General features: G+C 41.5%; 1 protein-coding gene across 1 annotated transcript; it reads left to right on the top strand.

The window, feature by feature from the left end:
• Window positions 1-27,549: 27,549 nt before the first annotated feature.
• Window positions 27,550-115,614, top strand: cntnap3 (contactin associated protein family member 3). Its single transcript, XM_066711628.1, has 24 exons — window positions 27,550-27,673; window positions 53,402-53,512; window positions 63,724-63,917; window positions 70,654-70,801; window positions 71,264-71,467; window positions 75,426-75,604; window positions 76,522-76,665; window positions 77,814-78,075; window positions 79,164-79,313; window positions 80,591-80,762; window positions 86,610-86,716; window positions 87,787-87,906; window positions 88,042-88,239; window positions 91,192-91,348; window positions 91,522-91,649; window positions 94,062-94,232; window positions 96,524-96,742; window positions 100,704-100,943; window positions 101,308-101,532; window positions 103,433-103,566; window positions 104,501-104,588; window positions 108,961-109,179; window positions 109,863-109,934; window positions 111,133-115,614. The coding sequence occupies exons 1-24, from the start codon at window positions 27,595-27,597 to the stop codon at window positions 111,327-111,329; spliced, it is 3,918 nt and encodes a 1,305-aa protein (XP_066567725.1). The 5' UTR covers window positions 27,550-27,594; the 3' UTR covers window positions 111,330-115,614.
• The last annotated feature ends 28,565 nt before the right edge of the window (window positions 115,615-144,179 follow it).

Below are 144,179 nucleotides of genomic sequence, written 5' to 3'. Positions count from 1 at the left end.
CCGTTCTCATGAGTAATCTGTTACATATGCAATTTATTTTGCAAGACACGCTGATGCATAAATACATTTCGGATTTCTTTCAGACGTTGGGACAATGAGATCAACTCAGGAACAGAACTGCGACTGTCAGCAGGAAATCCTCTCTGTTTCTCTTCTCCTCGTTCTCTCACTCATATTCGTCAAAACAATTACACCTCTCCTAAAAGCTTTGCCCACTCAAATGTCTATCAAACCAAAATCTGGCAGGTTCTTTGAAGATTTTAAATGGAAAACCAGTCATTCAACATCAATTCATTTCCATTGAACAGTAAGTCTGTATCCTCTTGTTGCTCTTACTACTGGGATCAACGCTGGAGAAGACCAAAGCACGAGGAGGTCGGTGTTTCATGTCAGAAAGAAGAAAGAGCCAACACACTCCTTAATGAGTTTGACCAGCGGGCCAGTCTGGCTTTGAGCTCCGTGTCCTTGTTCCTCGAGCTCACAAACACGCGGTGCTCATGACAGCATGTTGATTTCTTCCACTGTTATACAAACTGGCTTTATTACTTTGTACCGCTGTGTAATTCTCCAGTGTTGTGGACTGGTATACGCAGAGTATGCACATGCAGATGAATTCCACTCCCTGCCCATGTTACAGACTCATGACTAAATGAATATATACATTTCAAGAAGAAAAACTGTTAAAACTGATGCTACTGTCTGGATAGATTCACTCAAACAGTTGGTGAAAACGATAGGATTTATTTCTGTGACATAATTGAAGGAGTGAAAATGTTACAGTGGCAATGGGCCGCACATGCTGCAAGAACAGATCAACGATGGACAAAGGAAGCTGTTGAATGGATCCCAAGAGATGAAAGAATGACCTAGAAGACGAGCTCATAGAAGATGGGAAGATGAAATAATACATTTGCAGGTCTAACCTGGAAAAGAGAAGATATAGATCGAAGCAAGTGGGGAGGCATCTTCAGGAGCCTTCATCCAGCAGGGGATCGATATAGGTTGATGATGACGATGATAGATATTTTTATACAGACACACACACACTATTTCTTGTCTCTTTATTTATTATATTTCTTGGTTACACTGAGAAAATAACTGCGCAGAGTGATTCTGAGAAGGGAGGACAGCGAGAAGCATAATGAAGCAAATACCAGCACCTACCCGTCGGCCACAGACGTTTCGAAGACTCTCTCTAATGCTTAACAGTCAGTTAATCATGCGTCGCTCCTCCCATCTGCTTCCATTTCCTAAGACCTCAAGACCTTCTCTTTTCATTGCATGGCTGGTCCCTTCAGCACAGTTTTATTGGAACTTACATAATATTGATCTTACATTTTAGAAAGATCTTTTACAGCGTCCACCCTTTTAAAGACACCTTTTCATGTAGCAGACGTGTATTGCATTTATCGGTCGCCCGTAAGTCATCATGCTCTCACAGCCAAGAGGGTGGGGAACATTTGCAAAAGAAAGAGCGGCTGTGAAGCTCCATAGGCAAGAGGCCGCAATAAATAATGACAGACACTGAAAAGGCTGTGCTCTGCAGTTCCTATAAAGTGTCCATCTGGATTCTTCTGACTGGAAGCCTGCTTAATGAGGCTACATATTGTGATGTGCACGGGGTAAAAAGGCTCCGGCATACGCAGCTTACAATGACAAATAACAAACTCTTCAGTTAAAATGGCGATATATATTCCACACTGCAGCAGAAGAAACATTTATTTAATTCGAATAAACGACTGCAACTATTTAAGGACTTGAAAGAACCCATTTAAGTCAGCCTGCGCATTCCCACATCAGGGCGCTTTGCTGTAGCTTTGAAATGCTCAGCACAAACCCACACAGCAGGCATTGAGCATCACGGATACAATTAACAAAGCATAGCACAAGCATTTTGTTTATATTGAGGGCCACTCCAATCCTGTCCATTTACCTAAATACAAAGTAATGTGATGGTATTCCAAAAAGGAGAAAACAACAAGTAAATATGTAGTCATCCAGTCTTTATCTACCCCCCCCCTTTTTCCAAACATGTCTTACCCGATGGATTTAAAGTCCTCCTGAATATTACAAAGGATAAAGGGACTCATCAACAACTGATCATCTCATTGGTCGGTTACAAATTACAATTTTGTAGTTTGTTTGTTTTTTACTTGGAGTTTAGCAGAATATAACTTTTTTATTTCAATATATAGACATCTAAAAACACACAATAAAAATTTAAATATGTTCTGACCGTTCACAGAAGAAACCAAACTTCACACCAAAACTTGAATATAAGGTCTATATGTTTCCCTCTGAGCTCTCAATGACTGAACTGTTATTGAAATAATTGGTGTAAAATATTGCTTGTTTCCAGGTCTTCTGCAGATTTTAAGCTGCCTATAAAACTAACAGGTCTGTCTCTTCAGAAACAGCAGTGAGGAGGTGTGTCCTCAAGGTAAAAAAACACAATTTTATGATTTCAACCATATATTTACTTCAGCCAGTAAGTTCTCCAATATAGATTGTATATATAAAAAACACTTTCCATTATTTTTTTATGTATATTTTAATGGGTATTCCAACTGTGCTCAAAAACCTCTTAATAAAGGTTATGAACCGGGCAAGACACAGGTAACATTGTCGGCTGTGATTTATTCATAATTGCAAATAGAATATAAAGTAAGTTTAATACTCTGAAATGCCCAAAACCAAAGCATTAATTAAACAGCACCGCAATATAATATCTGTGCTTACTCTTGGGAGTTGGAAAGGAGATAAATTAGCCCAGCTTTGAAAACATTATGTCTGGAGTAATTGTAGTTATGCAATTCAAAAAGGAGTCAGAGTTCCACAATCCTCCACCCTGGAAGATCTGGGGGTGACTTACAGACCGGTCTGGAACATCTCGCAAAGCCGTAACATCACACTGAAAATCTACACTTTTCTTTGAAATCGCTGGGGGACTCCTGTTGTTCATTCCTGATTCTGAGGAAGTATGTGATGTACCGTGCCTCTCAGTGGACAAGCTGACTGCGTCCCAGAGAAACTGACCATTTGGTGGCCAGAACCGGTGGCTCAGAGATGGCTCTGGCTCAGGGTCTCCCTGTGAAAAAGGTGTCCAGTAGTTTAGGTGGAAGATTTAGCTTTGTATTCTTATAGGCACTGCGCTCTGCGGTTTCTGTCCCTGAAAGTGTGCTTTGCTGCATGTAGCTGGGGTGACATGAGTCTCCTGTCTAGGCATCGCTTTGCTTGATTTGTCAGACTGGTAACGACAGGCTGCTTTGTTTAAGTGCCTTTAAAAAAGAAAAGAAACAAAAAAACATGCTGCATTTAAAACCCATCTGAGGACTCGACAGGATACGGTTTAAAATATCCCACGCTCTGTGAGATAGCTAAAATTATAACAGAGTGTTGTGTTGGAGAAAACAATTGATTCAAATCTTCATAAGTCTGACTTGTCAGTCTGTTCTGTATTTATTCATGAATTTATTTAAATAATTCACTGTAATCCCAACTATCTTTTCAGAGAAATTATTCAGTACAGATCTCTGCAAGTAACACATCTGAATGCTCTCGGTTGGAAGTTAATTACATTAGGGGCTCCATTTTACGGTTCAGCAAAATTACTCTGTAGTAAAACAAATTAGTTAGTCAGGTAGCCTGCTCAGTAACGTTGTGTCCGATACGATTCGCCATGTCCTCCCTCACTATCCCTGTCTACAGTGAGGATATAACACACTGTCAGAGCGGCAGTCATTCATTAAGTACGTAATAATGTCCAGTTAAACTGTGTAAATGGGATCAGAAAATGGAAGGACCGACAATATTTATCAGAAAACTAAGTGAGCAAATGTAACACTGTGTAACAATTAGTGGGAGATAAAATGTTTCCCCAAAGTAACAATGAGCAATTAATCCTGTCTTAATATGTGCCCATATTAATATTAATTATGCCAAATAGTTTGCATAGCTAATTGGAAGCTATTTAACTTCAATTAGCCTGTATTTGATACTTTGCCTATGCAATATCGTGGAACATTTGTATTCAGCCCTAGACAGAGAGAAACTCTGAATTTGTGAATCCTGATTGAAATGAATAATTTTATGCACACTAGATATTCATAATTGCAGGAACACATTTGCCCACCTTAACCAACACTCAACCAGGATGGATTGGCATCAACTGTTATATAATATAAAAGGCAAACAGTATGTTAGGGTATATTATCAAAAGTGTAGAATTGAGAACAAGGGACACAAATGGAAATTGGGCTTCAAGGCATTCAAGACAGAAAACAGGAGACACTTCTTCACACAGAGAGGCGTCACAATCTGAACAAACTCCCCAGCGATGTGGCTGAAGAGACAATTTGGGAACATTCAAAAACAGACTGGATAGGATCCTTGATCACTTAGTTATTAATGGACACCAAACGAGCACGATGGGGAGAATGGGCTCCTCTCGATTGGACACGTTCTTATGTTCGTATTATAGTCCTTATTAAGTCCTCTTTCAACTACACCTGGTATTCGGTGGAGTTCTGTATTTGACTAAACCAATGTGAAAGGTTCTAGTCAGCAAATGTCAACCAGATACACTTTGTAATTGTAGAGAAATATCTTATTCATCTGTTATGACAGATGGATATATTGTTATAACATGTTATAACATGCTAAATACTGTTATGATGTGTTATGTAGCCTTCATAGATGTGTTATGTCAGCTACACAGAACTGCATTCTTACCAACAGGACTGATTGTCACACACATTTTGCTGTAAACTTTGTGTCAATATAACCTTCTCAACAATCACAGATCAATATACCCCAATGAACTCTGTCACAAACCCTTTTTCCTAACCTCAGACAGTGTCTTCTGTCAACAAATACCATTCTCTGTGAATGAGTGAATATGAGCATGTGATCATTGTATATTATCTCCTTCTTCTGAGCTATGATCAGCCATGCAGCATAAAATCCTGTGTAGTGTCCATCAATTCAGAGCCTGTTAATATGAAGGTCTTGGCTCGTGCTATTGCTGCACAAACGCCACCAGATTTCGAACAACTGACTGCGAGAATTAGTGGATAAAGTACCTTCCTTTGTGGCTCAGAAATAAGCAGTTCTGTAGAGTGTAACTAGAAAGGCACATCTGTCAGATACAAGTCCTCAGGTTTAACTTCATCCCCGGTGTGAGGCTATATCTTCATTAGATAAAAGGCAGCTGAATTGATCCCTTATTCTATTGTCGGCAATAAGCATTTACACCTGTGTGAGAGAGCCATGAAAGTGCTGCTGGTTATTGCTGTACAACATGCTGAATAAAGCACACAAAAAAACAGTGTCACTACTGCAACCTTTAACACAAAGACATTTTACAAAGCAGTTACTCCTCAGGCTAAAACAAGAATGATCCTTTCTTTTGTTTTAAGACCCAAGCTGTGTTTTTTCATAGCAATGCTTTAGTCACAAAATATTACCAAAGAGCTGGTTGGTGTCAGACCGGGATCACTGCAGGTCCTGCAGTGCCGTGACATCCTGCCACAGGGTGTGTACGAACAGAGTGGTGCCCTTCTTTTATTTTCCTCCTTTTTGTGTTTTATGTCCTGTGCTCTGATTCAATGGCAAGGTCCCACAAAATACAGAAAGCGAGGTTTGGACCTAAATTCAACTAACTGATACATGGAGACTAGAAATCGGTGCTTGATTATTCAACAAGTTAATAAGATCACTGTTGGTACCTGGCTTGCCTACAATCTTTTGTATTAAAGAATAATGTTGTAAATGCAGTGTTGTACATTTTTGTCATTTCAAAATCTTGTATAATTTGGCCAAAAGAATAATAATGAAAATAATAAATATATGATTATGTTAAGACAGATAGTTTGCAGGTGTTTTTCAGTTTTTTACTTGTATTGTTGCTGCTTCCTATCAGTTTCCAACATGTATTAGTGTGTTTATATATACACTCACCTAAAGGATTATTAGGAACACCATACTAATACTGTGTTTGACCCCCTTTCGCCTTCAGAACTGCTTTAATTCTACATGGCATTGATTCAACAAGGTGCTGAAAGCATTCTTTAGAAATGTTGGCCCATATTGATAGGATAGCATCTTGCAGTTGATGGAGATTTGTGGGATGCACATCCAGGGCACGAAGCTCCCGTTCCACCACATCCCAAAGATGCTTTATTGGGTTGAGATCTGGTGACTGTGGGGGCCAGTTTAGTACAGTGAACTCATTGTCATGTTCAAGAAACCAATTTGAAATGATTGGACCTTTGTGACATGGTGCATTATCCTGCTGGAAGTAGCCATCAGAGGATGGGTACATGGGGGTCATAAAGGGATGGACATGGTCAGAAACAATGCTCAGGTAGGCCGTGGCATTTAAACGATGCCCAATTGGCACTAAGGGGCCTAAAGTGTGCCAAGAAAACATCCCCCACACCATTACCACCACCAGCCTGCACAGTGGTAACAAGGCATGATGGATCCATGTTCTCATTCTGTTTACGCCAAATTCTGACTCTACCATCTGAATGTCTCAACAGAAATCGAGACTCATCAGACCAGGCAACATTTTTCCAGTCTTCAACTGTCCAATTTTGGTGAGCTTGTGCAAATTGTAGCCTCTTTTTCCTATTTGTAGTGGAGATGAGTGGTACCCGGTGGGGTCTTCTGCTGTTGTAGCCCATCCGCCTCAAGGTTGTACGTGTTGTGGCTTCACAAATGCTTTGCTGCATACCTCGGTTGTAACGAGTGCTTATTTCAGTCAAAGTTGCTCTTCTATCAGCTTGAATCAGTCGGCCCATTCTCCTCTGACCTCTAGCATCAACAAGGCATTTTCGCCCACAGGACTGCCGCATACTGGATGTTTTTCCCTTTTCACACCATTCTTTGTAAACCCTAGAAATGGTTGTGCGTGAAAATCCCAGTAACTGAGCAGATTGTGAAATACTCAGACCAGACCATCTGGCACCAACAACCATTACATGCTCAAAATTGCTTAAATCACCTTTCTTTCCCATTCAGTCATTCAGTTTGGAGTTCAGGAGATTGTCTTGACCAGGACCACACCCCTAAATGCATTGAAGCAACTGCTATGTGATTGGTTGGTTAGATAATTGCATTAATGAGAAGTTGAACAGGTGTTCCTAATAATCCTTTAAGTGAGTGTATATATATATATATATATATATATATTGAGATCTATTGATCTATATTTAGATAAAAATATGTATAATATATATCTATCAAAATATTTATTACCAATCACTTGTTCCTTGAGTTTAAGCTTGCTTTTGGCACCATACAATGAATATTAATAGCTTGTCATTTGCAATATATGCTGCCATCCATTAACTTGATGAAATAGGATGCAGTCCCCAAAGATAAAAACACAATGAAGAGAGAAACACCCTCTACTAAATATGATAATTTCCTTATACTTGTTGCAGAGAAGACCTATTTCATTGTTTAAAAAATGGAGCTGACAAACGACCTATGATCATACATACATATTTACACTTTACACAGGGTGAGTTCTGGAGAACGTCTTCGAACAAGGTGTTGCCTTTTTGAAGGAAACTGTGCATTTGTTTGTGTCTTTTTAAAGCGATGGATGTATCAGACATTCAGGTCCTATGTAGCTGCACCTGTCAATTAATATTGTTTGCTGTTTTATAAGCATTTGTGCTGAAATCACTCTGATATTTTTTAAACCAACACATGTTGGTCATTAAGTCATTAAGTCATTAAAAAACACACACACACAAACAAACAAACAGATCCATTGGTATGTGATTGGTGACTGAAGAACAGTTTTGAACCATCTATAAATACAATTGATGAAGTGTAAAGCATGGACATATCTTTACCCATGTTAGCATTGTATTAGCATACCTTGGAATCTGTGGGATATGTTGTCATTCGATGTGAAATTAGACATCTTTGAAGTCTGCGGAAATTAATAATACTTCACAATTATACAAGACAGCTGCTTTTATATAGAGAGATGTGTCATGAAAGCATTTAACATGGAGAGCAGGGAAATAGTTACTGTACACCTACAATTAATAGATGTTCCTGAAACAAAGGTGAAGCGTACCGATGGGAAGTAGCCTACGTTGCAAAATATCCCGAAATGCGGGGCAATTAAAAAAGCCTGAAAAACTAAATCTGAAAAGTCCCATTTTAAACAGAGAAATAGTCTGTCGGCGCATCAGTAGTCACGCAAATTGGACTTGTTGCTCTAGGCTTTATGGGCAATTAAATAGAAATGCACTGCGCAGCTGTCTCAGACAGGTTTTTAATTTATAATTTTCTTTTCTTTGCAAAACAGTTATAATTAGACCTACTTCAATTAATGGGGGAAATGAGCACATTAGGCGAATACAGTTGTTTACTCAGGAAAAAAATGAAATAAGTGAAGTGATGAAGTGAACTTACCTGAAGAACATCAAATGTCCTTGAATTAAAAAATAATAATACTGTGATTGCCCTGAAGAGACTACATGTGATGCCAGGTCCCCCGACTACCTGAACCTAAGGAAATATTTGGCTTTTAGTGTCACAGGTTCATTGATCCCCCAGCATTAAACTGACAATTAATCCCTTTTAAGTTAGCTTTTAAATTGAAACTAAAATCTTCTATGAAATGAGATCAGGGGGGCAAGCTCTCTACTCTGCATACATAATACCACAGCAATCTCTATAACATCAGGAAACGCAATGATGCAAAGGCAAACCCTCTCATCATGCTATGAAGTTTGTGTGCGGTATTTTACAATCATTTCTTAGCAAAACATTCTTCTCTGGTGTGGATTTAACTATTGTCACCTATCGTTTTGCTTCTTGGAGCTCTGTGTGATGGTTATGTGATCAGGAGATGTGTAGGGGTGAATGTAAATTAAATCTGACTCTGCCAGGATGGAGTGAGTCCAGTCAGGTGTCTCAGAAGAAAACGATGCCCTGTTTGGAGTTGTGGTCAGTGACGAGGAAAGTAATGATTTATGCATAGCTTTAAATTCACAGCCACATACAGCAAGTCATTTCACAGTCTCCTTGAAATGCAAAGCACTCATAAATAACAGAGGAAGTGTGTTATGTTGCAGTGCTTGCATAACATGAATGGTGGATGATGAATGTGTTACACTGTAAAGGGACACTTGTGGAAGCCTTATAAAGCGAATCCCCTTTGACACACTGGGGGGGTTCTCTGCCATTCAGAGGTCACATCATATTCCGGCTGTTCTAAATTTAGTTCACTTCCAGTACAGTAAGTTAGGCTGTTCCTTTTCCTATGGATGCTTCGGACCTGATTGTTTTCTCCTTTACAGGGAGTTTACCTTGATCTCTGCCCTCCGCCATTAGTGCTTATCAAACTCAGCCTGTTAATCCATACGAAGCTTCTGCTGTGCAGTAGGTGTTGACGATGGAATATGTGTTGAGTCACATGGAAGATGTGTGAGTCACATGGTACGGTGATGTGAACAGCATAGCCAGCGAAGTAAGAGCGATGAAAGCGATTCCAGAAGTCCTTTAAAATATTAAACGCATTGCAGGGGTGATTTAGTCCCACACACTTTCTGCAAAATGATTCTGACACTTCTACTAGGCTTAGAAAGATTTTAAAGGTTTGCTTGCAGGTGGGAAGAAGCGGGACATGTTTTGTACTGGAGGAAAAGCAGTACAAACGCTGGAGCTGCATCTCTGGATAACACTGATGTCACATCAACCAAACCACAGCTGTCTGGAGGAGACATTAAACTGAGATCCTGAAGACTCGAGGTCATTAAGGTTCCCATGGTGCTCTTTTCAAGAGTAGGTAACGGCGCTAACTCTGGTCTGCAGGCTGAAATTGAACTCAGGTTTATATAAATGTGTGAGTCATCTCTCACTTCCTGTACTGAGACTGTAGCTGCTCTGTGTTAAAGGGCTTTGGTATCTTTCAGGTTGAAAGCGCTGTAGGAGACCAAGGACAAATCATCACCTAGGAATGGCTGCACTTTTTGCTGGAGGTAGGCAAGTAATGGCGAGGTAGCGTCCGCCTCACAGTGTCTCTGACATCAATCTCTGTAGATGAAGCAGGAGGAAGCAAGTGAAACACACCATGCAGTAAATAGTCTGAGTTTTGCACAAATACCATCAAACACGTCCCATCGGGCATGACAGAAGACTGACACACTGTCTCATGTTTTCAGATTTGTTTTATTTTTTCCTTTCCCGTTCTCTTAATCAGTACATTGATTTGTATGAACTGAAAAGCACGTAACAGAGGATGACATTAATTCAACTGTGACATAAACTCTCAGTATGATTGTGTATCTGCGCTGATGTGGCGGAGGCATCGGTATAGCTGACAGGATGAGACCGCCACCATTTAATTCATAAATACATAACAATCGTAATTAGAAGTCATACGGTGTGTCGAGAGTAAAGACAATTCTGCTTCCTCTCCTCTTACGGATATAGTTCATTCGGGCTCAAGTGGTCTGCACTGTATTACAGAGCTGTTGATATGTTCAATTATAATATATGATTACTCTATGACAATGACATAACAGTGCAGATCTACACGAACCTTCCCATCACGGCTTACAGGCAGGCAACATTATCTGTCTAGCGAAAGGGGACAGAACCCGATGTCCACAGTGGAACAGGCTCTTGAGAAACTGGAGAGGATAGAGGTCTGCCGATCAACGGGTTTAAATCAGCCGCTATTCCCCAACAACATCAATTCATTTGCATAACCATTGAAGGATTAGGAAACCGATGAGTGGCATGCCTGCGAGAGGCACCAGACATCAGAGAGGAGCGCAGCTGCCCTGATAATGGTGAACAGGAGGTCAGAGTGGGCATCTCCACATCCACAAGGCATCCGGCACAGCGTGACTCTCCCAGACATCTGCATCCTGTAAACACACACACACACAGACACACACATAACACACATAACACACACACGCACACACGCATTCTCACACACACACACATCGGAAATCACTGCTGATGCTGGTGCAGGTAAATGCCAGTTATGTGTATCTTTGTTCATATGAAACTATGTGTGTGTGTGTAATGTGTGTGTGTGTGTGTGCGTGAGTGTGTGTGTGCGTGAGTGTGTGTGTGTGTGTCTGTGTGAGTCTGTGTGTGTGTGTGCATGTCTGCGTGTGTGTGTGTGTGTGTGTGTGTGTGTGTGTTATGTGTGTGTGTGTGTGTGTGGGTGCGTGTGTGTGTGTGTAATGTGTGTGTGTGTATGAGTGTGTGTGTGTGTGTTTGTGTGAGTGTGAGTCTGCGTGTGTGTGTGTGTGTGTTTGTGTGTGTGCATGTGTATGCGTGTGTCTGTGTGTGCGATTGCCAACGTGACGCTTTGCATCTTAGCTGCTCCATATTGTATGTGCACTGAAAGAGCAGCTGCACTGAACAGGGTGTAAATGTAAACGTTTGTGTATTATATTGTATTCTTGCTCGTCTCCTTTGATACAGTTGTTGCCAAAATAAATACATAAACAAACAAATAATAATAATGCTGCAGTCCATTAGAGAGGTGGCTGTGGAAGCTGCGCTCTCCCAAGCTCTGTTGGGCATAACGGTGCATTGTCCAAACTATCACAATCCACAGTGGCAGTCAAGGCAAACTTCAGAAGAAAAAATAACAATCTGTGAAAAGACAAGACAGCTCTTCTGGTGGAACCCATTACTGACAAACGGTACCTATTACTTTAGGTAATATAATGAATACACAGGAAGAGGACTTTGCAAATGGAGCACAGCTGGAAGGCAAATAGTTATATATAAATATATATATATATATAAAAACATATTCCCTAGTCGATTTAGTATGACAGAATGTTTTCTGTGTGTGAGTAACATCGTAATTGCCATCACCCAAGAGAAGAGAGGTTGACACACCGACACGGACAGATCTGTGTGTCCTTTTACAATAAAGGCAGATATTCACACATCACTGACAGGAAGAGTATAAGAAAACTGAAGAAAAACAAGGTCAAAGTCTTTTCAAGTCTTGTACAGGGGTGACATCTCTTCAGGGATGTAATAGTAACCTCCAGCACAAGTGGGGTGATTTGCGATGGTGCTTTTGATCCAGAAAAATTCTTCCTCCTCGTTTTCTCAACGTTACTGCAAGAATGGCAACTTCAGAGATTTGTTTTTTTAAATTAAATTGAGCTTTAAACTGAAAGACTTCTTTAACTGTGCATCCTATCAACTTAAAATTAAATAAGCATTCTCAACGTTGGAACCCAGTGGTAGTCATAGATTCATAGTGCAGTTAGGGAAGGTATTTATTCGTTATTTAGTCGTATTCGGACTTACACAAAATGAAACCGACAATAGTAGTAGCAGAACCTCTGGGACAGTCTAGTGATGGTATGGTGAGGTAGTGTGGTCAGTTCAATCTCGTGACCAGTTCACCACACGATCAAGTCACAAGTCACACACAAATTACAGACTTTTGTTTGTCCTTGTGGTTTCTTCCTTCTTGCTTAAGAACCCATAACAGCAGGTTGACAAGTTCAGTGCGCACAGCTGGGTGGTTTTCAGACCCCAGTGGTTTTCATTTTATCTTTGAGCTCAAGCACACCACGTTAAGGCGCTGATTTGGTCAAGGTCCAAGGCAATCTACAACGACTTTATCTATGCTCTCTGTCTGATGCTCTTGCAGGAATCACCTCTGGGGCAGTGAGAGATGGAGACACGACTGTCTCTGGCAAACATCGGTCACCGCGTTCCCAAGCTGCTGTAAGAACATAATAAAGAACATAAGACAGTGTCCAATCGAGAGGAGGCCATTCGCCCCATCGTGCTCGTCTGGTGTCCATTAATAACTAAGTGATCAAGGATCCTATCCAGTCTGTTTCTGAATGTTCCCAAATTGTCTCTTCAGCCACATCGCTGGGGAGTTTGTTCAGATTGTGACGCCTCTCTGTGTGAAGAAGTGTCTCCTGTTTTCTGTCTTGAATGCCTTGAAGCCCAATTTCCATTTGTGTCCCCGGGTGCGTGTGTCCCTGCTGATCTGGAAAAGCTCCTCTGGTTTGATGTGGTCGATGTGGTCGTTCCTCAGTCTCTCAGTAGGACATTCCCTTCAGACCTGGAATAAGTCTGGTTGCTCTCCTCTGAACTGCCTCTAGAGCAGCGATATATTTCTTGAAGTGTGGAGCACAGTTTCCATTTGTGTCCCCGGGTCTGTGTAGTTCCCAAACATTCGCATGCATGAACTGAGGTGTGTCCTGTAGCAGATTCCTGTCCTGGTGACAACAGCTCTCAGCAGCGCTCTGGCAGTTGATTAATTAATCCACACTTCTTGCTGCCTGTCGGTCTCCTTTCTTCTCCCCCTTCTCTATTGATGCCAATTCTGTTTCATTTTTTTTCCTTTTCGCTTTTGTTTTCCACCTGCTTGCTTTGAACCCATAACAGCAGGTTGAAGAGTTCAGTGTACACAGCAGGACGGCTGCCCGGGCCCGGAGCATGCGGCCTCGCTTTCATCTTCACAACAGCAAACAGGCAGTTACACACGCATCCCCAGATGTGATCAAATATCTTTTTAAATGCACACCAGTTAAAAAAGTGTGCTTCATCAGGTAACGCTTCACAGGGATAGTCACAAATGTTCTCCCTGCTGCGAACAGGTTGTGACAAAGAAAGATAAGCAGATCGACCTCGTGTGGGTAGACGGACATTTTCCTAACTGCCCACATCAATGGCATTTTTAAAAACACTTTAAAAACAGATAAACACACAAAGCGCCAAAGACTGTCTTTAGAGCCTGCTGCTCTGAGTGCCGTGGATCAATACGCATGAAAGAGTGGTTTTATTTTCTATTCTACTGATGATTTCATTATCATTGTTGTTCCTTCAAAAATTAAAGCACTTGGCTTAATGTCACATGACTGCAAACAAATCGGTCCATTGGCTGAGATCCATTTGCAGTTATACTCTTGGCAAAGGTCGGTTAAAGGCTCACACATGTGATCCCTTGGTCCAGTCGCAGTCCCAGCCGGGTCAGAACTATGCCAATGAGTTGTGTGTGTGTGAGACAGTATGGTGATGAAGGACTGCTTTCACTTGTCGAAGAAAACATTGGGGGGAAAGTCCGCAGTGAGACAGATTGTCATTCACTTTTTTTGAGAACAGTTTTTCTGCTGCCCATTGTGTTTCAAAATTCAATTACAGTTCCCATATGTTGCATGCACTGACTCTCACATGCCATGTAGTCTTACAAATTGTGCATCTCTTGGTTGTTCCAGGGACCTTTTTCATTGTGGATTCTGATCCAAAAAAGGAATTATTTGATTAAATCGTTTATGGAACAGGGACACTCATGAGACTATGAGAGACGATACCTAGTGATGAACCAGAATAGCTGATGTATCCTGGCAATCTGTCATCGTAGCTATAAAATTAGATCTAGAGGGTAAGCGGACAACCAATAGGGTGGTTTGTCTTGTGGTTTTGATAATTCTGAGGAATTGACTCCGCTAAAGATCCCTCTCCAACCTTTGCAGCGACATTTGCCGTCAGGTTGAGACTGAGTCCTGTGGATGTCTTCAGCCCTGAAGAGGAGTATGAGATAATGTGTTGAGCCAGAAAGTAACACTGAGAATTTGGTATTACAAAAGCAGACAAATATTGAGATGTCTGTTTTAATATTTTAACTTTCTGTTGCATTCTCATACAATAGGATTACATTTTAATTCCGTACAACACCGCAAGGGTTGTAGCTTCTTCTCCATAATAAACAATCGGAAAAGATTTAAGATTACCAACTAAGCTTGAAAACACATCCTCTCTGAGCTCGTGCAATGTCCTTGTGCTTATTCCTGAGAAGCTGTAAAGCTTACAGAGGTTCAGCAACTTTCTGCTAAAAATGCAATACCTCTCCTGGCACCACAGGAGCCCTGGGGTGTATAAACCATTCATAGCCAGCCTCTTTAAATTCCTGTAGACACTATACAACATTCATCTGAGACATGCCTGGCAAAACCAATCTAAACTCCTGCCCAAATAAGCTTGATCAAGCAGAGATTTAAAGATAGCGAGTCAGGAACGCCGCAGATGAGACACAGACTATGCAGGAGTAGAAATCTGTCCGCCTGTTATTCTCATTGTTCTGAGGCGATCTTCCCCTAATGCTGTAGGACCGGGGGAAGCCTGAAGCGAACACCACAAATGTGTATGCCTGACTGGACAGCGTCTGCCCTGGAGCTGCAGTGTGATGGCATACTGACACTTCTCTTGCTACAGGGAGGGGATTTACCACTGTCCATGGCTAGCTAGTAAACGTCTGCAGCAGTGAAATCCTACATATACTTTGTCTAAATAGACTCAAGGGCAAAAGAGGACAGTGCATCATAAAGAGACAAGTCTACAGTGAAACGATACCTTATTTCTGAGCCCCTGTGTTATAAAATGCCATCACAGAGATACATTCAATTTAAGAACTGTTATCTGGAGATGTCTTGTACATCTTACAAAAGGTGAAGATTCCATGCTATAGCCAGATGTGCCATCAGTTCTGCATGAACAAATCCAAATACAGATGTTGGTATTTAAATTGTATTCTGCTGTTTCTTACCTAGGCTTAAGCAAAGTCCACATGTTTTGCAGGAGATGGGGAGATACCTGGACAATTAAATGTATCACTTGAATATGTTATATTAAAGTAGGCCTGTATTTTTCTTTTGATTGTATAAACGACAGATTGTAAACCCTTTAAACGATTCATGTTGGATTTAATGAGAAAAGCTCAACTTAAAATATGACATGAAGCACATTTTAATGCAAACATTTTGGTTGCGGAAAAGAGTGGAAGAGAAAACATTGGCACTTCATTGCCAAGACATCGGGGCTTTGCCAGATCAGACGCCTCCGCCGGCTCTGTTGGCGACAGCGATGCGGTGTTTACCACAGTCCTGTCTCCCTGTGACTCATGTCACCACTTAGCAGAGCGGGATGGCACTCGGCCATTGGAAAGAAACCTAATTGTTGTGAGTCAGCATTGCTTGTCACGGCGTGTTTTGTCTTTTCTTTTTACAATAGCTTGATAAAACATTCAGAGAGAATTCTGTTGATTTTGTACAAAGTATCCTACGAGTGATATTGCTCAGGGAGAGGTTATGTCTTGCTGCAATTAGGGAAGACCAATTTTCTGGTATCCGTGTAGTTAGTCTCAAAAAACTACTTTTTGAGTATGGGTAAAAATGTCACCCCCAGAGCCTATACAAAAGTGCTTTATTTTCACTCTCTGGAGAGTAAACAGAAACAGCATAGAAAGCCTAGACTTATTTTCTATTTATTTATTTTATGAGTCTGAAATTAGCATTTTTTTAATTTAAGGTGCAGAGAAGCAGCCTTTTAAAATGCAATACACACTGCATTGATTTCTTTATCATTCATTTTTATTCATATATATATATATATATATATATATATAGAGAGAGAGAGAGAGAGAGAGAGAGAGAGAGAGAGAGAGAGGAAGCACATACAGTGACCCAAAGACTGGTTTCAGGAGAATTCAGCTTCATAAATGTGGAGATATAATATAAGCAGATGTTTCAAAGTTGTGCCATTGCTATGGAAATCTATTGAGCTGAAGAATTTCAGCTGTCCATCCTTATCTTTAAAGACGAGCGCTGCCAGTTTCTGTTGACAACGGAAGCTTGGCAACTCGAAAAGTGAATTGAATATTTTTTCTTGTTTTTGCTGCGAGAGTCAAATAAACAAAAATATAAATAGTAAAATATACATAGAGTGAATGTGATTAACTGCATTTGAAGTGTCTGTGAACCTGTCTTTTTCAAATGCAAATGCCGTGCTTTGAACTGGTGACAAATTACCAAGCCTGTTGAAAAGCAAGTTGGAAATATATGTTCTTCCCACAGCAGGCACAAAATAATAAGAGCACCTGGTGGGATAGTAAAGCAACCTGTTCAGAGTGGTCTGTCAAAACAGTTAAATGGGAAAAACAAAACCGATACATAAAGTTTTTGCGATTATTCCGAGACAAATGATGGCTGAATAAACCTTTATCAAACACAGTTGTTCGAAGTGGATTGATATCCAGAAGATGAGACCCACTCTGTAATTAACTGTGCGATCCAGGAAAGATCTCTGCCCAAGAAGCGGTGAGATCATGTGGCCGCTGCACTCAAGGTATCCTGAAGTCTAAACCCTGCCTCTCGTCTTGGTCGGTTAAACTCTGCTACTGTTTCACAGGCCTTACTTGGGCGGACATCTCATACCCCTATTACATAGTCCAGTGGGTCTTATAAGTGCAGTCTGTCAGTACGCTGTAAGCTCTAATGGTCTTGTGTAGAAGATACAATACACCCATGGAGATGAGGGAGAGAGGGAGGGGAAAACACGCATTTCCTTCCAGAATCTGAAGAACATAAGAACATAAGACAGTGTCCAATCGAGAGGAGCCCATTCGCCCCATCATGCTCGTTTAGTGTCCATTAATATCTCAGTGATCAAGGATCCTATCCAGTCTGTTTTTGAATGTTCCCAAATTGTCTCTTCAGCCACATCGCTGGGGAGTTTGTTCAGATTGAGACGCCTCTCTGTGTGAAGAAGTGTCTCCTGTTTTCTGTCTTGAATGCCTTGAAGCCCAATTTCACGTAGTCTCCTCTGTTCCAGGGTGAAAAGGTTCAGGTCCTCAGTCTCTCAGTAGGACTTTCCCTTCAGACCTGGAATAAGTCTGGTTGCTCTCCTCTGAACTGCCTCTAGAGCAGCGATATTTTTCTTGAAGTGTGGAGCCCAGAACTGTCCACAGTATCCAGATGAGCTCTAACTAGTGCATTGTACAGTCTGAACATCACTGCCCTTGTTCTCAATTCTACACTTTTGATTTGATTTATTAATCCAGCACCCGAGTCAGAGGTTAAGAGTAATGTGGTGCTTTTGAGATGCAAGCTACCAAAACACTTCCATAAAAAAGATGCTTGAAGACACGGAGGTGAATGCATGAACTACCTGGATGTTGGTCTTTTTTTCTGTTGGTTTTCCCCTCAGAAGTCACACAACATATTTGGTGGATATCCTCTCTGCTCATATGTACAACTTTGATCAAAGTGGGGTTACTGAGTCACAACTACAAAGAATAGGCTGCTGTCTGAGATCGGGTTTCAGTCCACCCTTGGTCTCTCCTGTCATCCTGTTGACAGAGAGGCGTCAGTTCACGGGTGCGACCACAGGCTGTTCCTGCAGCAGCTGTACAAGCCCTGGCAACCTGTTCCTGTTTCAGTTCAGCCCCTGACAGGTCCGTGTTCTGCTCCCTGCTTAGTGACATGGTACATTATCATGCTTGGGGTGGGGAGTGTACTGGGCCACTCGCTGTACATTTCCATCAATGCTGACTACCTACTTGTCAAAAAATATCAAAACACATACTGCCGTTTACGGTGACCTTCACAGAGAGACAACCTCCGTGCTGCAGTATAATCCATTACCAGCAGAGGGAAGCCAGTTCAATTAATTTACATAATATAGAGTGTGTGAACTGTAGATATATATCACATTCATGACATTATCAGTTGAGCTGGGGGTGCAGATCACTCGGGCTTGGGGGGGCATGGGCGTCACTCCCTGTGTTGGTTGTGTGTGAGAGAGGACAGTAGACAGAGACAAGGCTGAGACACAGGGTGTGTGAGAGAGAGGACAGTGGACAGACACAGGACTGAGACACAGGGTGTGTGAGAGAGAGGACAGTGGACAGACACAGGACTGAGACACAGGGTGTGTGAGAGAGAGGGCAGTGGACAGACACAGGGTTATGTGTGAGCTCACCCTATACTCCACTGCACTGCTACACACATGATCAAAGTGATGTCACAGTGACGGCATGTGAGTCCTGCTAAACCTGCCTGTTTTCACTCTCATAACGTCCTGCAAAAGCCTTGAGGAGGAAATGAAATCTGCCTCTGAACTCACACACTGGCAGTGTGGCCCAGAGCTTCCCCTCAGCCCTTTCTCAGCCCTCTGGCGAATTCGGGATGATTTTAAAATCAACAAAAACTGAACAGTTAAAACAAAGTGTGTATCCTGACTTGAAGGGCGAAAATAAGTAAATCACTGTGGAACACATCAAACATCTGTATAAATAAATAAATATATATAAAATGACATATTATATAATTATATATGGATTTTTGGCAAACCATCAGACTGGTACAAAGATGCATGTATAAGAATTTCACTTTTGTATTCCTTAAGAATGAATACTTTCCTGTCTGTCAGAATATTGCTTTAGGGTCATTGAATGCTCTGCTTTTAACATGTGTCCTTAACATGAATACTTCATGGTCTTTCATCTTGCAGTTCACTAAGTAGCTCCATTTTATGTTGTAGTTCCTCCCTCAAATCTTGCTAATAGTGAATAATTCACCGGGTTTCTTCAAAATATTTTTGGGGAGAAACTAAATCTGCACGGTGGAATATACTGTATACATTTGTTACATTTCAATAGCAGTAATGCTAAGAGAAACACTTGAACCCAATTCTCTAACATTTGGATTTCTTTATCTGTATTTCCGGCATCAGCCCAGGATTTGCACAGTGATGAAAAACAAACTCAATCAATTACTCTGCAGACACAAGTGTCGTGACCTACAGGACACGGACGGTTGTTTAGATATTTCAGTGACAGAATGTTAAACACTTAATTAAAGGTAATCACACGGCCTCAGCACTTTTAGATGCATATTTGCACTTCAGCTGAATATTGCAATTTTCCAATTCAGCACCTCTTTCTTCCAGTTGGGTTGTGCCTTAATGTCTTAAGCACCTGTTTGTTTTCAAATGTAGGATCCGCTGCATCATATTTCTGATTCCGGTCAAAAATATTGAGTTTCCCAAGCACTGAAGACCACTGAACTCCATGGAGAAACTGAACGCGAAGAGGGGATGAAATTGAAGGAAACTGTTACTCACAGTGAGGGTGGGAAAGATTTTCTGGTGCCATTTGTGTTTGTTTTTGGGACAGAGAAATCTGCCTGTTGTTGTGCCTTTGTTTTTATTGATGAAAAGGCATTTTCCCTGAGTATAGCTTGATGGAGATGCAATTAAATGAAATGTCAAATTCAGGGAGAGCTAAATTGCTTTAAAATCTTGTTGAAAATTGTAATTAAGCTGGCCCCCTGATACTGCATTCTCTCTTTCTCCTTTCATAACAAATAGGATAGATAATGGGATTTATTTATTTCTAAAATGAAATATGTATTAATGAATTTCCTTTTCTGTCATTTATTTGAATATAATTTACTGCTAAATGCTCTGCCCCGTATTTTTCTGTGCACGCTGATAAAATATGGAAACTGTTACGTGCTGAGGTAAATAATGATACAGTAACACAACACACTGACAATTTATTTCTCTGATCTGAACGTGTTCTTTTCTCTCCAAAAGCTGCTTTTTCCAACTTGCTGTTTTGAAGAGAGAAGGAAATGTTGGGAGTAAATTAGGTGTGTCAACAAAATGGCAAAATGAATCGAAAACCAAGCTCAACAGAGATGGTTCCACCCCTAACTCATTACAGTGAGCATCACTTTTAATATGAATCACCTCATTAGAAACACAGACTCCGTGGACTGGGCGGCTGCATTTGAAAACCAGAATGGACTGTCAGATCAGGTAATGGAAAAAAATGGGATGAGACTTTGTCCTGGTTTTCCATGTATGCACTATTTTGTTTATTATTATCTCTGTAAATAATATTAGGAAAGGAAAGAGAGACAAGAAAGAAAACACTGGAGAAATTCTGTTTATTAAAAGTGAATTTAAATTTTAGATTTACAGCATTTTGTTTATTATTATTATTATTATTATTATTAGTAGTAGTAGTAGTAGTAGTAGTAGTAGTAGTAGTAGTAGTGTTTAACCAGCGGTTCACAGATGTCTTTATGAAGGACAGAGGACACAAACAGCGCTGTGAGCATGAGGTGGGAGGGGGGATGTTCAAAGCCATCAGATATTAAGTAATGTGTACCGAAGAACCTGATGCGTCGGACAGAACATCTGGCGAGCTTCGGCTAAGTCAGGTGAATCTCCACAGACAAAGCTGTGCAACAAAACGGACCCCAAATTAAGAAGCCAACAGCCGCCCATTTGATACTGCTGCCATTTTAAATGCAGGGGAATCTAGAACTGATGTTGTTATTGTTTAAACCTGAGAGGCGGACATTTTAAATATGTGGTAAAGCATATTTGTGTCAGTGGCATCTCAATCTGGGAAGGGTCGGCAAATGGTAACACCTTAAGGTTTACAGAACAGACTGATATGTTTATAAATGTGTAATAACGATGCTATTAAACCAGTTATATATGAGAACAATGGACCTTGTATTAGTAACACCCACAATCGCTAATACAGGGTGGTTAGTACCAAGATATTGAGTCCTTATTAATATTATGTTATTACATGCCAGGATGAGTATATATGATGTAGAAATGCAATCCGTGTGTTGAATCTTAATGTAAAGTGTTATGATCAAGCACAGGTGAAAATCATGGTGTTTAAGAGGCGTTATGACAATGTTATTGTGACGCTGTCCTCTTCACCGTGTGACTTGCTGGGTTGTTTGTTGGTGTTGTTTACTCTAAGGGTGTCAACCAGTTCATACTCCTGATAGAAGCAGGAACCTCACACCACCTTGGCATCGATGTGGTTGGCCAAGCACTCCATTTGATGAAATCACCTTTGAAATCATTGGGAACTGATGCACACTGCATGATTAAGGCCAGTCACCCCCAGCTCGTGACACTTACATCTGTTCATCAGTAAATGATTAGAGGACGGGGCCATGTGGATTCACCAAGAACGAGCTGTATTACTGTATTGTGGAAGACAAAAGCCTACACACAAGAGGGGAGATCAGTCATTGCTACACAAGTTGTGGGGACTCCCATTAATGCATGTTATTTTATATGCATTTGTTTTCCGCTTGTAAATTAAAGGAGGTACTTAATAAAAATATTGTGCAGATGCAATGCCTCTTCACAGAGAGATGCTTTCCTGTTGAAGAACTTGGGAAAGAATCCAGCTGGAATTTAAAAGTACAAATAACACCCAAGGCAGCCAACTTTTGTGAGTAACGCTTGTATATTACAACCTAAATCATGTGAGCATGGCACATTGTGGGGCTTGAGAAAACTGTGCCTGCAGCGTGTGTGTTGTGTTGATTGCTAACAAGTTACTGAGCTTATTTCACTAAAAAAAAAATGTCATTCCTACTCCTGCTTTCACTCCGCCTGCCTCTACCTGCCTCTTGCTATTGAAGAAGTCGCTTTTCCACTCAGGAGGTCATTTGTGTTTTACACCAGGTAAACTCTGCAGACCTCATTTCGCTCGCTGCACTGAACACACACCTCACCTGGTCATTTTCAAGTCACGATGGGTGTAAACCACTCTCCCTCCCCGGATCTGAGGAGGCTGTTATTCATGAATCACAGGAACGGACGGCAGCATCTCCACGGGCTTCTGCTGGGCAATTGAAAGCCTTCCCTTTGTGATTCTTGTCCTTCAGCAGCTTCTGAAGTTGCCAACAGAAGTGAAGGATTTAAGTTGTGAGGATATTTGCCCAGATTCATCTCCCTCTTATCCCAGGGAGCAGCTCACTCTTTCGGTAGATGTCTCGTAGTTCGATGCAATGATCGTTGTATTGGGCGGTGTGTTCGTGGAGATGAATGAATCACAACATGCTAACACACTCTTTATGATAACAAGCCTTGATTGCATTTTTCTGCCTTGTTCCTTCCCCCTCTTAATGAGATACGATCAACAATAAACCCTAAACGAAGACAAAACAAAATTTGCATTGCAGAAAACCAAAGCTGCTGTCAGAATATGTGAAAAAACACAGTGGTAAGCAATGTCTTAAGACTACAATGCCTGCAAGCCTCTCTGAGCAGCTTATCTCAAATCTACATCAAGCATAACAATCTCTCTGATTTTGTAAATAGGGCTTAGACTGATAAACAAACACAAAATGCTGTTAAGTGAATACACATGCTCTTTGTGTTAACGGAAATGTCTGATTGTATGCCATTTTATTATTAATTTACCGTTTGGCCACACCTCTTTTTAACTGAAAGTAGATTGGCATTTTATTGTTGTAATATTTGTCCAGATTAATAGTGATGGTTGTGATTTCCAGATGGAGAATATATAATAAAGCGCAATCCGAGTTTACTCTAAAGACACTCACAGGGGTAAAGAGGTCTTGCCATGTAGGTGGTGGAGAGAAAAAGTGACAAAAGAGTCTCCTAACTAGAAGAATCAGGTCATACAGGTCATGCAGGAACCCATAAAAAGCAATAAACTCATTCTGAGAGAGGCATCACATAAGATTAAAAAAAACCTACACTGAACCAGGTGAGCTGAGTATTGCTGGTGTTGTACTGAGAGGTGCCTGGAGAGTTATGGAGCTTTTGTTCTTCCGAAAGTGCTCTTTCTGCGGTGGCGTCGTTCTGCGCATTAAGTCTAATCCGAAGGGAATTAAAGGCAATGAGACTTTTCAATCTGCTGGCTGTGTTGCCGCATCAAAAACGCATCTGCAGGCTTCCTGGGGTCAGACTGTTCCAGCGTCACTTTTCCCCGAAGAATAAAGACACTGTTTACACACTGGAATTCACAGTTACTTCTCTCTAATCAAAAACCAGTTTGCTGGCTGTGGAGGTACAGACCAGTCATCTACTAACATCTGCTTGGCTCTGCTGGTAGGTTAGCACTCATCCGGCCTTATTCCTTAAGTACAACAGACACTATAGCCATTAATGTGATATGAAGGAAGTCGCACGTGTGTGAATATGGGAACTCTTACGTGTTACAGTATTTTAAGTCTTAAGAGTCTTTGTAACAAGTGTGCGCTGGCAGGGGGTCCCCACTCCCATTTTCAAGCTTTGGGAGTCCACTGTACCCAAGCAAAAATCTATGTAAATCCCATTGGCTGTACTTTTTATATGCAAATGAGCCTTCCCATGTGGATCCTTTGTAAACGTTGTAAACAAGACTCCTTTACATGTGAGTATGTATGTTATTTACATCCCATCAATGGACTCCAGCTGTGCAGCATCACAGTGTTCATATCAATTCGCTGTTGACCTCTATCACTGCCCGCTATCCTCAGACAGTGAAGACTGACATCTAACTTATATCTGAGCTGTGAGAGGAGGCCCCAGCATGCTGCGAGGGCCGACACAGACTTGAGGAATACAGCGCCGCGCATTGGGCCATTTGCAATATAATCTCTGGTTCCTACTGACTGAGGAGAGAGAGCGCAGCTGGCAGGGTTCCTAAAGTTATGCGAGGGATGAGTCTTGAACACTTAACCTCCCAGCGGTGTGAGATAAGGACGGGAGGAAGTGTGCTGTGACACCAAGTCCTTAAGCACTGTTTAGCTCTCAGATGGGAAATTAGTTTAATTGTCTCAGTGTTACTCTTTGTTCCAGCGCAGGATTTATTTAGTTGTTATCTGCGTAGAAGACCGTGGCTTTAAAGCGGGTTAGGATTAGGGCTGTTTCTTGCAGCCATACTAGGTCAGGCTCTGTCATTGTATCAGTACTTGAAGGGGAATATAAGAACATAAGAATATAAGAAAGTGTCCAGTCGAGAGGAGCCCATTCGCCCCATCATGCTCGTTTGGTGTCCATTAATAACTGAGTGATCCACGGATCTTATCCAGTCTGTTTTTGAATGTTCCCAAATTGTCTCTTCAGCCACATCACTGGGGAGTTTGTTCAGATTGTGACGCCTCTCTGTGTGAAGAAGTGTCTCCTGTTTTCTGTCTTGAATGCCTTGAAGCCCAATTTCCATTTGTGTCCCCGGGTGCGTGTGTCCCTGCTGATCTGGAAAAGCTCCTCTGGTTTGATGTGGTCGATACCTTTCATGATTTTGAAGACTTGGATCAAGTCCCCACGTAGTCTCCTCTGTTCCAGGGTGAAAAGGTTCAGGTCCTCAGTCTCTCAGTAGGACTTTCCCTTCAGACCTGGAATAAGTCTGGTTGCTCTCCTCTGAACTGCCTCTAGAGCAGCGATATCTTTCTTGAAGTGTGGAGCCCAGAACTGTCCACAGTATCCAGATGAGCTCTAACTAGTGCATTGTACAGTCTGAACATTACTGCCCTTGTTCTAAATATGGCCCTTTAGCTTCCCTGGCCGAGAAGACTCACAAATAAGTGTCCTTACTACTTCATTATGAGTCAGGTTTCATCAGATTGGTACCCTATAGAGCTGCCTGTTGTCTTGTGTAGGATGTGGACGTAGTATATCCAGTGTTGGTCATTAAGGTTTGTCTCATAACCTCTGAAACAAATAGCTCATTGTACTGTTGTTCCTGTAATATATTGCTTCGGGTTGTGTTCCTTTACAGTTATTGTTTGTTGAATCAGACCCCTGTTTGCAACACGGAGACTGAAGAGCATTTGTGAGGAGAGAGTACTTTTATACCCTGAGGACTGAGTACCTCGCTTTGGTTACTGCATCCTAATTGAGTGAACATGCATTATGTTCACACTATATCTCCAACAAAGTGGCTTTGATAAGGCAGTGAAAGACTCCTGAGAAAGAAAGACAAAATCCATAATGGTCTTTTTCTGAAATAGCCTCCTGCAGACTTCAGGCCGTCTCAGCGGTTAGTGCACGTTCCAGCACAGCGGAATGTCGGTCGAGGCTTGCAGAGTACAGAAATGCAGCCGTTAATGGTCTCTGCTGACAACCTTTTTCACCCCCTGCATCCTCTGCGTCACCTCGGTAAATAAAGTTTTAAGACGTAGGAATAAAACTGTGCTGTGCTGGCTGCACATTATTTAAAGCACATGCACAGCGCACAGTGTAATGACTCGGGTTGGGACCATACGAATGTCTTTGCTTTGGAACCGGTAAACCCGCCACAGCACCGGACCCCTTGGCAGAGCCCAGGATGACGGTCAGATCACAGGAGCCTTTGTTTCATTTGCACTTACTTTCTACATCACTGTATTTAGAACTGTATTTTATTTCTCTCTGTGTACCTCATTGAGTGCTGTGATTTATACTATATGCCCCTTGCTATACAGCTGCACAATAATGTGACCTTGGCATATCTCCATGTTTGTTGCCTCTGTAGTTTATGTTTCCATCAGTTCGTTGCTGAATGTGGGTTATCTTGGATGTGTGGGAGACAAAATGGGGACAAAAGCAGGACGATGGCGGCACCCTGCAGGCTGGACACCCCTGCGCTACACAACAGGAATGGCGGAGACTTGACAGGTCTCATATCCAATCTCACAAGTGGGTAAATGTATGTGCTCCTGACTGAGGAAGGTTGGTGTGTAATATTTGTGAGGGCACCAGGATAAGCCCCCATGTCTCTGTCCAATGGTAACCACTGAATGGGATCTTCATTGACCTGGGTTTAACATTTCTCGCACAAAACACAGTGTCCCCTGACAGCTGACAGCCGTGGGCCCGGGTCGGGAGTTTCTGATCCAGAGGGACGAGTTTGAGCGCAGACACAGGCAGCGCTGGGACTCTGGGAGCACAATTAGTCATTCAGCACCACTTAACTCAAAGTGATGTACAGAGACTGAGGCATGTGCTGCACATCAGCGAGCACTTACAGCAGGTCCTCCTCCAAATCCCATCTCCTCTGAATGGACTTGGGCACAAGGGCGTTACGTTCCAAGATGGCACATCAATGGCAGTGCCGGGGCTTCGACTGGGAGCCTCCTGATAACAGGCACTCAGCCACCTACACCCCCGTGTGACAGACACGCAGTGTAGCTGTCATGGCACTGGTAAAGGTGGCTGGAGTGCCTGGCTGAGCTTTGGATTAATCCCAAAGTGCATTCAATACTGGTCAGCACTTTAAACAGATTAACTTGGTGCTTATTAACAGCACCGGCAGAGACATTCAGCAACGGTTTCTGTGTTTAGTAATCATTACATTAATTTGTTTATTGTCACTGTGAAACAAACAAACAGTTGTGCTGCTCAATCCTCTGGTGCTTTTAAAATGTTGGAAAACCCCCAAACAAATGGACAGAAATACTACATCTGGCTCAATATGAAGTTGTATAAAAAAATGCTTCACAAAGAACATACCGGTCAAAACGTCTTTAACAGCAGTAATTAGTGTTTCTAATTGAACACACACTCGTAGTCATCGCATCGTAAACTGAACCAGTACTGGTGCGAGTTTTTTACATCTCATTCATCACTGTCGTGCACATCTTGAAGAAAACAAAACCTCAAACAAAGAAAGAAACAAGGGATAGGACGATAAATGATGGGACCGAAGCCCCCTGTTTTCTGTTTTTTTTTATTGAATCCTCGCCCAAATCGCCTCGCTGGGACCCTGTGTTGCCGCCGCTGTGCCGAGCTGTGCTCCGGCGGTGGGAGCTGCGCTGGTTTCAGGAGGCAGGCTGGTAGGTGTGTCTGAGGAGGACATGCAGAGTATATTAAAATGTGTTTGTCAGGAGGATGGCGAGAGAGAGAGAGAGAGAGAGAGAGAGAGAGAGAGAGAGAGAGAGAGAGAGAGAGAGCTGCACTGAGGCAGAGAGCACACGATCCAGCAGCTCAGAGCAGACGCTTCACTTCGCATCTGGTGTGAACATGGATTTGGGTCAGAAAAGCGGACTGTTCGCCCTGCTGTCTTTGGGCTTTTGCGGGCTGGCTGTGGCGCTGAGTGACGGTGAGTGTGATATTTGTGGGAAGACCATTGGACATATTTGTGTATACTTAATATATGCAGTTTTATAGATTTTGTAAAGAAGTGCATTAGCATTGGAATGAGCTGGAATAAGTTCTTAATTAGTTTACTTTCGGGTGGGTCGCATTGCAGCTTGAGGTTTGATTCACCGTTTTCAATTCGTTGAGTGTATTGTATGATGGTATTGTGAACGTTGCAATACATAGGCTAAGGGTTTAAAAGGACAAAAAAAACAAAAACAAAAAAAAAAACAGTTGTCTGAGCCCGTATTGGCATGCGGTGGTGTGTGTGGTACTCTGTGTGTATCCTGTGTGTTGGTCGGGTGGAGATGTGAAACAATGCGGTGATATCGGGAACATATTTGGAGATACGCAGCTCCAGTCAAACATCGACGGGCTGTGGAGCCCGCTGTGTATGGTCGCTTTCTCCTGGGAAATGTTTCATTGCTCAACATATCTACGCGACAGTGTACAGAGACCCTGTTTTAAAGCACACGATTGAAGATGATAACTATTCAAAGTAAAGTTATAATACGAGCATGCGGTTCATGTGGGTTTGGCTGTGCTGCGCTTTATTGGAGAGCCGCAGCAGAGGAGAGCATCTTTGCCCGAAGTTGCTCCGAGCCCTTAACGGAGACTCGCCAACACTTGCGTGCATCCCTGTCTGTCAGGGTGCTGTCAATGGGCAGATTGCAACCCTGTGATCTTATATGTGTGCGTGAAGACCTGCACAGAAGCGCTCGCACTCTTTTACTGCCACACACACAGACACCTATACATACAGACACACACCCCTACATACACATATCTGCGGTAATTATGTTCTCTCTGGAAACGAATGCACACTATTTTAGACTGACTTGCCTATGCAGACAACTCGGTCTCTGTGTATTTCCCATCGATAGACAGACGTGTCACCAGCTCGTCCTGCGGTCCGGATCAGTTGAGGGCAGAGCATTGCGCTTCCCTGCAAAGCGCTCAGGCTGTCATTGTCTCTCCTGCGGGGCTAACGCGGCTCACACCCTGGCGACGAGCAGTTTGGGAATGAAGTGTCGATGATGAAACTTTAAATAAGAGCTGATATGTTTATTTCTGGGTGGGCATTGAGGTACGGCGATAGAATGATGTATATTAGGATTTTTTATGAAAAAGCTGCATACAGTAAATGATTACCATAATAATCTATATATAGGCTACTTAGAAAAATAAAAATAAAGACATGACTCATATTGATTTTATACAGAACATCCCAATAGTAACGCAGTCCGTAGCTGAAAGTGCCTCCGATAAATTTAAGAATCATTACAGACCTGCATGAACTGGATAAATGTAACACAGTTGTACAGAAATTCAAGCAAAAATCTTGCAAGATGGCAATGGAAAATACAGTGTCACAACCGCAACCTAACAATAGACAAGTCTTTACACCAAGGGTTGTAGGGGTCTGGAACACGCTGCTTACCAATGCAGTTGATGCTGAATGAGTTCAATAAATTGCTGAATCTAATTCTAGATTTTAAATGCACTAATGTATCAAGTAATACTAAAGACAGTTGAGTGAGGTGGGCTGAATGGCTTCCTCTCCTTTCTAAAGGACGGGTGTTGTCAAATGTGCAGTATGTTGTGTTTGAAACTGAGAAAACTGAGTGATTCCAAGTAGTCTTCAGTAATCTGAATCTTAATACTGGAGACTCCAAGTACCGTTAGTATAGCTCAATGTGATTTTGATATGGCTCTCCTGTATGCCAGCCAGTAGTATTGCACTTAATAAAAGTGTTAAATATAATTAAATATAATAATCAGCCACATCAGGGGAAGGCACCTGATTGGATGAGCTGGTCTCGAATCCGGGCCATGCCATTGGAAGCTGTGGCCGGGAGTTCCCAGGGGGCACCACACGACGGCTGGGGAAAACGCGGTTCTCCACACTGGAGCGGCTTGTGCGGTCGCTCGGGCGCCTGCCGGGTCGGGGCATTAGCTGTCCCACCTGCATCGAGCCCCCCGATTAGTGTGATTGATGGGCCGTGTTTTGTTTGTTGGAGGACAAGTGCTTTGTCTGAAACCTCCTGGAGCAGCACGGATGTCGCAGCGGTGAGCTGAGCCCGGTAATTGGCGACTCCAACTTGGGAGTGAAGAAGGAGGCTTTTATCAATTGATCTACATATGAAATGTAATTATAATCTCACCATTGTCATCCTGCTTTTTAAAAACCTCTTCCTTGGCTTGAAAATTTTTGGAAGGGGCTTTAAAGTCACCATGCTGGCTGCAGAGTGGGGCCCTATCCATTATCGCAGACAGAATCTCCAGAATCGCACTGATTGTTAAGCTGATTGAAAAGCTTCTCAAGAAAGCTGCAACACAGTGGATACCCTGGGGAGTTATTAAAGAAACTATTTTTTTCAAAACATCCTACTGCATTTAGCTTTAATAACTTTAAATTGTGGTTTTCAGAAAGAAAGTCGGCAGAGTTTGCAGTCGAAAGGAATTTGCAACGTTGAGACAAAATGTGAGCCATTGTTGCACACCTTTACAGTTTCCTACAGGCTTCTGTGAAACACCAGCGCTGAAGCTTGTTTTCGTTCTGACCTAAACAAAAGGGACAGTCACTGATCTCCAGAGACTCAGCCATTTCCATCCCTCAAATCCCGTTTTCCTCCTTTCTCTCCTGTTTCTTCTCTCTGCTTTCTAGTCCCACTCCCACAGTGTGATTGGCCGCTTCTTCATCTTTTCTTTCCCCTCTTATGTCTGATATAACCTCCTCCAGGCAGCTCATTATTGGCTGGGCTTGTGTTGTTCTGCTGACCTGGAGCTGAGTGACAGCTTCTCCATATGAGAGTCTCAGGGTGTGTTACCTCTGCTGAGTGACAGCTCCGTTGTGTGTGTGATGTTCCTGGTGTTTCCTCCTGGGATGCACACTCATTAGTGGGGGTCACATCATGTTTACCTGATTGATATTCCACTGATTTGCTTAGAAACCTTGATTCCACACTTCTTTAAAGCATTTTTTTTTCCTTTAGAAACACAAAGCATGTTTGGAAGTCCAGTCTGTGCCTCTTTTCATATCCCCGTTTCAATGGAACTTCAGAACGATCCTTTTAAATAAATATTCTGCTGTGTTGCTTCGCTTCAGCTTTACCCCAAGAGAGAGACCATCCACAGATAATCTTCTTCCAGTGAGCCTCCATAAAATTTAAACTAACATGCAAGAGATTAATTGTACGAATCAGCTGGGATTTATATGTAAAAATGCAAACGAGTTAATAAATACTTTAAGTCAAACTCACTTAACATTTTGCTTCATAGACCACGAGAAGGAAATCAACTTTCATTTAATTTTCCAATAGAAACACGCCAGGAACTTCATACAAGGGTTTATGTAATAAGCTGTGTCGTGACTGTTATATGTAAAGACGATGACACACTGGGCTGTCAGTTTTTTCACGGAGTCCAGATGGAGAGAAACAGTTTCAGGGATACTTTGAGAACAAACGCTGTGGCAACTTTGTTAACAGAGAGCCAAGAATTTCCAAAGGGAACTTCAATCGAACAAAGAATTCAGACGGACAGTAGTGATGTGTGAGACAGTGCCAAGATGTATTGTGTAACAATTAAATATCATTCCTCCGTTCCAACAGATATCTCAGAAGCGTATGAATTTAACCCGGCCCTGTAATCAAATTTGGAATTCTTTTTCGAGATCGTTCATAAAAATGTACTCAAATGTTGTCGTGCTTGTTGTGGAACTGGAAACCACCACAAAGCGTTTAAGAAACTACTCAGATATCACAGATTGGAATTATCGCTCATTAGCCTGTGTCTCCGACTGCTAAAGAGGTTGGTTCTTTTGGTCGTTAATCAGTTTGGGCATCAGTGAAATGTTGGCGTGTGTTCTGAGCATCACTTCGCTTTTTGCTCACCTTTCACACTGAAACAGTTTTTGTGTGGCATTTATTTCTTAAATGGACCTTCACCCTGTCTAAATGGAGGTACTAGTAGCTTTCACAGGAAATGACAAACATTTTATTCCTATGAAAGCGTTTGCCATTGCCAGTTAAACAGGGCACCTGATGTCTTTCTTTTTCTAGAATAGATTTTGGGCATCAACCAATTATTTGTTCCCCTCTTTACTCTGGACTGTGCATTTAGAGGCATTAAGACTTCTTTAGTGCATTTAATCCATGTAACACCAAGTCCATCTCTCTATCTTTCATTTAGAAAAAACTTATGCACGACTTTTCACAGTTGTTTAGGTGAATAACTACTAAAAAGCAGATCAATGGACTCATATTTTTGAGTACCTCTGGCAGTATTACACTAGTAGTGTTGGAATGAATGAAACATCTTCCCTCTCTTTCTCGGTTAAGCAGCACCAGAGCGAACGCTTGCCCAACTGCTGCTCAGAATTTACTGCTTTTCAATGAGGTTGTTGTTCGTATTGAAAACTACATAAAATGCGGGAAATCAAATCAATCTGTTGTAAGTGCACCGTACATCTTCCTCGGGACCTGCAGCCTCATATGATTCATGTGCGGCTGCGGTTCCTGAGAACTTCCACGGAGGGACGGGTGGAATGGAAGGAGAGGAGATTGCCTTCATATTTCATCTTTAATGCCATTGATGATAATATATGTCAGGCAAGCCTAACTATGAATTGGAGCTCGCCTCAAGAAGTCAAGGTTACATAAAGGTACAGCTGAAGTTTTTAGATTTTTTTGGGGCTTACCTTGTCTGGGAATGACGTGTCGTGATTTATGAATCGGTCGTACAGTATTTAAACACAGGCTTGACAGAGAGTGATTGTGTTCATACAACCTTGTGCTCCACCGCCAGATTCCTCCCAAGACTTGAAACCCCAGCGTGGACGCATTCGTCTCAAAATCACATCTGCAGCTGTGTTTCCCATCAGGGAGTGTTCTGAGGGGGGATAGAAATATCCTTTAAACGGACCTATAAAATATTGATATCCTCTCCTCTTTCAAATATGCTGCATGCTCCCAGTTCACGCATTTTACTCAATAATGTTTTTACATCCAAATATCGTTTTATTCCACACAGTTTATGTTGTTTGCTCAAAACAAACGTGTAATATTATTATATGCTAGTGGCAATAAGCCCCGGGGTCTGGACGCAGGTGTTGCTGTGAAGGTCTCGATTCGCTCAAAGATGTGAGAATTTGAACACGAGTTGAACAAGACACCGCATCGCTGATCGTAATGCGTGAACTCTTAGGAATACATTAAGGAGTAATTTCCACATTCAGGGACCTGAGTCTGGTTTTATTTCCCCTCTAAGATGCTATGATATCCTCATGCTAATACGCTGAAAGAGTCGTCAAGGAGCCATTTGCAAAAACCTTGCTTGAGGAGGGGCCAACATAAAATAATATGGATTTTTTTTTGTACTTTATAGACTTTAGAAGCTGCTCTTAAAGTAATGCCTTTTTGCCTTTTACACAGTTGAACTGGGTGCTGTTTTGCATGTATAATACACATCAGTTTCCCTATGTAATATATGTATAGATAGTTAAATATATATAAATATGTGTGAAACATGGGGCAGGGTTGGATAGAGGGAGTGGATGAAGGGTACTGAGGATGTTTTACTCTCAAATCTTGATTTAAGTTGTTGGCAGTTGTGGTCAGACTTCATGTCCAAGAAAGCAACAGGTCTTACCTATTGGGATTGGCCAACTAAACTCCTCCCCTGAGTGAGTATGGCACACCTGTTTGCCAGCTGGGGAACACCTTGAATACGTCAATAAACACCTTGAGTCTGAGATTCACTAACAGACCAGGGCCAGGAGAGAGGGGTGCTCCTTGTTTGTTGGCGACATGCGTTATACCAGTCTGGTCTTTGGTTTTGTTTAAGGGGTCTGGTTTATACATGCTAAGGGGCTGGAACTAATACATTAAAATGTTGTCAACGTTGTAACTAAACCACCAGAGCACTGGCATTAAGCAACTATTAAAACCCTTTAACAAACCAAAGGACAAATCTGGCCAGCTGTGACCCAGAACCCTGAAGCAATGTCAACAAATTTCAACGTCAAAAAATCTAATTGGCGGCACAACACATCGGAGATCAGTCCTCTGAGGTGTGGTGTTTGAGTGACTTTGAATATTATTCCCCTCTTTACCTTCATCAGCCGTCGTTAGAGTTGTGCTAAGTCTCACTTCCTGCTTATTAAGCTGCAGACTGTGGAAAGATGCTTTAAATGAATCGTTCAAGCCCCGGCTGTGTTGAGCACCAATACTGAACCAACTGTTGGCCTATTGCATCCTACAGGCCAGCTGTATACACTGGGGGAGCACCGATACCCTTGTGAGATTTACAGAGTGACCTTGACCCTCCTCTCTAACCACATTTATACTTACTGACCACATTAAGAGTCTGTTTTTCAGAGCAGGTGAATGGGTTTCTCTCTGGCTCCGGTGAGTAATTGTCCTGTGTATAAAATCAATGGCTCATAAAATGGTACTGAGATCATTTGCCGAGTATTATGGTCCACTTTTGTTTCCAGTAAATCCCGGTGCCTTCATGGTGGGGGCGGGCCGGTGCCATTGTTTTTAAAACCATTCAGCCATTTTAATTCCCTCTTTTATTATGATCTGTAAGTGCGTGTTGAGTCTGGTTGAGTAAATCACTTCTTATTTTATTGTACTTTGGTGCCGGTGTGGCTGCTATCAGATTGTGCATTTATATATGTAAAATGCAACGTGGAATGCTGTATCTGAATGAGTGTATTTAATATAAATAAATAAATACAATTCAAGTAAAGGCTAATTGAAGTGAGTCCCGTTAAGGACTGCGTTTCTTCTCCCCGCAGAGTGTAATTATGGAGGTTATGGGAAGCACTGTAGTGATGTCGATCGTAGCGCAGACGCCGTGCTGTGTTTCTAATTGTGTAATAGAGTTCAGGGCTGGCCGTCGGGAAATCCCAGCTACGGGGACAGGTTTGTCCAATGGGACGGTGCTGAGACGGGCTCAGGGGATGAGGCGCTCAGAGACAATGATACCCTTCCCGGCTGCATGGAGTTCTGCCAATTAACAATTATGTGGTGTGATGTGAAAACCTCAGCGCAGGCTTACATTCAATTTAAAGGTAGGTACCAGATATTGTAAGTACATAAATAAACTCATAAACTTGACTTCCAATTTCAGGCAAGAATGTGATCGTGATCATGATTACACTCCATATTTTCCATATTTATTTGGCAGAAGACTAATACTCTTGTGTTTTGCTTATGTGTATAGGCTGGGGAGGGTGCGGGTGAATGTAGCATCTGACACTGATTGTAACTGAGACCTGTGCAAAGCAGGACAAAGCTTCTCTCACTGAACCGGCACAGAAGATCAGTTGAACGTCTCTCCTCTCCACACAAAGAAAGTGTGTCTGTGCGAATCTGATCGTTAATTATTTATTTATCCTTGGATATTGAGCGTTTTCAAGGTGCTGCTGTTGGAGACTTCACTTGGCTTTTACTTGTGTTTCTCTACTCTGAACAACGTTCCTCATGTCAGGAAACCCAGTCTGAACTTCCAAAGTGCATCAGGGCGGCGGTGCTGAGAAGATGCCTTGGCTGGCTTCACCCGTGTCTGCTGTGTGGGTGTTGTGTTTCAGTACGGGCATTTTGTGTGCGTGGCTGTTTGTGAGTCTGTGTCTAGAGACTCTGCAGGTTGTGCTGTTGGGTGAAGGTAGACACGCAGAATTGAATGGTTGTTCAGTTCATCGCAGACGATGGTCAGTTAAGTTCATGCTCTGCGGACTCATTACGGTCTGTATTTGACATGCTGGGCGTCGTTCCCTTTCGCTTGCACAGGAACAGCCTGATCAGGTTGTTTTTATACGCAGTGCATGAATCCCATTTCAACACCGTTGTACTCAAAAGCCCTTTGATGTTGTGTTTCATCCTTCAGGATTGCAATGCTTTTAGACCACTCCACCTGTTGTATGCTTTCTTTTCTTTTTCTTTTTTTCTGCTTTCCTTCAAAGAAATCGAAAAACATTACTTATTGGGAAGAATAAGCTGATGTGAAGTATTTCTTTAAGGAAGAAGCTGGAGAATGTGAAGAGGAAATTCAGAGGATTCAATGCTTGCTTCTTAATCGTGACACAGTCCGGGGTGTCGGATGTCTGGGAATCAGGGCTGAAAGACTCGGGAAAAGTGGGGGGAGCCTTTACAAAAGCTGTCAACAGAAAATAAATAACTTGACTCGTCTTCTCTAACTAGCCACTCGAGTATAAAGTCAAGGCGTCGGTGAGGGAGGATTTGGCAAATCTCGTAGTCGTTGTGGGAAACCTGTGGGTCGTAAGTGTCGTTTTCCAGTCTAGGTCGGGTGATTAAATCGGGGTCTCGGTCAAACCTTGTTTGGTATCCAGGTTGTCAATCTAGTATCCGTAATCTCTCTCTGTGTCCACTGTAAAGCTCTCCTCACGCCCTCCTTGCCTTCCCCCTCGGGTACTCTGCGTCTTCCTGCAGGAGGGTCCGTGTGTCTGTATGGCTCGGGGGGATCATGTGCAGTAGCACATTTTTTAGCAGACATTTGCTACATTTACTAGTATTTACAAGTAGAAGTTTGGAGTTTGTGCAGTTAAATTACTTAGTGATGACTACAAGCAGCGTACGCCTTATCTGCATTCATGTACCGATGTAACTGATTTACAACTGCTGTTCGGTTAGTGTCACGGGATTGTCAAGTGTGTCTAATCAGAAAAGATGGATTTCCCTGGACTGATGTTTCTTCAGATCAGATCATTCACAGTAAAAACATGTTTGCAACTCATTTGTGTAAATGAATGGTTTATTACCTGCTTTCGGTGCACAATGCTTATATAAACCAATCATTACTGAGTGTGTTTAGACGAGATTATCAGCGCTGACAATTGCGTTTGTCCCCTCTGCGTGTCAGTCCATGCGTCGTGTGTCGGTGTGCTGCTCGCTTTGTGGCCCTGTTAGTGTGTTACAAATGAGTGATTGTGACAAGGCCCAGGGTAATGTATGCATTCAGATCAGGTCTGCTATTGCAGCAGCACAAAACACAGCATCTGTCTGTGTTTCTGTGCGCTCTCAGTGAGGGCTGTTAGTCCTTCCTCTGATGCTTTAGCTCAGCTGTTTGCGCAGTGGACTGGTAATGGGCAGAGAAAGGCACAGTTGACATCTGGAGAGGACAGGCTGGAGACACATCACCAGCCCAGAGAGACGGACGGCTGGCCATTGAGTGAAGTATTGCCTGGAGCGGGGCAGGCTATGAGGAAAGGGACGGATCCTGTAGATGTTCGGCACAGACACAGACAGCAGGAGCGCGGCAAGGAAGACATATGTTCAGGGAGGGGCTGGCAATAATCCTGGCAGGGGAGCTGGTTGTCGATGATGGGGACATTGCTAAAATAAACAGGTTCATCAGCAAGCTGTCAATCACAGCAGCACAGACAGCGTTTGGAGCCTGCGCTCAAATCCCCCCGCCACGATTAAAATGTATTGTTTTCCCTTACATATTTATAGCAGCGCTTACTATAACTCATACATAAACAATACAGTCGAGGCTTAATTATGATAGATTATTGCCTCAGCGAGTGGAATTACGAGACCATTGACCACAAAGTCTATTTGTTCTCGAATCGCAAATGCGATTCAGAAACACAATTCCCAGCAAGTCGTTCAGAGAAACACACGTGATATCCACCGTGTCTGCGGACGTCTGGATGAATGCAGCCGTCTGGGCTTAAAGTTCAAGATGAATCGCTGCCATTACCTGCCTTAGTGATGCGTTCCAGTGGGAAGTGTCACTTTTTTTATTCAGTAATTATTCGGATCCTTATCCCAAGATAAAGTGCGTCAGGTGCATAATAATCATCATTTCAGTTTTTTGTGAGTGTTCAGATTTAAAATCAAGAAGTTTTCTTTGCTTTCTCCCCCCCTGCATATTAATATCAAACTGTATATCTATATTTATGCACAGTATTGACATCATATTCATAAAAGCTGGTCTGCAGTTTTCCCATAACCCCTTGATATAGGAATGTTAATATAATGCACCGTAGGCGTCCTTAGTTGGCATGACAGGCTTGCAGACTAGTTCTGTTCTTCTGTGTTTCATAAGAAAGCCCTGCCACTTCCAGAGCCGGAGTGCTGTCGCATATTTAGTTCAGTGAGTGGGATATAGATGGCAGCTGATGGCGGTTAATTTGACAGGATATTTAACACCCACAGACTCCCTGATTGGCCGGCAGGACTGTCTTAGCACTTGGATAGTTGGAAATCTTGTCAGTGTTTCACAAATACTGAGACAATGGCTGTCAAAGCCGGGCCACAGGAATTCAAATAATAACAAAGCTTTGACAGCACATGTTGGATTTAATAAAAACAAACGCTTGTCTTTTGTGACAAAGTTCCTCAAAAACAAACCAACAACAAAAAAAACAACAATAACAGATGTGAAATCGTGCCGCGTTTAACTCGCCCTTTGATGGAGGACTCTGTAAGACATGGATGCCAGTTCTTCCCTTTCCCGTCATAAACCAAGTTGTCAGCTGTGTGATCATTTTGTTTGTTTGTTTAGGCTCCTTTACATACAGAAATTATCTTTCACTGGAATCACCTTTGGTGAACAATAAACATCCCCAAAGTGACCCGTCATGTCACCCTTTGAGACGATTTGCTAATTCCTAGATATTTCTAGAGAATTGGACACATAAAACTCCCAAAAAGACACTGGCAGTCCTTCATATTGTTTTATCTTTAATCTGTGTAGCCTCCTGTGTAGTGTTTTGTATTGCATTCTCCACTAAGATATGTATATGGTATACATTTCTGGGGTTGTGCTCTCTTAACCCCATGAATTGAAGCATGTTGTTCTTTACTACAGAGCAAAGCAAGATTAGTATGTTTACAAAATTGGAATACTGCGTGTTGCTGCATGTTGTTGCGTGTTACTTCATGTTGCTGCGTGTCAGGGTCTGCGAGTCAGGGTGCAGGGAGACACTGCATGTGGTATTACTTACCTTCCCTGCTAGGTGTTGCTGCACTTTGTGTGTCTTTACTCGACTGAGCCTCCGAGTTGGGGTGGTGCAGGTCTTAAATTCCATCGGGATCAATTTCCTTTCTCTGCTGAAGGTATTGTGTGGTTTATATGACAATCAAATCTCCCTTTTGAACCTTTAATTGCAACAGCGAGCATCCCTGCCCTTTCCCCTGATATATGTCTCCTCGGGACAGTTTAGTAATGGACTTTCTTTGCTCAGGCTGCTTTTCGCGGTGTAATCTTTTATTTTCATCGGTCTGAAGCAAAAGCAGTTTTCTTTGTTATGTGCTCGTCTGATGACAGGCCGATCCTTATGCTTTTATCCTCCACCCCCCCGCCCTTCTCCCGCACAAAAACACATTTAAAATGTTAAGATGTTTCTATTCTGGAAGATAAGTTTGTGCATGTTTTATTGTCTGACTGTAAAATCTTATAAAAGACACTCAACGTATATAAGGCCTGTTTACAAAACGCCTGGATCTCAGACACATTAAGCTGTAAAAACAATTGTAAACACGTCACAAACCCGCAGATGAATGTATGTATGAACCAGCTCTGTGTGATCTTGATTATGCTGTGATTTAGGTGGAACTGCCAAATTTCAGGACTCAAAAGCAACCCGAGCCGTTGAGGTATGAAAACAGCACTGAATGATAACAACACAGAGTTTAGACACGGTTTTCATTTTGTCCGAGACCTGAAGGTGCGGTCATACGGCGCAGTCATCATTTGGATTGTACGGGTGTCAGTCAACGCAAAAAATGAAATCTGGCTGCCTGTCAGCTGCCACCACCACTCAGTACTGGTGACAAACGAGAAAAGCAGCATCTGTGTCTGTCCTGCTCGTGTACGCAGCTGCTGTGGAAAGTGTCTGTACCCTACGCTTGAAACGGTGTCATAGCAGTTTAATTCAGATTGCTAATTTAGCTATATTTGTGTTTCAGTGACATATTTTCAGAGTCTCTTCAACACCGAGGTTTCAGTCTTCTGAAAACTAAAAATGCCGGTTGAATGAACTGACAACAGACTCATGGTGTACTGTGAGACATTGCTGCTCTATTTATTTCTATTGTATTTATTTTAGAAATGGTAATAATAACAAAGTGCATGTTCTTTTGTCCTAGATTGACTGAATCTGTTTTAAAAATAAGAATACCTCTGTTCATATTCACTCATTAACTCATCCATTTCCAGTACACGTTATGAATCAGCTGATTGGTTAAGTCAACATTTTAAATTGGACTGAGCTGGAGGATGCGTCAGGGGCTCCTATAAAGGACTGAGTGCACTGTGCGTGTCTTACGGTCAAACGTGTGAAACAACTGCCTGTAGTACAGCCCTGTCAGCAGGATTACCCTGGTGCGTGCGGTAAATAGTGTACTTTGTGCTTCATCTTCAAAACACAGAGCGCCAAGCAAAGCCAGTGTCTAATGACTGGATGACTGAAAGTCGTAATTCAAGAGAAGTCCTATTTGATTGCCCAAAATGCAGAGATATGATTACGGACAATGATTCTGCACTCCTGCAAACGCTGAGTGTGAGTCCCTTTCACTGCAGAGCAACTTCAGGACGCAGTTTTATATCTGTAGGAAGTTATTTTATTTTGTCATTGTTACACAGAGTTTGCAAAAGCCCATCTGAAGCCATGAGTGGAGGCACCTCTTGAGATGTTTTTCATGAAGATTTTTTCTATGGCGGCGAGACCCTGGGTGGGGTTGTTTATGTCTCTCTATCTCATTGATATGCAACGGGTCGTTAAAGCACTGTAATGGATTGTTTCTGTGCCGTGTAGTTCGTTCCAATTCAACAACTGCTTCTTCTATATTATACTGATGAATTGCTGGTTGGCAGGACGGCGGCACCTGCTGAATATATATACTGTGTTTGTTTTTACTGATTGTAAAATTGCACTAAGGGTGAGACCAAATCAAAATGCTGACCTACCAGCAAATTGCAAAGAACAAATCCGTACCCTGCCGCGGTTTAATTTATTGTTAGAAGCCACTTTTTTATTTATTAACAGTATAAACCTGATGGGGTTCAACTCTGTAATTTATGGTTCGCAGGCGGATCAACATCTTGATTTGCTCTCCGTCTGTGTTCATGTGAATTTAATTCTATCTTCTGGAAAGACCAACAGAACCTGCTTTTACATTTTTAATTTCTTACATATAAAACGTGTATTCATGGGGTGTCAGAGTCAGGATTATTTTAAGACTCTTAACCCCTTAACTCCTTGTGTCCGTTACAATGGACGTCACATGGTAGCTTGTATTTTATTGGCTTTTGTAGCAGTTAACACCACTTACATCCTCAAGTTCCTTTGCCAATCAAATGGCAGTATAGCTCATCTTGTAATTTGACAAAAATCCACCTCATTGAAGTAAAGAAAATGTTTGCATGTTTTATTCACATTTATAGAAATTGGTTGCAATATTTTATAGTTTTAATAAAATATTTAAAGATGGAACTTATTAATTAAACTTTAATATCAGATGTTTGATTACAAGTTTTTATACAGGATTTTTTCAAATATTGACATCCATTGGCAGGTCACAAACCTTGTTATTGCACTGAGTTCTCCAGTACTGATTAAATACTTCTCTACAGTACATCAGAACAAGAAAATGAGTTGATAATAACTATAAAATCAAATATAAAATAAATTAAAATAATATAATAATACAATTACCTCACACTGTACAATAACTATAGTGCAGTCTAATGATCTCACACTGTACAGTAAAGGTAGAGCAGTCTAATGCTATATATGATGCTCTCATGTGATGCTGATATTGGTATTTTATAACTGTTTGGACCCAATGTCCATTCAAATGGACAAAAAACTTTAACAATTAAAGAGTTTTGATGAAAAGTCTAATTTCTGGTTGCATTAAAGATACAAAAAGGCATTGTAATATTTTTTCAAAACCTTGGAACATAATTCATTTCTGCATGGTTTAAAAACCATTTGGGTATTCCCACAAAATGTGTAAATGCAGTCAAATGCATTGTCCTTGCCTTGTTATACTGCGCTGAGTAAAGTTATTCCAATGCTTACTCAAGCCTCGGGAGTCGACTGTCAACACGATCCGTCCCTCCGGGGAAACCCAGCTTGCAACCAACAATCACACAGAAACATCTGACCTCCAGCAGAGAAAGAGTATTTCTTGATTATCTATCTCTTTGATAATAATGGATGTATGTTTATTTTCCAAACGGCACAATCAAACCGTAATTTTGGAAATGTCAAACTTCAGAAAACAGCAGCTGTTACAGACAAATTGTGGTCTATTCTTGTCTTGTCATAATTGTCACTTTGACATGACAGGACGCTCGGTGTGAGTACGGAGCTCCAACTTAGACCCGATGTGGAAATGAGTAGCAGATGTTTTTGACTTTTTTCTCCTTTTTTAACTCATGTTGAATTATCAAGCCGGTAATGCAGAGGAGAGGCAGGGGAATATTAGAGGGATTTGGGAGATGGGGTGACAGGACAGTTGCTGGGCAGACCTGTATTGCACACATCAGCAAATCGGCAGCAGGAAAACTAAAGGGAAAAAAGCACGGATCAGCTGATAAAATGGTAAAACATGTTTCTCCTTTTCCCTAGAGAAGATTTTTGCAAGAACATATGCGCTCGGAAATGTAATATCATATTGTGAGTTTTTAAAGCACAATCCAAAAATACAATTAAAGGAAACTAATCAAAACAGAAAACAAAATCTATTAGTATGTATAAATGAATAAATGCGTAATAATCTATATCAGAGGTTCCTATACCTGGAGGACCCCCTACCCTGCTGGTTTTTGTTCCAATTAAGCTCTCAATTACTTAATTGAACCCTTAACCTTAACTGATCTGTATAAACCTTTTACAAAAATATATCTAAGAAATCATCTGGGTAGAAAACAAACCAGAGGCCATGATGGCTCTGAGTTTACAACACCCTTTGTACTTCCCCTCGTTGCCTTATAGTATAAGACGCTTAGAAACTGAACTGAGACTCATGTGACAATCCGGGACAATCAGTTGCCCAGTCAGTCCGAATGAAGAGCAGAGGAGGTGTGTGTGACACGGGAGCTTGAATGAGTTTAAGAGAAGAATGAGGACAGTGTCAATATAATCTGGGAGATGATGGTGCCTGTGTTAGCACAAGATGAAGATGAAAAATACCACCATATGGAACTTCAAAGTATTCCTCAAACCAGTGTCTCTCAACCTCCTGACTTTAATCGAATAGTGGTTTATAGAGCTCTGAAGGTAGGGTGTCAAACAAACACCATTTCAAAAATATCCATGGACTACAGAAACCATCTCCGACGGCAAACCCCTTCACTGATGCATCTGTTGATTTACAAATTGTGACTGATATGTGCATGGAAGAATGTGATCTTGTGGATTTCATGACCAGATCTACACTTCTCTTTACTCTTTATGCACTTCTGCATAGTCAACATACATGGAAAACAGATTCATATGTTATCCGCTCTCTGGGTGAAACAAGGTCACCCGAGACCCCGAAAGTGCCGGCAGATAATGCTTCAAACACGTCTTCTCTCGGCTGCTTGTTTTCTCTTCCTTTTGAAGGATTTTGAACACCATGATCAAACTCTTATCTAGGCTGAATGGTTTCTGATGGAGAATTCACATTAAGAAGAGAAATGTACTCAGTGTATATTGAACATTATCCAGACTAGAATGACCAAATTCAATTTAGTAAATGCTGTATATACAGATTCCATACTGGAGCCCAAAGCCCCTTGATTTTTCATCACAGACTATTTGGGAAAACATAGTAAGAGATCACTCCAAGACCAATTAACTAAATTAATCAATTAATAAGCGATTTTGCTCTCAGATGTGTTTACATACGAAGGCTCTTTTCATCTGTAGTGCTGCTTTTAACAAGTTAGGATTAATATTAGTTTTCTTTTTACTAAATCAATGTATTATCTCATGCCAGTTTCAATTAGCAGTGTTTCTGTTGAAGGTTATTTTGGATTTTCTTTTAACATGTAAGTGTTATTATTATTATAATTATAATTTATTGTGACAGAGAGTTTTCAAAGAAGATTCAAAACCATGCTGTTGCTTTTAGCTTAATATTATTCGAAGATGCTGCATATTTTTTTTTTATGTGGTTAAGTGGAGCAGTGTATTAATATAATTGCTCAATTTATGTTCCAGAAGGAAAATTCTACAAGTCTTGCATGCCTGCGGCAAAAGTGTTATAGCTGCGACGGAAAGTGTGACAATTACGCTAATATATTTGCGTACAGCATACAGTTACTGGTTCTGGTTTTCGCACTGATAGTTACAGACTAATCCGCGACACAGACACTCCGTCTTTTGGCTGAGGAAGACCTTAAAATGATGAAGTACATTTCGTAAACGCTAAAGGTAGTGTTCCTTTAGCATTGATAGTCTTCCTTTTATATATAATGTTTGGGTGGTTCAAAAGCGAAAACGGATGTAGAGAACTTAGTACTGCCCAAAACATGGGGGGTAGGGAGTAATTTTACTTCCCCAAAACTAGATCATTGGCACAGTAATGGTCTTCAGCACATTAGTATTCAAACTCTTGCTCAGTCAACTGGGTCAGGGGTCAGAAGGCTTAGCGGTTTTAATGCAGCGAAAGCCAAAAATCAGAAGTCATGGGCAGAGGAGTTAGACAGAGAAGAGAGGCTGAAACTAGAGCCAGTTTCAAGGCCTGGGTAGGCATGTGCTTTGACAACGATGATTAAAAAATGATTTAAAGGTGTGAGGCTTTTGATACTCCTGAGTACTTTTAAATTGGTTAATATTTCATCGTTATTTAAATCTTATCAGCGGAGCCGGCAGTTAATGAAAAGAAGTCCACATGGGATTGGAGACAAAAAAAATGATCAAAAGAACAGAGCAGCTGGGGATTTTTATTGCACAGGTGATGGAGTAACCTTGATTGATGGGAGTTTGGCATTGATATAATAGATTCATTTGCACAATGAATCCTAAGTGTAAGGGATATTTCAAGTGTCTATATGTTTTTCGATCTAGTGTGCTCTGTTTGACTGATCTAGTGCTGTGTATTCTCTGTGGAAAAAAACATGGGGTGTGCAGACTCACTTTCTAAATAGCACCTATTGTATCGTGAGAATGTACAGCTCTCAGGATTGTTGTTAACTCACCTGCAGCGAAGGCATCGGCCCATTGTTGGACTCGATTCCCTTGAACAGAGGGTGACCTGGAACGAGACTGACTGGTCTCCGAAGGGACCTCACGCCCAGCGTGATCCTGGCTGGCTCGGGAACAGCTGTGCGTGTTCGTTAACGAGGTGTGTACCGTGCACAATGTCATTCACCTGTACTGTACTGATCAAATAACCTGAAAGGTTTTTGTTCACGTCTCCAGCAAGGTCACGCCAAAGTCCTTCTGTTTCAGGAGGTAAAATAATTGCAAACGTGTTTTCCCGATGGTTAGTTAATTGTAACGTGATCAATATAAAAGTATTTCTGCCAACTGTTACAGTGATGGTGATTTAATGTGGTTTGGGGTCAGTTGTGCTTGACACGAGAGGTGAGAGGACAGACATTTCAGTCTTTATTTTTATTTATTTATAAATGTAGACAAACTCTTTGTTGAGCCTAAACTAACACACATGAAAAAGATCCCTAACTACAAGTCCATAAGCAAAGTCCCATTAATCAAATTTGTCTTCAATGCTTCCTCTCAGTAAACACTCACAATAACAAAACCTTTCAGCAGAAACAATGAATGCTCTTGACTTCACTTCCATTGTGCTCTCAGTCCGCACAGCGTGTGTGATCAAAGAGCGTTTTTCTGGTCTACTTTTCTTTTCATTTAACCCCCCCGGCAAACAGGTCTTTCACAGGAGCTCGTTACAACTTGTGTTCTGAATATTTCAACAAAACAAGGGAACTCATTTCCTTGAAGAAAATACTTTCACGAGAGGTCCCCCTGTCAAACACATGATCTGTTTTCATCACTGTGCAGTCTATCTGAAACTCTCCAGGTGAAGTTTCAGGCCAGTCGTGGGGGGGGATGTGTTGAATGGAAAGTCTTGCCCACAGCGGACGCTTGGTGCAGTAATCTGTCAGGACAAGTGAGGAACTGTACCAGCGAGTGAAGCTGCAATCCTCTAAAAATGAGTGTCATTTAGTTTATTACAACTCCTCCTTAGAGTCATTTAAAGAGTTATGGCCAGCTATTTGATATTAACTTTTATTTTAATTTACTTCGATGCGAATTGTGATGTAATCATGTTCTGTATTGATGTGAAAATCTGTTTTCAGCCTTTCCATTCTCTGCGCTTACAGACTTTCCCGGCTGTAATCTGGTCTCTGCAAGACCTGCTTACTCTATACAGCCATCTTTCAAATGGCAACACTTTCTCTCCCATTTCCTCCGGTCAGATGGCTGCAGCCCCATCAAACCAAGTGTCAGTGTAATCTCTTGTTATATGGCAGTTAAATACAGAGACTTGAAGATGAGTTCTGCTTTCTTAATGACAAACTAAACATGCAAGTTACATATATATAAATCAACAAACAAAATAACTATATCTTCTTTCTTGTACATATTTTTATAGTTAATATGATGACCTGTTTCTTTCTTATTTTCTCAGTCTGCCTTTTCCTCCCCAAATCACTTCACGATTAAACTGGAAGGTCTAACTTTCTAGGCAAGTCCTCGTTTCCTTCTCTGTCCCTCGTGCTGCTGGCGTGTCTCGGCACGGAGCTCAGACCTGCTGGCTGGGTTATTTCTTACCCGCTGTGACTCACAGAGAGACTGCAGCCTGTTGACAATCTCCTCCATAACCTGTAGATATATTACAGACCAGACACCAGCTCAGCACTCCCTCTGTGATTCAGGCTCACGTTTCACATCCTTTAGACCCCGCCGTGCCATTTTCCTCGTCACTCGGGTCCATCCTGCCAATCCACATGCCACCGATACAAACTGTCCCTCTGAGAAGCGCGCGTCTGCCTTTCATTGTTGCACATTTGCTTGATCCACTCACACAGTGACATTGTTCATTCAGAAAAGGACCTAGCCTGTGCATGTTCATTTTTTAATTCCCCTCTTCATTAAATATCATATTGCTTGCTTCAGAGAAAGAAATATCAAAGGAATTAATCCAAGTAAAATATTCACGGGTATAAAGCACAGTTCTCTATCTCGCGAGTCCTGGGGGGTTTGAGATTAAGGGCATTGCAGGTCTTGGGAGCAGAGCGGCGGAGGCCAGGGAGAGAAGCCCCCGAGGCGAGTGCTATGGGAGGCTCAGAAGGGTGAACGCAGGTCTGCAAATCATGTACAGTGATCACTTATTCAGCCCTGCACATGCATTTTCTCAAGACTCAATTGAGTTTCTGACCAGCAAAGGGAGATTGTGTGTTTGCTATCATGACACAACTGTTTTTACTGTTACTGTTCAAATGTCTACTTTTATAAAGAACATAGCTATTGGTCGTAGAGTATTGTTCCGTGGCGCCGTGAACACAGGCAAGGGAGATCAGACCATCTGTCTGGATGGCTTGGGATTCATTGACGGATCGGGGAGCCAGTGTCACTGAGTTTCCAGAGTCCAGGAGGGTCATCACGGAAGACTTCACGATCGTTATTGGTGACTCCATTGCTGCTTTTACACTGTCGTGGCTGAAGGAGGTACGGAGGAGGCAATCTCTATATTGTGAAACTGGAAACCTTTTTCAGTGTCCGGCTTCTGGGTGTGTGTGTCGACTCTTGGTGCAGTCTTTGGCAGATTTCCTTCTCCCAGTCCTCCTCTCAGTTCCAGGATTTCATCACCACAATGTTGGGGATAATTTTGACTGACTGCTCTTTTCATGTCATATGGGAGAGCATGGAGACAGCGGTTGACTACCAGCCGATTGATTATGTGGGAGCACCCAGTCTGGCTGTAGCCACTTCTCACTGAGGTGAAGTGCTTCAAATATCTGTGGTCGGGGATATGCCCTAGCGGTCCACATCTCTTGGGTCATCTTGGGTCATCTTCCGCTGGGCGATGATGGATGGGGAGTCCAGGGATTTAGGTTGTAAGCCACGTACTTTGTGGGTTGATGGCGCGAAGGCGGGTGGAGATGCATTTAAAAAGGAAAGCCTAGCCCGGGTTGAGTGCATAATTGGGATTTAAAGAGAGAGCCATAGTCGATGTCCATTCCCGATTAGTTTGTTTGGTAGCGGGTGCTTGTACAGAAATGGGTTGGTTTGCCAGTATATCAATCCAAATGCTCATTCAAAACCCTCTCTCGCCCCCCTCCTGCACCTCCCTCCAGGCATCGGGCTCTGAACAAGAACATCCGCGGTGCTTAAACAGGGCTTGGGTCTCATTACTCGCAGGTGTGTCTGTGGTCCTGACGCCAGCAGACCGAGGGGTGGGCCGAGACCAGGTGTGGCTGTGCCTCACATGCCTCCCCCTCTGCAGCCCACACTGAGACACAATGTATAATTACATAAATGTCAATTCCTAGATCATGTACATATTCCAGTCGTCATTGTGAACAACCTTTTAACAGCTTTAGAAATCTGCAAATGAGTCACTTACGAGCGCCCTTGATGTAGATTGTTTTGCACATTTTTAATCAACAATTGAACAGACGAAGAATGAAGCATATTGCCTTCACTGTAATGCAGCAGCATAATGTTTTCCAAATAATAACTGTATGTGCTGTGTTTATTGCATTCAGATTTGTATTTTTCCATAGTTATTTTATCTTTCAGCAAAATTACATATTTTCTACTGCTCTTCATTCTTCTAACATTACTTTTAAACCTGCTACTACATTTTGAAATGGTGGAAATCACTCAGAGAAAAAGTTTGTCTAGATATGGCTGATTATTTGCCCATTATATGCCTGTCCTACAAAAGGTTAGCGTTGATTGAGGTTTTATGATGCTTGGGATGCGACTCTGAAGTATTCTGCATTTAATGTGAAAGAATTTAATGTGAAAGAACAAACTGTTTATGTGTTACTGGACTCAAGAGACTGCACTCTCAAAATTAGCCAGTGATAGTAAACCCCTCCACCGCCAAACACACGTCAGACCCCTCGGGAGTCTGCAGGGCAGGCTACACTCACTAAATGAATATATATATATATATATATATATATTCTGTGATGGCATTCAAGGTTTACAGTATTGTCTCAGAGGAGTGAGTAGAAATAGTTTGCTCACCGTTGGAACTCAAGATGAGCGTGATTAAACCCTGCAAAATTAATCTATTTGAAACTGAGAGTGAAAGGCAATTTGAGCACCCATTAGAGCTTCCACATCTGGTATATAAATCAGTCATGGTACAGGGTGGCATAATAGTCCATGTCAATTTGCTGAGTGTTCATTCATTGTCATTTAAGCACCTAGATTTATGCTAAACTAACATCCACAATCCACGGTCTGGAGGCCTCAATAACAGATGATACATTTCCTTTTTAAGTTTATAAACTTTCAGGTTCTCAAATACCATTGTCCCTTTGTAGGATTGTCCTCATGTTTCTTTCATGTTTATGGATTGGACATCATTTGTGGACAGTCCCTCTCAATGTGATTCATTATGCACCACACACAGCTCCCTGTCTAAACGTCACATTTACATATACTTCCAGTTTAGTGAATTGATAAATAAAATACATTTTAATGAGTTTAATGAATGACTCTCGTTTTACAGTTTCATTACTTGTTAAGGTTTTTCTTTTTAGAATTTTTGAGAGAAATGATATGAAGGAATCATTGTGTATTTTACAAATCATTTCCTACCCTGTGCGCAGAGTTAATATACTATACAATAAACAATTTATTATAATCTGTTGTACAACTTAAACTACCAAAAGAAACATTAATCTTGCCATGGGCTAGACTGACCCATGCAAGAATCACAAATTTCAAAGTTGTGTACTATCGCATTTATAAATAGTATAAAGCGACTTCTAACAATAAATTAAACTGTGATAGGGTACAGATTTGTACTTCATTTGGTCTAGCCCTATGTCAAGTTACATTTAACAAAGGAAACAGAACTGTGTTTTTCCAAATTCCTGTCTGAACACGTTATTGATTACTATCGGATTAGTAGAAAGAGTTTATATTCAGAGACAGTTAACATCTCCCCTGTGAATTTCATCTAGACATGTAAGATGGGAGCCTTCATGTTTACCCACTTTCAAAATGCATCTGTACCATATTCAGGGAAGGTTTCTAGACTGGATACTCATTAAATGAAGCAGACTGTAGAAACGCATTGTGCTTTCTGAAACGGCAAAATGTTGAGGGTTTCTCGTATTCCTTGATGATGGCAGATGATAACCCTGCAAACCACAAGAGCTTTGGATTCTGAATGTAAAACTGGATACCAGTTTGCAGTCACAGCTGACTGATTAGAAATTGCCCTGTGAATTTCCTGACCTGATAAGTGCAAACTCGACTCTTCTGCACCAGTTTGGTTGAGCAAGAAAAGTGATTTTTTTAGTCAAAGATTCATTAAAAAATGTAAACAAATGCTGTTAATGTGACTGATAGAGCTTTCATCTTTTTGAGCTGAAAAATAATTAAAAGGCCGACACATCTGAAGAGCTTATCTCCCTGAATGCGTCCAAGTCAACTGATTCAGAGCAGTTACTCCCCTGGGTCTCCCATCGCTCGTCAGCACAGAGGGTCTGTCAGAGCTGCAGTCTGCGGTGGGCTGGATCAGAGCCAGGCTAGACCACCGGAGTGCTGTGGTCCAGGAGTCCACAATGGCAGCATTAAGCAGGCCCAGCACAGATGGTTAGATGGTTTGGGAAGGGGGAGAGTTGCCTGAGGCACGAGTGGCCGACTGGTCCTGCAAGGCTGCGATCCAGAGGGGGGGTGCTGGCCTCTCTGAGCGACAGCGCCTGGGAGGGAATGGGAAAGTGTTGGCAACCTGGTCATTATCAGCCAGTAATTAGTTGATTTGCTATACGTGTGCATGTGTGTGTGCGTGTGTGTGTGTGTTGTGATTTTCTGTTTACTGGTTACTTGTGAGCAGCCATTTGATCCAGACTCTTTCTCCTCCAAAGTGTTGATGCAGCAGTTGGTGACGACTTTCAAATCTAAATAAGAAAGAAAGAACTTTAGAGTGAAAACAACATTAAAAAATACATATTAAGGCACTGATTGACACAGTAGCATGGAAATGTGACATTTCTGAGTTTCAGGCTAACATGCTTCTCAATTAGGACACATATTAATTAGCAGATGTCTCCAGTTAATATTCCAATTAACAAAGACGATCATATATTTAAGTGGCCGCTTTCATAAATGTATTTATATTCCGAGAGATACAAGTCCAAGTGCTGACAGCAAATAAAACCACAAAATAATTATACAAATCTGCCTACAACAATTAGAGAAAAGAGATGAGCTGAGCACTAAGATGGTAGAATAGCATCCTTCTGAGATAATTAGACTTCAGAAGTGTTATCTTCATTAGACACTAGAAAAACTGTGTTTTAAGTACAAAGAAAGATGCATTTCAAAATGATTATGCTTGTTTTATAGGTGTATTAATATTAACCTACATTTATAAAAGCTGCTCATGGTAACAGCTTTAATTTATATTATATATATGGTGAGAGAGAGAGAGAGATATGCAATTCACTGTGTGTCTGATGGTTGTAGGACTGGAATATTGTACAGTGAATACTATTTTCAGAATTGAGCAACATGCATGAAACCCAATGTAACAATTTCTTGTTGACAATGTATGGGACCTTCAGGAGCTAAAGATACATATTATGTCTTTAGTGGCTTTTATGCCTATATTTATGGGCAGAATGACAAAAACAAAAAATGACGGCTTCAAATGGAGCTGTAAGTACATGCTTCAAGAGGCTTCGCATATGTTTAATGGATTGCACAACACAATGTGTAACGTTGTGGCGCACAGTACAAAGCACAGTGAAGTGCATGAAATGGCATCCAGTGCGGCAGCTCTCATTGCAGCTGATGGAACGTCCATAAAAATGTATACATCTCATGTGCTCCCTCTTAACTTCAAAGGGTGTTTGTGTCTCTCACTCGGCTGAGCACAATATGAACCTCGTTCATGTGTCGCCGGCGCTCTGAAAGGCAAGCGAATTAATATGCAGTCATCGGCACCTCTTGCTTAACAACACAGTCAAGCACTGAGCACTAAGGCGTAGACAATGCTGCAGAAACACACACAAGCACAAACACAAAGTAGCTCAGGAAGATTGTTTCCCTCTCCCTCTCTCCCTCCATCCCTCCCTCTCTGTCTCCCTCTCTTTATTCCAGGCAACCTTCTTTGATCCATGTTTCTGGTGCTTTTTATTTTTCAGACACGTTGTGATTCTGTTAAGGTTTTTGTTTGTTGTTGCAGTTCACAGAAACACACGTCAGGACCAGGGACAGCTCCTCTGGGTGTTGCGTGTTGTTTGGTTTCTTGCAGCACAAAATTGTCATCCCGACACGTTTAATGATTAAGTCCTGAGTTTCCTGACATCAGTTTAAATTAATTATTTGTGTGGGATTAATATATATAAATAAAATACATAACAACAAACACCAATTTCTCAAAATAGAGGGTGCAGAATACTTTGTTCTGAAATCAGCCATTCTTCGCAGGATATTTCTGCCATGGCAAAATAACTCAAGTTAATGAGGTAAAAAGCTGCAAATAAACCACACGCTCTCTCCCGACTGGAGGCCGGTCTCTGTTGTTAGCTCTGCTTTGATTTATTGATTGACTTACTTTCCGAGTGCTAAAACTCGTTGTATCGTAGTTTCTATTTCAGACGTCGTTCCCTTTCTTTTCGTCAGCATCCTGTGTGTTCCTAATATGCTAATTTGTCATCTTCTTAATTTGGTTAGGGACGCCGCGCTCAATCTGTTTAATGTGGCCGATCCTGCACAAGCACAGTATGCACTTAACATGGGCTCTTCCACAGACACGGCAGTCGTTTGTCATGAGAAGATGATTGTGACCTTTTACCACTTCATGTATGAGGTTCAAGGTGTCTCTGCGGCATCTGCTGAAATGCTAAAACATATTTCAAGTGGAATGTGAACTAATCCTTTGCCTTGAGATCTGCTGGAAGATTACACTTCTCTTAAACAAAACATTATTCTCAAATGCCTAATAATCATATGTAGTTTCACTGTGTGGACGCAGACTTCCTTTCTCTCTGCTGTTGGTATCAATCTTTTCTAACTCACAGCACAAACCTCCGGGTTTCGATAGTTGCAGGACAGTTGTTGCTGATAATAGCCAGTCACTCAGTCGACCCATCTGCATAAGAGACAGTTTCCCTGGCAGGCACGGTTTCTGAAATGCTAAACGTGTTTCAGTTTTATATACTGGCCCTGGGATTCATTTAAAATTAACCTCCATTATTCCTTTGCTTGAAGCATTCCCATCGAGGTTTAAATTGTGTTACTTTTGTTTTAAGAAACAAAGCACTGTCGGAGCCAAGGCCGCTTCTTTTCCTCCAGTCTCTAAATAGTTTGAAATACATTAATTACGTAAATAATCACCAATCATAACATCTCGGCCCTGGACGTCACCTGCCACAAACTGAAGATGTATATGTTCATAAGTATTGTTTTTTTCCCATTTTTCTATTCCTTTTTGTTAGTTTAAGGAGGATAAGAAAGGGCTCCGTTGTCTAATTGTGATTGTATCTCTTTTCTCAGATAACTGTGACAGCCAGCTGGTATCAGCATTGCCTCAGACCTCCTTTAACAGCTCGTCCCAGCTATCGAACAGCCACAGCCCGGGCTTTGCGAAGCTCAACAGAAGAGACGGTGAGTTGAGAAAGTTAACTTGCGATATTATAATTGAACTTGAACTTGCTCTGCTCCCACAGCCAGCTTTGAATGGCTTTGTGCCTTTGCTTTACCTCTGTATTATACTTTAATCTTGCCCTTTGTATAAATAATTTCCTTGTCTTATATATTTTGGTTTCCCGGGATACTTTTGGGGATAATATTGTCCATCTTACCCGCAAGGATGTTACATAATATATGATACCGCACATAGTATGGAGTTCTATCATTTCTCGACATTTTATAAAACAAATCATTACGTCACCGGCTTTGCAAGGAATCCTTCAACGTCTCTCAGAGCACCTGCCCCCTTAGGTTGACATTTAATTCGTTCTCCGCTTGCTTTTTGAATTTTTCGCCCACTTTTCAGAAGAACATGTAAGGTCATCTGTTTAGGCTGCCATAAAAACAGAATGGAACAAGAATGAAAATGACAATACAGAGAACATGCCTTCAATAATTCAGGCCAGGACACCTCTATGAACAGGGCAGCAGTAGAGATGTGTGTTGCCGTACCTGAGGTCCCCTCTCTCACACAAACACGCCGGCAGCGATCCGCAGCGAATGACAACATTGCGCATCTAGGAATCCACGTCAGGCCAGTGTGTTGCAGATGACACAGTGTCTTGCGGTCGGCTTACTCTAGTCTAGGTTTCAGAGGGTACCTTTAATGTCTTTAATTGTATATATTTTTACATCAATATTAAGGCTGTTTGTCTTGGTCCATTTACCACTGGAGTTTTTTTTTTCAAAGAAAAGAATCAGGGTTGGTTTCTGATCCCCTCATGAAGATGAATGAATTTGTGATGCAGAGTGCAGCGGTCCTTTACTGTTGCATTTGTCAAACAACGGGGAATCCGCCCCCTCCGGCAATATCCGCCCCATAGGCCATTAGCTGACACTTGTATCCAGTGCACCTCTGGATTGTGAGGGTCGAAATGTCAGTCGGATGCGGCCCCTTGCTGAAAAGTGAAAGGGTTAACATCAATTAGGTGGAAAATATTAATTAAAAATGTAAACATCTGTCTTGTATTTAATGGAAATGTGAGTTTCCACATAAGAAACGTACAGTTGAGCTGCTCGTTTCATTTCTCGGCAGCAGAGAAGAGGAGACGTGTGCCGAGGACGCATCATCTGTAAAATGCCCTGTAATATTAATGATCCTATTCCTGTGCAATCTGCCCAGAGTGGAGAGGATGCCGGAGAGGTTTATTAATGTAATAAACACAAAAGAGTCAAAAACTAAATCCTTCGGTCCTTGTTCTCGGAGGTTTCACCTTGACACATGACGACAATCTTTGTAGGTTTTTTAGCTTCACATACACAATGAAGATAAAACAATTATAAACAATGTTTGAAGAGCTAGTGCAATTATTTGTATTCAGAATTTAACAGCGGTACTTTTCTTTCTTGAGTATGGAAGGTAATATACAGTGCCATGCTGTAGGATTGTTTTTCTAGGTTAAAGCACACAATGATTGAATGTCTGTGAGAATAGCTTTTTTCAGTTTGCGGTTATTTGTTGGAAAAGGTTGTTTTTTCTTCTATGAAATATTGAGAAGAGCGTTCGGCTGAATCGGTCCCATTTCTTCTCGACGGCAAACCTGCTAGATGTAATTTAATTCCACCCTAGGAGCTGAGCTTTAGATCCCTGCACCACCGTGTTTTAATATGTGAGGTCTAAGGCCGTTGATGCTCCTGAGTTCCTGCGGTCCCGCACCCGGCCCGGTGAGGAAGCTTCGGCACCAGAGTGCGGACAGAAAGGGGACGTCTTGCTTGTGCCAGGATCAGAGACAGCCGCCGCGGCCCGTCTCGTCTGTCAGCGGGGTGTCTGCTGCCTGAATGCGACACCACTGCCTGTGATTGCCAGCAGAAGCCCTGTATGGTCCATAGTAGTGGTTTGAAATGAATAAACGAGCTGACTAATTATGCAAATGCTCTAACATCCAGGCCTCTCAACTGCTAAATGTAAACTACAACACTAATGGCCTCATTTTCAAAGCTTATAATGAGCAAATCACTCCATCTGGGGGCTGCTGGGTTGGATGAGATTATTCATTTTGGTTTCTGGTGCTGAGCTTTTTCTTGGTCTTTGTCTCACTGTTGTTTTTTTTGGGGAGGGGGATTTAAAGTAATGTCTGTGTCGGTGTATCCTCCTGAAGACTCTGTCCTGTGGTAGAGAACGGGTATTTTTGTAACATTAAGGCCATTATATGTTAGTAATTTGGACAATTGTTTGCACAGTGCTTCACTGATTACCTCCAGCACAGCCCTGCTGGAAGTCTGGTACAGATGACCTTCTCAACCCTGTGGAAGTTATCAGCAATACTGGCTCACAGGGTGCATCTTGTCTTGGCACTAATCTGCATTGTGTGGTCCTGGACCAGGGTGAAGTGAGTGTACAGGGACTGCTTTTAGGAAGCCCAGACATAAGAAACATAGGACCATTGACAATCGAGAGGATTCCATTTGTCTCCTTACGTTTAATGGCCCAGGCATCGCTGAAGCTGTTTTGTTGCATTGTGTAGTTGGTGTGAGGTGGGGGCCAGTCTCTATGTGTCTTCTCTGGACCGCAGACAGGCAGATGTTTCTGGGCACTGTTGATGCATTAAGCAGACTTTATAGCTCTTGTACTTCTCCTGCTTCCTTTGCAGGTGATTTCCATTCATTATTTTGGCTTTTGGATACAGTCTGCTTTCAAATTAACATTTCAAAGTGAATGCAGAACTATAAACCGTAAAAACTACGACAACAACCACAAAAAAACAACTACACTGCTTTGTGAGTCACGCTTCATGTCATTAATTTCTTCATCATTTTTCTCATAAAAAGATCTCAGTTTACCTTAAATCATTGTAATACCCTGCAGACTGCAGGTGGAAAAATAGTGAATTATTGATGAGCAAATCACCAGTTCATTAGACATGCATCTGTTCTCCGCAGGAATCCAGTCAGTCTTGCCAAGACGTATCAGATGCAATCTCCCCTCATTTAAGTGACTCTTCATGTGACAAGAAAGTGCTTGATCTTGGCATCAAGCAGAGCTCTTTTGTGGGTTGTGTGTGTGTGTGTGTGTGTGTGTGTGTGTGTGTGATTTATAAGGAAACAAAGCTTTTCCATTTAAAAACTGAGTAAAATCATATAAAGCTACACAGGGTGAATATAGAGCAGTGAAACTAAGCACAACTCTCGAGCATTCATCTGTAACCCCATGTCAATGTGTTAAAACAACTGAAATGTTGTTACAGAACCTGTAAACGTAAGACTCTAGCAACCGCAGGATTTTAATTGTTAAGTTAAATGTGTTAAACATCAAGAAGGTGTACATATTCTGCACTGTAGGGATGAACTGCAGTTTTTATCAATATTTCATCCACATTTTTCTGGAAGGTTACCTTATGGGAGCTGTCAAACGTACTACCTCATCCATCCACGGTGCTCACAGATGTCAATACAATGTGTTCAGCAGCTAATGTAGTTGGTTAATTTAGGCGGGGAATCATTTGAAAAGCGGCGGAGTTTGCTGTGAATTCATGCTACCCATTAGATTTGTGAGAATGGGGGGATTTTACTGAAAGCAAAATGCCCAATTTAAACAGGCTGCACAGGAAAACAAATCCCCCACTGACATATTAAATGAAAAAGAACCTCTTATAGCCTGGAACAGAAGGGATCGCAAGTGCGCTTCGTTTGACTACGGCATTCAGAAATCTCAAAGGTGCTGATCAGTTCAATTCAATGGTCTGCGTTACACTAGAGTGTGTCGTGGAAACTAAGAGTCTAAGACTGAAGATACACGCAGATTGTAAGGGTCGTGACAGACTATGGCACAAATTCACAACGGCTTCTTTGGTCTGAATCCCCGGGACAGGGACACTGTTACTCAGATGACAAAGCATGTTCATTTCTTCCACACAGTGCGGTCTTTCTGACATCCGCCTGCTGCACTTCATCTCCACTCTGACATGAATAAGACATGCGGACTGTACCTGAGAAACTGAGACTGGACTGAGAAACACGTTGCCTTCACTATACATCGGCTTCCATCCTGAATTACTCCTGGCCCTATTTTCACAGTCGACATGATCTACAAATCCTACAAGTTTATTTTTACAAGACTCTTGATCCTTGAGATAAAATAGAAGAGGAACCGTTCATCGTATCGAGCCCAGGAGCAACAGAGATGCACTAGCTATTCTGAGCCTCGTGGTGTTTACAAAACATCCTCCTGCAATCGCTCACAAAGTAAACATCCCCTGCTCTATAGAAACATAAGACAGTGTCCAGTCGAGAGGAGCCCATTCGCCCCATCGTGCTCGTTTGGTGTCCATTAATAACTAAGTGATCAAGGATCCTATCCAGTCTGTTTTTGAATGTTCCCACATCGTCTCTTCAGCCACATCGCTGGGGAGTTTGTTCAGATTGTGACGCCTCTCTGTGTGAAGAAGTGTCTCCTGTTTTCTGTCTTGAATGCCTTGAAGCCCAATTTCCATTTGTGTCCCCGGGTGCGTGTGTCCCTGCTGATCTGGAAAAGCTCCTCTGGTTTGATGTGGTCGATGCCTTTCATGATTTTGAAGGCTTGGATCAAGTCCCCACGTAGTCTCCTCTGTTCCAGGGTGAAAAGGTTCAGTTCCTCAGTCTCTCAGTAGGACATTCCCTTCAGACCTGGAATAAGTCTGGTTGCTCTCCTCTGAACTGCCTCTAGAGCAGCGATATCTTTCTTGAAGTGTGGAGCCCAGAACTGTCCACAGTATCCAGATGAGCTCTAACTAGTGCATTGTACAGTCTGAACATCACTGCCCTTGTTCTCAATTCTACACTTTTGACAATATACCCTAACATCCTGTTTGCCTTTTTTATTGCTTCCCCACATTGCTTGGATGGAGAAAGTGAGGAGTCCACATAGACATAGTTACCTGCATGTATTACCTTACACTTGTCCACATTGAATTTCATCTGCCAGGTGTCGGCCCACAACTGAATATTATCTAAGTCCCTTTGAATAGCCTGTGCTGCCGAGTATCTGCTGAGCCGCCTATTTTACTTTTACATACTGTCCGGACACTTTCTGGAATCCATGTTGGGTCACACATCTTAGACACAATGGATGTCCGATATCAGTGTTAGCTTTCTGGTAGTATTTCAGTGTCAGCTTTATTTATTTCAGGGGTCTGTCATTGCCAGACTCACACCCTACCTATTCCCTTTCAATGTGACTATATAATTGGTGCTATTATGTCACAATTTTATTTTAGTAGTTCCTCTGCAAACACTTATCTTCCAAACAATTCAGCACAGACCCCGAACTCTCCACAAACACACACACACAATCTGGCTTTGGCCCCCCTGGTCTGTGTGTTTCTTTGTTAGTTTCTTTCCCCGTTAAAGGTTCACCGGGATTTAAAAAACACCCTTTAAATTGAGAAAGAAACATGGAAACAGCAGATAGAGGAATAATAGGAGAGAGGAGAACATACATTTTCCTAACAAACGCCATAACTCATAAGCACCCTTTGTTTCGCGGTGCTTTTGTGTGGAAAAGAATGGGGCGGACAAAAGCGATGTCCCTTCCCTCGCGTCTCCGGCTGGATCTGCTCCCAGGCCAGCGCTCTTTTATCGCCTTAGTGTTTTTTCATGGACAGATAAAGCCCCTCCTATAAAAGCCGAGCGAATGCAAACATAGCTCCGGTTCTCCGGTGTTATAACTGTGGGGTATGTTGCGCGTGCCATCGGCTAACCTGCTGCCCCCTCATCCCTTTCGCTTCGCTTCCCCCGAGTCCTGACAGACACTCGAACCCTGGCAGCTGAGAAACAGCGCTGTCCTTTTCTGCTTTCTCTTACAGTGAAACTTAATAGCATTGAAGTGTTCGAGCAACAGCCAAATTTTAGGGACCGTGAAGTCATACAGCTCCTGGATTTTGGCAGCAGGGAACGAAACAATATCTTCTTTTATTTGTTAAGCTGTTTTTTATTTTTATGTTTAATCTGCACAGGAGAACAGTATTGCCTTAAAACTGTTCAGAAGGAGCTGAGGACTGACAGGGTGTCATTGCAGAGGGTTTAAAACAGCAGAGCCCGGATGCATTGGCTGGCCTGTCACTCGAGATGTGTTAATTGATTGTTGCTTTCGGTCTCCAGTTTTTATTTTGCATTTATTATTATAACCTTTATTTCACCAGGCAGGTTAATTAAGAACAAATCCTTGTTTACAGTAACGGCCTGGCAGGAGAAAAAAGGCCTCCTGAAGGGACAGGGATAGGGATTAGAAATAAAAAAAAAATATATATATATATATATATATATATATATATATATATATATATAACATAAAACATGGCAGCAGAACAGCAAGGCAATAACGCAACACAGCAGAAAGATAAAACGGCCATAACAATAACAAGGTAGCAACACAACACAGTATCAACAAAAACACAACAGTGTGGTTGACAGTGGAAGCATGGCTGCATGTAACAACTGCACCAAATGAGCACGATGGGTCGAATGGCCTCCTCTCATTTGTAAACTTTCTTATGTTCTTATGTTCTTAACTGCACGTGTACGCAAGAGTGACCGTAATTAAGCCCTTGAATGAGGGATCAGATATAAAACTCTCCATCTTAAGACCTTTTTGCAGCGCAATCCAGTCACTGGATAGAGGAGCGGCTCGGGATGGATGTACTTTGAGAACCTTTAGCAGAATGTGTCTGGCAGACATGGTATGTACAGGATGAAGGTTGGATTAGATGACTCAAAAAGGGGGCAGTGAAGTCTAATAGAGTATTATAAATAAACGTTAACCAATAGATCTTGCAACGTGTATATAGAGAAGGCCCATTGACAGAGGAGCACAACATGCAGTGATGTGTTCTGTGAGCAGCATTGGTGGCAGCTCCAATGGCTGTGTGGTAAAGAACATCAAGCCGCTCAAGAGCACCCTTACCTGCCAACCTATATACTATGTCTCCGTAATTCAGCATAGGGAGGATTATCATCTGGACCAACATAAGTTTGGCAGCTGGAGTGAAAGAGGAGCGATTCCAATAAAGGAAGCTAAGTCCGTCCTTTGACTGCAGCTTAGATATGTGAAGTGAAAAGGACAGTATATTTTCAAGCCATACTCCCAAATATTTGAATGAGGTGACTACCTCAAGCTCTAGGCCCTCTGAGGTAGCAATAATTCCAGGGCGGTGGATATTTTCAAACTAAATAACCTTGGTTTTGGAGGTGTTCAAAACCAGGATTAAGGAAGAAAGCTTTGTTGCAGAGAGTTTAACTCTAAGTCTGGGGAAGGGGGCAGCTGAATAAAGGACTGTATCGTCAGCATATAAATGAATAAGAGAATTTACTACTGACCGGGCTATATTGTTTATATAGAGAGAGAAAAGCGTGGGGCCTAAAACTGAGCCTTGAGGCACTCCCTTGGTGACAGGTGGGGGCTGAGATTGAACACACTGGACTCTTTGGGAGAGGCAGTTTGTAAACCATGCCACAGACTGCTCAGAGACATTGACAGTGGCGGTGGTTTGGTTGCAGAATTGGGGGGGCATGCATTTTGAGTCCTCTGCGGGGGGGTGGTTGTGGAGTTGTCGAGCATGGGGGAGGGGGTTGTGAACGGTTATTTGTGTGCCTTTTGGGTGTTGAGTACAAAAAACGCCTGGACTGTTAGAGGCTCGATCTTACTGGCACCCCCGCTCCTCTGACATGGAGGTGGCAGCGAGAGATTTCCACATCACAATGGAACTGCATTTGACATTTTACTGTCTCACAACAGCAACAACAAAAGGCACATAAACACGTGTGTCATTTACTGGATGGTACACTTTGCACTTATAAAATCTGGCCTTTACGGGAACCACACATCTTCAAAAAACGTCCATGACTCCAGCAGATTACTTTGATATTTTGTAGTCTTTTGACCGACGCTTTTGTTTTAAAAGTAATTTTCCGAGTGAAGCTCTTGATCTATAGACGTGTGAATATAAATGGCAGTTCAATTATGAATGACCGCTTGCTGAACCACGTTATCGGCAAACATCGCTGCTCATACAGTGGCTGAAATAGACCCATCCCTCCGATAGTATTTTAGCTGTGAGGAATAACCCCAAAGCTGTGTCCTGATCCCGAACGGCACCCGAGGAGAGAAAAGCTACATCAGAACTGAATACTTAACCTCTTCTAATAAAGAGAGAGAGAAAAAGCAATACAGGCCATTTCATAATAAATTACACATTCTGTGCAGTTATAGAGGAAATTCTTCATCTCATTTTGCATAAAACATTAAGAACGATTAGATTGAAATCGCCCTGGTCATGCTCTGGATATAGAAGTAGTGCTTTATTCTGTATTTCCACTTAGCCTCTGCCTTTTAATATTCCAGTTAATAGGGAAAGGTCAATGTATTTGCTCTGTGTGCCCCTGCTGTGTGCCAATTACGATGTCTGACTGGAGCAGTCAATAATCTCGGCCTTTTACTGCGATCCGAAGTTGTGCCTGGAACTCCACAGAAGACACGTCTATGTGTTTCTCTAATCAATGCATGTGTGTAGAGTGTATGAACACATATGAACATGTCCCACAAAAGTACCAGTCATTATCATTAGTAGTAGTAGTAGTAGTAGTAGTAGTAGTAGTAGTAGTAATATAAGTGTTTAAATTTAACAGAAATACAGAATAAGAAATGCATGCATTCTTTACACAAGCAATTTTACAATTTGTTATTTTTTCTTTTTCTTTCTTTCTTTCTTTCACTGTCTTTATTGTTTTGTTGATGCCATCACCCGGCTCCAACAGCTCCTTTATTCCTTCTTTAGAAAAGGTGCTAAATATGTGTGACCGGTCGCTTTTGTGCACATTGTTCAAAGTTACATCAATTTAGAAAGCGCATAGAAAGCTATTTGTATCTGAAGTGTCAGCCATATATGTTTTCAATATGGTGACCTTGTTTGCATGCATCTGCAAGGTCTGTCAGTGTTACTGCACTGTGTGAAGAGACAACACACAGAACGAGAATAAAAGCGCTGGACACTCTGTGTATTATTTAGAAAATAAAAGCCCTTTACAGGCCTTTACAAGCAGAACAATCTGGAAAGTGGATGTTATTCTTATGTGCTGGTATTTCTAAGATTATATCATTGTTTCTCAAGGACAGAAAGATTTCACACTATAAATTCCTTCATTGGACAGAACGTCCTTCTACAAATGAGGGTGTTTGTGCGTTTTCTTTTTTCACATCCCGTTTCTCTTAATAGATTCAGCAGATTTAACCTCTGTAATGTGAAATGTTACTGTAGCCCATTCTTATGCATTAAATACATGCCTTCTACATATAAATGCTTTCAAATCCCCCAGCGTTACATCATTATGTATTATTCATAGTGTTAAGAATAAACTCGAATGTAATGAAGTAGTGGATAGAGAATCATCATCAGGCAGAATGACATTGATTAGACACGGTGCTTGCTAATAAAGCTTCCACATATTTCTATATAAGTAGTTTACAAATTATTTATTTTTCATCAGTTAATTCCTAGAAAAGTATTGCACCTGAAGTTGAATATGATTGTGTGAAAGGAAGCTCAGAAAATATTGTTTTATGTGGTTCAATTACACAACAGTTTCCAGTCGTTGAATACTATGTACTACCATCTGCATCTGCATCTTTTATACCCTGTGTATATGTCTGAGCTTAATCTAATTACTTGTAGCTGTTGTCCTAAAGCTGTGCTTTATTACGAACTATATCAATTTATACAACAACACAACCTGATTCCTTTCTTATTCATTCACAGCAGGGGCTCTGACTATTAATCAATACAGATAATAACCCGACACACTGCTCAGAAAATGTCACCAATGCAGGTGGTATACTTGTGCTGCCATCCATGGAAAAGCATCAGGTAAAACAACACAATTTATATGTGACGCACATCGACTAGATCTTATATCATCTAGAGCAAAAGAGGCCGTTGGTCAGAGGTGGATGTTTTAATGAATTCATTAATATTAAAGTATTTACAAATTATTCATTCATTTACCGAAGTCTGATTGCCGATTCTGTTCCTTTAAGAATATAGTTTCTGTTTTCTCTTGTGTCTTTTCTCCCCAGTGCTTTCAGGTCTACTGTTCGTTCAGTTGAAATTGGCTACCTCTCCTCACATGGATTTCTTTTCTTCCCCCCCCGTGTTTTATAGGAGCTGGAGGGTGGTCTCCCTTGAGCTCCAACAAATATCAATGGCTGCAAATCGATCTGGGAGAGAGAACGGAGATCACCGCCGTGGCCACCCAGGGCAGGTACGGCAGTTCGGACTGGGTGACCAACTACCTCCTGATGTTCAGCGACACGGGCCGGAACTGGAAGCAGTACCGCCAGGAGGACAGTATCTGGGTAAGAAACATGAATGACTGGAGACAGCGGTGCTCCTGAGACCAGTGCTGGCTGAGGCGCTGTATTGTGGCCCGAGATCTTCAGAGCAGATTTGTGTTGTGTCGTTTGGTGTCTGGTGTCCTTGTTTGAATTGAGGGGGCAGGTGGATCCCAGAATATACCAGAATATAATGCCCAAATATCTCCCTCAAGGAGCTCAGGCTGGGAGGCAAATTGACTTTTTCAGGAGGTTTTCGAACCTGCTTAAACATTCACCGAGGTTCAGTTGGGCAGAATTGGCAGGAGGGTCCATGTTTTACCATCCCACAGTGACTCCAGTGGCTTGTGTGGCCCCATGGAGCCTGCAGGTCGCTGGGTTGTAAGGTTTGGCTTGTCCCTGTCCCCAATGGAGAGGGAGTTTCAATGCACCGAGACAGGCAGGTGGCTGTCTGAAGTTTCCCTGGAAGAACATCAGACTGTCCAATCGAGAGGAGCCCATTTGCCCCATCGTGCTCGTTTGGTGTCCATTAATAACTGAGTGATCAAGGATCCTATCCAGTCTGTTTTTGAATGTTCCCAAATTGTCTCTTCAGCCACATCGCTGGGGAGTTTGTTCAGATTGTGACGCCTCTCTGTGTGAAGAAGTGTCTCCTGTTTTCTGTCTTGAATGCCTTGAAGCCCAATTTCCATTTGTGTCCCCGGGTGCGTGTGTCCCTGCTAATCTGGAAAAGCTCCTCTGGTTTGATGTGGTCGATGCCTTTCATGATTTTGAAGACTTGAACCCTCGTATTTTAAGAGATCATGTTTATCGTTCAGAACAGGGACGTGGTAAGGATGACGCTGTGACATACTTGGCCACTGGACTTTGATGCTGAGTTTGTGGAAACCTAAATAGAAATATGACAAATTAAATGGAAAAACAGCTTCTGCAAAGACTTCAAGTTATTTGAATAAGTGAAGTAAGTCAGAACTGCATTTGAGTGTCCGTATCTGTGCAACACAAGCAGGCCTTCGATTCTGCCAGACACAGAACCAGATTATAATTTACCGCTTTCTTGTATTTTTTCCCCTCCTGCCACCAATTCAAGCACTCAGACGTGCCGTCCATATCAAATGGAAGAAACTGCTAAATATTCAAGGAAACCTTAAGTAATGTTAATGAGACAAGTCAATCAATCCTGTGTGCTTTTTGCCTCTGCGCTCAGGCAGACAGAAGTGCAAACGTCTCCTCGACACCCCCCGTGTTGCAGAGGCTTGTGTGTGTAGTCGCCAGTTAAAACGCTTTACCTCTTGGCGGGGACTGTTGCCTTGATGCAAACAAGGAGTTGTCAAGCCTGATGTCATGGAAATTGCCGCTTGGCTCCGAGCACATTTTCAAAGGGCACATTAAGTAAATGAGCTGCTTTCCTTGGGCAGTCTTAGCGGGACACGGTGCAATGCGAACTGACTGAACACGCCACTTCACTGGAGCGCTGATCCGCTCAAAGACAGCGAGGATGCTCTTTCAGCAGGAATTATGCAAGCAGGGGACGGAACTATGAACACATTTAAAAGTACAGAGGGGGGATCAGTGCGGGAGTATATCATATGTTAATTTGTCTATTAATAAAACATGAGAAAGGTGGGCTGCGCAGATAGAAGATGCCTCAGCATTTGACTCAGTGTGTAACCGGGCAGCTGGTGGGTTTAGATCCGATTTGACTAATCTGTGGGTAATTTAATGCAATTACAACATCGCTTTCATTAGATATAGACATTTTCTAATTCCAGGAAGGCATCCATGGCTTGCCTTTTACATACAGGCACATGCTAAAAGAGTGAGTTATCTGTGAGTGTTACAAATCAAGATCCCTCTTCCTGAAGTCAGTGTTATTGTAAAATGCAAATGTAAATCTATTTGGCATGCTTAGAATACCTAAGGGCCCACATTTACATAAAACAGCCACGCTTATTTTTAAACTCCCTCGTTTTTCTGACCCGATACTGATTTCCTCTGTTTCTTGTTAAGGGATACACGCAACAGGCACAGCGATTGTCCTTAAGGTGGAGATCTCGACGGCTGTGCTTTGTATCGTCCTCCGTTAAGATCAGTGCGTCTACGCTAGGTGGAGTGCAGCTTCTCAGGTTGCATACATTAATAATATCAGTTTATTAATTGGGACTGGAGTAGTTATGGAGTTATGGAGTTATGGAGTAGGCAGAGTAGTCATTTCAAATGTACGTGCTACATATTAAAGGTGCAATTGTTTCTAAAGTAAAGGAAATAATCCAGTAGGTTTTATGGCATTCAATTAAAGAGGAAAACAGGAGAAGAGAGATTTTCTCTTCACACCCAACTAGTACGAAAAGCACGTCTTCATAACAAGTTTAATTCCATGGCAATCAGTGAAAAAACTGAGGTTGATATTATGACTGTAAATAAGAAACAGACGGTAAATGAACATGAACCTTGTAGCAATTAATTTCTATGGAAATTAACCTGGTGTTACAAATGATTGAATGTTCATGACGGTGCACTATATTTTGCTGTGTATAAACCTGCCAACTGTTCTTTTGATCCATGGGACTATCGCTGTTTCACATCGGCGCTAATTTATAGCCACACTCTTTCATTATCCTTAATTGCTGTTTTAAGCTTTTGTAGAGTGGCGCTGATTAACGAGCAGTTTCTGGCGTGGACAATCATGCTCAAACACTGAACCCGGGGAATGAATGGAAAATTAAAAATGCCTACAATGTAATCCAGTGCGTTACAGTGATTTATACATCTTGCTTTGGTGCTGATTGTTTCTGTGTCCGTATGTGCTGCATGAAAAAGCACACAAGACTTTCCCGAAGGTTTCAACTCCCCTGAGTCCTGGCGTCTCTTGCTTCACATTTGTTTTACTATTGTGTCCTTGTATTTCGATTAATACACACAGCGTCTAGGTGGTATATTCCCATTCTGTACATATTCTCTACGTATAGTCGTCTTCCACTGCTATAGGTCCCAGATCAAATCACAACCTCCCATCAGCCTTGTGTGACAATGACAGGTCCAGAGGTTTCCTCCTCTCCTGATACGAACCTGCCAGCGTCCGGATCCCCTGAGCTGACTGACACACCACATCCATAATCAACCGCTGTTTGCCTTTCGTTTTTCAGTGGTGCCCCTCAAACAGAGGTGGTGCGTCAGGCTTCAATGTGAAACCAGTTGAATAAGCACTGAACGGTCTTGGGATTGTAAGAGCTATAGATAAAAACATAAGAAAGTGTCCAGTCGAGAGCAGGCCATTCGCCCCATCGCGCTCGTTTGGTGTCCATTAATAACTAAGTGATCAAGGATCCTAGCCAGTCTGTTTTTGAATGTTCCCAAATTGTCTCTTCAGCCACATCGCTGGGGAGTTTGTTCAGATTGTGACGCCTCTCTGTGTGAAGAAGTGTCTCCTGTTTTCTGTCTTGAATGCCTTGAAGCCCAATTTCCATTTGTGTCCCTGGGTCCATGTGATAATTCAGGACTGCAGTGTAAAGCTACGGGCCAGAGTAAACACAGTGACTGCGCACTGCGATCAAAGTAAGATAATGCCTGGTCCTTAAATTATATATTTCCATCCATAGTTATGTTTTTTGTTGTTATTATTGTGTATGTGTGCGTACATAAAACAATTTTTTTTTGTTTATACAGTTACTCTTGCCCTCTGCAGCCCATGGCAAAACTATATAATTGACCTTGCCTTCTGCTATGTATGCTTGCTTTGGCTCTGGATATTAACTCCTCGCTGCGGTCAATTACCACAAATTAGAGCCCTCCGCGTCTGAGATTAATGCACCAGCATTACCAGTTTGGTAGCCTATTAGAATGATCTGAAAGTGGAAAAAGGATTGCATTATGCCGATGAATATGCCATTCAGCGCTCATCTCCAGATACACAGCATTGATGCTATATTTTAAAATACTCTATTCTCAAACCGCTCCGTTCCAGCTGAAAGGCAGCTCAAATTTAAATGGTATGAGTAAGCGTCTACACTGGTAAATTGAATCCATTTAAAACATCCATTGGCTAGACTGCAGTGTGTATTCGTCAGAATTCAAACAGAGAATGTATCTGAATTCTGAACTCTGGCTCTTAATCCTCTTTAATTTCACTCAGGAAACAAATTAATGTCTTACTTTATTCTCCGTGTAGCGGGATTTTCCCCGGCTGGGAACTATCTTCCACTGCGTTGACAATTTGTTTCTCCGTGAATTTGTTTCCAGAAAGAGCTGCGCCTATTCATATTGAAGACACCTTTCACCTCCCAATCTGATATTCCATAAAAACAGCAACAGCATGGATAGTATGTAAGAGTACCCTTGAAGTAACCGCGGCAAGAGAAAGAGACGAGATGACATCTTAAAGTACGACTTTCTTCACAATCTTTCAAAGTCAGATCAGGGTAGGAGTGTCAGCCCTGTGCGTAGCTGTGTGTATATGCAGTAATGATGTTTTAAAGTAGTTCTGAAGTATTAAATCCTGATGAAACAAACGGGATGAGGCCTGTGAACGGGGGAAGGGGGGATAATCTAAATGAATACTATCCAGCTTTATTACAGCTTCAGGTTAAAGCACAACAGTGTAAAAGCTTATCTGATAAATCAAAAGAGGCATGACATCCACGTTGATGGAGACAACAAAACAAAACCTCTCTCATAAACCCGGCAGAGACAGTGCAGAGGATTTGAAGCTGCCGTGGAGTTCTGGCTCGGTGTCAGACACAGTTCAGACCGCTGGTGGTTGAAGGAGCAGAGGCTCTGTGACAAATCATATATTTTGGGGGTCGCTCACCTGGAGAATAAAGGAATAATGTGTATAAAATCCAGCAGAAGGAAGCGCAACTCTTCCCAGTTTTGTGTATTTCAAGGCATAAAGGAAATGATCGACAACAGCAAACTGGGACCCATTTTCCTCAAGGAGCAGCCCGTAACTTTAGCAGCGTGCCAAGGGCGGGTACAAAAAACGCAACAAATACACTTTTCACAATCAAACATTTTAAGGTTCAACAACTTTCATTGATCGTATACAATATATAACCACTTGGCTCTGATTGGCCGGGGAGTGTTGGTGTTTCACTGCACTGTGCAGCTTCAAGCCATTTCTGACTCTAAAAGGGTGTTAAAAATGTATATTACAGCAGGGATTTGACATTCAGTGCTGAAGAACGAATCTACAGTGATGCTCGTATAGACCTTTAAAGAGAAAATCTGCTGGCTTGGTTGTTAGTTTCCTTTGTATAATGGTGTACCATACCATAATCAAAGCAACTGCACTTTTGTAATACTCAATTTGTATTGTAATTGTATTTTAAAAGCACTAGTATGGGGGCATCAATTAATAAATTACTAATAACATGATGATCCAAGTATGACCATATATTTGGTAAAAGATTATACACATGAGTTAGCAGTGCTCATACGCAGAGACACATATCTGCGGGCCCCCGGGGGTCCCTGGCACCGGTGAGGATTGAATGTGCTGTCCTCGGCAGGATTACTCCACAGTGCCGACAAAACTGTGTTTCTGTGCTAATGCAGAAACAACAATATTAAGTTATTAATAAGCACAGTCTAATTACAGCATCAGTTTCCGCATGCTTTCGATCGCGATGTAAATTGACAGACGTGACTGTGTCAGCTGGAGTTGTGAACACTTAGTAAAAACACTTAATTAGTGCTGAAAGTCCTGCCAAAAGATAAAGGGAATGAGCGCTAATCAGGCAGCAGGCAGAGCTGGATGCCCTATCTACCAGTGTGGAGATACTGCATTCTGTGGGTTATCTGGGTTCAGCGTTTGAACTTGGTGATGAATGTTCTATAAAGGCTACGGGGCAAAGAAACTATAGCTGGACCATCTATCTATCTATCTGGTTTGCACGCAAATTAGCTTTTATTTATTTATTTCACAACAATTCACCTTTAATTTCAACCTCAATGACATTTTCGGTTTAGCTCTGAGAAGCCACACTAGAAAATAAGATATTGGGTCCGATGCCATTAAGTGGGATTCCTACCCAAAATGCACCTCTCTGTTTGCGGCCTTTGCTTTGACCCAGCTTGTCTTGGCTCAATAAGTGCAGTAGTGTGCGTATACGAAAGTAAAGGGCATTGTTAGTATCTTAGAGGAAATTCACTTTATTCTCTCTGGTTACATTTCTGATTTATAATTTCTGTTAATAAAATGTGTAAGTCTTGTATAAGAACATAAGACAGTGTCCAATCGAGAGGAGGCCATTCGCCCCATCGTGCTCGTTTGGTGTCCATTAATAACTAAGTGATCAAGGATCCTATCCAGTCTGTTTTTGAATGTTCCCAAATTGTCTCTTCAGCCACATCGCTGGGGAGTTTGTTCAGATTGTGACGCCTCTCTGTGTGAAGAAGTGTCTCCTGTTTTCTGTCTCGAATGCCTTGAAGCCCAATTTCCATTTGTGTCCCCGGGTGTGTGTGTCCCTGCTGATCTGGAAAAGCTCCTCTGGTTTGATGTGGTCGATGCCTTTCATGATTTTGAAGACTTGAATCAAGTCCCCACGTGGTCTCCTCTGTTCCAGGGTGAAAAGGTTCAGGTCCTCAGTCTCTCAGTAGGACGTTCCCTTCAGACCTGGAATAAGTCTGGTTGCTCTCCTCTGAACTGCCTCTAGAGCAGCGATATCTTTCTTGAATTGTGGAGCCCAGAATGTTGTTGTAAAGCAAGAATATTTTCTTGTGTCCTAAATTCAGCCAGCATTGTTTTTTCTTCTCCTTGTAGGCATTTTCTGGGAATACGAATGCCGACAGTGTTGTCCAGTTCAAACTGCAGCAGCCTGTAATTGCTCGATTCCTGCGCTTTGTCCCGCTAGACTGGAACTCCAATGGAAGGATTGGCATGAGAGTGGAGATTTACGGATGCCTGTACAGTAAGTAACGGTTAGGATCCATTAACCTGTGTAAGAAACACTGCTGCTATCCGGCCTGTGATCAGACACTCCAGCTCAGTTTCCGCAGTGCCAAGGAGTGCCTTCACCTTTTCATATCCCTTGTCATTTGTGAGTGTTTTCACATTCTGGAGCTGTGAATGATTTCGAATGATAAACGAAAACCCATCTGTTAGAAGATGGATTTTTGGCTGAAGTTACACTATCCCAGTAGTCCTCCCAGACTGTGCAGGTCAGTGTGGGATGAGTCTTGATCTGATTTCTGTGTTGGGAAGCCCAGCAATTGGACTTCTTCTGTAAAAAAGTTTAGCTTCTGATCACAAGCTGCCCTTAACATTTGTAATTGCTCAATACCATGTTGTTGCTTTTCTTCCTCTGATTGCAAAAAAAAGGAAACAAATGTAATACCTTATGGAGTTTTTATTTGTAATATGTTGTTTGCAGAGTCTGATGTGGCAAGTTTTGATGGCAGCAGCTCATTACTCTACAGGTTCAGTCCAAAGCCAAGCCAAACCGCCAAGGACGTGATCTCAATGAACTTTAAGACCATGCAGAACGCTGGTGTGATTTTGCACGGTGAAGGACCACATGGAGACAGCTTAACACTGGAGCTGCATAAAGGAAAACTGCTACTGCACATCCATATAGGTACACATCGTCTGTTTACTGCATGTTTCAGTCCATTCAGTTAACCATTTTTTTTCCAAAACTTCTTACAGATATCCACAATAGATATCCTCAATGTTCCTCAAACATTAAAAAAATGGCTTTGGGAAACAAACTGCCACGTTTTTCTAATTTCATTCTCCTGTTTGCGAATCTCAGGAGGGCAAATAAAGATCAAGGTCATTCCAGCAACAAACCTCCTCATGTGAACAAAGAGGCACAGTTAATGCATTAGAAAACCGCTTTGTTATTCAGTGGAGAAATCTCAGCTTGATTTCCACATCTTGCATAAAGAAAACAATTCCCCTGCAAGTCTAAATGGCTGGGTGGAAAAGTGTCCAATGTTAGAAACAATAGTTTAGAATAAAGGTGCTTTTTAGAGCATATATTTACACGTGTTCATCTTTCATTAAGAGAGGAATGATATGCTGTTCATTAACCTCTGTAATGCACGTATTAAAATAACATTTGTTTCATTCGGCTGAGCTTACATGAAGCTGTGGTGATAGTGGTACCAATGTCCCTATGAATGAGCAGCAGAGATCCAGCAACCTGATGTCAAACACTGGCATCGAGTCAGAACCTATGCTTCCACATGGGACTCTGTTTTACTGTGGTGTGCTATTGGTTGTGACTTTTATGTTTTCAGGCAAGGACTTTAGATGAACTGGCCATGCACAGCTTAAATGGTTAGTAGTGTTCAGGGCTCTGGACTCTGAAGCGGAGGGTCATGGGTTCATTCCCAGTGGGGGCACTGCTGTTGTGCTCTTGAGCAAGACACTGTACCCAGAATGCTCCAGTGCAAACCCAGCTACATAAATGGGTCATTGCATGTAAAAATAATGTGATATATTGTAACAATTGTAATTTGCCCTGTCTGTTAAGAAATATAATAATAAAGTGTGCTACTCCCCATACAATAAGTCTAACACCATCCATGTTTGTGTGGGGTAACTTTTAATATAAATAAAGTTTACATTTCAAACTTTAATACCACTGTGATCTAAAGCAGATTGATGAAGTACTCAAACGTGTCCACGTCCCACTGGGAGACTCTGTGCAGGATCATGTGCACCAAGGAGTTCTGGCGGTCATTCTGGAGGGTTTTTACAAATTAAACTCAGCTTTAAAAAAAATAGAAGAAGTCCCGGTAGGAAAATATAGAGTTCGACATTTTCGTTATATTTGCCTGACAACCCAGCAGAGAGGTTTTAGGAAGACGTAGAAAAGACCAATACTCTCCTCTGAGGGGTGGGGGTTAGACCACATTGAAAGTTTTGCCTCCTTTTATCAAATTGATGGCATTGGAAATATGAAGCGTGTGGATGTCCAAAGGTAAATCAGCCAATGTGATGTCCCTGGGGGCGATTGCTCGGCTGTGCAGTGGCATGATTGCGGAGTGATATTGGGAAATGGATGCTGTATGGGCAGAACGAATCAAGCTAGAAGGAACTTTCTGCAGTTTCTGGGTTTAGGATCTGCTAAGTAGCTAGAGTTACACCCTCGACAAACCAGCGGTCTGCGATGTGTGTGAAGGGTTAAGGGTTTTAATGGTTTCTGTTGTATCCTAACTGTCCCCTTGGGAGTGAAGGTTACCGGAGCTGTATGGAGACCACGGGCGTAAATGTTGTCTGTACACACCAGCACTGAAAAGCCAGTTCTGGTGAGAAAGAAAACGGCAGCTTTTAATTCAAGCAAGTCACTCCTTTTTTCAGGACACTGTCCTTAAGATATGTCTGGCATTGTCCGCTATGCATGCACTGGAGGCAGTGAAGCTGTGCGGCCGTGCTTAGATGTGGAATCCACGTGCTGGTCCTTCTGTATTCTCCTCACCTCACATCCATCTTCCTGCTGGAGCCAGTACAGATGAAGTTTATTTTTGTCTCCTCACAGCAGAGCTCTGTTGCTGTGCAGCGGCTGTTTTGTTGATCTGGCTGTGGGGTTGTTTTGTTGCTGGCTGTCCCTTCAGACCACCAGTGAAAATGTGCTCCTCACTCCCGGGGAGTCGATACCAGGAGCGTTTTTCCTTCTTGCAGCCGCTCTGTTGAGAGCTCAGGTCTACTGGCTCCGCTGCTCATCACCATTTGTCATGTCACGGAGTGTGAGAGACGCCAAATTATCTTACATATACATTAAACAAAGCTGCACACACATACACACACACTTGATGACTATGCACATTTAGTAAACTTTCACATTTGAAAAGGTGTCAAGCCCTGAAAGTTAAAAAGTGAAAAGAAAAAAGCATTAAACATTAAACATAGACCCGTCGCTGCCATTTTAACACAGTGCTGATAATATGGAAGCTTTCTAGTCCCAAAATTAAAAGCAATGCCTATGTTGAAATCTAAAAATGATGGGCATTTTGCTTTATAGGATGTTGCGAATTTGTCCTGCAATATTGAAAAGCAATTCACACATTGTTTATCAATACAAGCTTATTTTTGTGTTTTATCCCTGCTGAATTGCGTTATAGCATCGTAGTATTTTAACGCCACAATTAAATGTAATAATAATGCGTTACATTGCTTAAAGCAGCGTGATGGTAGTGACTGAATTAAATGCAATACACACATTGCATTGCAGCGCGGCAGTGCTTTGATTGACGCGATGGCTCCGCGTGAAGAGAGACGCAATTAAATGCGATGTGGGGGCGGAGACTGGCGCAGATTGACGCGGGGGGCGGGGTTATAGGCGTGGCTGAGCTCTCACGCCAAACCATCAAATTGAGGTTTTCAGGGCATTGTACTTTGTTGCAGTTGCATGGAAATAATTAAATAAGTCATTTTAATAAAGTTTTGGGGCTATTTTGAAAACTTGTGTGCTTGCTTGTTTTTGTTATAGCTGCCTGCGATTAACGCAAAGTTTACACATTTTGAAATGCAATGTGAGGCGCCGATTGATTTATAACTGACTATTGAAAATAAAAATGCTATCTATATATAGCAGCACTCATTCCATATTTAAAGAAAATAGCTTGAATTGAGAGAGAGATTTGATTGATCCCCTTTATTTGACAAAAAAAAACTAACAATACGCTAAAAACTAACTAGAAACACATAAAAGACTGAGTGATTGAGGTTTCAACTGATATTGCTCTCCACTTTAGACTAAATTACTCTGATCTGGGTGCATTTTTGTGTTGTGACCAGATCGTCAGGCTGTGTGTTTTTCACTGGACCCAGCGGTCACACATCAACTGAACCAGTGATCCCAGTAGAGACTCGGCTGTTGGTTCATGGTCGTAACCAGAGGTATTGTGGGATACTTTTAAGATGGCGGGTTTGCAAATGTCTTGGATTAAATTTGAGTCTTGACATGCTCCAGCAAAGTTAAATTAACTAAACTTAATGAAAAATAAACATGATACACTGCATTGTTGTGTATATCTATACCAAAATGTGTGTGGTGTTTTTTGCAACTGTCAATCAACTCACCTCTGAGCTCAGCCACGCCTATAACCCCGCCCCCCGCGTCAATCTGCGCCAGTCTCCGCCCCCACATCGCATTTAATTGCGTCTCTCTTCACGCGGAGCCATCGCGTCAATCAAAGCACTGCCGCGCTGCAATGCAATGTGTGTATTGCATTTAATTCAGTCACTACCATCACGCTGCTTTAAGCAATGTAACGCATTATTATTACATTTAATTGTGGCATTCAAATACTACGATGCTATAACGCAATTCAGCAGGGATAAAACACAAAAATAAGCTTGTATTGATTAACAATGTGTGAATTGCTTTTCATTATGGCATGACAAATTCGCAACATCCTGTAAAGCAAAATGCCGATCATTTTTAGATTTCAACATATGCATTGCTTTTAATTTTGGGACTAGAAAGCTTCCATAGATAAAGAGCTGAAATGCCTTAACGAGGAACAGAGGAAGGTATTTAATCTAACAGCCTGGTATGACGGCCGTGTTTTGTTTGTCTTCAGGCAGGTCGAGGACCTCTTCTCCAGACTCCACGGTGACACTGGGAAGCCTGCTGGACGACCAGCACTGGCACTCTGTTGTCATCGAGCGCATCAACAGGCATATCAATTTCACTGTGGATAAAAGCACACAGCAGTCTGAAATCAGAGGAGACTTCAGTCATTTAGACATTAATAATGAGGTTTGTTGCTTTTGATCTGTGTCTTTGTTGTCATTCTTTATGTTGCGTCACTGTAGCAAAACGGAGCAACATCCATCCTGACAGAGGCCCGTCTGAGACAAAGCGGCCCGCCTCACCTGCTTCCCAACGACATACAAACTGTACAAACAAAGGACAGTGTCCATTCCTTGTGCCGTCTCTCTGGGAGCAACTGTTTGCCTTGATCTATGAAGATGCAGCTCTGCCTAACAGCACCACTGAGCAAGACCAGACTTCGCCAGCACGTCCGCCTCACGCTCGCTGCTCTAAGCAATCCAGTGAAATGTTCAAATGATATTAGTGGGGACTAATAGAAACCTGCGCTCGATAACACTCTCATCAGCATACCAATGGAGACATTTGTGGACCTTTTTATAGAGCATGCATGCGATCTCTGTGTGATTGTTTGTGCGATTGGGATTGAATTCTTTCATTTTCTGAAGAAATCTGAAGTCTCAGGCGAACATCTGTTGCTTGACATAAATATAGTTCGCTATAATTAAGTTTCAGTGGCATTTCAGAGACCAAGAGTCATAGTAAAAAGTTTATATTTTAGCTCCGTTCCACTTATATTCTAGACACCAAACGTTGATTTCTATTAAAAACCTTTTCACGAATTAAAGTGTTAAAGTGATCAAGATATAGATAGATAAGTGTAAACTAGTAAACAAGTTTAGTATACAATATGTTTTTTTCTGCCATGTCCTTCCAAATTAAAATCCCAGTAGCTTGAGGGGGTTTATTTAATATTAGCCTGATGAGGCGGTACTCCATTATTTTGTATAATTGCTGTTAAATTATCTGATACCTTTTCCTTTATGAATGCAATTCCAAAGTATGAAGAAAGTGTGTGCTTTTGAAACATTTTGTTTTACATTTTAATTATATTATTTCACAAGCTTAGCTTCGGGGGTGTCGTAGGCCGGAGAAAACCAGGAATGTCTTTGAAGAAATCCTTCCACGGCTGCCTGGAGAACCTGCTCCACAACGGGGTGAATATCGTGGACCTGGCGGCCAATCAGAGACCCGAGGTCGTTATTATGGTAAGTGTTTACATTTCCCAGTACCTCCCTTTGTGTGGTATTTCTGAATTTGGCATTTTGTTAAACAAATTATTTATAAATTAGTATTATTTACTTATTAGTTCTACATGTCGTTTTACATACATGATGTGCTCTACTATCGAAGGGTAGGACATTTTTGTTGTGTCAAGGTGTACAGCACAAATATTACAGTGTTTTCTCCCCACAAAATAATCAAAACAATCAAATATGAATACAATTGATTGGCTAAGTATGATGTGTAAATGCGGCTTCTTAAACATTTTCAGTGGTAAGGGCTTGATGCTGCTGTACTCGGCCATGGAGAATTATATATCTGTGAATATCGGGGGCAGGAGGCGGGTTCTGCATCTGGATTCACATTTTGTTCTAATTCTGAATCTCTTGAACGGTGTCTGAGGAATACAATCGCTACAATCATCGCCCGCGGTTTCATCTGTTATATGACATGCAAATGAGGGCTTCTTCGTGATTGTTCTGAAATCAATTTAATTAATCTGTTAATTATGAATGGGGAGAATTAACAGCTTGGAGTGGAGGAGTTGTTGAACACTGCCTGGTGCGAGTAATTAATTATGCTTTACTGAAATGCACACTTAATAATTAGCGAGGGAGTGAGATAGTTGTCTTAACCTTTAATTTTCTTTACAGATGCCATCCGCGTTCAGACAAAATGTATAATAATAATAATAATAATAATAATAATAATAATAATAACACCAATGGCTGAAAACTGTAAAACTGCAAAATATATCATATTGCTTCTATAGCTACTACTATGAATACTGTACATGATAAACACTTTACACGTCTGATATGAAGCTCCCGGGTGAATTATTCATTTTGAGATTCGAGGCTCTGGCAGTATATCTTAAGCCCCCCCACGAGGCCTCTAACATTGTATTTACTGATGTTATTGTTAAAGATATTGAAATCTACATGATGAACTGAAAAGTGCCCTTATCAATAAATGAATGCGCACTGGTCCATGCTAAAGACAGTGTGTTACGTGTCAAGGGTTCAAGAATATCTAAGGCAGCCTCCTGGAGGTCGTCGATTCTTCCCATCTTGCAGGAAGAAACGCCAAGGAGAAAAACAAGTTAAATGAAAATAATGAACGTGTGTTTCAGGGCAAAGTGACCTTTGTGTGTTCTGAGCCGCCCAATGTTCCCGTGACCTTCGTGAGTCCTGGGAGCTTCCTGAGCCTGCCCGGCCCGGCCCAGAAGGACAGCGTGTCGGTCAGCTTCCAGTTTCGGACTTGGAATAAAGCAGGACTGCTTCTGACGACCGAACTGAGCCAAGACTTGGGGACTCTGTGGCTGCATGTGAGTGAAGGCAAGATTAAGCTGCAGATCTCCAAATCCGGGAGGATCCTGGCTGATGTCACCACAGGTATTAACAGTAATGTAAAATCGTGTGGTACTGCAGGTATATTATTAGCAAGATACAGTCGTAGTCATACAGACGGGTGACAAATTAAAGGAAAAACCCACACAAAGTTTCTCAGTGAGGTGTTGGGCACCACAAGCCGCCAGAACAGCTTCAATGCCCTTGGCACAGATTCTCCGAGTCTCTGGACTCTACTGGAGGGATGAACACCATTCTTCCAAAAGATATTCCCTCATTTGGGGTTTTGATGATGGTGGTGGAGAGCGCTGTCTAACACGTCGGTCCAGAATCTCCCATAGGTGTTCAATTGGGTTGAGATCTGGTGCCTGCGAAGGCCATAGCATATGATTCACATCATTTTCATACTCATCAAACCATTCAGTGACCCTCGTGCCCTGTGGATGGGCATTGTCATCCTGGAAGAGACCACTCCCATCAGGATAGAAATGTGTCACCATAGGATAAAGGTGATCACTCAAAATAACTTTGCCTTGATTTGCAGAGACCCTTCCCTCTAAGGGGACAAGTGGACCCAAACCATGCCAGGAAAATGCCCCCCACAGCATAACAGAGCCTCCGGACCCCCTCACTGTAGGGGTCCTGCAGTCAGGCCTGTCCTGTTCTCTTGGTGTCCCACACATGCACTCGCCCACTTGTCCAGAACACGAGTCAGTTGAGCGTCTGTGACTGAAGCTCCTGCCATTCGTGCCCCAATAATGACCCCTCTTTCAAAGTCACTTAGATCCTTTCCATCTTTTTTTTTGCCATCTTGATCCAAAATTGAGGTCAACTAGGCCTGCTCAGCATTTGTATTCATGCCACAGAGCATGATAGGATGTTAATTGCTTAATGGGATCATGCAGTACACCTGTTTGGAGGCATCTGCATGCGTTATGTTCCTCCACTCATTTATTCAGGTTTTTCCTTTAATTCGTCACCTGTCTGTATATCTTCTGTGGATCAGATCAATATCTGGCATGGCCATGATTTCATTAAATTTTTCTTCCTCACGTTGCAAGCAAATCAATCTGTTCTTTCTGTGGCACATCTGAAAGCCTGCATATTGAAGTTGGGGTGTTTTATCTCCACAGGATCTGCTTTGAACGATGGACAGTGGCACTCTGTTGAACTTAATTCTCGCAGGAGCCGCTTAAGCGTAGTTGTTGACAAAGATGTGGGCTCCTCTGCTCACACCAGTCTACCGTTCCATACGGCCTCTGGAAGCCACTTCTTCTTTGGCGGTAAGGAAGCATTATGCATCAAAGCAGCACGGTCACATCAATATGCTCACAAGCCCTTATGCACGGGCGAGGAAAAGGGATCCTGACTACATCTTATCATTGATTTCCCCCCCCCCATGCTATTGTAAACAACACATAGTCTACTGGATGAAAGAATATGTCAGATTGATAATTGTGTTGAATGAGAGTCAGTTAATAGTGCTTAAATAAAACAGTCCATCTTAAAATGTGATATTCCTTGAGGGATTATTATTTGGGATTTCATCTCAGTTTTTATTGAGGTAAAAAGAATAAAGAAACAGACAGCATTACCACCCCATTGTTGACAATCGAGGAAGACAGAAGGAAAACTCATGTCTGGGAGCCGTATGCAGTTCAGCCAAACGAAGCTTTCTTGTTTCTCTGTTCAAGGCGTCCCACCAGCCTTGTAGCTGAGCTGCCGTCTCTGCTGTTTGCCTCAGATGCTACACTCTGACAGGCCTTTCTCTTCTGTAACGGACAGAATGTGTCATCTGTAATCCAGCGAAAGCCTTTTTCAGGCTTCACAAAACACGCATTGTAGTTTGTACTGGATAATCCAGGCTCTTCAAAGAAAATAAAAACCCTCAGCCTGCTCTCCCAAGAATACAGCGGTCCCTCCCTAATCCCACAGATACAAATTGCACCCACACCCAAACCACCGCACCACAGAAACCTGCCTCTGCAACAATACGGGAAGCGCCTACATTGCCTACAATGTCTATCTGATGCTTGTCGGAAATTATAGATAGCTTTTCCAGTTGAAGAGAAGCTCTGTGTTCTCCAGACAGAGAGCAGCGGTCGTACTCGGAGTTACGACAATAAGAGACGCAGATTCGTCAGCTTCTAAATGACCCCCTCCCTATTCTGTGCCAGCGTCCGGCTCTGTTTTGTTGCTGAATACACAGAGCGCCAGGATATAATGAACAGCATCCAATACATTAGAAATCAATTTATTCATGACATGCATTGACACAATTCCAGTTGTTAATGCAAAATGCACACAATGGTCACAAGAACAGTATGTGCCATGTCTGCTTTTCAGTTCTATGGACAGAATATAATCTGTGGAAGCTCAGATCACCAATTCCTCCATTCCTCAAATGAATAAAGAGTAAAGTATTCATCGGAGAACAGGCGGGAGCAGAATAATGTTCCACAAAATATGATGTGCTAAACATTCCACATATCAAGGACGGTTCGGTGAAGTTGTGCAGAAATTAATTCACTGAGACATACTTTTGTTGTTTTCGCCGTAGGTTGTCCTGACGTGGAAAGCAATCAAGAATGCAAAAACCCCTTTATAGTGTTTCAAGGATGCATGAGGCTCATTTATATTGCAAATAACGCAGTAGACCTGATCCAGGTGCAACAAAGAGTCTTTGGAAATTTCAGTGACCTCCAGATGGACTTGTGTGGGATCATAGATCGGTATGTATGTTTTTAATCTCCCTTTTTTTCATTTGAAGTGATCTTACCAGCTGTCGTCATTAAAATCGCACATTATGATATCAAGGTGAGCGTGATAATAAGCTTGATAAACATAATAAACGTGTAATGCTGGATGCGGTTGGCAGCTGGCCAGCAGGAGGCAATCTGTGCATCCACACACCACAGTTACGCACGCTGCTGCTGTGCCAAGGGGTGCGCATCTCAGAGTGGGACCCAAGGTGGTGATTTGTGAGTGTTTATGTGTGTGTGTGTGAGTTCACTTGTGGGAGTGTGACTGTCTGTGTGAAAGCCATAGTATCAATGTAGATAAACACTAATCAGCCATCCACTGCCGACCACAGAACACAGAGGATCTTAAATCCACCGAGAGAGCAGTACAGATATCTGCACCCTGGAAACATTCCCATAACAAGTTTCAATATCCGTTGAATTGTTGTGCTGTTGTGTGAGTTGCTCTTTTATTGAGCAATACCACAGAACGTGGCAGATGTATGTGTTGAACATAGTGATGCAGCGGGGCCAGGTCACGAGAACTAGTCGTGTTCCTAGATTCCCTTTGAAACACAAAGCCCGAAGAATCTAGATGATATCAGCCAACACATTTTAATCAATGTTAGCTTTGGAAAATATGCTTTGAATCTCTGCCAAAACAGCCTTACAGTTATCTAACCTCATAGCAACAGAGATGAAAGAGGCCGAACACAAACATTGCTAAAATGGAAACATCGGGTCCTTGTGATTGAGCACGGTGCGGATCAGATTCGGGGAAAAGGCCAGGGGGGAAGAAACATTATTACTTTCCAGTGCTTGTCTCCAGTTGCTGTGCACTGCAGATCGCTGCTTTTCCAAACTGTAGAGTTGGCCGGTATGAAATCCTTGTTAACTTGTTCTGATCGCTTCCTCGCTGTCGCTTGATGCCCCCGCTGTCTCCAGGTATCACGCCCAACTGCGGCCTGGGAAGGGTTCTGTCTCCCAAAATATTCAAAAGCCGTGCTGTTAGTATAGGCTTCCTGCTGACGGGGGGGGGGGGGCAGGTTATTTCTGCATCGTGTCAAGTAGCTCTAAGCTGCAGGGAGAGTGACACTCCGCTCATCCGGTGACCACAGACCACCAGGTTTCATCGCGAGGCCCGCTGTGCCTGCGGAGCCGTGCGGGGCGTGTGTCGGTCATATCGCTGAGATTGGGGTCATACCGCTCACACGTCTACCGGGCTAGCAGGGATGGAGAGACAGGCTCGGGCGACATCGTCCTGTCTCTTCTCTGGCGCCCCGGGGTGTCACTCGGTCTGGAGACAGGTGTTTGCTCGCTGGACTGTGAACAAATATGAATAGAATATGAATTCATCTTTTTCATCCAGCAGTGCTGTTGAGGGACTTTGGCGATTTGTTTCTCTCCTTGTTGTCCTTCAGATTTTGTCATGTTTTTTTTTATTTCCTTCCCTTTGAACATCTTTCGAAATCCTTTCCGGTTTAGTTTACGGCAGTGAGTGTCAGGCTTACAATGAGATTGTTACGGTGCTAACAGTCTCTGTAAACGTGCTGAAGCTTTATATTTGTAAATATGCCAGTGATCTGATGTTAAATACCTTTTTGTCAAACATGCACAAGGGAAAAATCTTTACAGTGTCAGCAGAGTCAGAAGCACAGATATTGATCCCCGTCAAGCTATTTTTGCAACATGGAAAATTACAATAACTTTACATTCGAGGTTTGTCACCGTCTCATCTCATCTATGCCAGAGCGATGCAGCCGTAGGGCTCACGGTTTGCACTCTAATAATGCAGAAAACGGCTGCGTTGAATCCCTGACAACACATTGCATTCTGGAAGCGCGCGAGGTTGTGGTCGGGATGTATTGCGGCGTTGACTACTGCGACGGGACACGACTGCTGCAGAAACGTGTTACCCTGACCACACGGCACCGTTAATGTGTGCTGCTCATCACATGGTAACGCTGTGTGCACCTTTCATAGGCCCACTGCATTTAACTTAAAATGAACCTGTCACCCTCCGAATGTTGTTATTGGTGAGTGTTGTTCCATCAGAATTTAGTTTTACAAATTCAATTTTAAAATGTTATTTTACCATTTTTGACAACATCCCCCAGAGTCTACAGTTTTCTGTTGCTACAGATCCATATTGATCTAAGTTTACTTATATTGTAAGCTGGGGTGGCACATATTACAGTTGCAGCAAGTCGAACCCCAGGGATATAGACCTGGATATGAGGCACACGTAGTGAGAACACAGACGCTCAGTGGATGGGTTGTGTATAGGTTATGCTAGCAGTTAAGAATGCATCGAATCACAGGTGAACAGAGCGCACAGGCTGTTGGCAATAAGCTCGGAGCGCCTGAGAAGCAGCTCAATAATTTTCATTGTGTTGCTGCTGCAAAGTCGATGGTTTCAAGCTTAGTGGCGAGTCTATAATTCTTTCTTTTTTGGCGACATCTGAGTGTGTCTTTGTAAGTTTAAATTTGCAGAGGACAGGATTTACTGTCATGGGAGGGGGTGTGTGTGTGCACGTGTGTGCGCGTGTGTTTGTGTATGTGTGTTATTTATGTTCGGCTCCGGGGCAAAGCTGGTGTCTCCTCAGGGGTTGAATGAGTCACTGGAATATACTGTGTCCTCCCAGGACAAGGCAGCACTTTCATTGTGTCAAACATGGGGAAAAGCTTGAACACAGAAGGGCAGTCTGTATAACGATAATTAATCATAAAACCCAGTCGTGTCCGTTTGTTTGTTTTTGCTCTTGTTTTCTTGCGGGTGGGTGGTGGCTGCTGGCAATGTGTAAGGGGAATAGTTGGATAAGATAGGTCAGATCCCCAACCCTCGCTCACCACACCCCCTCCCAGCCATAACACAACTCCAAATCAAAAGCGGTGAGCGTCACTCAGTGAAGAGTGCAAGACAACTGAGCACAGAAAGGACGAGCTGGAGATATATCTGAAGGATGAATCTCTGTTGAAAGTATCTGAAGCATGCTCGCGGCATCTTTAAAATCTTAAAAACTAAGTTGGACAGAATCAAAGCCCCAAATGAGGCTCATCGGTAGTCGTATTCAGATGCTCTGTGTGAAGCTGATGTCTGTACTATTTAGCTAATCTGAACCCCATCTCTTGAGCCTTAATTTCTGCTTAAAAATACATAAACTCTTCACTACAGATAATGGTGTAAAAGTCAAATGAAGTTGTCTTATGTCACTGAGATGCATGTGAAAGCTGGTTTATAATTCTTATTATTTTATCGCCTTCATTCATTGAGAAATTGACTGCCACGGCGGTCCAGTGTGTGTGTCTGTGACTGTGTGTGAGTGTCGGTCTTTTCAGGATGTGGAAAGAGTCTCAGCCCGAGCTGGGGGGGTGTTTTTGTTTGTTGCTTGCTTTTCATTCTGAAACGAGATGTACCTCGGCGGCTTCAGCACTTTATAATTAAGGGTGAAGTTGAGCGGATTATGCTCTTTCCATAGAGCACTGATATGCCTGTGAAGGTGCAAAAGGAATTGCTAATCAGCATGGATTCAAAAGTCCTTATCTCTGCTAATCTGTGGTGGGAAGTAGTGTGTTCTTGGCAGACTGGAAAACAAGCCATTTCTGTACTTTTGAGAGGAAGAAATCGATTTCTCGCTCACTGCCTGGGACAAAATCCCCAGAGATGGGGAATCATTCAGAGCAGCTGTATGTATACAGATAGATGTCTGTGCGTGAAGTAAGTCACACTTACCTTCCTGCACTCGCTGAATGAAGAGATAGGCTTGTTCTGTTACACGAGGAAATTTTATGTGAATGTTCTTCTCGCCGTGTTGAGGAAGCCTGTGGTGCTGGGAAGTGTTTGCAAATGTGAATTTTATTTATACGTACAGTCTATTTCCATATATATGTGTGGGTCTGTAGGTGTGTGTTTGCTGGGCCATCCAGCTGTGATGAATCGGATATTCCTTGGCTTTCTTTAGTCAAGGTGTGACTGAAAGAGATTGTGTAAAATTAATTTTATGAGCATGTCTTTGTTATTACCAATCCTAGTGGCGAGATCAGTCTATAGACTGTCTGTCTGTGGCCTAATTATTTTATGATCATCACATTGCCAAACCACAGGGAACGGTATTGCCGGCTCTCGCTATTGTGTGGACGCAGAATACTCAAAATCATTAACTTTAACGAACTCACAATCTTCACTACATGATGCTCGCAATAATGATACATGTAATATGTAGTTACAGTAAATTACGGCTGGAGCCCTGCGCGGCACCCCGGGGAGTTAGAACAAGCAGGCTGTCTAGGTTTCAGCCCGAGACCTGGCGTAATGTGGATCAAGTACCTCCAGTGAAATGCATCTAATTGATGAACGTCTGGCTAATTATCCCCCGATAGTGAGGGCTGGCCGTGCCCGCTGTCCTGCAGGGTTACAGGGCCAGGTCTCGGATTTTTAGGTTCATGGTTATAGCATTTGCCGGGGGAAATGATGCACGGAGGATTTTCTGTCTGAATTAAATCGTAAAGCGGAGTGAGTGAGTGTGTTTATTATTGAAAAATCACCCCGTGTCTCCAAACCGCTCGCATTTTGCGGTAAAGATAAAGAATGAGAGTCTGCGGAACCTGGAGCTGAGAGCCTCGAGGGGGATGGTTGAATCTGAAGGCGGGAGCTCAGTCACACTGCAGTCCGTCACGCACCTTCATGCAGAGGTGGAAGCAGGCAGTTGTGATCGATTTTCCTCGTTCTGCTCTGACCACTGTTGTGTGCTGAGCTACTGTGGAAGAATCGTTGAACCACTGCTGTACGAAACATTGTCTGGCAGATCCTCCTTTCTGCGTGAAAGGTCATTGTGGGTCCTCGCTCTTCGGGACTTTTTCTCCAACATTGCAGCCACAGTACCTCACTCACCACCCTCCACCCTCTCTTAGGCTCCCTGTGTTACTGAGCTGGGCATCGGAAGCTGCCACGTCAAGTTTTCCTGCCTCTCTGATATCAGTCAGGTCAGGATATAAAAGCCAATGCTGGGGTGGCACAGTAGATGTTCATTCATAGACGAATTCTCCAGACAGAAATGTGACCTGTGGAGTCACCCAGGCACCGACACACTGGCTCTGCAGTGCGTTCGATCTGCGGTGTGGTTCACGGGACCTGGTCGCCCCAACACAAAATGCAAGGAGAGTCTGGAAGTAAAACTGTATAGTTTTATATAGACAATATAGACTGTATTGACTGGAGACAGGTCAAAGAAGAAAAATAAAAAAGCTGGGAGAGGAATCTACACTCTTGCCAGGGTTAGTAGCTAGATGGGCTAAAGTCCGACCGCCGTAATATTTTATTTTGTGTGGATTTTTGCCTAATCAAGTAAGGCTTTAGTTTCTTCACAGGATTTCAGTTACATTTAGAGAGGCACCATTTAAAAAATAAACAGTGTATTTGGGAACGACAATTAAACAATATTACAAGGTTTACTTTCTTTTTCCCAAACGAACCGAGAAGGGACGTACGCGCAACACAGCCGGAGCTCTTGAAGTTTCATTTATATGGAGATGGGGCTGTGATTTATAGCAGAGGCGAAAAATGCCGTCGCGATTCTACAGGCCTTGCAAGATGATTTTGTAGAGCCCGTGGTTGGGGTGAAAAATAAAAATAATAATAAAAGAAAAAGAAAAAAGGCAATAGCTTCTGGAAGCAGGTCAACTGGAAATATTAATGAATAAAGATCAACTGCTGTTTCTTCTGAGCACTGAGGGTCAGAACTGTGATGTCTCAGGGAGGTTTGATTCATGAGGAAATGTGCTAACAATTTTGAAAGACGTTTCAACAGAGAGTCAACGTTCAACCGTCTTTGTTTTCAGATGCTCTCCTAACTACTGTGAACACGGAGGGAAATGTTCCCAGTCCTGGAACACATTCTACTGCAACTGCACCAACACAGGCTACATTGGAGCAACATGCCACAGCTGTAAGGATTATTGTTCTTATTGTCAGAGTTCAGTGGCAGGCTGGTAAATTGAAAAAAGGTACATTGGGGTGTGAGGAACAGATACATGTCAAATGGCGGACCTTATTCTCCCCCAATATGTTCCTACATGCTTCCCAGTGCTTCTGAAATTAATTATGTCTGCTTAGTTTCTGCAATCATTTATTTATTTAGTATTATTATTATTCTCAGAATGATTGTGTATTAGTGATTTATTTTATAAGTTGTCTGTTTCGGACTGTATGAGCAATGCCGGGGCATGCATTCTTAAATATAAGGTAGGTGAGGCATCGGCATTGTAAGAGCATGAGTGAACACTGTGCCGTATGCGGTGGAACGGCACAGAGAGGGAGTAATGTTGCCGAGATGAAGCTGTGGGTGTGTAGTTTACCCTCCAGGACTTCACACACACAGATAACAGTGCAGAATCAATCAGCTTGCTTAGCAGTAGCACACACTTACACTTCTCATACATATTTATTTGTGTGTGTGTGTTGGAGGTGGGGGGGGGGATTAAAATGTTCTGAAGTCTTTCGTCTGCGTTCTTTAGTAGTCTCCGGAATTAAACCGATTGAATTGAAAAAGTCAGACTTTTTGTGAAGCTAAACATTAAGGACCGAGCGAGAGGCGCAGACGATGCGCTGCAGTGTGCAATCTCCCAGGGCAACCGACAGCTCTAATCTAGCAGGCAATCTCTGTAAGAGCGTCGTTCAGCTACACTGTGTAATGATAAACATTAATAATTCAATCATGGCACATTTAAAGCCAGATGCTATGAAAGTAAACCCAGAGCAACAGAGTACATCAATGCTTTGTATCGCCTTTTCAGAAAGCGAAGCCCACACTGCGCTGTTAGCGTCTCAGAAGATCTCTTTTAAAGTTAATTCCATCAACAGCATTCGGCAGACAAAGAAATAAATAAAACATGAAATGAAACGAAATGAAAGAAACTAAGTATAAGTAATTTCAAAAGCTGTTCTGCTATTTTCTCTCTGGATGGCCCTCACAATGAAACAGAAAGAGAGAATAATGTCTCCTTTTCTCTTTTGTAGCTATTTATGAACAGTCATGTGAAGCCTACAAACACAAAGGCAACACATCGGGGTTGTATCATATAGACACCGATGGCAGTGGGCCCCACAGCCCCCTGTTAGTGTACTGCAACATGACAGGTAAGCCACACATTTCCGTCATGTCTGATTGCGTGGATAGAGAGAGTTTGCTCATCTGCGTTTATTTATATTGCTGCAATTCCTCGCTCAGAAACATGGATATTTTTTAAAGCTTTGTTCCACGTCCTCCTCTAGATAAAACATGGACTGTGGTGCAGCACAACAACACAGAGCTGACTAAATTAAGATCCACCAGTGGAGTAAATCAGCACTTTGTCTACTTTAACTACACTGCCAGCGCGGAGCAGCTCCGGGCTATAATTACCCAAGCGGAGCACTGTGAACAGGAGCTCTCCTACCACTGCAGAAAGTCACGCCTCCTAAACACACCTGGTAAGTCCTTTTTTTATTAGCAATATCGATTTCTTTTTTTTTTGTTCAATAAAGGTCAAATTATTAAGCTCCTGTTGAAGTGCAAGGCTTGCACTATCTAAAAACAGCAGGCCCAACTCGGCGCAACAGACAACTCGAATCGCTTACTGTGCTGTTCTCTGCAGCCTTTATTTACTTCTCTGCGAGTTTTGTCCGAGATTAAGTAGTAAGGGTGGTGTTGCGTAGAGAAAAAGCATTTAAATGTGTTTAATTTGCGTTCAGTACAACAGAATAATATGTATTTTTTAAATGCTGCTTCACGGCACAGTTTTCTCTCCATGTGGGACCTCGGTGTGAGAAGTGTGAGCGGAGAGACCCGTGCGTTTGGTTTCCGCAGGCCGGCAGGGTTGTGTAATGAATCCAACTGGCTTCATGAACAACGTCACATGCGTTTATAAATAAATAATACTCAAACATGAGCAGCAATTTCAGTGCAATAGGTGAGATGCAAAAAACAACAACATTAAATATCAATTATCGTTAAGTGTAGAAGGAAAGGCTTCCGAGCTGCAGACTTTTAAGTTTTGATATGTTTTCCAAACCTCGAAGAAAGGAAAAGTAAATTGCAAATAAATGCAATGTTTCCCTCCATTAAAGGAAAGCACTACAAAAGCAGTTATTTACATCTCGGATGCCTTTTATGGCTCATTTTGAAGCCGTACTCGTCGAGTGCTCACTTATTAAGACGCCTTCCTCTCAGATCCATTAGTGCGAGTCACTCTGAGTCGCTCTGCCGCCCTCTGTCTCGTGCCGCTGCCTCTCCCTGTAGCTTCAGGAAAAGTAAAAGCTGAACACGCAGTCCTTCGTGGCTTGTTAAAATTAGCATTGTTGTAATCCATTTTGTTTATATTTCTGAATGAGGTGGGCATAAGTATCTGTACACATTGTAGGAAGGGATGACAAAAATGAGCAGGCCGAAACTTTGACTGGAAAGTGTCTTTATTATCCTTATATCACCAAGAAGAATGATAACTTGGAATTGTTAGTGTTTGACATGTGATCTAAATATGACATGCTTTTGATTTCTTACTGAATTACTATGGACTGTGCCGTTTGTTTATTTATGTATGTAATTGTATTAGATTTTTTCCTGAAGTGTCACAACTTGCACATTGTTATTGAACTTAAACCTTTTTCACAAGCACATGAAAGACAAGTTGTTATAACACGTTCATAGCATGTTTATAGCATGTGTAAGTATTCTGTAATTCAATGGATTTCCCTTGAAGAAGAAGAGGAAGAAGAAAATCTATTTTAAGAGATAGCCTCCACTTGAATGTCACAATATAACCCAAGAAGACAGAAAAAGAAGAATGAAAACTAATCCCAACCCCCTGCATACAGTATGGCAGGATGAGACTGGGTGGTGCTTGTTGTTTTGTGTGTCAGTGTGTGTTTATAGCAGAAGCCAGGCTTCCTCAGGGTGGTCTGATTACAATGTTGTGATCACCAAACTGGTGTATTTGTCATAACTACTGCAGGGCGCACGCTTGATAAATTCAGTAACACCATAGTTTAATTGATCTTCTTTATCTATAATGGAGTCACAAACTCCAGGGAGATTGCCGCGGTGGTCGCAGTAGCTCACAAAACACGATTTGAATTTCAATTCTTGAATCTTAGTTTAGAGCATGGCATCTGATGTATCCTTGAAGGTGTGCTGGCTTTCAGTTCAGCTCTTGTCTACAGGCTTTCCAAGTTTTTTCCAATTCAGTTTCCCTTCGGATGTTGTCCTCTGTGCTATCTATAGTAGGAGACTAATCATGGCGACTGAAGTATTTTCCACATCCCCATTTCATGTCGAAGTAAAACACGCATTTCTCTGAGAGAGGCTGTGAATGTTTTATATGAAACAGACTCAGTTACGCTGGAAATGAGCACAATTCAATTTCAATCTGTGTAACTGTCGTATTTGTACCACAAGGAATGAGTGTCAAACCTGCAGATCGTAAAATGAATTAATAAAATGTATGCATTCATTATAATATTTATTATTAAGAGGGTTTGGCAAGGAAAAAGCACATACACACGACACTGACATTTCTTAAAAGACACAAGCTGCTCGAAAGAGTTATTCAGGTGTACAATGAAATCCAGTCACATTGGGCTCACAATTTAAAGATGTATTTTTTCATTTCCACCGAGATTTAAACATGTAAAGTTTAAAACAAAGTAGTCTAATACAAATTATTATCAATTAGTTTAACATTTTTAAGATGATTTTAAAGAGGATGCTCTAATGCAATATCTATATATTGTTTTGTGTGTCTATTACATAACGCTAGACTGAACTCAAGATGTGTATTTAATACAATTTCTTTGCTATATGTCTTCTAGAACAAACTTTATATTTATTTTATCGAATTAAGAAATTCACTTCCTATCAAACTCTAGTGCCATGAGAGAACTGTCAATTTAAAATAATGAGTCAGAACGACTGATTTCTACGTTTATCCACGCAGACACAAAAGTTCAAATAAATAAACACGCTAATAGGAGATGACAGATGGCATCAATATAATGAGTATTAGGATATTCCTAATTTTAGCCTAAAAAATCAAATCCCTGTTATCACGACAAAAAGGAGAAACTGTTTGATTCAATACTGTTCCCTCGTTGACCATACAGTATAATATGATTCTGTTCTGCTAATGGTACACACACGTATTGCAAGAGTAGACAAGCAAGTGGGACGACTTTACGATCATGGACTCGTGTAGAACAATCGCCTTCACTATTGCACAGCCCCAGATAAAGAGCCGACTGCCATCAGTCATTGTAAAAGCCAATCGGAAGGGATGGGTTTGAATATTCACTCTACGTTGATGTGTGTGATGTTGGCGGTGTGTGGCTCTGTTAGTTGCACATTGTATGTTGTCTGATTCTGTATGATATGTTGGGTTTGCGCCTCAGATGGAACGCCCTTTACCTGGTGGGTTGGGAGGACAGATGAGGTTCACACGTATTGGGGCGGCTCAGACCCCGGCAGCCAGACCTGTGGTTGTGGACAGATGAAGAACTGCATTGACCCGACACACTACTGCAACTGTGATGCGGACAGGAGAGAATGGTAACCTGACTCTCCAGAATAGTTGTTTGTCTTTCTTTCATCGAAAGACTGTAATTGTCAAGGCGTAATCTGTCATGGCAAAGCTTAATGAAGATGTTTTTTGGCACATGGGTTTGGAAATGAATGCATATCATACAAACATGCGTTTATTCTTCTGTCCTCTCTAAATGTAGGACAAACGATTCCGGTCTTCTGTCTTTCAAAGACCATTTGCCCGTGACGGAGATCGCTTTCGGTGACATCAACAGACCCGGCTCAGAAGCAGTGTACAAAGTTGGGCATCTTCAGTGCTATGGAGACAGTAAGTCAAACATCCTTTACCCTCCCACAAGACATTTGCCACAAGGGTAGTGTCAAGTGCCTCTGGTTTTGTTTTGGCAAAACCACAGGGACAGGACTGGATTTAATCTAACAAATGAATCAACTGAGAACTTTATTGACTGAAAAAATTATCAATTGTGCACCGTAGCTAAACATTCCCTATCAGTGCTCCAGTATAAAGATCACAGGATGGTGTAGCCAGGACAGAAATACTACTCTGATAGTGAAAGACCTTTGTTTGTTTGAGAACGAATACCACAGCAGGAAAACCACGGTAAGACAACATGTCTTCAGTTTAGACGTGAAAAATCACAGAGTGGGCGCCTCGCTCACAGAACACGCCAAAGCGGTTCAATCATGAGATGAAGGATGGTTCAGTGCACTTTTCCTCAGCATGGGAGTAACAAGCAGAATTGCAACAGACCAGCGTGCAGCTTTTACAGATGACACTGATGTAATGACGCCTGGTAGTGTGGAGGGCTGGATGGCTGAGGAGATAAAGCCTTTACTGGGATGCCAACGCGAGTCCAGAGTAGGTCTAGGGCTGCAGTGCAGTAAAGCGTATAACTTGGAAACGCCTTGAATTCAGTCTGCTGCAGTTTGTACCATTTCAAGATTATAGGTACTTCAGAAACGCACTTTAACTGAACGACCTCAAGACATATTTTGTTAATAAATTCTGCAGCTGGCATTGGTTATGGCACTGAATACGCCCCAGTGGCTTTTATGAGCCGTCCAGCACTGTTCTGGATTTACTGCCGTTACTGTATGGCTTCAGGTGGGAGTCTGATGTCAATACCCAGTAAAAGTCATATTGCTATTTCCCATTTGCAGACCTCAGAGCCCTGTGAGATCAATTACCTGAAGCTATGTCTAGTCGATGTTTCATGTAGCTGTGAATGCGTTTTTCCACACAACTTTAGTTATGTCAAGTGGATGTAGTCTTAAAATGCACCTCACACCTCATTCTCTTTAGTGTAGAGCTACTCTTCTCATTTATTTTTTGAACTAAAGCTCCTTGCATTCCTAATATTTTCTCAAGAAGGACAAAAGTGTCCTCTTGCTGTGTAAGGGAGACTTGGATCGAGCTGTGCCAATTAGCCAATTAAACGATTAGCCATACCTCCTTTTTATCAAATAAATTAGTCTGAAACAAGGAACGGGATGCATGCAAAATGTATTTAAGTGGTTGCCTTGAATTTCCGATAGAGTAGCTCGTCCTCTGTTTGAAATGTCTGCTTGGAAAGAAAGTCATAACAGCTGGTATTGTACTGTGTTTTACCACAATGGACAGCTTGCGTGGCTGTTTTTTTTATATGAATAAGACATTATTATCATTATTACTGTTATTATTATTATTGATGTGGATCATGCAATGTTAATGTAACCAATGTGATATCTGAAGCACCCACTTTGTTAATTTGTCAGTTCCGCCTAAGTAAGATTATAAAAAAGAGCCCCCCCAAAGAAATCACGGCAAGATCAACAGGCTGATCAGACAGCACCTCCTGGCCCTTGTTGTAGAAAATTTGCCTTAAAAATTAGATGTTAAATAGTACAGCTCAAACTGAGGCTCATTGTCTTCCTGAAAATGTGCTCGGCAGCTGAGGTTTTGTGATGTAGCTATCCCTTGACACATTTCCCCGAAATAAAGTATTAAAGCTCAGGTATTATTGGGTATTTCTTATCATCTTGAAGGACTTTGAAATCTGAGTACTCGGATTTTCATGGCGCTCTGCAGAATATATTACATTTATTCTGCAAGATTAGAAAAGACTGTGAGAAGTGATAACTACTTTTGTTTCCATTTTTGAGTGGAACATAATTCCTCAAATCACGCAAGGAAGGGCCGAGTCTGAATAGCAATTCCTAGTTCCAGAAATAAAACAAATTCTGTTACAAAATAAAAAAATAAATCAAAGTGTTGTTTCTAGGAAAACTAACCCAAAGCATTGCATTGCACTCATAATGGTGGTGTGGCAGATCATGAGAACATAAGAAAGTGTCCAATGGAGAGCAGCCCATTCACCCCATCGTGCTTGTTTGGTGTCCATTAATAACTAAGTGATCAAGGATCCTATCCAGTCTGTTTTTGAATGTTCCCAAATTGTCTCTTCAGCCACATCGCTGGGGAGTTTGTTCAGATTGTGACGCCTCTCTGTGTGAAGAAGTGTCTCCTGTTTTCTGTCTTGGCTATGTTCTAAGCCCCACCTTGTGCGTGTTATATGACTCACAGCCCCTGTTAAGTTGGTTTATGACCATTGTATTTTTCTGTGCATAACCTGCTGGTTTTAATGAAAATTGGCCTCATGTGATCTGTATATCTGTGCACCCTGTATATAATCTCTGTATGCCATTTATTTACTTTTGGTTTTGTCTCTTTCCTGACCAGAGAGCTTTTGGAACGCAGCCTATTTCGACAGAGAAACCTCCTACCTGCACTTTCCAACCTTCCACGGTGAGCTGAGCGCTGACATATCGTTCCTGTTCAAGACCACAGCCTCGTCCGGCGTCTTCCTGGAAAATCTCGGAATTAAAGATTTCATACGGATTGAACTCAACGGTATGTAGGTGTTATCGCTTGCCCTCGTGGTTGTTATCCTGTGTAACAAGGATCGATTTGTTTCTGTATGAAAGAACTGCTGGCTTTTCCTGCCCTGGGAGGCCTGTGGTTTGAGATTTATATTTCCTGGGCACTGCTATCGTTTGAGCTCTTCTTTTTCAGAGACTGAATTCGCCGTTATGTTATTATTATTTATATTATTATAAAATCCATGCATGCACACACAAAGCCAGAGAGGGAAACTGAATGGATGATTGCTATGAACCATTATCTCAATCTGTAATAAAATTATGTTATTAAATGAGCACAGGAGTCATTATAGTTTACAGAATCCTAATAGTACTATAATATTTACTGAAACAGTGTGTGGCAATGATAACACAGGTGGCACAGAGGGAAATCAGCACTCGTACGGCCATTTGTCTCTCGTCATTTTCTTGGCATGAGGCTTTTTGAGGCTATTTGACCTCTTGTGGGTATTTTTCACTATTTTGTATTGCATTCTGGACCGCTGCACCCCCCCGCACCACAGACAATGTGATGCACGGATGGATTGTAGAGTTTGCATCTAGGCCTTCAGAGCATTTGTGTTTATACTTTTTTTATTGATGGACCTCGCAGTGTAGAAAGTCGATAAATTGAAACTTGACTTGTTTCACAAAGAGCAATCTGAAACCATGGAAGTCCCAACCTATGAATAACATGTTACAAGGTGTATTTGGGACCATAAAAATCATTAGTCACAAGCCTTGTGGAGCATGAAAAAGGCCTTCAAGGACAACGGTGTGACAGTGTGCTGAATAAATGGCTGAGCCGGCTTGGGTTGCCATCGCGATCAAGAGTGAATGCTGAGCAGCAAAGGAACACTAGAGTTTGTTTTCTCTATATAGAAATATACGAAAGTAATTTCTTCACTACTGTTACTGCAGATGTAGCCTAAATGATTAATAATTACTATTATTCACAGTTCAGTTATCAATGGAGAAATAATGGTTTCATATTTAAAACACACACAGACTAATCCCAAGACCCGTAGAACTCTTAATGAAGCGCAATGGACATTATACGGCTAATTGAATCCTTCAATATGAGCAAGGTGTGTACTGTTTTACATTACATATTAGGTGCACGAGCAGAGACGGCATAGAAGAGTGGGGTTTGGCACAGTCCCATTCTTGGTTTCTCCTGCTTTGAACTTTAAGTACTACCTTTCAATAATACTGTATGTTTTCATAAGTTATCCATGTTGTTTAGGCTCCAGAAGAGATCTGTTCAAAAGGATAGGGCAGACTTCCCATTTGTTTCCCACCGCTTCTTAATTAAAAACCTGTTAAATGGTTAAAACCCGAGTCGTGACGCCAGTGTAGCCAATCCAGCATACTTAATAGGTTTCCACCTGATGATGAACCTCAAAAGGTTTAGCGTAAGGGAGGCAACAGGAGACAGAAACGTTGCCTATTGTGGGTTGGTAACTTTGCTACTGACCTCAGAAGAGATGCTGGCCAGCAAAATGTATGCATAATTACCTGTTCAATAAATTCTGAATGTTGTGATTAACTCCTGGTTAAAATATCTACCTTTTCTTGCATTAAGCTGGAGTAAGTTAGTGCACAACAAGTATGAACTATGTTAACTATGTTATGTTATCTTAGAGTTTCATCTGAATTGGGTATCTCATTATTGATTTCAAATAATTGTATCCAGATAATTAAATGTGCATCTTCTGACAGTGTGTGTAATTGCTAGCATTACCTCTGCAAGTGCAGGGATTATGTTTCACAATGAATTACTGTTCGATTTGTACTGGTGAGGAGCCATTGATCTGCACTCATGAATTTGCATCAGAGAGACCTTTTGAACCGTTTAAATAAACACTACATTTGTTAATTCAGAGGTAGATTAAGCGGAGTTAAGGGTGCAGAGGTGCATACCTTGTAAGTTAATTGAACAAATCCTTGTTTACATAAGGTTTCAGAAACTTTTGGTCAGCTTTCCCAGATATGATAAATACATAATAACATATATTGTAAACTGCCTCTGACCAGGGCCCTGGTACTGTGAGAATGTGGGACTGTAGGAATTAAATATAAATTAAAAGATTTCATAAGATGATCAGGGAACTTTTGTAGCAACATATCAACCAACAGTATTCATTTAGTAGAATCTGTTCATGTACTGTTGCCTTTAGAGCATCTTTCTTTGAGGACATGTGTGGCATCATCTCCTGCAAAGATCTGCGAAAATGGGTCACATTCAAGGTGAGCTGTAACGCTTTGCTTTCTCATTTTCAGCTCCGTCTGAAGTGGTTTTCTCATGCGACGTGGGAAATGGCCCTTTTGAAGTGAGCGTGGAAACACCCACTCGGTTAAATGACAACCAGTGGCATTACGTGAGAGCCGAGCGCAACGTGAAAGAAGCCTCCCTTCAGGTGGATCAGTTTCCAAGCAGGACTCAGCGAGCCCCTGCTGACGGACACATCCACCTGCAGCTCAACAGCCAATTATTTGTAGGTAGGAAACCATTTCCCTTTCACAATTATGCATGAAAATGCCCAATCACATTAGGATGATTGTGTCAGATTTCTTGTAAATCTTAACCACTGGGACGTCACCCATCATTGCCTTTAAAACAGATGCAGGAAATGGGATTGCGCTCTTTCCTAATTCTGGCCATATCACGGATCCCGGGAAAATGAAATGAAACGAAAACAAATTAGGAAGATGGGAGAAAGATACTTCCTCAATAGTTTCCATTATGAATAAATCACACAGCATCACCCCCTTTCACAGTGCTGATTGTTGATCTGCTTAGACCGGCGGTTGGCTGTCACCGTACCCGGCTGAGCGCAGTGCCGCTAACAGACTAACAGTGAAGCGTTCCTGACTTACATCCCAAAGGTTCCTGTGCTTATAAGTGAATAATGAAGTTTGCATTTCACATGGCTGTCTGGTGTGATACAAAGATAAGAAAACCCCCAAAGTCTTGCCCTGTGTGACTGCTGGGGAAATCACAGAGCGACGCAATGCTTCTCATTTGTTGTGGGGCAAATTGGAGGCTTATTTAGGACCTCAAGTTATGAAAGTCCTGAAAATGGGAGGTTTATCATGAAGAATGGCCTGGGGATTCAATTGAACCAAATCTGAAGATTCAATCTAAAAACTGCAAAGGGGCCAGGGGTCAGAGAGATAGATTATAAGTTACAAGTGAGCATCTGTACAGCTCTGCTGCATTAGATATTAAAAAGCAGCTCTAAAGCGATTGTGATATGTATGGTGCGGTGCAGTAACAATAATGGAGCCCGATCTTAGTAGCAGGAAAGATATGATTAACGGCTACTTACTTATATATCTGGTGTGTGTCTGTATGTATATGTATGAATCATTGCAATGCAGAAGCCAACAAGCATGAAGTCAAAGAAAGTGTGACGGAATGATGGACAGCACTGTGCTGAGGAATGGATGGGCAAGTGATCCTAAGTAATTGCCCTGGTCAAACACTCACAGCCTGCCTTGACATCAGTCACAGTGAAATTGGATCCACACTACTAATCCAAAGCCTGGGACATGTGCAAAGGCTGTAGTGTGAATAAGACCGGTGACAGTGTCGATTTAGAGTGAGGAGACAGATCATGGTCTTGTGTTTTTGCTGCTCTGAACAACAAACACTAATGAATTTTAAGTCCATTTCCAGAAACTCCTCTTTAGCTGCAGGAATCGTGTTACACAGATTCAGACTTGCTTTCTGCAGTCAGGCGGTGCAGTGGGAATATACTTCTCTCTGATTCATACCACAGCATATATGCAAACCTTTACTGTGGTCTACATATGAATCCTTTGATCAACCCTTCAGTATTTCATATCAATAATCTAGCTCCCTAAACTCCTTTAAGCAAAGGGGGCTTACCTGCCCCACAGACACACCAGATAGAGTTTCCTTCCTCGTGATTATCCTCAGAAAGGTCTTCACAGGACCACAGGTCTTCATGAAAAAATGTAAGATGTAGGTACGCACTTACTAAACGCTCCAATCTCATCTTGAGATGCTCCCTTATGCTCAGCTTCTTTTTGCCGTTCAATGGGACTCTGGTGTTGGACAGCCTACGACACTTCTTGCCAGCTCTCCAGAACCACCATGTGCTCATCCAGACAGACAACATGGGTGTGCTGGCCTATATCAACAGGCAGGGAGGCCCACGGTCACTCACGCTCAGTGGCTCAACGACCTCGTCCTCTGGGCGTAGAGCAGAGCAGTCCACCTCCAAGGCCTGTCCAACAGAGCAGTGGACCTCCTGTCCAGAGAAGCTCCGTGGCCTCAGAATGGCGTCTCCATCCACTGCTGGTGCATCATCCATCCCTTTGCACCTGCTCTGGGCACTGTGGTACCTGTCCACTGCCTGCCTCCCCCGCAAAGGCTTGGGTATAAAACACACACCCCCCTTTTGTAGAATTCTCGACAATAGGCTACAATAGGTTGTCTTTGACTACAGTAAAAAGAAGCTGCGTATCGGGGAGCGTCAATAGATAAAGCAGGTGGGAGGGAGGTTCTGCCTGGGTGACACACAGAACGGCCTATAGAGGCAGCTTTGTCAGACAATTGCATTCACTGATTACCCATAGTAACGACAATGTCCCACTCCCTTCGGGTAGTATTCTCTTTTTCAGATAAGACCAGAAGAACATAAGAAAGTGTCCAATCGAGAGGAGGCCATTCGCCCCATCGTGCTCGTTTGGTGTCCATTAATAACTAAGTGATCAAGGATCCTATCCAGTCTGTTTTTAAATGTTCCCAAATTGTCTCTTTAGCCACATCGCCGGGGAGTTTGTTCAGATTGAGACGCCTCTCTGTGTGAAGAAGTGTCTCCTGTTTTCTGTCTTGAATGCCTTGAAGCCCAATTTCCATTTGTGTCCCCGGGTGCGTGTGTCCCTGCTGATCTGGAAAAGCTCCTCTGGTTTGATGTGGTCGATGCCTTTCATGATTTTGAAGACTTGGATCAAGTCCCCACGTGGTCTCCTCTGTTCCAGGGTGAAAAGGTTCAGGTCCTCAGTCTCTCAGTAGGACTTTCCCTTCAGACCTGGAATAAGTCTGGTTGCTCTCCTCTGAACTGCCTCTAGAGCAGCGATATCTTTCTTGAAGTGTGTAGCCCAGAACTGAACATTACTGCCCTTGTTCTCCTAATTCTACACTTTTGACAATATACCCTAGCATTGTGTTTTATTGATAACCGGGGTTGCATTCAGTACCTATCGTTTCTCTCTCTCTCCTCTGCCCCCGTAAGTTCTTCTCTCGGTCTCCTCGAGTACTTTTCCATGCTCGTGGGCTCTGAAAATACAAGGAGAGGATGGTGCTGCTTCACTAAATAACGCCCATCCCGTATTACTCCTTACGGGGTGTCACAATATATATATATTTATATTTATATCTATATATTCATTTTTGACCTGGATCTTTACTTTGTGTATGTAGAAAAGAAATGGGGCAGAAGTTTTCCTATTTTGTGTGCAATTTGAATCCAGGCGTACAGCCTCCCACCAGGGTGCAGAAACAGAAACCTTTTCTTTAAATGAGGATTGCCTGTGATTTAAGTAACGGCCGCCAAGGGACAAGACCAGGTTTCAGGTTTAAAAAGTGTATGAATGATTTATGTGCTTCTCTTTCAATAGAGCACCCGATGCGATGCAGATGAAATAAAATAAAACAGGGTCCCTAGCAGTTTACAGTCAAATTGATGGTATTCCCCTTGAATGAGCACTTATTAATCTTCCTTCATGTACCGTTTCAGTGCCGGGAGCCTCGTCTGATCTCCAGCACACTTATGCACAGAGACCTTGTATCAGATGAGGAGTAGAAGTGGGGCCGGAGGAGTTGCACATTGTGCTTTAATCCCCACTCGTGATTTTTGCTCTATGAAATAATCTGTACAATGTAGGCAAAACAGACCCTCGATCTAGAACAACTACAGTGGTAGCAGCCACCGTGGAGCCCACCCAAACATTTTAAATCACTTTGCAGGGACAATGCAAGGACAATCACACAATGCGGGGACACACGCACCCGAGGACACAAATGGAAATTGGGCTTCAAGGCATTCAAGACAGAAAACAGGAGACACTTCTTCACACAGAGAGGCATCACAATCTGAACAAACTCCCCAGCGATGTGGCTGAAGAGACAATTTGGGAACATTCAAAAACAGACTGGATAGGATCCTTGATCACTCAGTTATTAATGGACACCAAACGAGCACGATGGGGAGAATGGCCTCCTCTCGATTGGACAGTATCTTATGTTCTTCTGGTCTTATCTGAAAAAGAGAATACTACCCGAAGGGAGTGGGACATTGTCGTTACTATGGGTAATCAGTGAATGCAATTGTCTGACAAAGCTGTTCTAAATGCGCTTACTTTCCTGTTGTTTTTTTGTTGGTCTGTCTGTTTTTGTGTCATTGTGCTGTGCGTTGTTTCTGTCCTACAGGAGGCACCGCTTCCAGACAGAAGGGTTTTCTTGGCTGCATCCGCTCCTTACAATTGAACGGAGTAATGCTGGACCTGGAAGAGAGAGCCAAGATCACCCCTGGAGTGAAGTCGGGCTGCCCGGGACACTGCAGCAGCTACGGCAGCCTGTGCCGCAACGAGGGGACGTGCCAGGAGAAGTACAACGGCTTCTCATGCGACTGCAGCTCGTCAGCGTACACAGGGCCGTTCTGCAGGAGAGGTAACTGGACTCACTGATCTGTATATCGGCTGAAACATCCGGCTTAAATCAGCCAAACGCACAGGCCATAGCTGCATCAAACAAATATGTATTGGTGAATGTCTTATTCTTATATGTATATTTATGTAATCACATTATTTATCTTATTTTTCTAAAGCACAAACAAAACATTAGCTGCTTGTTCAATCCCACAAACAATAACACCCTACAAACAACAAAAAGTAGGGCAGACTGTTCCACTGCCACTGATCTGAGGGAACTAGGTCACAGACTTAGGATCTTAAAGCGCTGGTTTACTGATAATGATGAGTGGCAATCTTCCCTCTGATGAACAGTGAGGTGTAACTGATTATCTTCCTTTCAGAGGTCGCGGCTTACTTTAAAAGCAGCACGTCTGTGATGTACACTTTCAAGGAGCCGTACGAACTTCATAAGAACGCGAGTGCACAGTCATCGTCCATATACTCGGATCTGACGCTCCACGGTGAGAACATCGCGTTCAGCTTCCGTACCTCACAGACGCCGGCCCTGCTGTTCTACGTGAACTCGTATTACAAGGAGTATCTTGCAGTTCTGCTCAACAGAAACGGTGAGTTTCTTTCTCTTTTACAATGTAATTTAAAACTTTAATACATGCCAGAAATTAAGGTATGCCTGCACTTGACAGGTAGTCTATAAGAATGTCCTACTGAGAGACTGAGGAACTGAACCTTTTCACCCTGGAACAGAGGAGACTACGTGGGGACTTGATCCAAGTCTTAAAAATCATGAAAGACATTGACCACATCAAACCAGAGAAGCTTTTCCAGATCAGCAGGGACACACGCACCCGGGGACACAAATGGAAATTGGGCTTCAAGGCATTCAAGACAGAAAACAGGAGACACTTCTTCACACAGAGAGGCGTCACAATCTGAACAAACTCCCCAGCGATGTGGCTGAAGAGACAATTTGGGAACATTCAAAAACAGACTGGATAGGATCCTTGATCACTTAGTTATTAATGGACACCAAACGAGCAGGATGGGACGAATGGCCTCCTCTTGATTTGACACTTTCTCCTGTTCTTATGTATAGATTTCCAGAATTCATTATCCGAGGCCAAGTTTAAGTGAACACTTTGGTCCACTCCTACTACAAGCTCTGACACCAATAGTGAGAGACACGGGAAGTGTCTGTCCAACAGAAACAAGTCAAAGATATGATTTAATCTGGCCAGGCACTAAATCCCTGACAACAATACATGGATGTGGAGATATTATACAAAAGGCTACAGAATGTTAACCAAGGTATTGTAGTTGAGGAAATCAAATGGTTCCTTTGCTACCTAGGGGGGTGTTTGAAAGATCTCTGTGTGCAGGAAATGCGATTTGAATGGTGCAAACCTCTTAAGAATAACAAGGAATGGGTTTCGGTGGACAGTGAGGACTGAGGGGCAAGCTGCCAGTCGGAAGCTCGTACAGTATATCCACCCATGACTGTCCAATTAGGAGTCTTGTCCAGCAGCCTCAGAATACCCCGATGGCTGATCAAAGGACTTTGCATTTTCCATGACAGCTGCCAGGTCTGTCTTCATAGAAAATGTGAGCAGTTTTAATTGAATCCCAGTCCTAGGCAAGTTTCGAGGGGGAAAATGTATAAATATACTCAAATAGAGTGTGTATATATATATATTTATATATACCCTGTCGGTCAGATGTGACTGGCATATGAATGTGCAGGAGGCATTTAAAAGTTTATTAAAATGTTCACCTTTGAAGAAATAATCAAACTGTATAAGTTTCTTTTTGAAGGACAGAGAAAGTATTCCAGGCAAATCTGTCTCATTCCCGTAACACATTTCTCTCAACCCGATTAAGTCCTGAAACCATAATAAGATTTTCCTAAGTTGTTTAGCCTGAAGTGATGAAATAAAGTACAGTTGTGCTGTAATAGAGAAATTGAGAAATGTCATAACTGCAGCAGCTGCTCTGAAAGGAAATTAAACAAATGAACGAGCAAACTAATACGACAAAATAGAGCTGTGGAATACATAGTCAGGTCCATAAATATGTGGACAGTGACACATCTGTCATCATTCTGGCTCTGTACGCCACCACAATGGATTTGAAAGGAAACAATCAAGATGTGCTTTAAGTGTAGACTTTCATCTTTAATGTGAGGGAAGAAACCCAGCATCTGGGGTTGTCTATGGGTTCAGACTTCAGGCAGTCATTGACTGCAAAGGATTTGCAACCAAGTATTGAAACTCATAATTCATGATTATGTTAGTTTGTCCAAATACTTTTGAGCCCCTAAGATTGGGGGGAGCACAGAGCCAAAATGATGACAATTGTGTCACTGTCCACATATTTATGGGTCTAACTGTATCTGGTCTTTCTGGACACCTGCTGGTTTCTCAAAATGTCTGGAGGTTATTAGAAGCTGAATTCACCGTAATTGGTCATTACAATGTTGCAGAGATGCACCTTTATTTCTTTTTCACCCAGGCCATTTAAATATCAAGTACAGACTGCAAAATAACAAAGAGGCCGAGATGTTCAGAATCAACGCGCGAAACCTCGCCAACGGACAGCTGCACAAAGTGAGCATCAGGAGAGAGGCTCAGGAGCTCTCTGTCCAGGTAACACCATGGTTTTACTCGGCGGTTCGTTCCTTTGTTCCAAGGGGGGTTTTGCAATATAAAACGTGTTAAGCGTCTCTAAAACTCGACTTTGCAAAAGCGAATGTGAACGTCATCCTTCAGGGGAAAATCTGCAAAACTAATCAGGCAATTACAATGTGCTGTGCTTCCAGGTTTGAAATTAAGTTTCTGCGGCCGGAAAAATGGAAAATCATTTTTGTTTTTTAATTTCGCAGTGGGCCTCGTTCTTAATACGGAGAAAGACCTCCAGTTACTGATCCATCTGCGTCCCCCTTGTATTCTCGGTGCCGGTGCGGACTGTAATTCAAACATATAATTGCCACTTGCTAGCTGTGTGAATGTGTAGGCATGTGTGTTTCAGTACCTATACAAACTATAGAACAAAGTTCTTTTAATATAAGCGGGGGGGGGGAACTCATGTTTCAACTGTTCTCCATGAACTATAACATTGTTTTTAAACATAAGAAGGCTGATAACCGACAGGAATGAAGATATAGTTTTCTTAACTTTAACTTCAGATAAAATCATTCAGTATTTTTTCCATATTGATGGTAGCAGTCATTGTGAGTGATGCATTCTTGTCAGTTTGTGTCGTTTGTATTATTTGTGATAATATGAGCTCCACGTCATTCACTTCAACAATGACATGTACATAAAAGAAAACGAGCCATAAAACCTGTTTTCCTATTCACCTTCACATGTTCAGTCTAAAGTAATATGAAACATCTGTCTGGCACCTTTCTTCTTTCTTTGTGGGGATGTGAATGACACTGGCTCCAAGGTGCTGCAAGGAACAGTTTTAATTAAAACCTTTTCATTGGAAGAATAAATCTTGAATAATTTCATGTGTCAGGCGCTTCTCTCTCCAGAGAACATCTGCTGCGTTGTGTTGATGGCTTCACTGTCGTTTCAGATCGATCAGTTTCCCAGAGAAGAGTTCAGCCTGTCGTCTGACGCAGAGTTTAATGCCATCAGGTCTGTAGTCCTTGGGAAGGTTTTTGGTAAGTAAGAGTACATCACACAGAGCTTCAGAAACCTGCTGCTCGGGTCGGTAGCCTGCTTCTTCATTGCACAGGATTACTTACATCTTGCTGTCACGAATAATTATGTGTTGGCTGGTAAATGCATTTGAGGATTTGTGTGCAATGGAGCTTGTTTAGTGCGGTATATATGTATGCCGGTTTAATTAACATATTATCAATGATGTATTATAATACTCCAGTTAAAGTCATGATATGAATGTTTGTAGACAAACTGTAATTATCCCGGGATGTGTTTTCCCATCCATAATAATGAAATAAGTTAATTCAATGTGGTTCTATCCTTTATTATATGTCCTCTGAGAGGGAAGGCAGTGGTGAAAAAATATCCAACATATTGTTCTTATACATGTAATGAAGAGACTCAATGAACTAAAGACTTAAGAATGAGGGAGATTTAATAAAGTAAACATACATACAGTGGGGGAAAAAAGTATTTGATCCCCTGCTGATTTTGTACATTTGCCCACTGACAAAGAAATGATCAGTCTATAATTTTAATGGTAGGTGTATTTTAACAGTGAGACACAGAATAACAACCAAAAAATCCAGAAAAATGCATTTCAAAAAAGTGATAAAGATTGATTTGCATGTTAATGAGGGAAATAAGTATTTGACCCCTTCGACTTAGTACTTGGTGACAAAACCCTTGTTGGCAATCACAGAGGTCAGACGTTTCTTGTAGTTGGCCACCAGGTTTGCACACATCTCAGGAGGGATTTTGTCCCACTCCTCTTTGCAGATCCTCTCCAAGTCATTAAGGTTTCGAGGCTGACGTTTGCAACTCGAACCTTCAGCTCCCTCCACAGATTTTCTATGGGATTCAGGTCTGGAGACTGGCTAGGCCACTCCAGGACCTTAATGTGCTTCTTCTTGAGCAACTCCTTTGTTGCCTTGGCTGTGTGTTTTGGGTCATTGTCATGCTGGAATACCCATCCACGACCCATTTTCAATGCTCTTGCTGAGGGAAGGAGGTTCTCACCCAAGATTTGGCGGTACATGGCCCCGTCCATCGTCCCTTTGATGCGGTGGAGTTGTCCTGTCCCCTTAGCAGAAAAACACCCCCAAAGCATAATGTTTCCACCTCTATGTTTGACGATGGGGATGGTGTTCTTGGGGTCATTCCTCCTCCTCCAAACACGGCGAGTTGAGTTGATGTCAAAGAGCTCGATTTTGGTCTCATCTGACCACAACACTTTCACCCAGTTCTCCTCTGAATCATTCAGATGTTCATTGGCAAACTTCAGACGGGCCTGTACATGTGGTTTCTTGAGCAGGGGGACCTTGCGGGCGCTGCAGGATTTCAGTCCTTCACGGCGTAGTGTGTTACCAATTGTTTTCTTGGTGACTATGGTCCCAGCTGCCTTGAGATCATTAACAAGATCCTCCCGTGTAGTTCTGGGCTGATTCCTCACCGTTCTCATGATCATTGAAACTCCACGAGGTGAGATCTTGCATGGAGCCCCAGACCGAGGGAGACTGGCAGTTATTTTGTGTTTCTTCCATTTGCGAATAATCGCACCAACTGTTGTCACCTTCTCACCAAGCTGCTTGGCGATGGTCTTGTAGCCCATTCCAGCCTTGTGTAGGTCTACAATCTTGTCCCTGACATCCTTGGACAGCTCTTTGGTCTTGGCCATGATGGAGAGTTTGGAATCTGATTGATTGATTGCTTCTGAGATTAGATTGAGCTGAGATTAGGAGAGTCCCTTTAAGAGAGTGCTCCTAATCTCAGCTCGTTACCTGTATAAAAGACACCTGGGAGCCAGAAATTTTTCTGGATTTTTTTGTTGTTATTCTGTCTCTCACTGTTAAAATATACCTACCATTAAAATTATAGATTGATCATTTCTTTGTCAGTGGGCAAACATACAAAATCAGCAGGGGATCAAATACTTTTTTCCCTCACTGTATACATATACTACAAGGCAAAGGTACAAGACTTTACATCTGAAAATTGAGGAACCCATTCTGCATATTGTCAGAATTTCACAGCCATTTACTGTAGATATTTTGTGTAACCGACCCTCTTGAATGGTATACAAATACATCTATTCAGAAATTACATTGTGCTCAATGACTGGATCTTGAAGGCCATCATGAACAGAATGTTACACAGTTTAATTCAATGAATGCAAACATTACACCAAGAGAACAAAAAGGTCTCTGACAGTGGCTGAAATCTCCAAGGAGTCTTCTGTGTTATTCTGCATTTAAACGAGCGCATTGTGAAGAATTAAGTGAGATAGAAAGGACAGACTGATTCGGGACATACCCAAGACTGACTGACATGGCACAGATCATACTTTTCAGAAAATGGAAAACAAATAGCACATGATAAAAGACTTGACCTTATTTTAAAAACGTCAGATGTCAGACAGAAATAGCCGTTCTGGCATTCGGATGCAAGCAAACTCAGGGAATCAGGGAATAATTACATATAATGTCCTCGTCAAACGCAAAGCCTGCATAAAACATTGTCTGTGTATGTAAGAGGACTAAGTTTGGAGTTTACAGACGCTGACGTGCATACTGCCGCCGTGGAAACCCATTTCACCTACTGAAATCACTCCCAGACACAAATGGCTATGTGATAAATGATACTGAAAATATCACGGTGCAAGTGAAGCTAATGGGAATTGTTGAGCGCACCGGGCACCGTTCTTTCGGTTTGTCAGCATTTTCCAAAAGGAAAATCTGATAAATAGGATATTCTGGGAAGGAAAGCCAGTGGAGTGGCTGTTTGATGTAGGAGATATTTTCCATGAGGCAAGTCTGAGTAGCCATCTCTCATCTCATAAATGTCCCCTCAAGTGGGGTAGACTTTGAGGCTGGCATGAAGGACAGGACGGCATTCTTATGTTGGCATCTCAACATGGCGAGGCAGGAGTAGGGGTGTAAGAAACTATCGATCCACGTGACTGTCGCGATATTATGTTTGGCGAGACTGCATCGATTCTCATAAACGCTGTATCGATATTTTTTATGTTTTTTTTTCATAAAAGATTCATGGCAGTGGTTTCGTTTTGGGTTTATACCCCGACTGCTAGATACTAGCAGTCGTGTTATAGAGTCAGCATGTCTGATCATGGAATGTTCTTCCCCAATGCCAGGCGGCACTGAAAATTTCGGTCACTCCCCGTCTTTAAGGCCCTGGCCTCCGTGAACCACTGTGATTTGACTGCTAAACTGTCACTCAATTTAAAGTAGAGGGTTGTACCAAAACAGATGTAGCTGTTTCCAGAGAAACAGACCAATAGAAATGGAAAAAAATCACGTGTTCCCTTTACCTCATATTTTCAAAAGGTGTTTTTAGCCAAAGCCCAGAGGTATTTTTGCTATAAGAGTGAAAATAAGAGCCGTGCCCGTTCATTTTTGAGTCTTTTTGCCGAGTTCTCGGTCTGTTTACAGTGATTCCTGCAGAGCCGCTGTGAGCCGGGCTTCACAGCGCAGAGCCGAGCACACACTCACTGCGTGTGGTTTATATGGGATTTTTTTGTTTGTTTTAAACCCAGTTATAAACGTTTTACAATTAAAAATGTAATGATTTTGCATAAATATAAACTAACTAAATGCAAATCTGTGAAATATATTCATTGGCCAATTGTACACATGCAGAGCAAGACAGACACGCATATCTGTTCTTTGATCTACACAAATCACATGGCTTAACCCACCCCTACACAGTTTTGCTGCCGGGTCAAAATATTATTCACCCATTGGTAGAGAAGCGCAGAACTGCGGCACACGTACGTGCCCAGCTGCACAGGCTTTGACGGGCGTGACCTACAGACATGCCCCCCAGTGCCGCCTCTTCCCATTGACGCCAATGGTGCTGCCCGGAAGACAATCAAAGCACGTGTTTTGACAGAAAAGCCATCTTTAGGAATCCTGCAAGCACTTTATTTTTCATTGATATTAGGCAGATGTAATTCTTTTGATCAGATCACAAAATAAGTTATGACGTTTGTTACTACTGTAAACTGTTACACTGTGAACCTTTAAAGCAGGATCTCAAAATATATAGTCTGTTTATATTGTTTACATTTTTTATACATATATTTAATGTAGCTAAAGAATCTTGCAAGCACTTTTTCCGCTTTACTCAGATTGCACAAAAAGTTCCTACTGTAACCAAAGTGTGTGTGTTGCAGTGACATCATTCCCTGCAGACTTGGTAGAGTGTTCAACCACATCTTCTGGAATAGTGGGTTGGTGGGTGTGTTGGTCTGCTGGGGGCCGGGGGGCTGTGGACTCAAATTAGAGGGCGTGCTCCTCTAGTTTCACTAACGTTCCTCATCCTCATTGTGTTGTATCTCCTTCCTCTGTTCAGAAAGTGACGACCTTGACCCCGAGCTCTCCAGAGTGAACGCCCTGGGGTTCAGCGGCTGCCTCTCCGTGGTGCGGTTCAACAGCATAATGCCGCTGAAGGCCGCCCTGCTCTACCCCGGCTCCAGCCCGGTCGTCGTCAAAGGACACCTGGCCGAGTCGCAATGCGGGGCTCCATCCCCGTCCAGCCCCTTCGCGGTCGAGGCGACCCATTCCCTGTCAGGTACGCGCCTGCGGGTCCGGCCGCGTGGCAAACAGAGAGAGCGGGCGTCTCTCTCTCTCTCTGCTCGGAGCAACTGACTGTTGATGTAGATTAACACCTCAGTAGTGGCATCTCCAGCTTGCGAGTAAAGAGTCTGCATTTTCTGCTGGTATAGTTTAAAATAGTCTGCATGGTACATCCAATGCAGAGAACAGAAATCTCTTATTTTTTTGGTCTTTTGGGGCCATCTGGTTTGTTTGTTTGTACTGTTTCAAAGTTTTCTAAGCTTTAAATCTCTGTTTTTACTCCTCACTGTGTTGACGCTTAATGAATTATTCCACAAATATTGCCTGTGGAGTGTTAGCCATTACTTATTGTTCATTTATTTATGTTTTTTTCTTATTAAAGTGTCTACTTTTTATAATGCAAAGATCCCAATGCATAAGTAATTTAACAGTCTGCTATAATCTATTCAAAGTAAAGAAAAGTACAAGAAAGTCTTAGTCTGATCTAACAGCCCATGAAGCACGGCTTAAAATAACAAATACACAAAACAAAACAAGGCCATGTACGCACTGCTTTCTTCTGTACGCAGCAGATGGAGAAACCTTCTCAGGCAGCGATTTGTGGAATGTTTCATGGCCTGAAAACAGATCAAAGAGAATCTTCTTAATCTGTCCATTTATTCTCTTTCCCTGCTGTAGATCACTCTGGTCCACTAGACGAGAGCGCGCCCATAGTCAATGTGATCAGGAGTGACTCTGCCCTAATCGGAGGTAATAGGGACTTTAAGAGCCGCACTGTTAGGACAACACGTTATGGCCAGATATCGCAGATAAAGATGTGCTCTAACCAGTGACAGATTTACACCAGTCAAGGGCAGCCCAGTCCTGCAGGTTCTTCTCAATCTCCATCTGCTTACAACCTGGAAACGACTCTTAATCGGTCTAATTTACCAGATCAGTGGATCGATAAAGTAACCGAGAGCCCAGCTGGAGTGGAAACCAGAACATCCAGTCTTGCCCTCCAGGACCGGGGCTGGCTCCTTCTCCCGTCCTGTTTCCCAGCATCTGTTCAGTCTTTTATAACCCAACAGTTAGAAACGAATGGTACTGAATGCCTGTACAGTGTGATGCGTGCAACGGGAGTCAGTTTGTCTGGCTTGACTGAACCAAGAGTTAAAAAGAAATACTGTTTAGAAAAAGCTAACAGTGTTTAGGGGGGAAACCTGAATAATTGAAAGGCGTTTGTATATTGATGTACTGCCAACGCAAATGTAACTCGGTAAGTCATTCAAATACGTTCTGAATGTGACACGGGCCCCACATTTAATTTCGTGTTTTAAGTAAGTATTTGCTGATCAAGATTTTTCCCAGCTAATTTAAAAATATACTTTAAAGTGGCATTAAATTGACTTGAACTGTGTGCTGGCACTTAGATCAGACGTCTTGCATTTCCCCCGTAATTGAATGTGCCAGCCATGGCGGAGGATAAATGATGGACACGTCCTCAGAAGTTTCTCTTCTGTACTGCGGTGTGTGATTTTAATTAATTGCTTATTAACTTATGGAGGAGAAGAAATTAACAGAATGGTAAAAGGGAATTATAAAATTAGAGGCATTAATTGTTTGGTTTCAAATAGATGTGATTTTGAGATGCATGGGAGCCAAGAGGTCTAATCAGTTCTAATCACCATTCCGCATTAATTATGATTAATATGGTATATTATATATATAATATTTCAAATATAGATGCCACACCGTGTGAATTATTAATCTCACGGTCAAATACTTGAGTCTCATTTAGAACTGCTCTACAGAGTTTTCAACACGAGTAAAGCTAAAGTCATACCTTCACAAGAGTTGTAGAGAGATCTGTTTGATTTCTGACTTTCTGTTTCGATTTCCCCGCAACGCGCACCTGCTCTGTGCTGTATGGCTGCGTTCACCTAACAGGATGCCTCTTCCCCCTCAGGTGTCATAGCTGTTGTCATCTTTGTCATCCTCTGTGCGGTGGCAATAATGGCGAGGTTTCTGTACCAGCGGAAGGAAACGCTTCAGACCCCCGCCGCCAAGGGTCCGAAGCCCGAAGACAGTCCCGACTTCACGTTCAACAACGAGCCCAACTCGCACAACACACTGAGTGAAAACCAGAAGGAGTACTTCATATGATGGGCGTCACCCCTGAGGAAGGGTCACGAATCACTTGCCAAGGCTCTCTAGAGACATCGACATGTATTGTGCATTTTGGATACCATCCTAAGCAACCCTCCAAAAACTGTTTCTTTGAGATGTGAAATATTCAAACGTGCATCCGCTGTATTTCTTTTTGTTTTTTTTTGTACACTATTAGTTCTGCTTCATAAACTGCTAGTCATGAGGGGTGGTGGTGCTGTCATCCATGGACTGTAAATATCCTGTAAAATGTAAATGTTGAAGTAAAATGTCTTTATAACAGCCGGTAAATTTCTTAACATACTTCTCTCAAATTAGTTTTACGTTGGAGGGGGAAGTGATTCAGTGTATCTGCAGCACTACTGTTTGTCCAGACATAAAGAAACACGTCAGATGAAGGAAATGTTTTGTGTGTGACATATCGGGCATAATTGGATTATTATTATCTCCCTGCTATTTATGCTATTTATGAAGGGAATTAAATGTGCCACATAACTGGCCGCATTATTATGGTTTGATTATATGACCAAGTGTTTTCTTCAAATAAGGAGACATTTCCTCTCTCCAGTTTGCATATTTCAAGAAGAGAAGAGACGTCTGTTTATGTTATCACCCGAAATCACTGAGGACACATACAATTTAAACTGTACAACATCACTACAAATACAAGGATTCCACGATGCTTTTGTTTACCCGTGTTAGAGAGAAAGTTGAGGATAATCTTTCAGCTGTAAACCCACACACAGATGTGTCTGAAATATGATTTGAACAACTCTTGTGTTTGTTTGTTTTAGTGAGAGTTTGCTCTGTCATGTATCCCTGCCTCCCAATTTATTAATCACGAACGTGACGTCTCATTTTGCTCTGTGGGTTTATGGGAACCAGCTGTATTTGGTTTGGGCACGAGATCGGAGAATTAAAATGGACTTGCCCCTAAGCTTCACCGAGGGGACGACATTCTCCTCCACATGCACAGCTGGTGCGTCCAGAATCAGTGTCCCTTTCATCCAAACACAAAACACGTGGGTCTCCACAACGTGGGAGTCTTTCGGCGTCCAGGGTCCGGCAATTGAATCTGAAGCTACCCTGGGTGAGCACAGTCTCCGTAAGATCGTCAGTCTTCAGATTCAGTTAGCATCGGCCTCCAGATACATTTTCTGATCTCATGTTTGCGGAGAAAAACTTCCTTTTCCTCCGATGGGTCCCACTAGCCCTAAGCTTCCCTATGACGGATGATAGAGTTGAACTGAGGGTGTTCCTTCTCTCACAAGTGTTTCCCCCACTGGTGTTTGAGCTTTTCGGACCGTTTTCTGACTTTTCCCCAAGACGACGCGCTGGATTGACTGGCCGTTCCGAAAGTTTGTGTTTCCTTCCAGGGGTCTCTTAAAAACGCAAGACGACCACAAAGCAGTGCAGGACAATATTGACGGCTGTTGTGATCGACACAATTACAGGGTATGAGGACATTTGAACAATGCTTCTCTGGAACTGAAATACTTTTTGGCGTGTGTTCATAATGCAACGTGATGTTTTTGTTCATGAATGTATGTTCTGAATCATTTTTAATTAGTTACCCTTATTGAAGGATATAACAGGAGGTGACTAGAACCTAATCATGTATTATACTTTTAAACTATGAGCAAAACTAACTAAAACAGAAATCTAAGTAGAATTTCAGACTGGAAATGGACAGGGTTTTAAAAGAAAGTGTGGACGTGTGACATGGAAGTTCTCATAGATCTACATTTGCAGAAGTAAGAACATGTAAAAGATGGTGATGAGAATCACAAACATGCACCGTATCTCGACTGGTTTGTGTTACGCTCATCTTTAAGCTAATATTTTGAAGGAAACCAAAATGTCCAAAGAAGTGTTTAACTGTATGACAGATTAATAATACACGAATTAAAATTAAACATAACCTTTCCAAAACCTCACTGAACAGAAATGTGACTTGCTGTACAACTTCTGAAAATGTGACACTTCTTTTAATTATTCATATATCTGAATATGTTTCTGAACTACTGTATTCCTTAGTGTCACCTTTGGAGCATCGACACACAACCCGTGCTATGCCCACTCCTGTAACACACATTCAGAAAGAATTATTACATGTTTTAAGGCGAATGACAAATTGGATTTTAACAGTGCCTAATTAGGAAATAATGTGTTCCTGTCGGATAATATGCCTCTTGTAAATACAATGTATCTGGGTCTCCAAAGCTAAACAGTGCTATTAAATGTGTACATTGACTGTCCAGTTATTGTTGCCTTAAGGAATACAGCATGCGTTATTGCTTTTAAATCTGTTTATTTTCAGTTGGACATAACATGAGCAAACATGATTTCTGAAATAAAAAAAACTTTGAAAGTATGATTTATATTCTGTTTGGTGGTTGGTTGGTTGGTTTTGACTATTCTCTAATGTGATGTGTTTTGAATATTATGATGGATTGTAATTCCTGATTGACATTTCTGGGGTAATATAATTGTACAAAGGAATAATAATAATAATAATAATAATAATAATAATAATAATAATAATAATAATAAAATATGATAGTTATTGCATTCGTAAACAGTAGTTTGAGTTCAGTCCAGAGAATTAATGGGATACAAGTTTTTATCAGCCTTTAATGGATATCTGTGACTTGTTCCATCTGCTCATGTCAAGCCTTGGACGGGGGGACAGACCATTAGACACAATCAAATCTGTGGGCTGGGGTGGAGGAAGTGAATTCAGAAGCACAACAGGGTTTAGTTTGGGTTAAAGATAGATATTCAGCTTTTTCTTTGGCTGTTCGTTCTGCTCTGATTTTGCTGTTCTTTCATTTTCTGTGGAGGTGGATTTCTTACAAACGTCTAAATGATCCCAACTAAGAGAGGATGGGAATTTGAAGACATTAGAGCGTGTCGGTTTTGATTTCATTATACTTTTTTTTGTGTGTGAAAAACACCCCAAATGAAATGATGCCCCTGCCTAACATGCAGCCATTTCATATCCAGCTATTACAAAATCTGACAACTTTTGTGTCGTTTATCAGGCTAACCAGAGACAGACAAGGAGCATTTCTGTAAAATATTGACATTTTACATCACAGAGGTAAATTTCATTTTTTAAAATTTGCTTAATCTGAGTAGACTTAATCTGGAAGAGCGCAAAGACGCATTAAACACTGTTGTTCAGCATTCAGGATCCCTTTGAATTAGTTTAATGTCCCAGTTTTTAAATCTTAAAGACTGTGCTTTAAGATTTAAACTAATTCATGATTAAAAGATACATTCGTATGTAAATGTATATTGTAGTTATTTCAGTAATGTTTCTGTATTTGGGTGACTTCCACAAACAGTGAAGACATTTTTATTAACACAATTGCAACACATTTTATATTTTTATTAGAGCAATTTGCTGATATTTTACAAACTGCAGACATGACATCAGTTTCTAAGACTTTTAAGTTAATGTTACATAACATCTTTAAAGGGGTGTTTGATTATTCTGACATTTTCACTTTAAAATTACCATTTGGGAAAAAAGTGATTACTTTCTTATTGCTCTTGTGGATATTTGTCTAGTTTATTTGACCTTTCTGGAAAGTAAGTGATATTATAGTGCATTATATTTTTGTATATAATAGAGTTCTTCAAGGGGATGTATTTTTGCTATTTCCTCACATTTTTGAAAAGCACACAAATCTGTTAACATATACTCTACAGAAGTTCATACACAGATACATGAATTCCCCCCAGATTATTATTATTGTTCTTATTATTATTATTTTTGTTGTTGTGGTTGTTGTTAATAATAATGTATTATGTTTTATCATCATTCATGGTAGTAGTAATCAGTCTTCCTTTCTAAATCATAACCTTTTGATACATACGACTGCAAAATGAAAGTGTCAAAAGACCCCAGAATGCTGTTTGTGAACTTTCTTGCCCTGAATTCTGACCTTTATTGTCCCTTTGGATTGATGTCTGTTTAATCTGATTGTGCCTCCCTGGGAAGATAAGTGTGTAAGTGCGTATCCGGGTTTTGTCATTGGACTACACTGCAATGTACAGAGTCACGGGATCTCTCAAGATCTCAAGATCAAAAATGTAAAGTTTATATGAAAAAAAAAATGTATAACGTTCTCTGTCCATGTAAAGTCTATATTGTTTAGAAAAGTATTATATATATAAAGATTCCTTGTTTAGATTTTATTATTATAATTTGACTTGTACGGCTATTTTTTAATTGGAAGCTTCTCTTAAATGTAATAAAGTCAATTCTGAATCAGTTGGATTTTGTTTTATATATAAATATAGTTAAGATTATATGTCAGCTAATCTTAGTCAGCCGAGTTCTGGCTTCTTCTTTCATCTTGTCAGCTCTATAACGCACATGCTTGTGGGAACTGTTTGCAAACTTCGGGTTTATGTAAAAACTCTGGCCCTGAGTTAAAAATGGGGAATTAGACCTATAATTGAAAAGAGAGAAAGAAGTGGATTGGTTGAAAATCTTGAAATGTAGTTTTCAGCAGAAATTAACAACTAATGTATGTAATCGTAAATGTGTGTGAAGACAGTACTGATGCCTTGGAGACAGAGGGGGGGTTTCTATGCAGGGTTTTTAACTCATGAAGTTACAATGCGCATCTACGTTTGGCCCGAAAACTGGGGAGAGTCAGGTTTGTTGCACAAAAACACGGCCCAAATACTAGAGTAAATGATCTATAAATGACGAAAACACAGGAAAAACACATCCATTTCCAGATGTAAACCCACATTATACGTGTAAATTCTACTGATATATTCTTATATGCCTAAATGGCCGCATTATAACAGTGTAAGATAACGGGTCAGTTTATTGTGTGTTTCAAGGTGCAGTAAGTTGCTGATGGGCGTTTCATGGTTAGCAGTGTGTAGTTCAGGATAATGTCAATGCGGGAAGCTGTTTGTTCTTGTGTGTGTGTTTCCTGTATTATCATCACACTCTCTGTGTTGTTGTGGTCTGTTGTGCACTGCTCAACACTTATACTCACGGCTTGCAGCTCCATCAGTGCTGTGAAGACCCACTCGGGTCGAATCAGTAAAACAGTATTAAACACTGGACTCGAGGCACAGCGGCACTGTGTCATTTGAACACCTCGTCACATGACAGCCATGGATTCGGTGACGTCAGAGTCTCAGTATTGATCTCGCATGTAAACCTACCTTTCTGGGATTTTCCTGCAAAAACAGCACGAGAGCTGTCCATAGAGCTAACTGACATATGAATGCACTGCTTTGCCCCAAATTTGCATGACGTGTAAACAGCAGCTTGCCCCGAGTGCAATAAACTAAAACCATGTCAATCTAAGAGGCAGAGGAGCATTTAATCTGAGCCTCAAGCTCGTTGTCTCCAGGTTAAAACACACATGGAATTTCTGCCAATGATGACCCATTTGAGAAATTGCCCTATTGTGTCAAATGTGCATCTTAAGTCATTTAGGATCCTGATCATTTTGAATTCAGTCGTCTCGGAAACCATCAAACTGACTCAGTCTGAAGCTCCCTGACCTCAACATATATAATTTTTGGAGGTATGAGAGATTCAGATGCTGCCCGATTTTACATTTCAAGTGCATTAGAAGTGTTGACAATTTAATCTGCAGTTGTACTGCAATTTGATTTGGCTCCCTAAACCAGGCACAATATATCTGTGCATAACCTTTGGATGCTACTCTGTATGCAAAGCTTCATCTAATATTTTGAGTATAATCAAGTGCATCAGACTTGTGCTAAATGCATTTGTTGCAGTGACCTTGAGATGGGAGTGACAGATACGTCTTAGATAACCCTTGCAAATTGCAGCTTTCAAAGCCTGTTGAATGAGATCATTTTCATCTTGTATACAGTGACCAATCTTTAATTAGGACCATAACTCCCTCTGATGCTCCTCATTACATTGCAATCACTGAATCTGATCTGGTATATTGTCCTACTCGGCTATGAACATAGTTTGTGAGTCTACAATGTGGGGAAGCAATACAAAAGGCAAACAGAATGCTGGGGTATATTGTCAAAAGTGTAGAATTGAGAACAAGGGCAGTGATGTTCAGACTGTACAATGCGCTAGTTAGAGCTCATCTGGATACTGTGGACAGTTCTGGGCTCCACACTTCAAGAAAGATATCGATGCTCTACAGGCAGTTCAGAGGAGAGCAATCAGACATATTCCAGGTCTGAAGGGAAAGTCCTACTGAGAGACTGAGGAACTGAACCTTTTCACCCTGGAACAGAGGAGACTATGTGGGGACTTGATCCAAGTCTTCAAAATCATCAAAGGCATCGTTCACATCAAACCAGAGGAGCTTTTCCAGATCAGCAGGGACACACGCACCCGGGGACACAAATGGAAATTGGGCTTCAAGGCATTCAAGACAGAAAACAGGAGACACTTCTTCACACAGAGAGGCGTCACAATCTGAACAAACTCCCCAGCGATGTGGCTGAAGAGACAATTTGGGAACATTCAAAAACAGACTGGATAGGATCCTTGATCACTTAGTTATTAATGGACACCAAACGAGCACGATGGGGCGAATGGCCTGCTCTCCATTGGACACTTTCTTATGTTCTTATTTTAAGAATTGTGATGCTTTCAGAATTGTGTTTTAATGAATTCACTCGGCTGGCCAGTCTACCTCCATTAGTTCACATTTGTCTGCCATAATATGTACATCCACTGGCTTGTTTCTTAAAGGTTGATTCCCCATTAATGTAACTCATCACAATCCTCCTCACACACAACACCTCTTCATAACAACTTCAATTATTTGCAATTCTGAGGTTTTATCTGAAAAGATCTACCAGGAAATGCAGGCATAAGTAAAATATGCAAAGAGACAAGCCTGTTAGACAGAGCCCAGCTTTGGGTCCAGCTTGTCGTTTAGCAATTAGTGAGGCATTGGCAATAGGAAACCGACTTGTTCCAGTTTAGACGTCCTCTGGAGGGGCTCTCGTCCCCCCCCCCAATCATTATATTCCCTCTCCGTGCCCTTTGCCGCTTTCCATTGCATTATTCATTCACCCAGCTATCTCTCTTGCCTCTGTTGACCCCATTCGTATGTCTGAGCAGGGTCAGTCTCAACCAGGGTCACCAGAATTCACACACCATTCCTGGGGTGAAGAGATGATGGGTCGGCCACAGTAACCTCCCTCCCCCAGCACAGAGATATCGCTGCATGTTTTCAGCACCTTCTCCAATTCTCCTGTTATATTAACATAGACAATGTACACAAAGAAAAATACACTGTGGACAGTGCACAGGTACTGGCTCGGGAGAACAACTGTTTGAGAATCTCATCATTTTAAAGAGTGCTTGTAATGTACGTGTCTCTTAGTCGAACTGCTTTGCATTTGGATTTCATCATTGTGGTGGGAAATGTTGGTGAAACGCTAAAGAGAAACGGGGTCGTGGACATCGTACCACACGACACACACACACACATTACAGATGCAGCACATGAATGGGTCTGTACTGAAGGGTGCGGTACAGCTGGGTCAGTGCTTGTGTAGCTGTATTGCTAATGGAGGGAAAAGTGTGAGCCACCGGGGGAATCCGCACAATCCCACCGCTGTGCACCATCACAGGCAGAACACAAACGCATGCGTTGGACAGCAGTGACTTCGCTCACACCCCCCTTGGTGATGCACAGACACAGGGAACCACAAGGTCGACTCCTCACAGTGTAATGCTACAGAAATATACCTCCTTGTATCTTTGAAGGGGTGTCAAAATTATACAGCCCCCAACAAAGGCCAAGTCTGAGGATACAAAACAAACCCATGGGACAGTATTTCAGAAATACCCAGGACAGGTGATGGTTTGTCAAGCGTCATGGTTCTCGCCTCTCTTAATTTACTCTGCTGCGTCGAGACATTTGCCCTCAGCCAGAACATCATCACATGACAGGTGTTCATTTGAAATCCGGGCACTCGCTACATGAATAAATACACAAATAAATAATATGCAATTAAGTTAAGATGGGACATTCGGGCTCAGATTCCCTAATGAACAAGCAAGAAAGGAAAAAATAAGAGATGCTTATAAAGAGCACGTATCTTTCTGTTCAGCGCAGGACTGAAGCCACTCTGGAGTCTGTTAGTAGAGTTGCAAAGAGGCGACTGTTGTCCCACGGGAATTTAATATACCGCAGAGTTTCAAAGTGAAATATACGGTAATGAAGTTCGTCGTGTCTCGCCCACCATCGTTGTGTGGATCCAATAACATGGATCAAGTAACAAGGTGGCATCTTGGGGGACAAAACTGTCACCTGGCTCGCCAATTTAAGCGAACACCAAACTAAAAAACTCTGTAGTGTCTGCATCCTGCAGAGGTCTTTATTAACATAATGACTCAAAGACAGTTACTGTGACCAGATTGCCTGTCACTGGAAAAGAAACATGCTGTAAATTATATCAGACTTGACAGCAGTATATTGTAATGGCCAGACACCGTGGTCAATATGCTTGCCAATCAATTAAGTAAAATAATAAGTTGTAAGTCGCCCTGGATAAGGGAGTCTGCCAAGAAATAAAAATAATAATAATAATAATATTAATAATATAACATTTCACAGACTGAAACACATCTGAACAAATAGTTTTCCATATAAACTTACCTATTAACAGACAGTAATCACAAGAACAGTCACCACAAAGACCCAACATCCCACTCATTTTACACGGAGAGTTACAGATCTGTTCCACAAAGGTGTTTACCCATAATGCCCCAGCTCTCACAACAATCCTGTAACAATGCTGATTGCATCATTATTTAAAACTATGGGCAGTGGTGGCATTGGAGGTCAGATCTAATCGCACTGCAAGGTACCGTTGGCCTACTGTGTGTGTTTCTCTAATCTTCCAAGTCTTCTCACAAGATTGACAGGAGAACAGACTTAAGAAGCATTAAGATATAAACAGCAGGGGTCTATTTTTCTTCTTCTCCTCCTTCTTGAGTCCTGCAGAGGCGTCTGGGATACGACTGTGCTTTGCGCTGAGGCTGGTTTCCATCACGTGCTTGGGGATTTAATGTTCTTTGAGCAGATCTCTGAAAGGCCCGGGGTTTCCATTATTGGTGCTTCTCCTTTTGATGTATCTGCTACCACTTCTGGAATTAATCCAAGACCATGACATCAGATTTATTACATTTCCCGAAGACACACTGCTGCACTTTCTCTGAAGCCGTCCACACAGACTGCTTTCTGCACGCTCTCGCATCGTGCGATTGACATTCAGAATGGGATGAGCCGTGGTATTCTGGAGCTAGACACACTCAAAAGCAGCGGCAGCATTTCTAAAAGTCCTGTAATGTTATTAATCTCCTTTCTTGTGATACACGGTGGTGCCCAGGCACCGCCACATTAAACTCAGCTCTGGGGAATATACTCTTTGTGTTATTTTTGACACTGAGCCGAGTTTTTAGGGGCTGATGAATCCTAGAAATATTTCTCCTTATTTGGAGACTGCGGTGTAAGTCAGAAGTGATGCGCTTTTTCTCGTTATGTATGGAGGAGACTGCACACTGTGTTATGTGTCTGTGTGCTTTTAAATAAAACACGACATGTCTGCAAATAAGCACATACCTATCAATCGAGACTTGCCGTTTTCTTAATATCTGCACATTTTTACACAGAAAATAAATTAGTACATAAGAATATAAGACAGTGTCCAATCGAGAGGAGCCCATTCGCCCCATCGTGCTCGTTTGGTGTCCATTAATAACTAAGTGATCAAGGATCTTATCCAGTCTGTTTTTGAATGTTCCCAAATTGTCTCTTCAGCCACATCGCTGGGGAGTTTGTTCAGATTGTGAGGCCTCTCTGTGTGAAGAATTGTCTCCTGTTTTCTGTCTTGAATGCCTTGAAGCCCAATTTCCATTTGTGTCCCCGGGTGCGTGTGTCCCTGCTGTTCTGGAAAAGCTCCTCTGGTTTGATGTGGTCGATGCCTTTCATGATTTTGAAGACTTGGATCAAGTCCCCACGTAGTCTCCTCTGTTCCAGGGTGAAAAGGTTCAGTTCCTCAGTCTCTCAGAAGGACATTGCCTTCAGACCTGGAATAAGTCTGGTTGCTCTCCTCTGAACTGCCTCTAGAGCCAATGTCGTGCTTGCAGTAGACTGGCTTAGGATTGGAGAAGCTTTTAATAGCAGGTTCCCCATTACAGCAGCCAGCCGCGGCGGCTCTGATTGAACGGGCTTTTTCATGTTTGTTTGGATATAATGGAATAATGAGTTACTGAAGATGGAGAAAGGGACAACGGCGGACGGCTTTTATTCCACGTCCCGCTAAAGATGAGCTGAGGAAATCAATAGCTGTTGTGTAAATGGCACTTAAATGGATACATTCAGAAAAATGTCTTAACCGCTGTAGTTAATGGATGAGTTAATTACACAGCTGTGCCGAATCCTCAGCGCTGAGTTCTGCTCACCTTGAGAAGCACGAAGCGAGCGAAACTGGAGCTGTGAAAGATGAATTGGTTTAGATGAATAGTAATCAAGGAGGGTGTTACCAAAGGCTTGTAGAAATACACAGAGAAATAATCTCAACACTGCATGGACAGTATACAACGCTTACGAAGATATTACAAATGTAAAGTTATTTGGATAGCTTTGAAGCATAAGATCATAAGAACATAAGAGAGTGTCCAATCGAGAGAAGGCCATTCGCCCCATCGTGCTCGTTTGGTGCCCATTAATAACTAAGTGATCAAGGATCCTATCCAGTCTGTTTTTGAATGATCCCAAATTGTCTCTTCAGCCACATCGCTGGGGAGTTTGTTCAGATTGTGACGCCTCTCTGTGTGAAGAAGTGTCTCCTGTTTTCTGTCTCGAATGCCTTGAAGCCCAATTTCCATTTGTGTCCCCGGGTGCGTGAGTCCCTGCTGATCTGGAAAAGCTCCTCTGCAATGAGTTGTGAATGAATTTACTCCAGCCTACAGTACTACAGTCAATTCCTGCACATATGAACAGCAAGCATAATATCCATCCATCTATCACTCCATTTTCAATAACCACTTTATCCAGCCGAGGGTCACAATGAGTTAGAGTCCAAGAAGAATAATATACCCAGTGTTCGCCAGGGTTGAAAGGAGAATAGTGATAGTCATATCATAGATAGGGAATAGATTGGCCTTGTTTACATTTAACTTTCTGTAACATTAATCAGAGATTCGACTGAATGCATTGAACATAATACCTTAAATATGAGTAGAAAATGTAATTCAGTTTGACAGTGGCGTTAGCTCAATATGGCTGATCCAGGACAGCAAAGCCAACGTTTATATGAGCGCATGTATGGAGAGGAGGCGTGTAATAGGGATAGGGATGCCTGTGTAGGAGAACAGGCTGTCAGGCGATGGTAAATTAATACTTGTTGTAGACATTAATGTCAGGAATACACACGGCGTGATGATCGAGTGAACATGCCGGGCACGGATGACATGAAGAGCAATGGCTGGGGTTCGACTCAGTGTATCAGCGCTGATCATGCCGTGTCTGTGGGGGGTACAGTGTAATCAGAGTGACGGAAATTGTAATTGACCATAAAGCGTTGTCAGAGGCGTCAGAATAGGGCGCATTTAATACAGCTCCGATTGCAGAACTGTCAGACTCCTTCCTTCACAGCAGCGGTGAGTTTGAGCTTCACTTCCTGCCCTGAAGCCAGGAAAGGCATGTGGAGACGTCTGGAGAGAAGAGCGCTAAAGCAACAGGTTGAAATAATGGCCGAGACAGAAAGACATCCAATACTTTTATTTCAGAATGTAAGTATAATTCACTGATAATCTTACTGTTTATTTCTTGGGGCAGGACATGCAATATAACGCAAGTCTGTTTTGATTTTGTTGATAATACATACTTATAAAAATTAATAATCAAAAGTAAAGTTGTGCTCTGTGTCATAGAGTAGGCAATGTGCCCATCCTGGCAGTCCATTGGCCGTCTGACTGATAGGCATGGGAGTGGAGTGGAAGTCTTCGTTTTTCGTTGGACAGACAATCAGCCAATCAGACACGGAGGTGGAGATCCCAGCTATAAAAGGCTGAAGAGCGTCACTTCTTAACTAATGCTTGGTTGAGTCACTGCATATTTTAAAAGATCAGTTGTTTTAGGAGGAGTTTGTTTATTGCCTGTTCACTTTCAGATTCTGTTCACCATTTACAGCTCAAAGTCTTGAAGGGCTGGTGTGAATAATATACAGCATTAAATCAGATTTTAAATAATTTGTAAGGTAGCATCACATATTGTACAACTAATTGAAATTGAGACGGCAATGTGATTCTTTATCATTACTTTCCCAAGTACATTAGTTCTGTACTCCACATGGACGTGTTCCCACTGAGAGCTGTACAGCGCTGTTCATCTGAATTACAGCTTCTGACACTTGTTCTAAATGAAACGCAAATATCTAATAATTCAGAAATGTATATGTACTGAGCAATACTGAAAAAAACACTTTATACATTTATTTAAAAAGGGGATGAGTTTACAAATGCAACTAAAATACATTTTAAATTATATGTTCTTTGTCTCCATAGACCTAAATAACAAATCCTGACCCAGATGGATGTTTTGTTCGCAGTAAAATGCCACCAGACATGTCAGTCTTGATATTTTGTTTAATATATTCCACACAAACTGCTTTTTTAGTTTTGTTGTTTCCGGGACAGGCCCAGGGAGAATCATAGCTTCCACCCACCTTCTGATTCCTATTTTCAAGTGGAGAACCTACAGTTGAGTTTCCATCGAGCAGCAACAATGGGCCTCCAGCAAACAAGCTGTCATCGAGCAGTGGGTTTGCGATTCACAGCGGGCGAGTGAGTCGAGGTCTTGACGAAACTGGGCCAACGGTTACAGCTGTGCCTTACCGCAATCACTGTAAAACTGCAACAGGCTTGAGCCCTTGCCTTCATTTTGAAGAGATTGCCCATTGCTCTCTCTACACTCCTTCTTTACAAGCAAAATGCTCAAATGAAAATCGTGTGACTGACAGGCAGGAGGGCTATCGGTCATATCAAAGTGTGGTGCTGCTGCAATGACCAAGGACAGGAGTCCATCCCCATGATGAATTTGACCCCTCAGCCACTTACAAGCAAATATTTCTCATTCTTCATCGCCCTGAGTTTGTCAGTGGTTGTGTGTTTTGTATTTAGTTTTTTATAAATACGAAATGAAAATAAGATGCTCATATTAAATGTGTAGCACCTATAATGCCCATGTTCTCGTGTGTGTCGTCGGGGGGGATGTACTGTTGTGGATGTGTGTCCATACGCTAGCGATTGCTATTCTCCGTGTTGCTGGAAGACACCCCAGGGTGGAGAGTGCCAGTGAGGTGAAGGGGAGGTAATTTCTTGTTAATAGGCTGTGGTGCAAAATGCTTCGCTTGGTTGTTTTAAATGTATGGAGATGCGTTGCACCACATACAGATTTGCCTGCATTACATACAGGGCACAGTACATTAAAAGGACACTTTATATTTCATGAAATATACAATATATTATTATGCAATGTGTATCCTGCATGATACACTTTCAAAACAATGTGTGTTCAGTGGTTAGTGCCACGCCAGGCCATCCAATCAATAGTGCCTGCAGCAGGTACACACACTTTAATCCATGGAGCTGTCTTATTTGAATAATTATTTGTTACATTTAACACAAAGTTTAGTTTCCTTACACATCACAATAGACTGCAAATAGCCCAAGACGTTTGCACAGAAGTGTGTGTATGTTTTTCTGCATTGTCAGAAGCATTTGTGAGAAGCATTATATTTTTAAATGCAATTATACGAACAATGAAGCCTATTCATCACAGACTATTATGGCAAGAACATCTGCTTTTTAATCTGACACTTCCAGCTGATTTCTCCAAACAAAGCAGTACAGAGTGGCACTTGAACAAAGCGGTGCTGGGCCCACCCGACTCGACGAGCTCACAGCGAAGACACAATCTGCTGTCAGACAAAACGCCTCCAGGAGTAGATGACTTATACCTTCTGTTTCTTTGAATGCAACATCTAAGTGGTGTACCATGAGCCCTTCCATTAATTATACACAACTGGTGTATTTTTACCACTGTGCCACAGAAGGAATAGATTATAAGCACACTTGTGTGGTGGAAATGTGTGTACCGTCACAGCTGGTGTAGAGGCGTTCTGTTACTGCTGTCGTTCTCGCTGTCGTTCTCGTGGTGGGACTAACCTTCTTTCGCAGACCGCTGTACAGACTGTCCGGATGCACACGGGGAAGGGACTGAAATATCAGTGTGATCCATAATGGATTATAAATTAAAACAAAAGTTCCCGTTTAGAAGATTTTGATAATTGTGTGTTCTTTGCTAAACTTGAAACTGAGCCCTACACAATCACCTGATGATTGTAAGTCTTTTGTGTATCACGGAAAGTCCATTGGCATTGAACATGATCATAGTCTGTTTGATTTTGTGTCAGTTTCAGTCCAATCTAAGGCATATTAATACAATTATTTAAATATAGCATGTATAGTGCAGTCTTTCGCAGAAGGAGCTTGAACCTTTTTTAAATTTGTGCAAGAACCTCCCAAGAACCAAATACTAGTCTAATGTCATGGTTCCATTTAATATCTTCCTGTGCATCCCCAACCTAGCCATTATTATTGTCATTATATAATGGTGGTGCAATCATTCGACCACAATTCTTCTGTATGCCAGGTCAGATACCATATTCAGACTAAATTGTTTAGGGTGTATTCTAGTTCAATCGCTGGAAGTATTGTGTGTCCATTGATAACCAAACACATTACCTTCCAGATTGGGTGTATTATTCCAGAGCAGGTACATATTGACTATTCATAAGGGTACATTGCTGCAGCGCGTGAATGAAAAGGATTGTAATGAGGGATTTACACGTTCAGACATGATAATCAATGTCAGACGAGCCATATGTGCTAAACACCATCAATATAATTAATGGGATTAAAATGCATTTTCTCTTGTGTGGGGAAAAAGATGCACAAAGCCCCTGTATCATGCATAGTAATATACAAATAGAAGCCTCCTTAAATGTATTGCCTTTGAAGGTGGTGTATTTATATCTCACAGATGATTGAATACATTTCAAATGTTGATCAGTGGTGAATCCTCATTACTGACAATTCTTTCCAAAGTGAGGGGAGGATGGCAAAGTGTGTGTGTGTGTGTGTGTGTGTGTGTGTGTGTGTGTGTGTGTGTGTGTGTGTGTTTATAAGGACCGTACGGCTCCTGGGGTGTGTTTCTTGTCTGTCCATGTGCGTGCACAGAGCTGCCATGTTGCTGAATTATTTATTTTTTCATTCATCTACACACTCTAACGCCACTCTAGACCAGTGCGGACAACAAGGATTATTTTGGAAACCACAAGAAAACCAAGAACTTGGTGGTTTTGTGTGAGTTTAGCTTACAATGCATTTTATTTGCATGGTAGTTTAAAATAAATTACATTTCTTTGCTTGGGAATAATGAGCTAATCAACAACACGTCTGCTTCCTTTTCAGCAGGGTATGCAGCAAAATGTCATTTAGTATTGCCACAGATAATCCAGCAATTACTACGCATTGAATTCCACTTTAATTGTATTTAAATGACCTGAAGCTACAGTCCTATTATTCTGTTATGTTTGAAGGAAACGAGGGTATATCCTGCACACTTTCCTCTTATTTAATTTATTACTTCCTGTCTCTCTCATTATTGTGGTGGGGTTGTTCTTCTCCCAGCTGATTCTCAGATCATGTCCTGAATGCAGGACAAGCAAATTGGCATGGCACAGCCGTACAAATAAACAAGCTAGGAAAAATCAATTAAACAAAGATTTCTGGGCTCTTAATAGATGGTATAACTCTGCTCCCCTCCCCCTAATTGACTTTTCAGCTTTGTGTGACACTAATTAGCACCTGCAGTACGTTTCGTGGCAGGCAAAGGATTTGAGATGTCTTTACAGGAGAAACGATTTTAACTGGAACTTATACTTAACATGACCAATCATAACTCATAACATAAAGTAGAAACAACAACAACACACAATACAGCACTGAACAATGTAGGAGAGTGCATGAATTATACTGGAAATCTATACTACGGCACACAGTCTGCTTAATTTCCTCTATTGTAGCGGATGTCTTTTATTATAATTAGAAGTGGGGACAACAGTTTTCTCTGCTTAGAAGGATTGCTAGAGTAGTATATTACATATTTTTACATCAATTTAATGATTGATTGATGATTCATTCATTCATGTACTTAGTAATTATAAAACCCTTGACTTCCAATTTGATTTTCAATAGTTATATGATGGAAACATTTAAGAAACTGTACGCATTATTTGTGTTTGGTAGGTGGGTCAAAGTTGGTTTATTTCTTGCTTTAACCCTGACTAGAAAAAGGAAGCGCTTTTAATGGCCAGAGATGCTGTTTGGTTGTTTTCTTTTTGCCCTGCAGAGCTCCTTCTGTATTACAAAGTATCAAACCAATCTGTTCCCATCAGCTGACACACCTTTAATTGCTTTTTCTTATTGTTTTGTTTGTTCCATTATTTGCATCCTGGTTGCACTATAGTGTAGATCCACAATCCTCCTTGGTTGTAGTCAGTTTGTACCAAGCCTGACAGCCCTGTCATTTTCTTTCTGTGTCTTTTGGAAAATTGGACGACAGAAGACAGCTGTGAGTTTGTGCAGTCAGGTTAACACAAGGCAGAGATACATCATTATAGTTTATCTGCATTCAGCAGAATTATTTCATTTTAACCTAAAAACACCTTCAATGTGGACAGCAGGGGCTGAGAAACAATAGAAAAATTTAAATGACAGATCTGATGACTTTTGTTTACCTACCTGTTTGTTTGCTACACATTTTAAAAGATGAAAATATGGAAAACAACAATCATTAGAAACCTGTCATCTAATTTTTTTTTTTTTTCAAATCCTATACATAATTCATAGCCATCTGTGGCATAGTACAGTTATAATATGATTCCTGAATGATGTTAACTTTTTTGTGCATATAGAATTATAGAACACATATTCACAGAACATTACATACCGCTGTACTATACATTTACCAGAGTGCTTCAGCTTGATTATTACAGCTCATTAAACTTTAATAGGCAGAATGTCACAGACATGCCTGGATCAGATTCATACAGGACATTACAAACTGTCCCAGCGCAGTTCAAGTCCTACAGATGTATTTCAGAGCCGTGCTGCAGTTCCACACATTACTACACCAGCCCTGACACCCAGTGATTCAACGCCAGGTTAAATTAGTGTGTTATTTAAAGCTACGTCGAATTAGATAATAATGATAATAATGTATTGATTTACTTGTAAAGCTAACTGTATGTTAGGTTAAGAATCCCAGTCAGGTGCCATTTATTCAGTGTCAGCTGTATATGCAGTGATTAGTTGATTTTCTTCACAGCCTTGTAAAATGTCATCGTTGTTCCAGCATCTCAAGACCGAAAACAGGAGACACATCTTCACACAGAGGCGTCACAATCTGAACAAACTCCCCAGCGATGTGGCTGAAGAGACAATTTGGGAACATTCAAAAACAGACTGGATAGGATCCTTGATCACTTAGTTATTAATGGACACCAAACAAGTTTGTAAACATTATTATGTTCTTATCTCTTTGTCTGGGTTGTAGCTCCGTCAACATCATGCATTAGACGGTCTAATAAAGTGCAGGGCATCCAATCATCACCAGATCATTGATCTCGTAAGTCATGAAGTGCAAGAAGGCATTTTCATATGTGGTTTAAGTCTGTACTGTACTCCCTCGCCCATGTGCTCATGAGTTTAGTAGAGATATCATAGGCACCAGCAATGCTTCTACTAATCAGTGATCCCTGTACATGTTACATATCTCATCTATGGTGCAGGTGATGTCCATATGTTATGAATGACTTATACATGTTTAATATATGACTAATAGATACGTTATAAAGCATTAATAATGTATTGTAAATGAGTTATAACTTGGTTTTAGCAATACGTGGAATGGTCAAACAGGTAGCAACAAAAAAAATCCCTCTTTCAAATTTATAATCAAGAAGTGTAAAATGTATTTGGAATGTATCAAAGCAGTAGTGAGGTTGGCTTTATAATCTGTTTATAAATGCTTTGAAAGAGGGACATTTATGAATCATTAATAACACACTAATAAGCAGCACTTTATTATCAAGTGTAAACTTTAAATTTAACCAATTAGAAAGTTACTAGAATCTTATTTTCAATACATGTGTGCTAGTAAAAGAGACCAATAGCACAGGATTTTGCATCTGTGATCTGAAGATGTGACACACAAGGACAAAGCACCATTCACCTTCTATTTACACCACCTTGTAGTGTTTCAGTCGAGCCCTCTGTCAACCTCATTATTGACAGCTGATGCCAGTTCGAGAGGAGAACTTCTATGGAAAGTCTCCGAACCAGTCGAGCCGGAATTACTGTCAGATTTGACAGGGATGGGATATCTAAGCTTTCAAATAACGCCATGATTTAAAACCCCCAAGACAGTGATTGTAGCACAGGGATCCGAGTAGAGCTGAGAAGTCAAAAGTACTAGTGAAATAAAATCTATCATGACCCTGTCTGTCACCGACGCATCTGTTTATATGCTGCATTGTGTGGATATGACTCAATTGCAGCATTTGTTTTTAAGTTGAAAATATATTTGAAGACTTTTACTTGTTGTATTTTGTTCAGAAGAAACAAACCAAAAAAAAAGCCTGTACAATGCACAGAGAGAGAACAGGGACACGTTATTTTTATTAATTTGGTTGCTTTCTCTGGATGTTCCAAGGTGAAAGGGATCTTGGGAAGCTATGACTGTGGAATAATACAATACATTATTTTGCAATGCAATGTAATACTATCATTGCATTACTGTTCCTTCTCTTCCCTGGATGACTGTGCTTTCAACAATCATTTTTCTTCAGTTTATGAGTTTATTTATTAGCACACAACCTGGCAGAAAATTCTAATATGTATAAAACATAACAATTAAAAATGAAATAATAATTTGAATGATCGGGGATCAATGCAGTCTTTTGAGGGAAAGATCCATCTTTGCAGAAAATAATGCTTTCTGAACCCATGTCCTTTTATGAATACACAGCGGTTAATTAAAAAATGTTTTATAAATGCGATACTCACTTCTTTAATTATGAGATTTTTAATTAAGATATTAATAAGGGTTAATGATTTCGGGGTTTTTTTCCCAGAGAGGGTTACCAATCTTCATGAAATACTTGTTCACTATTAAATTAACTTCCTGACATTACTCATTTAGATGAAGAAATATCCAGGCTTAAACTGATTAAGTGGCAGTGAGGTTTCTTACATAAAGGTATTACTACTACTACTACTACTAATAATAATAATAATAGTAATAATAATAATAATAATAATAATACTAATGGTAATAATAATAATAATTATTATTATTATTATTATTATTATTATTATTATTTGTTTGTTTGTTTGTTTGTTTGTTTGTTAGCAGATTTACAAAATATCAGAGCAATACAAAGTGCAATACTACAGTGCAGTTCAGGCATAATACATTTTACAAGTGTATACGAGACACAGTAAACAATATATAGGTCTTACAAGTGCAGACAAGTCAAAGTTAAGAGCTGAGGGAAATGGAGTATAGGGGAAATCTAAATTACTAAATTACAAGTACTGTCTGAAAAGATGTGTCTTGAGTAATCGCATGAAGGAGGTCAGGGACTCTGCTGTTTTGACTTCAGTAGGAAGGTCATTCCACCACTTAGGGGCCAGGGATGAGAAGGTATCATATGAAGTGTGGATTCGTCACAGTATCACCACTGTGACACCATGTGGGGTTGGGCTCGGCGCCTGGGTTCTATAGGTGTGGTTAAAGATACAGACTGATGAAGACGGGGAGATATGATCCAAGGAGGGGATATTTATGTACACAGTGAGGAGGTGGGCAAAATTAAACCAACACGAAACCAAATAAACATGTAGCTCTTCTTTGAGCCTAATTAAATTCATAGAACAGATGCCTAACTACACAGAGAACTACTATAAAGACACAAAAGGTACAATGACGAATCACAATCCAAGTTCTGAAGTTAAAATCCAAAGCAAAAGATCATTCACCAGTATTCCAGTCTTATATGCAGGGGCCAACCAATCAATGCAGTCCGGCACTTCTCCACAGCGAATCATCCGCCAAGGCTTCTGGGAGATATAAGAAAGTGTCCAATTGAGAGGAGCCCATTCGCCCCATCGTGCTCTTTTGGTGTCCATTAATAACTTAATATCTAAGTGATCAAGGATCCTATCCAGTCTGTTTCTGAATGTTCCCAAATTGTCTCTTCAGCCGCATCGCTGGGGAGTTTGTTCAGATTGTGACGCCTCTGTGTGAAGAAGTGTCTCCTGTTCTCTGTCTTGAATGCCTTGAAGCCCAATTTCCATTTGTGTCCCCGGGTGCGTGTGTCCCTGCTGATCTGGAAAAGCTCCTCTGGTTTGATGTGGTCGATGCCTTTCATGATTTTGAATACTTGGATCAAGTCCCCACTTCAGTTCCTCAGTCTCTCAGTAGGACATTCCCTTCAGAGCTGGAAAATATGCTAAGAAGCTATTTTAAAAATCCTTTAAATCTTAGAAAGAGCGTTCAACATTTTTGCATCCATATTCCGAAAAGGGCTGGGTAACTCGCAACATCCATACCTCACAAAAACCATACCATCTGTCAGCCTTCTCCTCTCAGACTGTGTAGCCCTCGCACAAATCTCATTTGAGCTACCCTGCTTACTGTCAGCTAGAAAGCACAATTTCCATCGGCTCATGAACAGCCATTTTTGTGATAAACTTGACAGGAGGTGCAGTTTATCAGGCTATCTGTGGTATTTTGATTGGCATGACATGGGACAGCTTGGATTCCCCAGCTACAGATGAAGAAACACACACTACTGAAACTTATTGAGTTGGAGTCATCATGTGAATATTAAGAGTAGACTCGGCCTTGAGCTGATTAAATCTGCGCGGGGAAATGAGCCGCTCTGGAATCCGGGCGACAGTGGTTCTGCTCAGCTACACACTCGTCATTTACTGTAACTGACGTCATTTTACTCTTCTCACGCCGGCGAGACTGGCCGGCCCTCGTGAGAGCGATTCTATCCGATCTCCTGTTTTTTCCTCTGAGGCTTAGAAATGCTTCTGAGTCAATTTCAGTCAATTTCCCCTACTCTTGCCCCTGTCTACAGTCTTGGAAACACATCTGAGCATCTGATGCTACAGAGCTGAGTTTTTTTCTCCCAGAGTTGGTACCTGCAGATCAAAAGGAAGTGGCTTAATGAGGTCAATGGAAATTATTTGCCGTCCAACAAGTAGGAAAAGAGAAGCGCTTTCATGAGCTCTGACGATCATCCAAGCTAACAGACTCCTGGAGGAGGAACAGCTAGAGCACAGTTGACTGTATAGCAGACATTAAATACATAATTAAAGAAGAGATCAGGAGAATGCAAGCAGTTGGACCTCCTGAAAGGTGTTGTTGTTGTTGTTGTTGATCTTCTCCAGTATAGCAATGTGAGCAATGTGCTGTTTTTCAGGACACTATAGTCAATCAATTTTTAGTTATATAGCGCCCTTTGCAAGTTAGCTACAGAGCGGTTTACAGAGTGGTAAACATACGACAAACGTACAAAATAAAATCGTAAAAATAAATAATACAATACAATATAGTGCCTGATGGCTGTCCGGGCAGGGAACCGACCCAGCTTGTCCTTTGTTGCTTAAAACTTGTTAATTTGTTAAACTTGTCAAACTTAATGCAAAGATTTCCTCCTGACGCACGCACACACGCATTATTCCAAACTGTACCACATTATGCATAGCCAAACATAAAAGTATACTGTGAAAAGCACTTTAAAAACTATAAATAAAAATACATATACAGTATCTACAATTTGAATAATGACACCACATTTTGTTTCATTCTTGTCTGATAAAAGCCATCAGTTCAAAGCTGGATGTGTTTTGCACACATTAAAGCTAGAGAGGCTCAGCGCGATTCCAGTCCGTTATTAAAAGTCATTGCTGGACTTTGTAAATGATTATGTGCACTTAACTAGACGCATTTACAATTCAAATGTATGGTTATGAAAGCAATTTATTTAAATGATGTTATACAGTAGCATTATAATTATAAATGATTGGCAGGGGACTGATCATTTACATTACAGCCCGGCACCCACTGAAGTTCAAAGTTGTTTTTGTGTGCTGTATTCCCAAAAGGCTTGTGTGCACAGCCTTTAAAAAAGTAATTATACGGCTATCAATCTTCAAATTTGTAAACATACACAATCTGCCAGGGAAAAGAAAGAACAGGTAAATGTGTTGAGAGAGATTAAATAAAAATATACATCTATATACCACAGCTAACCCCTGGGATATATCAGTCCTATAACTGTTATTTTACACACACAAACCACACTGTTTGAGGAGAGAAAGAAAACAATCTGATACTGGCTATTCATTTCCTCACAAAAGCTGACCTTTTTGTGGGTTCAATACCACAGTAAACCTCACTTTTTATATAATTTGTAATGAATGGCTTTGTAAATGATACTTCTATGCTATAAAATCTATACTACAGAGCAGCAACTTATACTGTCTTTTCAGCCCTTCAGATCTTATTCCAAATTTCAGTCAGTTTTCCATACACCCAACGGCTCTGTTTATTGTTAAGGGATATGGATGCTGTGTTCAAAATTACCTCCTCTTCTCTCAAGAACTGTGTTTTACCAGACACACACAGGCCTGTTTTAAATGTTGTCTTCGTCATTTATTTAAAATCCCATTCTGACACACATTGTAACACATCCAACAAAAATTACAACTCAAAAATTCGAATTGATCGGCTGTCTGCTGTGTGTGCTGGAGGCGATCTTTGCTTTCCGGTGTGAAAGGACAGGAGTTTCTGGGCCAGGGAGGGGGAATGTGAACCGGCCTGTCTGTGGGTTTGGGGATCTAACTGGCAGTGCAGTCGATAATTGTAAATGCATACAGAATTAGAAAGGTGTGTATGCCACTTCATAGTTCTGTTGATTGTTAAATATCTGTCTTGAATCCAATTTACGGCATCCAAAAACGGGCTGTGTTGCAAATATAATACTGGTTGACAAAGACGAATGATGAAAAATAAAAGCTTTGTTCCTGCATACTGTAGTGTAAGCAGTATTTCTCTTTCAGGCGAGGCGACGGCTGTATCTTTAGCATTGCCTCGAGCCAAAGGCATCTTTTCTTGGCCTCGATCCTTTTCTTCTCAGGAGAACAGTACATTACCTCCACTGCCGCCAATCTGCCTAACATTAATTTGATTGCTCCGAGAACTGTCTTGTGGATGACGGAGAGACGCCCGCACTGTTTGTGTAGGAGGTGGGGAGGTCATGGAATAATTCATCTATAGGAAATGCAGAGGTGAGAGAAATTAGATGTTCCTCTTATATGGGAATGATTTACTTGCATTTCGGGAGATGGCAGAAGTCGAGGTTTATCACAGAGTATCCACCACAAATCAGTGTGCGACTATCACTTTTATTTGGCTCCGTAACTGAAGTAGATGTAATTGATGGGTAATAAACACCTTGTATACATGTATTTCATTCAAGGAAGATGTATCTAGTACTGGAGGAAATTCTTTCAGAACATCATCCTCATCAAATAGGTGTTTTTAAATTCTCTTTTTAGTTATTTCGCCCTCTAGAATCAAATGTCGCTATCAAAAGCTTTATTTTAAATATTAGTTTTCTTATGTTTCGTTCAAGGATCAATTTTGTTTTGTTTTCGAGCAATCATTTAATATATCCCCCAGGGTGCTGAGAGTGTTTTGATATGTATTGTGAAACTCTTATTCCCTTTCAATTCCTGTACGCCAATGTAAACGTCCTGTAGCCTCCCTCCATGAAGTTCTGGTATTTACATTTGTTTCTAGTTTTGACTTCCTCTACAGCCCGCGCCAGTGTGTTTAACTGCATGAGCGCTGAGGAAAAGGTTTGAGGTCCATAAACATCAAATATTTCAGTAGCAACAGATGAAGGAAGCCGTCGACTTTTGCCAAGGCAGTGATCATTTAAAAGTGCTTCAGAAAATACCCATCAGACATTAGATGTGTTTGAAGCCGGCGCTAAAGGAGGCGCTTCGTACCCGGTGCGGAAGGACTACGCATGGGAGAAACTAAGCTTTGATAATGACTTCTCTTTCCAACCAACTGAAAGACCAAGGGTAACCGGGCAGTAATCCACAATGTGAATGAAAGCCTGTTTTTCAGAACTACAGGCTTCTAACATTTTGAACTCAGGCAATATATTTGATAGGAGAATATAAAAATGTCCTCTGCCATTGTACTGACCTTTCGCTGTGTGAAGCGCTGGGATTCTTTGCTGATTTTCTTTTCTCTCTCTCTCTGTGTTCTCAGAGAGGTGATGTTTTGACTCCTGTTTGCCTTCCCTGTGCTTCACGAGGAGAATGATTTTATCAGTTGTGTTTTTCACTCTTTCTGGCCCTGAAAGTGATTTACTGGCTTTATTATGAAACATGTCTCCTCCTGAGGAAATGGTTATATTTTATATATATATATATATATATATATATATATATATATATATATATATATATATATATATATCATGGATTGTTTTTTTCAGCAATGACTTTTTACTTGACTTTTTTTTTTCCAACATCAGATGTATTTTTTATTGTTTACCACAGAAACGAGGTCAACGCTACACTTGAAATCAAATTATTATTTGATATTATTCCGTACCTACAACCCTCGTGGACTGCAGCTATCTCTGGGCATCCTCGTCAGTTGAGGTTATTGCCTTGACATAAAGCACATATAATGGCATTGTTGATGTTATGATATTACTGTAAGGTTATTTAGTTGTGCTGAAATGGATTTCAGATGTGAGTCCACAGACTTTGCTTGGGTGAACTGGGTTTCAGCTATGGGGAAATTGGTACTTTAATTATTTCATTGTCTTATATCTCCATTTCAGATATAACAATTAACAATCTTAGGCAGATGTTTTCATAATCCGCAAAGAAAAACTGAATGAATGAATTCTCCAGAGACTGATTGGATTGTCTGAGAAAGTAAAACAAGTATGCAAAGATCAAATGTGGCAAAGCAGACCTGGCTCTGAAAATGTGCCTCTTCAGATGTATTACAACATAACATAAGTGTCCAGTCGAGAGGAGGCCATTCGCCCCATCGTGCTCGTTTGGTGTCAATTAATAACTCAGTGATCAAGGATCCTATCCAGTCTGTTTTTGAATGTTCCCAAATTGTCTCTTCAGACACATCGCTGGGAAGTTTGTTCAGATTGTGACGCCTCTCTGTGTGACAGTATTGCAGAGGTATTCATTTTTCCCTGCTAAAACAAAGATGGTAGAGAGAGGCGTGTTAGTGTCACAGGACTGCTGTGCCACATGCCCCATATCTCGTGGTTGAGGGGCTGCCCTCCCAGTCCGAGTGGCAGATCCACATCTCCGTGAGGAAAGACACGCTGAGGTGATGGAGGGGAAGCGAAATGGGAAATGAGACCTGGACGCCTGCCTGTCATCCTGTGCAAATTGGTGTCTCATTGAAACAAACCCCTGCCTCCACATTTAAAATCGGGAAGAGCCTCCAATAACACTCCGCTAAAAATACATCCATCAAATATTCACATCAATCTGCATTTAAGGGGCTAATACTTCATACATCGCAAACCGTATTCTGACATCAATCCTGCATGTCGCTTGAATATGCGAGATTCTCAAATGCATAATTTACCTTCAGCTGTCCTTGAAAAATATTTTTAATTTAACTTTATCTTTGTTAGTATGGAGTTGTTTATAGTGATAAAACATTTTTTATTCATTCTCCTGTCTTTAAGTGTCCATAGTGTACCGAGTTGTTTATTTATAGCAATCTGGGGAAGTTTGGCTGAAGCGCATGTCAGTGGAGAGCTGGCCCCTGCCCTGAAGACACGCTGCCAGAATCGGATGCACAGAGAAACTGTCAGCAGTGATTCCTTATTTAGGTATACATGTAGAATGAATCTATTGTTTCCCACATGCTATAGCCAGGTAGTGGAACATTTTCTGTTGACTAAAATACCTGTTAGAGCTATAATGGGATACAGGACCACAAAAACAAAGTGAAAAGCTATACTACAAGCCTAAAACAGTATTTTTTCCATTCAGGATCCCCGTTGCTCACCACAGTGATCAACTATGGGAGAAATTAAAACTGATAATTGTTCTCCTCCCTCTGAAAAGAACCCCTGTGTAATGCCTGATATCTGATTGGACTTGTGGCAGAAAATTAGATCTTTGACTGACAGGTTAACTGCGAGAGAAGTTATACCCACGTGAGTTCAACCACACAGCTCTAATTGATTAATATAGCAAGTTATATTTAACATTTGACTTTTATTTATTTATTTCTACATGAATCACTTTCAACAAGACACGCCACTTGTCTGCGAACCCGGAGGGCATTTAGAACAAGTTGCGAAGACAAGAACATTCATTACCAGTAAACTCCTAGATGTATTCTAACCTGTGATCTATGACTTAAAGAAGAGAGGAACGGGGGTTCAGAATGCATTAATGAGAGGGAAGGCTGGGAAACCAAACTTGAGAGAGAGAAGGTTGTGGCATCTTGCTTCTTAGAATATAAATTAGAATCTGTAGTACACCTGAAAATGCATATTCACCGTGTGCGTATGTGTGCATATTAATGCGTCCTGCGCACTGAGGTATAGCGGGTTTCTGTAACATACCACACTCAACTGGAAAATTAAAGAAACAGGAAAATAACCAAGAAAATAAGCTGACCCTGTAAGACATCACATTAGCAATTTAAAAATGTGTGTGAATAGAGGTGAAATAATATTGGTAACACTTTACATAAGGGTCAACGGAATATTAAGATGAATGTGTAAGTTATGAATACAAACGCAATTGTTCTTGTACATAAACCCTTTGTTAATCATGAATTGTTACTAGCCTGGCTGATGCACTGTATCGATTCTGAAGCCTCAATAAGGACTTTACTGTTTTACCTGCATTTTAAATTGCATATTTTCTTCAAATATACTGTAAACATATGTATTATAATGCATATTTATAGGTTACACAGTAATGGAGGAGGTGAACGTTTATTTTGACAATGTTGTACATCTTCTGCAGCTGTCATTTACTATTTAAAAAGTCAGTTAATTACTATTTGCCAGAATCACATATTTTCTTAGTACTGAAGAGAAAAGAAAAAGAAGTGGAAACCCTCTCCTAATTCATATACACTTTTTATTATTCAATTGTCATCAGCATATCGACAGACATGATTTTCCATAATGGCCAGTAAACGGTGCGTCTAGGGACAGAATACTCTGATTACATTGTCATCATTAAGAGAGTAAAAAATCCACTATTGCAAATTAATGTTAATGAAATTCCTTGTAGAGCCAACAATACCCAGCGCTCTCCGGTTCATCTCCAGTTAGCAGGAGAAAATAATAAATTAAATTAAAAATGCACAGTAGGGAGAATTTTCACGGCTAGATTTTAATTTTATTTTTTATTATTATCGCTTAATGTCACAAGTCCTATAGTGTCTATTCTGCAGATATTTGTTTCCCACTCAAATTAATTACTTCTGGTTTCATTCATCAGTTTTACGCACTGAAGCCGAGATTTTTTCCACATGCGATCCAACAGCTTTATTGACTCTCCTCCATTGAACAGCTGGGGCGGCGGCCCTGGTGCTGGAGGGGCCACAGACATCTGCTTCTTGCTCCACCTCAATGGTCAATCACTTGACTGAGCTGTTAATTTAATAGATTTTTTCGATTGACAGTATGACAGATTGACAGTCTTCAGGTTGTAGGAATTGGGTGGAATGCAAGGAGACCCACAACACCCTGCAGGACTGTGGCCCTCAATGGCCAGGGTGGCCCAACTCTGGTAAAAACATCACGTCGCATACAATGTCAACATAAGTTTTGAACCTCTCTGTAGGATGATGAAGGACTGAGGCCAGCCCCCTTCCTGAGACCCTGCTGGCCTGTCCCTTTTGAGTTTAGAGCCACACCTGTCCTGTCATCGTACAAAAGTATTCCAGTCAGTTACATATCTACAGTGGGTCATCAAGCCACGTAAAAAGCCAATAAGGGCATATTTGCCTTAAGTGCACAGCATGGTTCAACTTTAAGTGCTTTCCTGGGGAGGTGAAAGCCACTGTAATGGCAGAAGAGTAATGTTATGTTAAAGGTAAGGCAACAGGACCTCCATACTGGAGCATAATGACATATTATGACAGGAATTTCCCAAATTTCTGGGAAGGAATCGACTGGAAGGTTGAACACCCAGACTGCTGGAGCCGGCACTATGGTATTAACAGCAGCTGAGAGAGAGAGGGAGACATCACTGCAAGTCCACTCAATGATCCATTAAGTGCAACGTGTATTGTTAAAATGCAGAGTCGATGATAGTTTGTCATCTTAAAATCACCTACACACAAAAATAAAATCATTAATACAGGAATCGTGTAGGAATAGCACATGCATAGCACATGAATAGCGTAGGAATAGCACAGGAATTGCACATGAACACCATAGTAATAGCATATGAATACCTCATGCACTTCCTCTGAGTAGTGATGTTGTATAGGTCCTAACCACAGTGCGACCCGTCCCCAACACTGACCCTGTTGCTCATTGGACTAACATCGGAACTCAGATTAAGTTTGAGGTATTCCTGTGATATTCATACATTCCTTCATCAAGTACAACATTGCTATGTATGTAGAATGTACATCACACACCATGTCTTAAACAACTACATATAATAATAATAATAATAATAATAATAATAATAATAATAATAATAATAATAATAATAATAATAATAATAATAATATGTTGTTGTTTTTGTTCTTGTAATTTTCTTCAAATTATGTTTGTTATTTTGTGTTCTGATGAATTGCAAAATTTCAGTTGCCGGTCAAAGAGATGATAATCAGGGCATTGGTGGCACCTTATTGCTCCCATTTCCATCCACAAACTCCCTCTTCTGCAGTCCTTGTAAACACCTCAGTTTCAGACCGGCATCACAGGCCTGTTATGAGTGTCTTATGAGCTGTTAACTGTGAAGTGCTGCAGGAGAGTCATTCATATCCATATCAAATGTGTGGAGAAGAAACAAAGGATTATCATCACACAAAGTGATAATCATCGCCTGGGGGCAATACCGCAAAATTAAACAACACAAAAAACTACAAGACCATAGGGAAGCAGCATAAGGTGCAGATCATAAGGAATTTCTAATGTCCTGTTCACTAAGTGTATTGCTGGGAATTCCCAGTGAGGGAAAAGATCTACGAAATCAAGTCTGTGTAAAATACAAATGGTTTGAGCCCAAAAAATCATGTTTTTAGTTAACCTACTGTGAGTATAATCCCTATTTTGAAACTACCCAAGATCAGCCTCACAATTGTGTGTAAAATCTGACTCCTTCCAGAACTTTCTGGCAAAGCTCTAGCACATATTTAGTCTTATTCCACACTGAACTATTTAATTGGTTAAATATATCACAATTACATTTGTCCTCTCCAGTGACTGTTTGGCTCGAGACACAATGGCATTTTAATATGCAGAATTATAATCAATGTGGCTCTTGCTATGAAAACCTCGGTGAAAGATTTTAATATGACACGATAGGTCAATTCAGTGTTCATATTTTCTTTTTCTGAAGCGTGGGTTTCGTAGAGAATGTATCCTGACAGTATGATCCTTTAATGAGTGATTAGTTTCAGCTTTGTCGTCCTCAGGTTTTCAGGTTTATGTTTAGCATATGTGTTGCTTTGAAGTAAGATTTTTTTAATGCAATCTTGGTAGGCTTGTCACCTAGCAGCTGCTGCCCATTTTCACTGGCAAATATACAAACCTTGTTGGATTTATTTCAAGGTTGTTAACACTTACCCAAGGGCACTGAAACTTTCCTTAATCAAACTGTGTAATGCATCTTAAAATGCTATATTCATCCATAAAATGTGGAGAGAGTTCCAAACTAATTAGGTGGTAAAACAGGTTTGCTAGAAGAAGTACAACTAAGCAAAGAGTTTGATGGACTCATTAGTGGTAGTAGCTGTAGTATAATAATAATACCTATTTGGTTAATTATTATTATTAATTTATATTTAAAAAAACATCCTTGCAATTTATTCCCCCTGATATTTGCCTTGCGAAAGTATTCACCCCCTTTGGCGTTTTTCCTATTTTGTTGCATTACAACCTGTAATTTAAATGGATTTTTATTTGGATTTCATGTAAAATAGTCCAAATTGGTGAAGTGAAATTAAACAAATAACTTTTTAAAAAATGGAAAAAAAATAAAAATGGAAAAGTGCTGTGTGCATATGTATTCACCCCCTTTGCTATGAAGCTCATAAATAAGATCTGGTGCAACCAATTACCTTCAGAAGTCACATAATTAGTTAAATAAAGTCCACCTGTGTGCAATCATGATCTGTCACATGATCTCAGTATATATTCACCTGATCTGAAAGGCTCCAAAGTCTGCAACAGCAAGCAAGCAAGCGGCACCACCGAGCAAGCGGCACCATGATGACCAAGGAGCTCTCCAAACAGGTCAGGGACAAAGTTGTGGAGAAGTACAAATTAGGGTTGGGTTGTAAAAAATATCCAAAACTCTAAACATCCCACGGAGCACCATTAAATCCATTATTAAAAAATGGAAAGAATATGGCACCACAACAAGAGAGGGCCGCCCACAAAACTCACGGACCAGGCAAGGAGGGCAATTAATCAGAGAGGCAACAAAGAGACCAAAGATAACCCTGAAGGAGCTGCAAAGCTCCACAGCAGAGACTGGAGTATCTGTCCATAGGACCACTTTAAGCCGTACACTCCACAGAGCTGGGCTTTACGGAAGAGTGGCCAGAAAAAAGCCATTGCTTAAAGAAAAAAATAAGCAAACGTGTTTGCTGTTCACCAAAAGTCATGTGGGAGACTCCCCAAACATATGGAAGAAGGTACTCTGGTCAGATGAGACTAAAATTTAGCTTTTTGGCCATCAAGGAAAAGGCTATGTCTGGCGCAAACCCAACACCTCTCATCACCCCGAGAACACCATGCCCACAGTGAAGCATGGTGGTGGCAGCATCATGCTGTGGGGATGTTGTTCGTCGGCAGGGACTGGGGAACTGGTCAGAATTGAAGGAATGATGGATGGCCCTAAATACAGGGAAATTCTTGAGGGAAACCTGTTTCAGTGTTCCAGAGATTTGAGACTGGGACGGAGGTTTACCTTCCAGCAGGACAATGATCCTAAGCATACTGCTAAAGCAACACTCGAGTGGGTTAAGGGGAAACATTTAAATGTCTTGGAACGGCCTAGTCAAAGCCCAGACCTCAATCCATTGAGAATCTGTGGTGTGACTTAAAGATTGCTGTACACCAGCGGAACCCATCCAACTTGAAGTAGCTGGAGCAGTTTTGCCTTGAAGAATGGGCAAAAATCCCAGTGGCTAGATGTGCCAACCCTATAGAGACGTACCCCAAGAGACTTGCAGCTGTAATTGCTGCAAAAGGTGGCTCTACAAAGTATTGACTTTGGGGGGGTGAATAGTTATGCATGCTCATGTTTTCTGTTTTTTGTCTTATTTCTTGTTTGTTTCACAATAAAAAATATTTTGCATCTTCAAAGTGTTAGGCATGTTGTGTAAATCAAATGATACAAACCCCCAAGGCAACAAAATAGGAAAAATGCCAAGGGGGATGAATACTTTCACAAAGCACTGTATATCATTTTTTATTTTTTTCTTGATCAAGTTTCTAATTATGAAGCCAAATTGACTATCACAGCTGGAAACTGCTTAATTCTAGTTGTGTCAGCTAGCTGTCAAAAGAAAGCTTTCTTTTGACATGAGGAAATTAGATTCCTTGTTTAGTTTTATTTGTTTTGTTTGTCAAGGTCAATGTTACATCGATAAAAATAAAACAAAAACCCGGGTAGAGGGTGTCCTTAGCAAACTTATGCTCAGGGCATTAAAGACTTACTTCATTTTGAGGATGTGTTATTCAAGAGATAATTTATATATATAAGACATCTTCTGTTATATAAGATATTTTGTGTGAACCTGTGATTTGTCACATGATCAGACCCACAGTATTTCATTCTCTGTATCCGTATCCGACCTTCAGCGTTCTTGAAATGTAATGTTATTTCTTCTGCCATAAAAATAAGTATAAAAACTATAATAATTAATAAACGTGTGCCGTGGTGAGGCTTAAGAGGGCATTTCTATTGAAAGTACCGTATAGGCTGTGAGGTGTCAGTCAATTTCCACCGATGTAGTGCTCTAATGTCTGCTTCTGAACGAGGCAGGTTTATTCTTAAGACTCGCATATCTTCTGTGCAGGATTGTCTCCAATTGATCTAAAAGGAAAAAGCTACTGAAGTGAAAAATAACTTCATCTATGGCCGGGATTCCTACGCACTACCATTTTGTGCTTGAGCAGCTCCTGCCTTCTCTTATAGCTTCGCACATGCGCAGCTCGCATGAAAGGGGCATATCAAGAGGATTTTACATTGCCTGTGTTATGCAAATAAGATATTTATGCACAGAATGCATTTAGCAGATACAGCCAGAGCCCTTGAGCATGACGATCAACATAAAATATGAATTCAAAATTAATCAGTTGTGATAGACACTGCAAACCTGACATTCACTGAGCACGTCAAGGGACACGAATGGCGCTGAA

Source organism: Amia ocellicauda, chromosome 8 (assembly GCF_036373705.1).
Source record: "Amia ocellicauda isolate fAmiCal2 chromosome 8, fAmiCal2.hap1, whole genome shotgun sequence".
NCBI lineage: Eukaryota > Metazoa > Chordata > Actinopteri > Amiiformes > Amiidae > Amia > Amia ocellicauda.
The sequence above is the reverse complement of the archived record's forward strand: the minus strand, read 5'-3'. Positions and strand labels throughout refer to the sequence as shown.

Coding starts and splice junctions, on each gene's coding strand:
- cntnap3 (XM_066711628.1), top strand. CDS start 27,595: ATGGATTTGGGTCAGAAAAGCGGACTGTTCGCCCTGCTGTCTTTGGGC. Junction 76,666..77,813: donor GACCCGAGGTCGTTATTATG/GTAAGTGTTTAC, acceptor CGTGTGTTTCAG/GGCAAAGTGACCTTTGTGTG. Junction 79,314..80,590: donor AAGCCACTTCTTCTTTGGCG/GTAAGGAAGCAT, acceptor TTTTCGCCGTAG/GTTGTCCTGACGTGGAAAGC.